Source organism: Mesocricetus auratus, unplaced genomic scaffold, assembly GCF_017639785.1.
Source record: "Mesocricetus auratus isolate SY011 unplaced genomic scaffold, BCM_Maur_2.0 Super-Scaffold_100022, whole genome shotgun sequence".
NCBI classification, from domain to species: Eukaryota; Metazoa; Chordata; class Mammalia; order Rodentia; family Cricetidae; genus Mesocricetus; species Mesocricetus auratus.
In genome coordinates, this window is record NW_024429203.1 from 18,029,192 (window position 1) to 18,173,370 (window position 144,179).

The following is a 144,179-nucleotide window of genomic DNA, read 5'->3' on the forward strand; positions in this document are numbered from 1 at the left end:
CTTCATGATAAAGGTCTTGGAGAGATCTGGGATAAAAGGAACATGCCTAAACTTAATAGAGGCTATATACAGTAAACCAACAGCCACCATCAAACTAAATGGATAGAAACTCAACACAATTCCTCTAAAATCAGGAACAAGACAAGGCTGTCCACTCTCTCCATACCTTTTCAATATTGTTCTTGAAGTTCTAGCCCGAGCTATATGACAACAAAAGGAGATCAAGGGGATACAGATTGGAAAGGAAGAGGTCAAACTTTAACTAGTTGAAGATGATATAATAGTTTACATAAATGACTCAAAGAACTCTACCACGGAATTCTAACAGCTGATTAACACCTTCAGCAAAGTGGCAGGCTACAAGATCAACTCAAGAAAACCAGTAGCCCTACTATATACTGATGATAAAATCGCTGAGAAAGAATCCAGAGAAACATCACCCTTTACAATTGCCACAAACAACATAAAGTACCTTGGGGGTAACGCTAACTAAACAAGTGAAAAACCTGTATCACAAGAACTTTGAGTATTTAAAGAAAGAAATTAAAGAAGCCCTCAGAAAATGGAAAGATCTTCCATGCTCTTGGATAGAATCAATGTAGTAAAAATGGCAATCCTGCCAAAAGCAATCTATAGATTCAATGCAATCCCCATACCACCACAATTCTTCATAGACCTTGAAAGAACAATAATGAATTTTGTATGGGAAAACAAAAGACCCAGGATAGGCAAAACAACCTTACTCAACAAAGCAACGTCTGGAGGCATCCCCATCCCTGACCTCAAGCTCTATTATAGAACTGAAGTACTGAAAACAGTTTGGTATTGGCAAAAAAATAGACAGGTAGACCAGTGGAATAAAATTGAAAACCCTGATATTAACCCACACATGTATGAACAGATGATCTTTGACAAAGATGCTAAAAATGGAGTTTTGCTGGTGTGGAGTCTATAGAATCTGGCGGTGCCATATTTGTTTTTCGGTTGCTGTTCTGTTATTGTCTCTTTCTCATCTCTTCTTCTAGTGGGTGCAGAAAGTGCCCCTTACTGTTCTGGTGTTTAAGGCACCAGATTTCCCTTTCTTTGGGTGCAAGAAAGTCCAATACTCTGGTTGTTCTTCTATTCCTCGTCCTAGTTCTTGTCCCTTTGTTGGAGAAGAAGCCCAGGAATCTTGGTTGCATAGTCTCCTGTCTGTTCCCCTGGTCCCTAGTCCTGCTGGACCCGCTGGTCCCCTGGTCTTGTTGGTGGAAGAGAAGACCTTGGCTCCAGCCGGAATGGAATGCTCTGTGGCAGTCCCCAGGCAATCCCCAGGCACTGGCTAGAATAGTGATATTAGAAAAAGTCATTCGTGACTAATAAAATGGAATATAAATATTTGGTGTCCATCTATCTCAGAAAACATTCTAGCAAGAGGTCATAGAAAAGAGTTTCATATTTCTCCCAGCAGGCAGTGTGGGTACTGAGGTCCCAGTGAAGGCAGATGACACTAAGAGCTATTAAAAGTTCAGATGGGCTGATAATTTCCCAGGACAAGTTCAAGCTTTCAAAGAGCAAAAGCAGGAGTTTGTATGCATGTATTTTGTTCTGTAGAGTGGATACCTTTTGAGCTTTCTCCATGTGAGAATTAAATGAACTAACACCTGAGAGGTACTCTGCTTGTGCCTCATACAAAGTAAAGCTTGAGGATACATTAGCTATGTTTATATTTTTTGCCTATAATCTATAGGAACCTATAATCTACCTGATAGTTTCGTGTTCTTTTCAGGATGTAACTTTTTTGCCCAGTATTCAGTAGTTTTTATTGGATCACTTTTGATGAAGACAGTGATTTCTGTGTATACATATTTCATATATCATTAACCTATTATTTTGGATATAACATTAGCTCAGGGTAGCCTGCCTAATGACTGTAAAAGCATAACTGTTATAAGTGATAAAATGTATTCCTCCTCTTGGAGGAACACAATACATGCAAGCAGGTGAATCCTTCTTTGCAAGGAACTTAATGGGATTTTATATTATTGATTCATGTTGGGAAAGCCTAGTTCTTGCTCTTCAATGGGTTTTCTTTAAATGGAAAGTATGAGAGTGATTTGTTAGGTTGTTTATTTTCCTGTTGTTTTTGAAGGAAACTGGTTGTGCTGATAGAATGTACTTTTTCATTAAAACCTTATATAGTTAACTTTTATTTAAAGCACCTACTGTTAAAGCTACAGTCCTTTGTTATATATCTTCAAATTCTTTCTTATAAACTACAGTCCTTTGTTATATATCTTCAAATTCTTTCTTATAAAGTTAATCTTCATAAATTTATTTTGTTCATAACTGTTTTCAATTATTTACTACTACAACTTGTTTTTTGTTTAACAGTAATTCATGCTTGGGTGTTTTGAATTAAACAATTACTTGGATAAAACAATATCAATTACTTTTATATTAAAATGTGGTCTCATTTCCTGCCCTATCCTTTTCCTTTTTCCTTCACAATTGTTCATGATTTTATGAATGGCACTCATTTGTCAGAAAACAATTCACCAGTTGTATTCTTTCCTCACATATATAGTGATATAAATAGATGTTAGAGTGAAAATATAACTTATGAGTATGAAACTCAGAAAGGTAAGCAACAAAAATGACATAACTCTACATGAAGCAGAAATATGAGTACAGAATTGTAGGGAACTGAGGAATCAAATAGCACTATAAAGAATGTTTCACAGTTAAACATAAAAATGTCTGCTCATCTATACCAGTTTATAATTATCACTCTAGTTTGAGAAAGAATAAATGCCTTCTGGTTAGGACTAGATAGAATCTGTCCTTTGCTTACATATACACTAATATAGCTCTATATTTCAAATTTGAGAGTTATGCATTGTTTATTGCAATCAGTTAACTTATACAACTCACATTGTTTATTGCAATCAGTTAACTTGTACAACTCAGAAAAATATGTTTCAAATAATTAGTCAATTAATTAAGATGGTTATATACAAACATTGAGACAATCAAAGCATGTTGATGAATTATTTATTCTCAACTTAATATGAGTTTGGCTTGTCTAAGCAGACTAGAGTTCACATATACAAATATAATCAATGACACAGAGGGCTTTGAAGAATTTTAGAGTGGTTATATAGATTTATATCTGTGAATGAACTCTGGTTATACCAGAGTGTAGCAGTTACCAAGGGTATGAAATTGAGAATCCAGTTCTACCTTTCATATATTTCTGTCAAATAATAATGCTAAGAATATATCACATATAGTATTACTAATTATTGCTTGAAGAATATTTCCTCACCAAAATTACATAAATTATAATTTATTGCTAAGGAAAACTGTTCTTTGTTAAGAAGAAACTTATGTTTTCTAGTAACCTTTTTAGGGCAACTTTGACATCTTTATTTCTCAGGCTGTATATCATGGGATTCAACATAGGCACAACAATGGAATAAAACACAGATGACAGTTTTCCTTGGCCTGGGGAGCTGACTGATGATGGCTGAAGATACATGACTGCTAATGACACAAAGAAGATGGCAACAGCCAAGATATGGGAGCTGCAAGTGCTAAAGGCTTTGGATCTGCCCCCAGTAGATTGAATGTGGAGGATGCTGACAATGATGAAAATGTAAGAACTAAGGATGATCATAACTGGTACAATAATGTTAAATGCACTGAAGCACAGTGCTAGTACTTCATTGATAAAAGTACTTGAACAAGAGAGTTCCAGTAATGGAAAAAGATCACAGAAGTAATGGTTTATTACATAAGCTTTACAGAAAATCACTCTTAGAAGGAAGACAGTGTGAGCTGTGGCACTTAGCAAACCCATACCATATACCCCAGCTACCATCCACAAACAGACTTGAAAGGACATGGTTACATTATAAAGCAAAGGGTTAGAGATAGCCACATAGCGGTCATATGCCATTGCAGCCAACATGTGACACTCTGCAACAGCAAAAGCACAGAAGAAGTAGAACTGAGCAATGCATTCTGGATAGGGGATGACATTCTTCTGTGTTACAAAGTTCACCAGCATTTTGGGAGTAATGACAGTGGACTGACAACAGTCAACAAAGGACAGACTACTGAGTAAAAAATACATGGGAGTGTGCAACTGAGAACTAACCAGAATCAAGATGATCATGCCCAGGTTTCCCACAACCGTAACCAAATAGACTCCTAGAAAGATGAGGAATAGTGGCAACTGGAGCTCTGGGTTCTCGCTTAACCCAGCAAGAATGAACTCAGTCACTGTGGTTTGATTTGCTTCTTGCATTCTCTTCGGGAAACTCTAGGTAAGAAGAACATTTGATACATAATAAAAATTTCAGTATCCATTCTTCATTCACTCAATGATTCTTAAATCAGAATTCAAATGTTTTCAGCTGACTCCAATCATCAACCACCCTCTTTCCTATCCTAGCAGAGATTTTTGTAAGCCTGGAGCAAACAGACATACAGAGAAAACAATCATGCAGTTGTTTACATATTTGTGATTTTTGTCATAAGAATTATTTTACTAGTACCCATTTTCTACTATATAAAAAACATTCTGTCACCTTTAGTTGAGCGTTGCAAGAATTTTTCAAATATCATTCATAGCATCTCTATCTTTGTAGAAAATATTTTTTATATGTATTCCTTTTTCTCAATATATGTTTTTATTTAAATTAGAAACATGAATGTTCACATGTCAATCCCAGTTCCCTTTCCTACCCCTCCACCCTTGTCCCTCCACCAGCAACCCTCCAGCCCCCCACCCAATCTCCATATCATTACCCAGAGAGGGTGAGGCCCTCCTTGTGAGGGGATATCTAGAGTCTGACATTTTACCCAGGGCAGGACCTAGGCCCTTCCCCATGTGTCCAGGCTGAGAGAGCATTCCTATATTTTGTATGGACTCCCAAAGTTCATTCATATGCCATGGTAAACACTGATCTACTACCCAAGGCCTTAGATATTTCTGAGGCCTCCTCACTTAAACTACATTCATGGAGTCTGGACCAGTCCCCGTTGGCCTCTCACTCATCAGTCTGGGGTTCAAGAGCTCCCCGTTGTCTGGTCAGCTGTCTTTGTTGGTTTCACCAGCAGGGAACTGATCCCCTTGCTCATCACTCCTCCGTCTCTGTCACTGGGTTCCAAGAGTTCAGTTCAGTGTTTAGCTGTGAGTATCTGACTCTGTTTCTATCAGTCACTGGATGAAGGTTCTAGGATGGCATATAAGCTAGTCATCAACCTTGTCATCAAGGAGGAGCTATTAATGTAGTCTCTCCACCATTGCTTAGTTTGCCAGTTGGTGTTATCCTTGTAGATCTCCGGAGATCTCACTAATGTCAGCTATCTCCTGAAGCCTATAATGACTCCATCTATTATAGTATCTCACATCCTGCTCTCCTCTATTGTTACCTCTACTCAACCTTCCTGCTCCCCTATGCCTTCTTCTTCCCTTCTCTTACCCCCTCTTTTTTTCTGGTTCCCTCTACCCTCTCCTGATGTTCCCAATCTGCTCAGGATATCTTGGCTTGTTCCACTTCTCTGGGGTATCATGCATCTCTCTTGGGAACCTCCCTGTCTCCCAGACTCATTGGCAATGGGATTGTAGGCTGACACTCCTCTGATCCATATATGAGTGACTGTCTTTTTGTGACTGGGTTACCACACTCAGGATGGTTTCTTCTAGTGCCATCTATTTGCCTGAAAATTTCTTTTCTTTTCTTTTCTTTTTACATTCTTTTATGCTGTGGAATATTTGTTTAATGATACAAAGATGTGTTGCATTCTTTTTTTCCCTTTTTTATTTAAATTAGAAACAAGCTGCCTTTACATGTCAATCACAGTTCCCTCTCCCTCTGTTCCTCCTCTGGCTCTTATCCCATTCCCTTTCTGCTCCCCAGGGATGGTGAGGCCTTCCATGGGGGATCTTCAAAGTCTGTCATATCATTTGGAGCTGGGCCTCGACCCTCCCCCATGTGTCTAGGTTGAGAGAGTATCTCTCTATATGGAGTAGGCTCCCAAAGTCCATTCATGTACTAGGGATAGATACTGATCCACTCTCAGAGGCTCCATAGATTAACCAGACTTCCAAACTGACATCTTCATTCAGGGGGTCTGGAATAGTCCTATGCTGGTTTTCAAGCTATCAGTCTGGGGTCCTTGAGCAGCCCCTTGTTCAGGTCAATTGTTTCTGTGGGTCTCTCCAGCCTGATCTTGACCCCTTTGCTCATCAATCCTCCCTGTCTGCAACTGGATTCCAGTGTTCAACTCAGAGTTTAGCTGTGGGTGTTTGCTTTTGCTTCCATCAGCTACTGGATGAAGGCTCTAGGATGACATATAAGGTAGTCATCAATCTCATTATAGGAGAATGGCATTTGAGGTAGCCCCCTGACTATTGCTTAGATTATTAGTTGGGGCCAGCCTTATAAATCTCTGGATATTTCCCTAGTTTGTCTGCAAATTTCAAGATTCCATTGTTCTTTTCCACTGAATAGTACTGGATTGTGTAAATGTACCACATTTTCTCTATCCACTCTTCAGTTGTGGGTCATCTAGGTTGCTTCCATGATCTAGCTATTACATATAATGCTGCTATGAACATAGTGGAACAGATTCTAGAAAAATGTTTTACTGGACTGAGAGATGGCTCAGCCATTAAAGACTAGGCTCACAACAAAAATATAAGAAAATGTTTTACTGAGGTAAATTAAAAACACTATCCACAAGAGAATCCTAGCCATAATTACAGTTAATGGTGAAATAATTCAAGATTTCACAGTAAAATAATGAACAGGATAATTGTCTATCTCTTCATTTAATTCTAAATATTTAGCTAGGAAATCACACCCAAAAATAAACTTGAATGTAAGAAAATTACAAGTTTCACCCTCCTGCACCAAGACCTCAGTGGCTCCCTGAGACATAGACTGCAACTGCACAGAGATGACCAAGAGTTGAGTGACCAGATACCTAACTAGATAACCCAGGTTCTAGGACGTAGGTCCTAGGCAAAAGTCCAGACCCCTCTCTAACCTGCCTCAGCCACACTAGCAGGTCAGCAGGTAACCCTCTTGAAGGCTGCTCCAGCACCACCCCATTAGGCCCTATAAACTGTAACTCCCAATCTGCCTCCAAACCCACCCCTCCCGGGAGACCTCAGTGGGTCCCCAAAGCATAGACAATGACTGCAGTGAGAATACCAAGAGCAACTCCCTGACACACAGACAGAAATTGCAATGATCTTTATCAGAGATCCCTGACACAGACACCAACATCAAGGATGGGACCAAGAGACTGCAGCAATTGGAGGGAGAGATGGGTAGGCATCAATGCAAGAAGATATTCAACAACCTAAAAAGCAGTATGGCAACACCAGAATGTAGTGGTCCAACAAGAAAACCTGAGCATCCTAATCAAGAATAAGCAGAAGAAATCTACTTTAAATTTAATTTTATGAAAATGATAGAGATGCTTAAAGAGGATATAAAAATACTTTTAAAAATGGAGGAAAAGACAAACAAAAAATTTGAAGACATCAATAAATCTCTTAAAGAGAGCCAAAAAAAAGGACCAAGAAAAAACAAGTGAAGCAAACATTTCAAACAGTTCTAGACTTGAAAATTGATATAGGTAATCTATTGAGCCTTGGGCAGTAGATCAGTATTCATCCCGAGTATACACATGGACTTTGGGCTCCCATCCAACAATGTGAGATGAACTCTCACCCTGAACTCTTGGGGGGAGGGTCTAGGCCCTGCCCTGGATGAAATGACAGTCTATGGACACCCCCATGGAGGGCCTTACCCTCCCTGGGGAAATGAGAGGATAATGGGGGAGTTGGGGGGAGGGCATGGGAGGGAAAGGGAGAGGGACCTGGAACTGACTTGTGAACCAACCATGTTTCTAATCTAAATTTAAACTTAAAAATAAAAAAATTAATAATAAAAAAGAAAATTGAAATAGAGGCAATAAAGAAAACACAAGTGATGGAATTATGGAAGCAGGAAATCAGAGTAAATGAACAGGAACTGCAGATGTAAGCATAACCAACAGAATATAACAGATAGAAGAGAGACTCTTAGGAGGTAAAGATACAATAGAGGAAAAGGATTCATTGGTCAAAGAAAACATTAAAGCCTACAAATTCTTGACATAAAACACCTAAGAAATCTAAAACAACTTGAAATGATGGAACCTAAGAAGAAGGAGAAGTCCAGCTCAAAAGCACAGAATAACACCAGTAGCACAGACACTGAGATCAACAATTAAATGAGACCTCCCTAAACTGAGAAGATTCTGTAAGGCAAAAAACACAGTGAACAAGACAAAATAGCAGCTCACAGAATGGGAAAAGATCTTCACCAACCCCACATCAGACAGAGGGATATTCTCCAAAATATACAATGAACTCAAGAAGCTAGCCACCAAAACACCAAACAATCCAATTAAGAAGTGGGGTGCAGAACTAAATAGAGAACTCTCAATACAGGATCTAAAATGGCTGATAGACACTTAAGAAAGGGCTCAACATCCTTAGCCATCAGGGACATGTAAACAAAACATGTCTAAGATACCATCTTACTCCTGTAAGAATGACTAAAATCAAAAACACCAATGACAGTTTTTGCTGGAGAGGATGTGGAGAAAGAGGAACACTCCTCCATTGCCGGTGGGAGTGCAAACTTGTACAACCACTTTGCAAATCAGTACAGTGATTTCTCAGGAAAATGGGAATCAGTCTACCTCAAGATCCAGAAATTAATCTCTTTGGCATTTACCCAAAGAATGCACGTTCATACAACAAGGACGTATGTTCAGCTATGTTCATAGCAGCGTTGTTTGTAATAGCCAGAAACTGGAAGCAGCCTAGATGCCCCTCAACCAAAGAATGAATGGAGAAAATGTGGTACATTTACACAGTCGAGTATTACTCAGCAGAAAAAAAAACAACGAAATCTTGAAAATCTTGAAATTCTCAGGCAAATGGATGGAACTGGAAGAAAACATCTGAGTGAGGTAACCCAGTCATAGAAAGACAAGCATGGTATGTACTCACTCATATATGGATATTACACATAGAGCAAAGGATTACCAGCCTACAATCCACACCTCCAGAGAAGCTAGGAAACAAGGAGAATCCTGAGAGAGTGCATAGTCCCCTGAAGAAGGGGAGGAGTACAAGAATCCCTGAGCAAATTGGGATCACAGGGGTAGGCAGGAAAGGAAGAAGGTGGGAAGGGGAGAGAGGGAGAAGGTTAGTAGGAGAGGAGAACAGGAGAACTGAGACAGGATTAGAGGAGGGCAAAAAGAAGATACTTTGATAGAGGGAGCCAGAGTAGGTTTGGAGACATGTCTGGAACAGGGGAAATGTTAGGGAATTCACAGGATTGAACCCAACTAAGAATCCAGGCAGTTTTGCAGAGGCTGCCTTTGATGCTTTTCTCCTATAATGAGATTGATGACTACCTTGGTTGCCATTCCTAGAGCCTTCACCCAGTAGTTGATTCAAGCAGGAACAGGCACCCACAGCTAAATACTGAGTCATACTCCTGGAATCCACTTGTGGAAAGTTTGGAGGGATGGGCAAAGGAGCGAAGATGGTGCTGGAGAAACCCGCAGAAACAGTTGACCTGATCTTGTGAGAGCACGCAGACCCTAGTCGTAGAGCTGGGGACCAGCACTGAACCGAACCAAGCCCTCTGAATGTGAGTGCCAGGTAGGAGGCCAGGGCAGTCTATGGGACCTCTAACAGTGGAGCCAGTGTTTATCCCTAGAGCACAAATGACCTTTGGAGACCCATTCTCTATGGAGGGATAATATTGCAGCCAAGATATGCAAATGAGTGCCTGGGCCCTCCTCCAAATAATGTGAGAGACTTTGATGATCCCCAGTGGAGGGCCTAACTATTCCTGGGGATTTGTTTAGAAGTGGTTTGTGGGTTGCAGGTTTAGTGGGGAGCATGGGAGGATGGGAGGGCAAGGGAATGGGGGAATTGATATGTAAATAGTGCTTCCAAAATAAAAAAAATAAAGAGTTTAAAAAGTAAGTAGATTCAAAACCAATAAGATAAAATATGTACTAGCCAAAATTGGCTAAAAGCACTATTAAATGCAATTAACAGAATATCAAGGTAATGTTAGTAATTAAAATCACAGAGCAGTTGAAGAAATTTTGGGAAAATCATCAAGAAATCCAAATGTGATATCTTGCAGTTATTAGTTGGACCATTGTTTACTTTGATTCAGCAGATGTCGTTGTTCATAGTTCACAAAGGACAGCTGTTCCCCACTCTGGATCAATTCCAAATCATATGTAAAACTTCATACCTACAACAGGCTAATACTGTTAACTCATGTTCATTTGATGCAATTGCTTACATGGAAAACTTCTCATTTTCCTACTTATATTGACAGAAGATCTCATTTCTATTTTAATACTTATCTTAAATAGACCTCTACTATAAAAGCTGAGAACGCTATTTTGTGGCAGAATGTGTCTTCCAAAATGGGATAGCAGGAAACATGACACCAATACAGCATACTGAGTGAGCTGAACCATTATAGGGAGATAGGCCATGTGGCAAATTTATTAATGCTGCTCTGAGAGTAGGTTAGTGACCACAGGGATGTGATCCTAACATGGGGCTGACTTTGGTCATTTTTTATGTCTTTCATTTGAAATTCTTCGGTCCTGGAGGCTTTTACCTTACCACCATTCAGGAAAAGTGATTTTCCTTGATATGGGATTTGATATTGAACTGTACAGCCTTCAGAAACTTATGAAAAGATAGGTACAATTATGACCACTATACATTACCTTCTGGTGATATTGTTTTACCAAGATGAACAGACTAAGATGCACATCTTTCTAGATCTCTAAATCTGTCCATTGGCTGGTTTCATGTGTTTCTTGTGTTTTACAAAGCTGACCTAGGAAATACTGCTCTACATCACAGAAACCCCATTATATTTTTCTCAGTTGTTGTAGATCTAACCATGCTTGTAGGATTTGACCAATTTCATTGACTAATTTTCCCTGCAGCTCAGTTCCAGGAAGCATGCTTAATTCCATTGCCTTCTATTTAGTCCTGCTGTTATGTGTTTGCCTACCTTAATGCTTGGTGCAGAATTCCTCAGTATCTGCTTTGCATCAAATGCCTTCATCTCTGTTTTTCAGATGCATCTGAAATAATAATGTATTACAACAAAAGTCACATTAATATTTAACAGCAAAGAATTGTTTTTTTTTGTTACCACTGTATTGAGATGCAAACAACCACATATAATTAGCATTGTGATTTCATTGGTTTTGACTTTGTAAATGTCAGTATAATTGATATGTTTATCACCTCCCCCAAGTTTCCATGTAGCAATATGTGTCTTTGCTTCTCTGGATCCTTTATATTTGGGTAAGAATAATTCATGAAATATTTCTAATGTTTTGAATACACATTGCCACATTTTAAACGCTCAGAAGGAACAGTACAGAGAATATCTCTATGAGAATATTCAGATGAAAAACTGCTTCATCTGAAATACCTGATACTGTGATCTCAGGAAACATGTGTTTTGCCTATCTTTCCCTCACAAATTGTCACAATCTTTATTGCATTCTCAGAATCACGGAGTTTTACTGCTGCATATAATTCACATAGGCATTATGCATGCATTCTTTTATGACTAACTAATTTGTCATAGTAAAGTGCCCTCCGGGTTCATCAATATTTTATCAATTAGTTCCATTCTCCTTACAGGGAAAAGAAATACAGAGATCCAGAGCTATCTAATATACATCAATAATTTTTGTATCATTCAGCAGTTATTATTTACAAGAAAATATGAATGATACAACTAAAATACCAAGGTCTTTTTAGATCATTTGTTACACCATATGGTTACAAATAACAGCTGAAAAGAGACAACAACATTTAGTTATATGAATTTAAGCATTATCTAGTTTTAATGCATAAGTTCTTAATACATTACATTTTAGTTCTGCATAATCAGTTGTGTTTTGAAACAGCAGAAAACCAATAATTTGGATGATACCAAATAAGAAATTGCTATGGCATTTATTACAAATAAAAACGAGTACTTATATGCTGATAATGAATCAAGTATATATTTTCAGGATTTGTTTATAGACCAGTATTAAAACAAATTTAACATAGTGCTTCCCATCCCAGCGGGAGCAAAGCACCCCAGAACCCAGGTCTTCCTTCCACCAAGAAAATCAGGGGAACAGCAGGTCCAGAGGACCAGTGGAACCAGCAGGACCAGCAGGACCAGCTGGACCAGGTAAACCAGGCCCTGAATCCAGGCCTGTGCTCCAGTGCCTGGGAATTGCCTGGGGACTGCCACAGTGCTTCCCAAACCAGCAGGAGCCAGGCACCCCAGATTCCAGGTCTTCTCTTCACCAAGGTGACCAGGGGACAAGTAGGTCCAGGTAAACAAGGCCCCACATCCAGATATGCCTTCCAGTGTCTGGGGACTGCCTACTGACTGCCACACAGTTTCCCATCCCAGCAAGAGCCAAGCACCCCAGATCCCAGGTCTTCTCCTCCACCATCAGGACCAGGGGACCAGGTGGGAGACTACACACCCCAGATTCCTGAGCTTCTTCTCCACCCACAGGACCAGGACTAGAATCAGGAATAGAAGAGCTACCAGAGTATTGGACTTGCTTGCACACACTGAAAGGGATCTCTGGTCCCTTAAACACCAGACCAGTAAGGGGCTCTTTCTGCACCCACTAGAAGAAGAAATGGGAAAGAGACAATACAAAAACACACTCAGCAACAGAAAAACAAATATGACACTGCCAGATTATAGATACTCCAAACCAGCAAGACTCCAACATTCCATTGCAAATGAAAGAGAAGTGAACAACAAAATAAAAACAACTTCATGAAAATGATAGAGGCCCTAAATGGGGATATATGAAAATCCCTCAAAGAAATGCAAGAAAAAACAATCCAAAAAATGCAAGAAATGGAAGAAAAAGCAAACCAAAAAATGCAAGAAATGGAAGAAAAAACAAAAAAAAATTATGAAATGCAACAAATGGACAAAAAGACAAAGGAAAAATTGCAAGAAACAATTCAAACAGTGCAAGGGTTGAAAACTCAAATGGAGACAATTAAAAAACACAATCTGAAGGAAGGCTGGAAATAGAAAAGCTGGGCAAATGGTCAGGTACTACAGATACAAGCATAACCAACAGAATACAAGATATTGAAGAGAGAATATCAGGTGTTGAAGATACACTAGGAGAAATTGATTTAACAACCAAGGAAAATCTTAAGTCCAACAAATCCCTAACACAAAACATCCAGAAAATATGGGACACCATGAAAAGACCAAACCTAAGAATAATAGGTATAGAAGAAGGTGAAGAAAACCACCTCAAAGGGGCAGGAAACATATTCAACAAAATCATAGAAGAAAACTTTCCCAACCTAAAGAAAGACATGCCAATGAAGGTACAAGAAGTTTACAGAACACCAAATAGAGTGGACCACAAAAAAACTCGCCTTGCCACATAATAATCAAGACCCCAAATACACAGAATAAAGAAAGAATATTAAGAGCAGCTAAGGAAAATGGCCAAGTAACATATAAAGGCAAACCTATCATAATTACACCTGACTTCTTCATGGAAACTCTGAAAGCCAGAAGCTCCTGGATAGATATTCTACCAACACTAAGAGACCATGGATGCCAGCCCAGACTACTACACCTGGCAAAGTTCTCAATCACTATAGACGGAGAAAACAAGATAATCCATGACAAAACTAGATTCAACCAATACGTATCCACTAACCCAGCCCTACAGAGAGTTCTGGAACAAAAACTCCAATCCAAGGAAGTTAACTACAACCAGAAAAACACAGGCATTAAATAATCCCACTTTACCAACATCCAAAAGAAAAAAAGGGTGGAATTCCACACATAATTCCACCACCACCAACCATTCCAAATCAAAGAAGAATGAGCAATCAATGGTTATTGATATCCCTTAGTATTAATGATCTTAACTCACCCCTAAAAAGACACAGGCTAACAGAATGGATTCGAAGACAGAACCCATCCTTCTGCGGCATACAAGAAACACACCTCACACTAAAAGACAGACATTACCAGAGAGTTAAAGGTTGGGAAAAGATTTTCCAATCAAATGGACCCAAGAAACAAGCAGGGGTAGCAATCCTAATATCTAACAAATTAGACTTTAAAATAAAATCAATCAAAAGAGATGAAGGAGGTCATTACATACTCATCACAGGAGAATTCCACCAAGATGAAGTTTCAATTCTGAACATCTATGCCCCAAATACAAAGGCTTCCATGTCCATAAAAGAAACCTTACTAAAACTCAAATCACATATAAAGCCCCACACACTTATAGTGGGAGACTTCAACACCCTACTCTCACCACTAGACTGGAATACCAGACAGAAACTCAACAAAGAAGCAAAGGGTCTAATAGAGGTTATGACCCAATTTGCATTAACAGACATCTATAGAATATTCCACCCACATAAGAAAGAATATACCTTCTTCTCACCACTACATGGAACCTTCTCAAAAATCGGCCACATACTTCTTGGCAACATATCAAACCTCAGCAGCTGCAAAAAAATGGAATAAGTCCATGCATCTTATCAGACCACCATGTGTTAAAATTAGAATTCAACAACAACACAAATTGCAAAAACACTACAAACTCATGGAAATTGAATAATGCACAATTGCCCCACTCCTCGGTCAAAGAAGAAATAAAAAAATTAAAGACTTTCTAGAATTCAATGAGAATGAAGACACAACATACCCATACCTATGGGGCACTTTGAACGCAGTGCTACGAGGGAAGTTCATAGCACTACGTGCCTACATGAAGAAACTGGAGAATAGTTATACTAGAGAATTAACAGCACAGCTGAAAGCTCTAGAACATAAAGAAGCAAACTCCCCCAGGAGGAGTAGATGCTAGGAAATAATCAAATTGAGGGCTGAAATCCATAAAGTAGAAACTAGGAAAACAATACAAAGAATAAATGCAACAAAGAGTTGGTTCTTTGAGAAAATCAACATGATAGACAAAACTTTGTTCCAACTTACCAAACAGGACATGCAAATCAGAAATGAAAAGGGGGGACATAACAGACTCTGAGGAAATTCAGAGAATCATCATGTCATACTTTGAAAACCTATACTCCACAAAATTTGAAAATTTAAAGGAAATGGATGAATTCCTGGATAGCTATCACTTGCCAAAATTAAATCAAGACCCTCCCCTAGGTAATCTTTTGGGCCTTGGGTAGTAGATCAGTATTTATCCTGGGTATACAAATGGACTTTGGGTGCCCATCCAACAATGAGAGATGCATTATCACCCTAGACTCCTAAGGGAGGGTCTTGGCTCTGCCCTGGATGAAATGACATACTATGGACACCCCCATGGAGGGCCTCACCCTCCCTAGGGAAATGAGGGGATATTGGGTGGTTTTGTGGGAAGGCAGGGGAGGAGGGGAAGGAAAGGGAGAGGCACCTGGAATTGATATGTGAAGCAACCTTGTTTCTAATTTAAATTTAAATTAAAAAAATGGGCAATAAAATGAAACAAATTTAAAAGTCTTAAAGACACAGTTTACTGTGACCTTCAGAATGTTGAGATAAAGAATATAGATAATCTTCTCTTCATAATTCCACACTGTACCAGGGCAGAGGTAGACAAACAAGACACAGGAAAATAATAGGTTTTTACAAATGTCCTGAAGGACCACAGCCATGATATCAGTTATTATTCAGAGGATGGTATCAACAAAGTTATTTTAGATAATCTTAAGAAATAAAATATTATCTCTTTTTGGCCCAAGTATTATTACATAGCATTACTGTAACAGATAAGTCCTAATCTTCCTTTCAGCTTCCTTTAACTAATTCCCCCTTCTCCAGTTTAACATAAAATTTTGTTGTTGTTAAAGGTATGGTTTGTATTTCAGTCACTAATGTTTAACAAAATTTTTTATAAAAATCAAAGTCAATACAATGTAGCAACATTAGCCTTGCAAATAAGTACTATATTAAAATCCAATGTAAGATACTTTTATTGTCGGGCGTTGGTGGCACATGCCTTTAATCCCAGCAATTGGGAGGCAGAGATAGGCGGATCTCTGTGAGTTCAAGGCCAGCCTGGTCTACAGAGCGAGTTCCAGGACAGCCTCCAAAACAATTCAGAAAAAAAAAACAAAAAAGAGATATTTTTATTATTTAAAATAATTATTAAATTTAAATATGCTTGATTATGTTAATCCCTTCGCCAAAGGCCAGATTCTCACCTCTTCCCTACCCTCGCTATTATACCTTTTTTTCTCAATAATCAATAGTATTACAAACTTCCCAAAATAAAGAATTCAAAATAAAAATATGCTTTCCTCCACATAAAACCACCAAACACCAAGGTCTTTGGTCATTTATGCTTGTCCACTACCTCTGAACATGAGTCCTGCCTGACCTGGAATGTTTGATATATTCAAATTCACTTTATTAGAGAAAACTGATTTTCCCTCTCTCATTGGGAATAAGCGACAGTTCAGTTTTTAACATTTAAGGAAGTGATTTTTATTCAGTCATTAAATTTTTCAATATGACAAAATAAAATGTACTAAGATAAAAAGGTATAAAATCAAAGTTGAACAAGGCAAAAAAAAAATAGAAGAAAATGAGCCCAAGAGAAACAACAGACACCACTTGTTCACACATTTAGAAATTCAATAACAATATTAAATTGGAAGCCATTGTATATACACATAGAAACTGGTACATTAAATACTCATTTTTTATGCTTCATACATTTAAAGCCAACAGTTGCTGAACTGTATATTTATTATTATAAGCCATAAACAATATTTTCTTCCACATTAAATCACAGTTGTAGCAATTAACCCCATACCTTATATATATGAAATAAAAATTGTTCAACAAGCTAAGTTAACAAACAGCTTCAAAATGCCTATAAATAATCAAATTTCCTGAATTCTCAATAGAGGAGTCTAAAATGGCTGATAGACACTTAAGAAAGGGCTCCACATCTTTAGCCATGAGGAAAATGCAAATCAAAACAACAGTGAGATACCATCTCACTCCTGTCAGAATGACTAAAATCAAAAACATCAATGACAGTTTATGCTGGAGAGGATGTGGAGAAAGGGGAACAATCCTCCACTTGGGAATGCCAACTTTTACAGCCACTTTGGAATACAGTATGAAGATTCCTCAGGAAAATGGGAATCAGTCTACCACAAGACTCATCAATTCCGCTCTTAGGCATATACCAGAAAGATGCACAGTCATACAAAAAGAACATCTATTCAACTACATTCATAGCAGCATTATTTGTAATAGCCAGAACCTAGAAGCAACCTAGATGCCCCTCAACTGAAGAATGGATAGAGAAAATCTGGTTCATTTACACAATGGATTACTACTCAGCAGAAACAAACAAAACAAAACAAAAAAAAAATGGAATCTTGAAATTGGCAGGCGAATGGATGTAACTGGAAGAATCCATCCTGAATGAGCTAGTCCCGTCACAAAAAGACAAACATGGTATGTACTTACTCATATATGGATTCTAGACCTATGGCAAAGGATTACCAGGCCACAATTCATATCGCCAGAGAAGTTAGGAAATAAGGAGGACCTTAAGAGAGACATACATGGTACTCTGGAAAAGGGGAAAGGGCCAAGGCCTTCTAAGGTAATTGGGATCATGGGAGAGGGAAGAGGGAGCTAGGAGGAAGAGAAAGGGAGAAGAGGAGGGGAAAGGAGGACATGAGGGAGCAGTAAGATTGAGTCTGGGGAGGGAGAATAGAGGAAAAGAAGACAAGAGATGCCATAATAGAGGGGACCATTATAGGTTTAATGAGAAATCCGGCACTAGGGAAATTTCCAGAGATCTACAAGGATAACACCAACTAACAATCTAAGCAATATTGGAGAGGCTAACATAAATACCCTTCCCCAATAATGAGATTGATGATTACCTTATATGCCATCCTGGAGCCTTCATCCACTAGCTAATAGAAACAGAAGCAGTCACCCACAGCTAAACACTGAACTGAACTTTGAAATCCAGTCTCAGAGAGGGAGGAGTGATTAGCAAAGGGATCAAGACCAGACTGGTGAAACCTACAGAAACAACTGACATGAACAAAGAGAAGCTAATGGACCCCAGACCATAGCTGGGAAACCAGCTGACCCAGACCCCATGAATGTGGGTGTCAGTGAGGAGGCCTCAGCAATCTGTGGGGCCTCTTGGTAGTGGATCAGTATTTATCCCTAGCAAAAGAATGGACTTTGGAAGTCTATTCCACATAGAGGGACACTCTCCCAGCCTAGACACACAGAGGAGGGCCTAGGCACTCCCCAAATGATATGCCAGATTTTTAAGATACCCCATGGAAGGACTCACCCTCTGTGCTAAGCAAAAAGGTGATGGGATGGGGGTTAGTGGGGAGCAGGTGAGGAGGTGAGGGAGAGGGAACTGGGATTGACATGTAAAACAAACTTGTTTCTAATTTAAATAAAAATAGTGTATGTAGAAGTGCTTACTGTAATTTAATATTGTAGGAAATAGGATACTTATGGAACCTGGAGAAATCAAAGAATCTGAATACTAACTTTTTTCAGGTGACATCACAACAAGAGAATGGGCAAAATCTCATAAGACTATATCCATATCAAAAGAAATACAGGAAATATTTTTTCTGTTGCTGTGAAGAAACCTCATGGAAAAGTCAAATTATAGAAGGGAGAATTTACTAGGGGCTTGAATAGAATTCCAGAGGCTTAGTTCATGTTCGGCATGGTGGAGAACTAGGTTGCAGGCATGCATGCATGTTGGTGGGGCAATAGCTGAGAGCTACATCCTGATCCAAAGACAGGAAGTAAAGAGAGTGAATCTAGAACTGTCAGGGCCTTTTGAAACCTCAATGTACAATCCTAGTGACACAGGTACTCCAACAAGGTCACACCTCTTCCTAAAATCATGAATCCTAATCTTTCCTGGATTGTTTCCCAACCCAGATCCAAATATTCAAATATATGAGTCTATTGTGGCCATTGTCATTTAGTTCATGATAGCTATCCAATTCCAACTGGTTAGTCCTAAACTCATATACATATGAGCAACACTGAATGGACTCATAGTATTCTTTGTGTATATGCATACATATTTACATATATATTATATAAGTACAAGATCTATATCATATGTGTGTATATATGTAATGGTAATTAAGGAAAGAGTAATTTGAAAGATGTTGGGAGGGGGTGTTTGGAATAATATGAATACAGTGTTTTCATATATGAAGTTCCCAAAACAATTGCATACTGAAACAAACATTAATAAAATTATATTGTCAATAACATTTTCAAAAAGTAAGTGAGGCTCTTGGAAAGAAAATGGCTTTTGAGAGATAAAATTCAAACATATCTTATAACAAGAGAACATAGAACAGAATAGGGGAGTCTAAGTTATTTAGGAGCTAAGGACTTGTTTCTGGACATACCTCTCCTCCTTCTCAGACAGCTCAATATTGGGTGCTTTTCTTATCCTTCACATTAGAGCATGTGAAGGGCAGAGTATGCAGAATTATCTAATGAGCCACTATTCCTTAAAGATGAATTTCAAATTCACTTGTTCTATTAAGGTCTGTCTTTATAAACATTTTATATGCACATATAGATAACAAGAGTTGGAGTTATCTCCCTCTAGAATCTCATCCCTCAAGTTTCATCTCTGGGGAAATCAACAACCAGAATTATTATCTGTACCCTGGTGGTTTTATGTTGGTAATGTAGTTCAATGGCAGGATTCCTAGTTCTTTATAAAGTTTGGACAATAAAAGTATGCAAAAAACCCCTAAAATATTTCTGAAAATTTAAAGATACACACTGAAGGGATTTTCTAAAAATATTTTCCTCCAAAGGAAAATAAATTAAAGAACAGGGTTAGCAATTAAAACAATTTTTACTATGTAACTCTAATTGACATCTGCCAAATGTGCTAAGATAGTACGAGGGTGTTTCAAAATCAGTTTCCTTGGAAAAAATTACCCCAAAATGGAATTAAAACAGTTTTCACCCAACCCAAGTTACAATAATTTAAAGAGTTTAAACAATGCTCAAGAATTGGCAAATAAGACTAGTAAAAACAAACCAAGAGGAGAGCTGGAGACCAGGGTGCCAACTAATACAGAGTTCACAATTAGCTACTAAGTCTTACTGAAGAAACTGATTGCATCTCAAGAGGAACAAGATATGTTTTCACACATCACTTCCTGTTTTGAAGAGCAACAATACAAATTTAATTGGTAAAGAAGAGCAAAAGAATTTCAGTAAATGCTCTGCTTCACAAAAAAAAAGAGTGTAGACTTTCCAGGAAATAAAGAGAAGAAAAAGAGGGAAACAAAGAATGTCAATCATATTATATTACTAACAAATATGAACACTGCATTCAGAAATGTTTATTCTTATCATTGCCCTTCAAAATATTCTATTGTTTAATTTTTTATTATTTTTACATTTCAGCTCCAGTTCCCTCTCCCTCCCCTAGTCCCACGTCCCCACATCCCCCATTCCACCCCCATCTACTCCTCATAGTTCTCACTTGGAGCATCTGCAAAACCCTGTGACAAATGACATTAGCCCACAGAATCCTGCAGAAGACTGAGGTAAGGGGTTGTAGAAGCCAAAGCAGTCAAGGATATTGCTCATAGTGCCTCACAGAGACTGAACCAATAACCAGGGAACCTACATGGGTCTAACCTATGCCCACTCCTAACACTGGGCACAGAAACTGGTTTTGACTCTGCCAGTTTTTGCACACGTACGTGCACATGTGTGTGTGTGTGTTTTGCTTTCCATTATATTTCTCTTATTATTAATTTTTTACTTTAAATTAGAAACAAGCCTGCTTCACATGTCAATCCCTGCTCCCTCTCCTCATCCCCCGCCCCCCACTCCTCCCCACTCCACACTCAAAGGCACTCGCATGGGGGATCTTCAAAGTCTGTCATATCTTCCCCGGCAGGGCCTAAGCCCTCCCCCATGTGTTCAGGCTGAGAGAGTATCCCTCTATGAGGAATGAGCTCCCAAAGTCCATTCTTATGCCAGGGATAAATACTGATCTACCATCTGACGCCCCATACATTGCCAAAGCTAAACACCGTATGGACGCCAATGAATATTAGGATAAACTAAAAATGCAAAACATGTCATACTTAAGCATACTTGTTTCAAATTACTTACTTTGCCAAACATAGTTTAGTGGTGCTATAAATTTTATAGTGTAGGAGAGAAAGTCTAATCTTACTGAAATGAATTGCTTAAACTACAGTCAGCATAGTAGGAATCTCAGAGAAAGAGGGTTTTTTGGAGTCTACCACTATGAAACTTTCCTTTTTGTGTTAAACTTGAGCTGGACATCAGCTATTTCTCATGGTGAGGTGTACTACGTGTAGCCATGGAGCATGCCTTCAAAGTTACTACAACTTCAACCATAGAAACGAAAAAAAAAAAAAACAAACCAGGGAAATGTAATAAAAGACCAAGAAACTCTTTAAAATTTAACTGGGTATATAGAATCTGTGTTTTAAAAATATTTCTTCTTTTCTTAGGTGAAAGATTTGATGCAATCCATATGAAAACATTAAGGCATAAATCCTTACTAGGTCAGGGAAGTCCACCCATCCTTGGATGTGTGCAAAAGCAAATTGACATCTGAGACATCATTTGTAAATAAGCAGTGTTTAGACTCTGATAACATCCAAATAAGATATGCAATGAACATTCCAGTTCAAAAGTGGCAATCAGAACATTAGGAAAGATATAACATGTGCTGAGGTGCTGAGTTTTGTCCTTTGTTTTCCTATGGTTACCATCAGGAACAACCGTCTTCTACACACCCCATTATGCTTTAGTGATAATGCCATTAAAGTTTAAAGCTCTGTTATACATGGATGCGTGGCCTCTGTGTGGTGAAGTCAATGATAGATGACCCCTTTAAAGAGGGACATTGATAGATTATGAATCATCCATAATATACATTTTCTTAAGTAATATGGTGATTTCTTGGGACTTTAATATATACTAATGGAAACAAAAGGAATGAAAGCTTGATTTGATGTATGGTATTTAAGTTATTTATCTATATAAACATTAATTGAAATAAAAAACTGGAAACTTATTCCTGTTCATAAAATGTGCTCAGTTAGGAATGCAGGCAGACTATTCAAATTTGTCCACTCAGTTTTCTGATAAATGTTTACATATTTTGAAATCACCTTTAAAAGGAAGGCATCATGAAAAACCCTCAAATTCATTATAAATGACTGAGTTTTCCACTTAATACTAGAAAATTAACTTCAAGGGGTCACATCTTTCTACTGTGAGCCACAGCAGAATGGAGGCTATGGACTAATCCCTGACTTTTCATGGTAGTTTATCTAAACTCACGACTTAAATCACACTTTGGGATCAACACACCCACCCATTTCTTTTCAAAAGTCACAGCAACAAAGTTTACTTGCCACTTGTCAAATCTAATGTGGATGTCACATGTAGTCAACATCCTGAAGCCATCTGTGCTGAGAGACCAGATCCTTTGCCTCAGTCTCGGAGCTATTTGTGAAGTTGATCTAATGATAGTCTAACATCCCCAAGAGCTTCTTCAACTCTAGAGTTAGCAAAGGTCTCACATTTTAGTCACCTGAGCATGGCTTCATGCTATACTCTGAAGTTGTACCCCAGACTTACATTTGCCTGCTAAATAGCATGACAGCACACTCTCTAAGGATTTCAGCTCTCAGGGGCAAACCTCGAAAGGGAAACAAATAGATTTTCCCTGATGGCTAATCTTTTTCTGTCAAAAAAAATTACACAGTTTTCTTAAAGATTGGTATATAGAGACCACCTGTATTGAACCCAATACTTTGACAAAGGATATATGGGTAGGAGTTGAGATTTCCTATATATTACTAGATAGTGTGGTTGCCTCCAGCCCACATTCTGATGAGCTGTTCTTGGACAGTCAGAAATCATTTGGACTCTTACATATTACTGTGTTGAAAGGCTAGAGAATTTAGAGTAATAAATCAATTTCCTTTTCACAAAATGTTTGCTTTGATATCACAACCAAATTTATAATTTGTATATTTGAGGAGTCCTGCCTTAGCTACCCAAGTAGGTGGGATTATAGGCATGCATCAATGTACCCTAAAGAATTATGTATGTGTGTATATGTATATGTGGAATGAAGGTGCATGTGCATATGTATTCATAAGTGTGTGTAGGTCAAAGGACAAACTATGATGTTGTTTCTTAGGCTGCCTACTTTTTTTTTTTTTGGTTTTTACGAGACAGGATTTCTCTGTATTGTTTTGGAGGCTGTCAGTCCAGCCCGGCCTCGAACTCACAGAGATCTGCCTGCCTCTGCCTCCCGAGTGCTGGGATTAAAGGCGTGTGCCATCACCGCCAGGCGGCTGTCTACTTTTTTGATGCAAATTCTATCACTAGCTTGGTTTCAGAAGAGTAGGATAGTATGATTGTAAAACAGATCTATCAGTCCATCTGTATCTACCTCCTAGTGCTGTGCTTATAACTGCCAGGACCATTCTTACTTTTCAAAATATATTTCTGAGATCCAACTGAGGTCCTAGTGCTTATAAATCAAGCAGTCTAGCAAATGAATTATTTTTTCTCCAGCCCTATTTTTAAGTTACTTATTTGTAGTTCTGATTTTATGACCAGGGGATTATGCAATTTTGTGTATAACTTCTTGTTGATCTAAATATCATTTCTTTTTTGTTTATTGGTTTGTTTAGGCACTGACTCCAGTACATTCTTAGACATAGGATTCTTCAACATAATCATCACAAGGGTCTTGTGGTCTTCCTGTTTCATGCTCTGCACATATATTTCACTATTATTCCTCTTCTGGTGAATTCCAGGATTCCTTATTTTGATAATAAATTTTAATTTAAATTAAAAACAATATTATTTCACATACCAATCCCAGTTCCCTCTCCCTCCTGTCTTCCCATGTCCCCTACCAATCCTCCATCCCACACCTTTCCACTCCCCAGGGAAGGTAAGGCCTTCCATGGGAATCACCAAAGACAGACACATCATTTGATCAGGCCCAAGCTCTTACCTATGTATCTAGGCCGAGAGAATATCCCTCCATAGGGAATGGGCTCCCAAAGTCCATTCAGGGATAAATACTAGTTCCACGGCCCGAGGCTCCATAGACTGTCCAGCATTCCTTTTGTCAGCGACTTTATCAGTAAGATGAAAATCAAGCACTACTCTTCTTACTTTGTCTTATAGTAAAAGTCAGCGTGTTAACCATCTTCACATTATTAAATGGCATGTACTTCATTCTTTTCTATTTCTTTTTCTTTTCATTTTTTGTTTGTTTGTTTTTGCTTTTGTAAAAAAGGCCTCCAACTAAGAATCTAAGCAATAGTGGAGAGTTTACTTTAAATGCTCTTCCCCTATAATGAGATTGATGACTACCTTATGTGCCATCCTAGAGCATTCATCCAGTAGCTGATGGAAGCAGAAGCTGAGCACTGAGCTGAGCATCTGGAATCCAGTTGCAGAGAGGGAGGAGTTATGAGCAAAGGGGTCAAGACCTTGCTGTGGAAACCCACAGAAACAGCTGGCCTGAACAAGTGGGAACTCATGGATCCAAGACTGACAGCTGGAAATCCAGCATAGGACTGATCCAGACCCCTTGAGTGTGGGTGTCAGTTAGGAGGCCTGGAAAATCTATGAGGGCTCTACTAGTAGAACCAGTATTTATCCCTAGTGTATGAATGAACTTTGGAAGCCCATTCCACATAGACAGATAATCTCTCAGCCTGGACACATGGGGCAGGGGAAATCCTAGGCCATGGCCCAAATGATGTGCTAGACTTTGATGATCCCCCATGGAAAGCTTCACCCTCCCTGGGGAGCAGAAGAGGCATAGGCTGGGGAGTTGTTAGGTGGCATGGGAGGAAGAGGGAACTGTGATTCATATTTAAAATAAGATTATTTCTAATTTAAATAAAAATAAATATCATTTCTTAAGGGACAAAAGAACAAAGAAACGAACAGATTTTGTTTAAGCCATCATAGTTAGCCTCAGCTGTCTACTTGACAAAATACCTAGAGTCACCAGGAAAGAAGAAATATCAAAAGATCTGATTGATTTATTACCATGTGTATGAGACTTTTTCTTAACATCTAATTGGATAAAACCAAGGCAAACACTTTCATAGTAAAGTTTGGCATTTTTCTTTTAAATAATACAAGCACTTAATTGAGCAAAGGAGAATGAAAGCATCCATCAGTTAGAGGTCTCCTTGGCTATACCACTGTTTTCAATCACAATTGATATTAATTTTTGAATGGTACTTATCATTAATCAGTAAATAATTTTCCAACCCATCTTTTCCCATGTCAATAAATGATACAAATATATGCTACAGTTAGAAAATATAAGTTAGGAGTCTCAACCTCAGGAACATAAGCAAGAAAAACTTCATAACTCTACATGAATAACAAAGGTGAATATAGAGTTGTAGGTGTTGGGAGGTTTGTGGCCTAGTTTTGAATCAGTATATGAGTGTTTGTTCAAAGGGTTTCCACCAGGCAAAGCCCACTGGAGATAGTCTTATTTCGCAAGGGCCAGTGAGCTTCAAGACAATGCAGAATGTTGTTGAAACCATGAGGGAGGCCTTCATGCTCTCTTCTCTCTCATAATATCGATGATACTCTTGGCAGTTTTTAGTGTAAGTTTGTCAGTCATGCATAGATGTGATAATTCCTGGAAACCCTATCTTTTCTCAAATATTTTCTCCTAAAATATCTTTGGGAATGGATGATTGCTAAGAAATACCAACTGTCACTCCAGATCCTTGGAACAGTTCTGATTCAGTGCTGACAGGATCAGAGGCAATAAAAGTTAATGGGCATGTGCAGTATTGCAAGATAACTGTATGCAAGCAGCTTATGGCATATCACCCCTATTCCTGTATATATTGCTTGTTAAGTTTTGATTGATACTGTTGTTGAAAATGTGTGCCAAAGTTTATCACCTTTTAGGTATTAAAGAAAAGATATACCTAGCTTAATATTTGGCTTAGCTAGCAAAATGATAAGTACTGTTTTGGGTTTAAAAGGTGTTTGATGTAAAAGATGAATAAAGACATATTTGACATATTTGCTTTTGCTGAAGGTTAAAATTGGAGGATAGACAAACATGTTTGCTAGTATGGAAAAACACCCTTGTTTTTAAGGCATAAAGACAGCTCAAGCTATTCCCGATGGCCTCTGCTAAGAAACTCATCTGGTTGTCAGACACAATTTCATTTCTTTGCACTGATGTCCCTTCCCCATCTCAGGACCTGCCTGCACTGGGACAGAGGCATGTAGGGAAATGAGGAATCAAACGACAGTGTAAAGAATGTTGCACAAATAACCATATAAAACTTTATCACTATCCTCCCTGGGGAGTAGATGGAGGGTGGGATGGTTGGTCAAGGGGGGACATGGGAAAATGGGAGGGAGAGGAAACTGGGATTGATATGTAAAATAGGATTACTTCTAAATTAAATGAAAATGTATTAAAATGCATAGTCATCTGTTCCTGTTAATCATAGCCACTGTAGTTTAAGATAGTATAAACACCTTTTGGGAAGGCCTACAATGGAACCTGTCCATTGCTTACATACACACTAATACAGTTTTATGTACTTTTCAAGTCTCAGAATTGGACATGTTTCTTTCAATTATTTAGTTTATGCAACTCAGAAAATTTTTTTAAATCATTTGGCAATTAATCAAGATAGCAAAAACTGTAAGACAAACAAAGGATATGGAATAAATTCATTTATTCCCAACTTAATGTAAGTAAGGCTTGCTTAAACTGAGCTGGATTCATATATGTAAATATAAACAACCACATAAAGACCTTTGAAAAAAATTTTAGCAGGTGTTGCAAATGCTTTCTGGGAAGCAGCTCTGGTTAGGACAGAGAGTAGCTCTTCTCCATGGGTATGAGGGTGAGAATCCACTTCTACCTTGGCTACAATTCTTCAAAATAAACATGTAGTAGCAATAATCTCACATCTACTGTTATTAAGTGCTGCTTGCAGAATGTGCTTTTCCAAATTCCAAACATTACATTCTATTGCTAAAGGAAATCATTCTTTGTTAAGAGGAAACATCTTTTTTAGTAACCTTTTAAAGGAAACTTTGACATCTTTATTTCTCAGGCTGTAGATCATGGGATTCAACATAGGAACAACAATGGTATAAAACACAGATGACAATTTCCCTTGGCCTAGGGAACTGACTGATGATGGCTTAAGGTACATGAAAGCTGTAGAACCAAAGAAAACAGCAACAGCCAAGATGTGGGAGCTGCAGGTGCTGAAAGCCTTGGATCTGCCCCCAGCAGATTGAATGTGGAGGATGCTGACAATGATGAAGATATAAGAGCTAAGGATGGTCACAGCTGGTACAATAATGTTAAATGCACTGAAGGACAGAGCTAGTACTTCATTGATAAAAGTACTAGAGCAAGAGAGCTCCAGTAATGGAAAAAGATCACAGAAGTAATGGTTTATTATATTACCTTTACAGAAAATCACTCTTAGAAGGAAGACAGTGTGAGCTGTGGCACTTAGCAAACCCATACCATATACCCCAGCTACCATCCACAAACAGACTTGAAAGGACATGGTTACATTATAAAGCAAAGGGTTAGAGATAGCCACATGCCGGTCATATGCCATTACAGCCAACATGTGACACTCTGCAACAGCAAAAGCACAGAAGAAGTAGAACTGAGCGATGCATTCTGGGTATTGGATGACATTCTTCTGTGTCACAAAGTTCACCAGCATTTTGGGAGTAATGACAGTGGACTGACAACAGTCAATAAGGGACAGACTGCTGAGTAAATAATACATGGGAGTGTGCAGCTGAGAACTAACCAGAATCAAGATGATCATGCCCAGGTTTCCCACAACTGTAACCAGATAGACTCCTAGAAAGATGAGGAATAGTGGCAACTGGAGCTCTGGGTTCTCGCTTAACCCAGAAAGGATGAATTCACCCACAGTAATATTATTTACTTCTTCCATTCTTTTTAGAAATTCTATGTGAGAAAGAATTTTATATAAAAGAAAAATTTGAGTATCCATTCTCATCACTCAATGAATTTGGAAACAGAATTCATATATTTTTATGAATCTCAAATCCTCTGCCATCTTGTTTTTAATCTAAGAAATCAGAGATTTTGCAAACCTATAGAAAGGAGACATAGAAAGAAATAATCATATAGATATTTACACACTTCTGAGTTTTGTCAATAGAGCTACTTTTTGGTACTTCTTTTGTATCACATGCAAACCATTCTAGCACATTTAATTAAGAATTTCAAGAATTTCTCATGACCTATTTGTGTCATATATGTTTTGATAGAAATGTTTTATTCATGGTAATATGAACATACTATTCACAATAGACCCATAGAAATAAATCAATGCGTTTTAAATTTTTTGATGTAATTAAAAAAATTTTAAACTGTCTTTTCTCATTTTTCATACCAATGTCAGTTCCTACTCCCTCCCCCTCCTGTTCTTCACAACTTCCCCCTACGCCAATCCATCCACTCCACAGAGAGGGTAATGCTTCCCATGAGGAGTCAATGAAGCCTGGCATATCTCTTTGAGATATACAGATAATGATAGAAAATGGAAATTTTTCTACTAAAAATATAAACAATGGAATTATCTACCATTTCTACACTTGAGATACTTAACTAGGGAAAACAGACCAAAATGGACTAAAAAGCCAGTATAAGTCAAGAAGATAAAACATTTATTAATACGTACATATAATAGAACATATAGAACATCCAGAGTTAGGTAAAAAGAGCTATTAAATGTCAGGGTAATGTTAGAAAACAGAAATCACAGGATATTGTAAGAAACTCACCAACAAACTCAGGTGAATTATCTTATAACTCTGTTTGGCCCTTGTTTTTCTTAGACCTAGCAGTTGTGATTGCTTACCACCCATAAAGGACAGCTGTAACAATTTTTACCAAATCTAAATCATGAGGAATAACTCCATAATAACAGGGTGATATTGTTAACTTGTGTTTGTTTGAAGCAATTGCTTATATGGTAAGTTTCTTATTTTTCTTACTACTTTTATTGAAAGGAGATCTTGTTTCTATTTTAGTGCTTCTCTCTACTATAGTAGACCTCTACTATAAATATTGAGAAGCATATAATGTGACAGAGTGTGTCTTCCAAATGGGGAGTGCTGGAAACTTAACACCTGATACTGTCTTCTGGAGAAGACAAACCATTATAGCAAGAATAGGATATATGGCAAACTTACTAATGCTGTCATGAGAACTAGTTAGTTACCTATCGTGGGCCTGCCTTTGGTCCTTTCTTTATAACATTTGCTTGAACTCCTTTGGTCCTTCAGACTTTACTGTATCACCACCCTACAAAAGAATCTTTCCTTGATATGGACTTTTGGTTTCCAACTTCTCAACCTTTAGAAACTTATGACAAGATAAATACAGTTCTGGTCACTATACATTATCTTTATGTGGTATTCTGTTACACTAAAAATAACACACCAAGATACATGACGTTTTATATCTTTGAGCTTATTCATTGACTTGTTTTACTATCTTCCTTGTCCTTTGCAAAGATGCTCCAGAAAATAGTAGTCTCCATCATAATAGCCCCCATCATCTGTTTATAAATTATGGTAGATCTAAACATGCTTGTGGACTTCTACCAGTTTCATTTATCTAAATTTCCCTGCATTGTAGTTCTAGAAAGCATGCTTAATTTGATTACCTTATTAACAGCTCTGCTTGTATCACATTAATGTTTGTATACCTTTGTCCTTGTTGCAGAATTTCTCCAAGCTTGCTTTGTTTCAGTTGTCTTAAGCTCCCATTATCATATTCATCTTATGAATAGATCACAGGCAAAATAACAAAAATGTTTAATGACGAAGAATTGTTTCATTACCAGTAAACTGAGATGCAAAGAACCACCTATATAATATTTGTGATTTCATTGGTTTATACTTTGTAAATTTTCTTCTTAATTCTAAATTGAAACAGCATTATATCAATAAATTGGATGATAGAAAATAAGTTGCTGTAGAATTTATTAGAAATTTTAATGAGTACTTATATGCTAATAATAATTTGATTACATTGTTAGGATATTAATGTGAACCAACATTAAAGCAAATTTAAAAGTATTAAGTATATACCTGTGGTCATCAGTATAGAGAGATAGAGAATAAAGATGATCTGCTATTCAGGATTCTACCCAATAGAAGGGCATAAGTAGCATACAAGACACAGGATTAAATTTGGTATTAAGAAGCATCTTGGAGGTCCACAGCAAAAATTATGACAGTTCTTACTCAAGGGATGGTATTGACAAATGCATTTTAGAAAATAAAATTTTCTGTCTTTATGGACCAGTATCATGTGACATGACATTACAGACAAGTACATCGAGTGTCCCCACAGTTACATGTTGCAATCTTCCTTTAAGCCTTACTCTGAAAACCTTATCTTATTAAACATAATGGTGCTGGTGCTAAGGGTAAGATTTGTGTTTTATTCAATAATTTTAACAAAACTTTTTATAAAAAATGAAAATCATTACTGTAAATCAACATTAGCCTTGCAAATGTGCATGTTAAACCCAAATGAAGAATTTTTATATTTTTAAACAAATTTTAATTTGAATATATTTGATCATATTCATCCCCTCACCCAAGTCCTTCCAGATCTCTCCCACTCCCTACCCAACTTTAAGTTCTTTCTCAATAAAACAACAACCTTTCCCAAACCAATCTTTCCCAAACCAAGAAAAGTGAAGTGAAACCATGTACTTCCAAATAAAATCACCAAACTGCAACTAAACAAAAGCTTACACACATACACATATATGAAATAAATAAACCAGCAAGCAAATAAATAAATAAATAAACCTCTGCAGTCCACTATATATTGGCCAACTACTCCTGAACATGAAGCCTGTCATGGAGTAATTGATATAAGCAGTGTCACTCTACCAAGAGAAAACTACATTCTGATCTAGAGAGAGTGAGGCTAGATCTATAATGGGCTTTTGAAACCTCAATGTCCTTCCCCAGTGACATAGGTCCACAAACAGTGCCACACCTCTAACAAAAATGTCACAACTCCTAATCTTTTCTAAATAGTTTACCAACCTGAATCCAAATATTTAAATAATGAGCTTATGAGGTTCATTCTTACTCAAATTATGACATCTATACAGTCCCACCTGGTGAGTCCTAAAATCTTAGACATCTGAGCAGCATTCAATGTGGACTTCTCATGTTTTCTGGTTTACATTTATACATATGTTTATATATAAATATATAATAAATGTGTATATGTATGTAACAATAATTTATGAAGAATTCAATAATTTAAGAGTAGTTGGAGGAGAAGAGGAGAAGTTGTGAAGGAGACAGGAAATGTTTGAAATGATGTGAAAATACAGAGCTTTATGTATGAAATTCCCCAAACAATTTTAAATTGTAACAAATATTAAAACAGTATTATCAATCCCATCCCAAAAAGGAAGTAAGCATCTTGGAATGAAACTGGATCTTGACAGGTCAAAATCACCCATGTCTATTAACAATAGAATATAGAAAAATTGTAGAATCTAAGATCTTTCAAGTTAAAGACTTAGATCTGGGCATAGCTCTTCTTCTTCCCAGATAGCAATAGGCTGGGTGCTTTTCTTATCCTTTAAACTAGAAGGAAAAATAGCATTTTTAATCCTGTGAAGAACAGATTACACAGAATTACCTGTTGAGCCAATGTTTCTAAAAGCAGGATCACAAAATTGCTTGTTGTACAAGGGTTGGTTGCTATAAACATTTTTTATGCAGGCATAGACAACAAGAGATTAGTTACCTCCCTCTAGAGTCTTATCCCTCAAGTTTCATCCCTGGGGAAATCAACAACCAGAATTAATATATATTCCCCAGTGGTTTTCACTTGTGTAATGTAGTCCAGTGATAGGATTCCTAGTTCCTTTTAAAGATTTAATAAAAGTATCTAAGAAGCACTAAAATATTCCTGAAACTTTTAAGATATACAATAAAGGGCTTTGAAAAATGGTTTCCTCAAAAGAAAAAAAGAAAATAAAAACCAGGAAAAGGAACTAAAAGAATTTGAACTTTGTAACTCATTGACATGTACCAAATGGTCTTAGATAGGAAGAGGGAGTTGAAAAAACCTTTTACTTGGAAAATCTATGCAAAATTTTAATGAAATCAGCTTTGTGTCCACTCAACTTATAATCATTTATATATTTTAAATGATATACAAGAAGTGTCAAAGAAGACTAATAATGAAAATCTAGGAGGAGACATGGGGCCTCTGGTGCCAGTTAAGACAGATGCCATCAAGACCTACTTGGTCTTTGCAAAAAAAAACCAAACAAACTGATAACATCCCAAGAGGAGAAATAGGAGTTCATTCCTTAGTGTTTTCATGTACAATAATAAGAATTTAATTGTAAAAGACGAATAAAATGTATTTTGTATGCTCTCTGCTAGATAAAAAATTAAAACATAAAAATATCCACAAGGAAATAATTTCCATTGAAGATAACAAGTAGAACAATTGTCTCTCTCATTACTTTAGTGTATTTGCTCTGGAACTTTCAATTGGGCAATCAGAAACCTCAACATCTATCAAAAATAAACAGTGCTTTCAGACCTATTTACTCTTTTCCTTGCCCTTCAAAATATTCTTAATTTCTTGTGGGTAGGTACTATCTTATAGCTTATTCTCTGTTACCTACTTTCTTAGAAAGAATAGGGTATAAATTTGTGAATTCTAAATTATTGTTTCAGTCAATATAGACTAACACTGTGAGATTTGTTTGTTAGTCCAATTAATAAAGAAGGTCAACTACATAAAATATTGATACAGCCGGGCGCAGGTGGCATATGCCTTTAATCCCAGTACTCGGGAGACAGAGGCAGGCTGATCGCTGTGAGTTCAAGGCCAGCCTGGTCTACACAGGGAGTTCCAGGACAGCCTCCAAAACAATACAGAGAAACCATGTCTCGAAAAACCAAAAAAATATTAAGACAACTAAATCAAAGTGCATAAATACATTTAATCATCTGTTAACATGAATGAGCAATGTCCAAAAAGAGCCAGGAAAATAACATAAATAACACCGCCATGAACAGAAACAGGAGTTCTATGGTCCCCTTCTTTTTAAAGATATTTTGCAAGAAGAGACCCACAGCTAAGCACTGAGCCAAACTACCAGAATCCATTTGTAGAGAGGGAGGAGTGATGAATAAAGGGATCAATACCAGACTGGAGAAACCCATAGAAACAGCTGTCCTGAACAAGGTGGAGCTCATAGACCCTAGACAGACAGCTGGGAAACCAGCATAAGACTGAAACAGTCTCCCTGAACGTGGGTGTCAGTGAGGAGTCCTGGGTCGTCTATAGGGCCTCTGGTAGTGGAACAGTATTTCTCCTAAGTGTACAAATGGACTTTCGGAGCCCATTCCACATAGAGGGATAGTCTCTCTGCCTAGACACAGGAGGGATGGCCTAGCCCCTGCTCCAAATGATGTGACAGACTTTGATGATCCCCCATGAAAGTCCTCACCCTTCCAGGGGAGCAGAAGAGGGATAGCATGGGGTTCTGGTAGGGGGCATGGGACAATGAGAGGGAGAGGGAACTGGGATTGATATGTAAAATAAGAATACTTCTAACTTAAATAAAAAAAGACAAATGAAAACAAAAAGGTATTTTGCAATCCTGGAAATATTAGTAGTGGAAAGAAATATCACATAGTAATTTACACATTTTTACCTATGCTTTAAGATTCTTGTCCTGTCCCTCACAACTTGTGATTTAGTGTTCCAAAAACATCTTGTGTTTTGTTCATAATTTTCTCTCCTTTGATACAAAAAATGATTTTTGTGATAAAATACAAACAGTATCCACAAGGAAAGAATTTCCACTTAAGAAAATGAACAGTACAATTTTCAGTGTCATCACTTTAGTTCAGTTATCCTAGATTTTTAGGTATACATTCAGTGTACTCTCTGTTATATTTTTAAAAAAGTAAAATATGAACATACCCATGAGGAAAGAATTTCCACTGAAAATAACAAATAGAATAATCAGAATAGAGAAGTCAAAAAACTAAATGAAATTTAGGTGCATAAATATAATAAATATAACAGTCTACAGAAAGCACAAAATATGCTAAAGTATCTACTAGAAATAACAATACGGGCTGGAGATCAAAAGATCTCGATTGAATTATCACCAACTTTACACACACTATGAAAACTTTCCTTTTTCTTGGGTCTGCGGTGTAACAGAACCAGGCATGACATCTATACTTGTATCATTTGTTTTATTTAAGGTTGCTTTGCTATGTGGGATTGTACTTCCCTTTGAATTTTATGATTGTTTTATGTTTCTGTAACAAATGTCATGGGGATTGGTACCACATTAAATCTGTAAATAACTTTTGGTAGGATGCTCAGCCACATAATTAACTTTAGCCATTCATGACCATGGAGGGTCTTCCAACATGTAATGACGTCTTTGATTTATTTCCTCATAGATTTAAATAGTTCACTATAGATAACTTTCACTTTCCGTGGTGGGGGTTGCTGCTTGATTTCTTTCTTTTCTTTTTTCTTTCTGTTTTTTTTTTATTTTGAGCTTATGGTGAATGGGATTCTTTCCATAATTTCTTCTTCAGTGTGCTTGTTATTTGTATATCAAAGTGTCCTACATTGTGTTATTTAGTTTTGTATCCTGAAACTTTAGTTACATTGTTCATCAATTCTAGGGATTTTCTGATGGAGTCTTTAGGATATTTTATGTATAATATGATACAATCTTAAAACAAAATTAATTTTATTTCTTTCTTAATTACTCCAGCTAAGATCTGAAGGAATACATTGAAAATACTGGAGACAATAGATTGCCTTGTATTCTAAATTTTTTCTATTTTCGGTTATTTTAAAAGTATATTTTAAAGAATTTCATACTAGAGTACTCTATTAACATCATTTCTTACATTCCCTCTCCACACACTAACTCCTCCTATAAAACACACTTCCTCTATAAGGCATCGAATATGCACACACATATGCATATATTACATACATATGTATGTATGTACTATTTATATATGCATGAATGCATGTAGGCATGTGTGTATGTTTATACATATACATAGAACATATTTGATGTTGGGAAAATGTAGTGTCCTATTTATATGTGCTTACAGTAGACTGCTTTTTGTGGGTAAACTATCAGGTAAATAATCCCTGAAGAAAAATTATTCTTTATGACTCAGTAGTCAACTAGTCACTAATTATCTGTAACATTTCATCTAGGCATGAGGCCTTGAGATATTTCCCTCATGCTTGTTGGCATATAAAATAGTGTTGTCATTTGCAATTCTTGTTTAGGCCACATACTGCTGAGATTTCAAAGGTGCATCTTAAATGTCACGTGTAAACACATTACTTTACAGACAACATCCTGGAATGCTGGCTTTTGCATTCTTTCTTTTCCCGCCTTCCTCAATAGTCTTTGAGGAATATATAATATACATGAAACAGCAATCATCGAAAAATGTCATGAATTTTAAGGAGAATGGGTAGGAGTGTGTGGGAGGATTGTGATAGAGAAAAGGAGAGGGAAAATGTTGTAATAAAATTGAAATCTCAAAAATAATTTAGAAAAAGAGAAGGTATGACATTATGGGAAATTAATGAAGGTAATGATTCAAAGAATTTTTTTAAAATATTAGTATGACCTGATATCAAAACAGATTTAAACTGTTAAGCACACAATTTTCTATTGGTCATTAGCATAGACAGATAAATATAAATTGGCTGCCTTTTGAAATGCTGGGAAAACATAACAACATGGACATATATACGTGTGTGTGTGTGTGTGTGTGTGTGTGTTTAGGAAATTTATTGTAGAACACAACACATTGATTCTGGTACATAAATCTGCATGTGGAGCAATCAATGAAGTCTACTTAGGAAATTATAAAGGAAGAACACATACATATATGCAGGTAAGTACAATTAATGAAAAGATGAAAAAGAGCAAGGCGAGATATACGGAGGCTTTGGAGGGAGAAAAGTAAAGAAGTGTAGTAAGCACGTTATAATCTGTAAAAAACCAACTATTTTCTTTTAAATTAAAAGCAAATCTTTTCTTTGCTGCAAATATGTATAACAGACATTGAAAGGAAATTACATTAAATAGAACCAAAACATAATTTAGCATCTCCTTTTAAACTTTATCACTGTATCCTGTTTCAGCATCCATTGGAAATGATTGTTTTATCAACACTTAGCTCTATCATACATTTATTTTTTAGTATAAATTATGTAGCACTTTTTCTTACACTAAATTTTATACACAAAATTACATAATACCTTTAATATGTGAATAAAATACTCAACAAGCTAAATGATCAGCTTCAAAATGACTGCAAATTGTCAAATCTTGACTGAAAATGAGTAAACATGGAGGCATTTTTCTTGATAGTCTACTGAGGTAGAGAGTGGAATGCATGGAGAAGCTGTGATCATACATGCATATACAACCTAGAAAGAAAGTAACTGTAGACAGATTCACACATCTCTGTTGAATGCGATATAGAAAAAGCAGGGTAGTATGAGATTTTAAAAGATAAGAATTTCTATCTAAACATAACCCTTATTCTGAGTGTTTAGTATTTATCATTCCTTTACTCTGTATTTTAAAAACAAAAACAAAAAGGCATTGTGAAAGATGTCAGGGGCAAAAGAGATATAGCAGGGTGAGACTGTTTCAGAAAATCCTGCAGTCAATCTTGACACAATTTTTAATACCCTCTTTACTTGGCCCGGCCTTGTAGACCTGACACAAGGACTACAGCTGTTACTGCTGTTATTGTTTTGAAAAGATGCCATAAATTATGTTTGAAAAAGCCATAAGAATTAATTTGTTTACCTAAACTCACTCTCTCTCTCTCTCTCTCTCTCTCTCTCTCTCCTCCCTCCCCCTCTCTCTCTGTCTTCCTCTCTCTCTCTTTTTTCTCTCTCTCACTCACTCAAACACACACACACAAAGCTCTCAAAATATTATATGTTATTGCTATTGCCTTTCATTTCTTCCCAAATGGAAGGTGAGTCTCTCTTTTTGAAGGCAACACAGGATTCTGACACAGGATTTGAATGAATGCAACTGGACTGAACCTTGAAGTCTAATAGCTGAAGATTAACTTTGATAGTATTGAAACATGCTATCCAAGTTTCCAAGGGAGCAAAACAACTAATAATTCTATGCAGTTATGACACCCATGGAACACACTAATAGACAGCAATGCAAGCCATCCCTAAAGGTACAATAGTAGTTTACAGCATGACAGTAAACAATTCCTTTTGCATTGTTATTTAAGACTGCTCAATAGGAGGAAATTCATGCCTGGTTCTATAAACATGGGAAATTATGAGTTACTGATGAGGCCATGGAACCTAGAGGAGAATATAAGAGTGTGACTTTTACAAACCAGTATAATCTCTAACTGAATATTAGTAGTGATCATATCATCACCCACAGATATGTGTAACTTTAGACAGCATAAAAGAAACATTACATACATCCATGGCTGTCAAAATAGAGGGAACAACTGAAGATGGGGTGAACAGCCACAAGCAATCCATCTATGGTACTATGCCTCCCCTTTGGGAAAAGGGAACATTTTGGAAGAATAGATAAGAATATTCTAAGAGCCAGAGAACAATGAAGTCTTTGAGGGTATTTTGTCTTCTATGTAGGACTAACAAGAGCCTAAAATGATACCTGTTGACATATCAATGTGGAAGGGGGAAATTACAGGGATAACACTCCTAAATGAAGAGGTATAGTCAATTACTTTTTTCTGGGAACATAATCAGTCTTCCTATGCATGAGCTTTCCAATATATAATCCTCATACATAAATACATAAGATATTCATTATTTCATATATATATTATAGAGATGGGGTAATGATGGAATTACAGAACTTACACATAAAATTCTCAAAAAAGGATTAAAAGTAAAAGTATCACTTTTGATGAAACTTATTACTTTTAAAGTAATTTTTATCAAATATGATAAAAATATAACACAATGAGTTTTCTTTTATAGATATATGTGTCCATTATAACTACTATCAGCATAAATTGTTGACTCTATGAAACAGATTATATGAGTATAGAAAATTGAATTTGAAATTATAACTGTTAAAATTACCAAACTGTCCTAGAAAATCTTATAACATTGATAGGCAGATTAAAATAGGGTCAACTCAAATTCTGTGATTGTGGGTCACTGCTCTAATACATAATCCTTATGTTACGTCTGCTTACATGAATTTTTTTCTTATTTTCTTCAAGGCCACAGTGACATCCTTATTTCGCAGACAATAGATCAAGGGGTTCAGCATGGGTACAACAATGGTATAAAACACAGAGGATATTTTTCCTTGGTCCATGGAGTTGACTGATGATGGTTGCAGATACATGAACGCTAAAGATCCAAAGAAAACAACAACAGCCAAGATATGAGAACTGCACGTACCGAAGGCTTTGGACCTGCCCTCTGTGGAGTTAATGAGGAGGATGCTAGCGATAATAAAGATGTAGGAAGTAATAATGGTAAGGAGTGGGACACAGATGTTTAAGGTACCAAAAAATAGAATTAACAATTCATTTGCATAGGTATTAGAGTATGCAAGCTTCAAGAGGGGAAGAAGATCACAGAAATAGTGGTTGATCACATCTAATTTGCAGAACTGAATCCTCATCATGAAACCTGTATGAACTGATGCACAGAACACAGCAAAAATGAACACTCCTAAAATCAGTGAACTGTAAATCTGATAGGTCATGGTTACACTGTAAAGCAGGGGGTTACAGATGGCAACATAGCGGTCATATGCCATTACAGCTAATGTGTAACACTCTGCAATGCCAAAACTGATGAAGAAATAGAGCTGAGTCATGCATGCAGGATAGGAGATGAGATTGGTCTCTGTCAATAAGCTCACCAGCATTTTAGGAATGACAACTGTGGACTGACAGAAGTCAATGAAGGACAGACTGCTGAGGAAATAATACATGGGGTTGTGCAGGTGGGAACTTAGCACAATTAATGTGATCATGCCCAGATTGCCTGCTACAGTGACCACATAGATTCCTATGAAGAGGAGGAAAAGGGGCATTTGGAGTTCTGGCTTCTCTGAGAGCCCAGCCAAGAAGAACTCAGTCACTGTGCAGTGGTTTCTTGCTGTCATGTTCTTCATCCAGATCCTGAAGCAATGAAAGAATTGTAAGATTGTCAGAGTGACATTCTCCTTATAAGAGTGTCATAAAGCACTTTTACTGTGTTGTCTGGTAAATATGTATTTCCTTTTATATCCACTCTAAATATATGGTAGAATGGGGTGATTCTCCCTAATCATCCCTAATCCCTTTTCTATAACATGCTCAGGATGTTGCGATTTGTGAAGTGCACACTTGCTTCTTGGGCTATATGTAGCATTAACCAAATGACAAGGTGAAATTATTTGCCTATTTCCCCAGTAATACAATTCTGCCACATTGCAGGCTTTTAAAAGTACTTCTAGGAATAAGTGAATAATTATATGAGTGATGGTGATATTTAGCTAATTCTGTCTGGCATAAGACAATGATTGCCCCTGATCTTAATCCTAAATGACATGTGTGAATATGTGAGGCAAATAAGCTCACCTTATATCTGCTATAATTCTCAATATCAACTATTATTTGCCATTTAAAAACAGCACTAACAGCATGTAACCAACATTCTACAGTTACTGTTTAGAAGGTAAAATCTATTCCTCACTGGCAGCAATACCTTTGAGTCTGGTCTGCATCTCTTGTCAGTGTCTTCCAGAACTCACTTAGTTTATACCTCTGAAGATTCAATTTCCTATCCACAACTGATGGGAGACACTGTACTCAGTTTAACATCTTCAAGTACTGTGTGTCAGCAAAACAACATTCTCTAAGGACTCTCACTGTTCTAGAAATATGCTCATGAGAAAATAAGCAATTATCAGTACTAATTCCCCATCTTCCTAGTTATTCTTCAAATGGATACCTGTTATTTCTAAACTTGTGCATCATAATAAAGATTTTGAGTGTGTGGATCACCAAAGAGCTCTGTTAAAATGCTCACTTTGATCCAGTAGATGTGGATGGGTGCAAGATTTTACATATTTTTTTAGGATCCTCTAGCTAACCTAACAACCAGAGCTCACACTGGGATAACCAGGGTTTGGAAGAACAATATCTTTCTGGATTAGTTTTATCTTATTGATTATAAGTTTAATGATGTTAAATAATAAATCTATTCAGTGCTTGGCAGATTATGTGAATATTACTAACAGTTTCTCCAAGGATAAAAATTTTCTTCTTTTGCTCCTAATCTAAAGAATCCCAGAACAATAGAATGGTCTCAGTGAAGGCAATGGGGGTGGGCAACACTGGGGCTATACAAACAGATGAGATATTTTCTGACTAAATGGTAACCAGAGCATTTCAAATGTTTGAACTATTAAGATGGTTTATAAGACTACCTAAGTGTGTTCTATGCTAGCAAGCTTATTTTGTTTTATGTAATTTGTCCTTTATTGTCTCTTCTATAAGCAGTAAATATATCAACTACTCAGATTAATGGAGATCATATAAAATATAGTTAAAACATGATGCCATTCATTAGTACATAACAGGTTTATATTCTAAATTCAAAATATCTTTGGTGATAATTTGCATATAAAAGATTTATAGGGTACAGATATACAATGCCGTACCATTCAGCGAAATGTACTAATGTACATATTTAGTGACAATAGTAACTTATGTGAGATATGGAAAATTTTGTCAATTTCAGAAAGAATTCTCAAAATATTATATAAATAATAGTTCATAGAATTGAAAGTTAGCAAGTAACAGTTTATTGCATGTATAGTAGCCATCATCAAGTGTTGTGCATTTCCCACATCTAAGAAGTTTTAGACTCTTGTTTTACATTTACTTTTTATTTCTTTTTATTGGTATCCAATTTATATATGTGTGTGTGTGTGTGTGTGTGTGTGCATGTGTGAGTGTTATTTGAGTTTAGTGTGTTATTTCCATCCATGCACAACATATTGATTGACATTAGAATTCTGTTAAGTTCAGACCCACAGAGACCATGAATAATTAGGAATTTGCTGAGACAATAAGTTCCAACTATATGCTGTGCTAAATTTGACACATGGCATATTTTTTTATCACTTGGGACAATATCTAGAGCTGTGGCTACTTTGCTTATCTCTCTGCCCTTCACCTTAGGACCAGGACAAACCTCAACGTGGAGGATCAGAATGCCTGTGACCCTCCATGCGCTGCCTTGCAGCCCGACCTCCTTAGCCTCTGGCCCCAGGTCACCCCAGGGATACCTCAATTTTCACTGCTCAGCCAGGTCTCTGCCAGGGACTATGTCCCTGGATGGTGGGACAGGCTGAGAAGCGCACCAGAGCCATGACCTGAAACCCTGAGGACCACTGTTAGGGCCTCTGGGCGACTGGCAAGTGTTCCATGGAACTCAAAGTATGGGTGGATGGGGTTCAGAAGATTGTTTCTGTGGTCACCTAAGTCAACTAGCCAGGAGGTTGTAATAGACTTTGCCCAAGCTATTGGTCAAACTGGAAGGTACACCCTTATAGAAAATGGAGAGATAGTGAAAGGCACTTGGCTCCACATGAAAACCCCATCGTATCCTTAAACAAGTGGGGGGAAGTATGCTAGCAATGTACACCTCCCATTTCATCAGACTGGCCATCACTCAGCGAGCGACCCAACTCAGACAGTGTGGCCCAGATTCCTGAAATAACTTTGTACCAACAGAGCCTGTCCACCTTAGCCAAACTGCGGCCTCAGGTAGACAAGTCAATCAAAAGGAGAGAACCTAAAAGAAAATGCCTGAACTTCACAGGAAGTGCCAAGGTGCTGATGGACATTTCTGGAAAAGGTAAAGAGAGTTCAGGCAGTAGGTGCTGAGTAACTGCAGAACCACATCACAGATGCTGAGGAGGCTGATCGGGCTCCAGACGGATCAGCTACAGGCCATCGAGCAGCAGCTGGAGTCCAATGACATAAAAATACGATTCTGGGAGCAAAAGTACAATTCTAGTCCAAAAGAGGAAACTGTCCACCTAGAGCAGAAGATCAAAAGGAATGACTGTGGAGATCGAGGAGGAGGAATTTGGGGAAATGCACCACACATCGAAGAAGAAAATGAAAAGCAGCTGCAGGACCAGCTTGAGGAGATATGGCACAAAGTCACGGACGGTAACAGCACTATGGAAAGTGGTCTTGAAGCAGAAAAAACCATATCGGGAAGTTTAAGAGGCACAAGTCAACTAGGAAGAGGTGAAAGGAAAGGTGGAAAAGTTCAAGGGGCTAATGAACCTCCAAGGGCAGCAGAGTCTGAGAAGTAGCATGGACTCTGGGGCGGGATACCAATCAGTTATAGGACAAGGAATGAACCTGAGCAGTTGACCAAAGAGCTTTGGCAAGCCAATCTCCAAGAGTTAATCCAGTAGACAAGGACAAAGGTCACCCTGCTGCCAAGTGAGCCCACTGAAATAGTGACATCCCAGGCAGACATGGAGATAAGACGTCATTCCATTCTGGGTTCCTGAAGCAATCTGGTTATTCATGAAGGCACCCAACATCTCTGGATTTATTAATGAAGGCACCTATGTATAGCATTGTCCTCACAGGAATGTTCCAACCAAGGTGCTAAGGAGAGTAAAATCCTCCAGTCTGTGTCGACTGAAGAAAAGGTCTGTTCCCAAGCCACTGGATCCTCTCCCAATCACAAACCACTTGGAGCCCTGTGCACTAATGCTGAACACGGATTCTATTCACAACTCACAGTTTTGACCCTTTGTTCAGAGCTGAAATGAAAAGATTTCGTTTTTATTTGTAACATTATGACAGAACTAGAAAGGCATTAATCTATGTTTATACATGAATAAACCCTGAATTAAGAGTAAAGTTATGCACTCTTTAATTTATTCTATGCAACTGATTGATGCATGTTTAGTATTTTATTAATACTTACTCTGTGACTTAATTCTGACTATGCATATTGGCAGACTCCCTACAAGCTTTGCTCATGAACAGTCACACAGCCTCATAGGGTGCCTCACCAGCAAGACTGATTCCAACAGAGTCCATCCTGAATCCTATCCTTACCCTTGCCTATGTGAGACAATTCAAATTTCTTTCTGTTCTGAAAGTTAATAATTTCTATATAGCATTTCCAAACATAAATTACTATATGCCATCACAGAAATATCTTTGATGGGATAAATGGTTCATGTAAAATGTTTGTGATCATAGACTCTCAGTGATGCAACTGATTGTTGTGCATAGGTTTCCTGATACACACTGAGGTCTTCCTGACATGCCACCACCTCCCATGGATCCTTGTGGTGACATATATGAGATGGAGAGATCCCCAAATAATGGGTTGCTGTACTTTGGAAATCACGGGATACAGTTTAGCACAAACCACTTCCTCTGTGTAGTTCATGACATGCACAACAGGGGTAGGAGGTGCTTGCTACGATTTAAAACATGGAGTGTATTCTCTAGTCATGGTATTAAAAGTAGACAACATTGCAGTTGGATTTTTTTAACCAAGGAAATAAAGTTAAATTCATATTATGACTTTATTTTTAAGTTTGACTTTATAGGGTATGTCTCCATTTATATTTATATGATTTTGTCTATTAAGTCAAAAAAGAATCAATACGTTTCTCATGAACTCTGAAATAGCTACATTCATAAGTAATATTTAGATATGCTGTCAAATGCCTTACAGCAATTTACCTTCTATCTGATACATTTGGCACAATGTAACTGAGACTTTAACCTAAAACTTAAAGTAGATTTTAATTCTAATGAGAATAATTCTCTGTGTTACTTATATGCAATAATATAAAAGTTGACTAATATAGCAATGTCATGATAACAGTAAAGACAACTCTGAATATTTGAACACATCCAACTTACTTTAGGTTTAATGAATGTTTACCAGAGCTGAGAATGCTGGGGTATTTAGGTTTCCAATGAGAAGATTAAAGAATGGCTGTGAAGTAACAGATGTTTCTCGAGAACTGAAAGCCATGAATGTTACCTCTTCTCCACACAAATAATAGCAGACCTCAACTGAAACACTATCTTTGGAAGGTAGGACTTACCAGCTTACCAAGTAGATCTTGCCATTACTGCTTTGCAGATGATTCAAGAAGGGACCACAGCCTGTACACACTTGCTCCAGATTTGTTACAATTGTTTCAAATATACAAATATACATACATATATATACATATTTAAAAATAATAATTCAAAGTCAAAGTAATTTGTAGGTTTTGGTGACAGTAGTGAATCCATGTACCCAGAATATGCCCTACTCTCAGACTCTCCTATATGGAGTCATTGTGTTGTTCAGCTAAATTAAACCTTGATTAGAAGAGACAGATTGTGTAGCTCCAACATTCAAGTTATAGGAATTCTAGAAAAAAGAAAAACAAAAGAATGAAACAGAGGAGACTCCTAAGGAAATAATTGAAGAAAACTTTGCTGAGTCTGACTAGAGTCTTGAGATTGTCAGTGTTCATTAAAACCCTAATGCAGTAGGAGAACACAGACTCACACCTAGATACATCTTGGTTAAATTTTCCAGTTCTGGTGACAAACAGAAATTCCTGAAAGTGTCCAGAGACAAAAAAAGAAATAACCTACAGAGGGTCAGAAACAGACTGACAACTGACTTGTCATCTGACACTGTAAATGCAAGTCAGTGGTTGAGGGTCATAAAAATTCTGCAAGAAGAAGTCTTTCAAGGATGAAACAAGAATCATTTATCTTGCCAAACTGGAATTTGATTTTGAGAAGAAAACCAAGCTTATTTTTGATATATACTTTTTGAAAGTACTTATGAAAAATATACTTTAGCAATCTGGAGTGCTTTCTGCCCACCAAAGTACATTTAAAAAACAACTTAAATTCAACTATCACTTCTCTGTCCAGAAGGGTGGACAGCTGACTTTTTTTTCAGAGAAGAGGGAAGCAATGTCACTATCTGAATGTTTATAGAGCTAAACAGCATATGTACCTTTTTAATAGCTATCTGTCCTGATAAGAAGGCCTCTTGTAGGAGTAACCACACAGAGGGAAAAGTAATAGAAGCTGCAGTGTGATGAGAGATGACAAGATAAGTTAGAACAGAATATCTGCACAGACTGATTGAATCAACACATTTTATTACTATATCATTTACCATTATGTAAACTTTTATATTGAAAGTTGAAGTTTGACAAAAAAGTACTGAATTAAATTAAGCTTAAAAATAGATGTAGCTCAGGGTAGGGTCCAGGCACTCCCCTAAGAGTCCAGGCTGAGAGCGCATCCCTCTTTGTGCTATGGGCACACGATGACTGTTTGTATTCCAGGGATAGACACTGATCCACTGCTAAGGGTCCCATAGGTTTCCCAGGCCTTTTCACTGACACTCACATTTGGGGGGGGGTCAATATCAGTCCCATGCTGGCCTCTCCGCTGTCGGTCTGGGGTCCAAGAGCTCTCCCCTGTTCAGATCAGCTGTCTCTGCTGGTTTTGCCTACCCTGAGTGAAATGACAGACTCTAGATATCCCCTATGTGGAAGGAACTGGCAATAGGGTGGGAGTCTGGGGGGCATGGTGAGTGCGGGAGGAAGGGAGGGAGAGGGAACTGGGATTGACATGTAAAACAAGCTATTTAAAATTAAAATAAAAAATTAAAAAAAGAGTGAACACATATTTTATACTAAGGTAATTTCTGGAATTTTCTTGCATGGTCCACTTCAGGAGACAGAAGGAAAAAAAAATAGATGTAGCTCCTTGAAATGATAGCGAACTATTGATGAATATAGACAGTATGAAAGTCGGAAGCTTCCCTTAAATATTTCATAAGAGGAATAAGAAAATTATTAAGGATGAAAAAATTTTGAGTATTGTTCTAGGAACTCAACAAATAAGTCACAAATATAGAAAGTTCTGCAAGGATGTCTTAGTCTTAAGTTTGGCTAAAACATGGAAGTATATACTAAATAATCAGTGGATAAGCCATGAGGATACTGGATCAGACACAAGCACAGCACACTGAAGTGTCTGTAACATAGAATTAAAAATGGCAATCAGGTATCTAAAATGACATACTAAAGGAAGGCAAATAATATCCATTAAAGAATAGGCCAGAAAGTGGATTTCCCAGGGTATCCGCAAAACTAGAAATCACAAGCATCATAGTTCTAAGTTTCATGCTCTTTTGCATAAGAGAGAATTGGCGAAGGTTTAGAAACATGTCCTGTATATTGATGAATAAGAAAAAAAATTAACTCATCTTTACAGTCAGAGAGAAACAAAGTTGATTGGGGTTGACATTATATGGTAAATAGGTTGATGTCAACCTCAGCATTTCTTTTACTTTTGTCTCTATGATGTATAAGCGAAAATTTTATATAGAAAATAGTAATGAATGATTATAGAAATGAAATATAGCAAACTGTCTGAATACATGTATTGTGCAATAATCCTTTTTACACAGTAAAGTTTTGTTACTATAATTTAATAAAACCCTGAATGGTCAATAGCCAGGCAAAAAATGTAGGCAGGGCAATCAAACTGAGGATTCTGGGAGGAGAAAGGCAGAGTCAGAAGTCCCAGCCAGACACAGAGGAAGCAGAAGATGAGCACTCATACTGAGAAAAAGTACTTACAAAGGCAAAGCATAGATAAGAAATTAGGGTCAATGTAACTAAGAGTTAAATAGAAACAAGCCTGAGTTATTGACCAATCATTCGTAAGTAATATTAAGTCTCCATGGTGGTTACTTGGGAAGTGGCTGCTGGGAGAGGAAAACCCTGCTTACATACATGATGAAAATACAGAGAAATGGATTAAAATGAATAATAACAATTACATCATATATCAGTTGATGAGTTTATTCTAATTAATAAATCTTGTACTTGAATTATTTTCTTTCTAGTATTTTCTTCAGGGAAATTCTGACATCTTTATTTATCAGGCTGTAGATCTAGGATTCAGCATGGGGACAACAGTAGTATAAAACACACAGAACACTTTCCCTTGACCAGTTGAACTCACAGATAATGGCTGTAAGTACAGGAATACAGGAGAACCAAAGAAGATAGCATCAGTAGAGATGTGGGAACTCCATGTACTGAAGGCTTTGAATCGGTATTCTGTGGAATGAATGATGGAGGTGGGAAGTAATAATGGTGAGAATTAGGACAAAGATGTTCAATGCACCAAAAAATAAAATCAACAATCCATTGATATAGATATTAGAGCATACAAGCTTCAGGAGGGGAAGAAGATCACAGAAATAGTGGTTGATCACATCTAAGTTACAGAACAGAACTCTGATCATGAAGCCTGTGTGAGTCGATGCACAAACCACACCAATAACATACACACTTGAAATCAGGGAACTGTCAAACTAAAAGGACATCCGTGTGTTGTAAAAAAAAAGAAGTTACAGATGGCAACATAGTAGTCATAAGCCATTGCAGCCAACAAAACAAATAGAAAGAAATAGAGCTGAGTCATGCAGCCAGTGTAAGTGGGGAAGTTCTTTACTAAAGTTCACAGTTTGGGAGGCAATGATTGTGGCATGGGAAAAGTCAATGAAGAAAAGAATGCTGAGGAAATTGTGTGCAGGTGTAAACTTAGCCCGATCAGTGTGATCATCCAAATTTCCCACTACAGTGACCACACTGATTCTTAGGCAGAAGACAGAGGGGCTGTTAGAGTTCTGACTTCTTTGAGAGTCAAGTAAGCATGACCACAGCCACTGTGCAATGGTTTCCTGCTGCCACATCTTCCGCCCAAATTCTTAAGAAAACAAAAATATTTGTCTGTTCCAGTGACTGTTGCTTCAAATTTACAAATTTCTGCATAGACATAACTTTTAGCTACGTATAATTTAAATCTCTTTTTAATAATTAAACCTACATAAACATATGAAGCCAAACTTTATTTATTTAATACTTAATTAACATTACCTTTTAATTCAAAATGCATGGTATTAAATACTGGCCCTGAGCATTTGAGCATTTCAGTGGCTTCACAGTATTGTCTTTACTTGAAGCTTACATCTCCTCTCTGAAGTCTACATCTCATAATACCCTAAAGTGTTATTGAATATGCAAAGGGTGAAGAATAATCAATAGTCCCACCCAGCTACAGACACATGATCCACAACAATTGCAAGTATGGCAAGATGTCCTCAAGAGTGCAATAGTGAAACTGGTTTCATGATGGTAACCAACAGCTATCTAATTAGACGTAAGAACTGCTCAGTATTGACCTGGTAGTATAAACTTGACCCATTACTCATGTCTGACTTAGCAATAGACCCTAGAGGATAACCTGCTACTGCCACTTTCTTAAATCAGTACAATTTCTGAATGCATTTGAAATACCTATCCATGCAACTGCAGACATGGTTCAAACTCTCTTTACACATCAAAGGAGCTTCATTTTTAGCAGATGGAGGCCATTACAGGAAGTCACAATTGTTCAAAATGCAGACTGCAAGTTATTCATCCCCAGTTGATGAATCTGTAACATGATATATACCTGTGAGACTCAGGGAACATAACAATATGAAAGAGTGTAAGAATGGAGATCGAGAAGTTTGCTGTGATATAGTGTCTTGTTAAATACACAAAATCTCAAATTTTGTTTGCCTAACATGATGAGTTCAATGACAACACCAATTGACACGCCAAACAGGTGGTGAAAATATCGTAAAGCTTTTACCCCTGATAAAGAGTTTCAAATAATTAATGACTGGTAAGAGACGGAGAAACAGTCTTGTGAGGCATTGAACCTTCTGAAAGGTAATCCAAACCCTAGTGTTCAGACCTATATGCATATAAGCAACACTAAATGGTCTCAGTGGGATATGTATGGATATACGCATGTATACAAGTATGTGTATGCTTATATATGTGTATTCTATGTATGAAGTATGTGCATATGTGTTTGTGTATGAGAAAGAGAGAGAGATAAGTTTGAGAGAGAAAGATGGGGACAGGGGAGGTTGGAATAGAAATTACATAAATACACTGTTCATGCAAAAAATTTTGTTAAAAAGCTTTTCATTAAAAGAAGTATGTTGGGCTTTGAAAATCTGAACATTTAGAGTCAATGCCAGTGAGTAAAAGTGACTAACAATCTGAAAGCAAACCTTCCCTAAGAACAATGGCTTACTTGGCTTACTCCCAGGAGTGAGCAGAACTCTTCTTTCCAGACATTTAATTTTCATTTATACATGAGAAAACATACATTTTCATAAAATTATCAGAGATTTTAATTAAACTTGCTGTGTTTCATTTTCACACACATGAAAATATGCAGTAGTTATGTTCACCCTCTGTCCTTATCAACTACCTCCTGTCATCTATACAATTCATTTTCTCACCTTCTTGGATTTTTGTTTTGTTTTGTGTATCATCTACCAAGTTTAAGTAAAGCATCTGTATGGCCATGGCTCTGAAGTGCCCAATGAAGTATTGAGAGCTCACCAATGAGTACAAAACTTAAGACCATCTCAGCTCCTGTCTCAGACATTTTTGGTATCCATGAGCTCAGCACTAAGGGATAGAGCTTCATTACCAGCTCTGCTGCACAGAGCTGATTGTTGTCTGAGCCAGTATCGTGTAAGCCCAATGCAGGCAACCAAAGTTCCAGAATGCAATAGTAGTGTCAAATCCTAGACATGATATTTGGTATTTAATATTATTAGATTAAATAACATTTCTTCCTGCCTGAACACTAGGTACATGATAAATATTAAATCTTAAAAAATTTTTAAAACAAAAAATTTATGAGAAAAATATGTTAAGTATAATATAAAATATAAAATAAGCTTTATATTTTATTATTTGAAACAATATTTTATTATATTTATTAATCTTCATAGAATGCTTTTAGAACTAGGAAAGTTATCTTTGCATGTAAAGCAAAATTTGGTCCTCAATAATCATGAAAACAAGCTAAAAATATTGCAGCATCTGTCTGTTACATTTTCTCCAAGATATTTCAAATATTGTATTTGAACAATGCAAGCTATTATTTTTAAGTGACAGAATCTAGTCAATGTCATTCTTCTGTTGTCTACTAAGTATTTTGAAGGTTTAAAATTCACTTACAGTCATCATGCAAAAATTTGTCAATTCATTGTAACTGACTGAAGCTTCAGGAACTGGGAAGGTGGCTGGCTAAGTCTGCAAACATTAAAGAAAATGTTGTGAATAACTGAATATCTGAATATAATGAGGACTATTTTCCTAACTGCTCACAATGCTTTCTCTAAGCTTTCATAACAGTTTGGAATGAACACTCACCCATCTTTCTGCAAGTCTTAGCCCCATATTTTACTTACAACTTACAAAACCACAAATGATGACATTGGAAATAATACTCAACAACCTACAAAATTCTGTGATAAAGGCCAAAACACAATTGTTTACCTACCACTTTTATCTCCCAAATTTATGTATTTTTTCTCTTTTTTAAATTTAAAGTATTTTTTATTTATTTTTTAATTTTAATGTATTTCACTATGATGGGGTAAGTCATTCTGTGTATATATTTGTCTGATTGGTCGATAAGTAATGCACTGTTGGCCAATAGGGAAGCAAAATAGGTGGGACTAGGAGTTGAAGAGGATTCTGGGAAATGTAGTCAAGGGTGGAGGATTGCCATGTGATCCTGGGAAGATAGCACACATGAGGTTGCGGCCTTGGTAAGATAAGATGTTATAAAAATATATAATAGGAATTATGGGTTAATAATTAACTCAGAACTAGCCATTAAGAAATCATATTTAAATTGCCAACAGCTTCATAATTAATATAATGTGTCATGTGTTACTTGGGGGCTGAGACAGCAGTGGGACCCAGGCAGCTGGCCGGAAGAATACATGTTACATCACTAAAATACAATTGTATCACATTTCCCCTTCTATTTAATTCCAGTCCATTCCAACTCTTCCATGACATTATTTCCATGCCCCCTGCCACAATCTCAAATTAAGGAAATCAAAAGATGAGGTGGAGGTGGGATCCAAATAGGGAGAAGGGAGGGAGGTAAGAACAGAAGAAGGAGGGGGGGAGGGGCAAACAACAATAAAGCTGTATGATAATGCCTCACAGAGCCATTTTTTAATATTTACCTGAAATTACACACAATATGAACTAGTGTATGTAAATTTATGAATGTACACACATTTTATGGCAATTATACCATGTGGGCTGGTACTGTTCTCCACAAGAACCATAAAGTAAAAAATTCCAGTGAACCACCCATGAGACACCTCTTTCAAATGTTGGGTCAGACTATCACAATGCAGACTATTGCTGTTGTCCCTGGTTGTCCCGCGCTACCGTCTCGCCAGCAAGAACGACGCAGAACACTCGGATCCTTCTGCAGTAAAGCTTTAATGCATCTTGAGAGATAGATGATCAGCTTCTTAGAGGGAGACCCCAAGCTAAGAAACCCAGCCCCTTATATAAGCCTAGGAGCTCCGAGTGAGACGTGTAGAGCCGGGATTGGTGGTTTGCACATCACCCCAGATGACGCCACGGGAGAGGCACAGCTTAAACGGTTAACTCCAACTGACAGCAGATGTCAGCGCCATCTTCTAACGGTTAACTCCAACTGACAGCAGATGTCAGCGCCATCTTCTAACGGTTAACTCCAACTGACAGCAGATGTCAGCGCCATCTTCTAACGGCAATAGCGATAGCGAGGGCGGCTCCTCACATCTCCCCCTATTCATTTATTTTTGAAGCAATAGGACACCCACAACTTTGGAGTGGAGATAGAGGTCAAATCCCCATGTGCAAATTCGGAACATGTACAAAGCTCCTCTCCAGGGTCTTATCCCCAGAGGGAGCCCTGACCAGTCCCGATGTCGTTTTTCTGGGGGAAGGAGATCATGACATAGAACCTTCATGCAAGATGACTTATCTCCCAGGAGAAAGTCGTTATACCGCAGACCTCTCCTGTGCAGTGCTTAGCCTTGCAACTCCTTGGGCTGCTGAAGCCTACCCACTCTATCCCGTGCAATGAGACTAGCCTCGTGGGGTGCAAGAGCTGGGAGGCCAGCGACCTATTGCTTTAACATGGTTAACCAAATGTCAGGGGAGGCTCCGTGTTCTAAGGCAGCAAGTGCTTGTGCCACCACCACTTTGTCTCTTTTGTTTGGGCTCTGAGCTTACACACCATCCAAAGCATCAACACTATTCCACAGCAGAGAACTAGGCTAAATGATCCTACCCCCACCCATTCCTTAAAATAAGAAAATGCAGATGAAATCCAGGAGGAGAGGCCTTCCATCAGAGAAAGATCCAGATGCGTCGAATTCACTTGCAGGATCGCCATTCTCAACTCACGGAGTGTCTGCTCAAACTCAAAAGTCCAATTCTGTAATAAATGTTGAGACAGAGCTTGTGACAGGTTAGCTGCTCTTGTAAAATTCTCATATTGTACTGAAGTGACACAAAGGCCAGGCAACTTTTGTTCACATCCCAATTGGGCCATCTGCCACAATATATCCAATTGTTCCTGAACCAAATTAATCTGTTGGTTTACCAACATCAGGCCTCCTTGTATCTGAGAATTGGCAGTGGCCTGTTTATCTAGGACCATGGTCACAGTGGCCTATAGTTCATTAATGGTTTGAGTTGTCTGCACAGTGGCAGAAAGTGCAAGGGCCGAGGCGGTAACCGAAGCAGTAACCGCGGCGGTGGCTATCAGGCCCACAATAATAGCAGAGATCCCAAAAATCTCGCTTTTCCCTAAACAAACTCAAATTACTTGGCGTCTCAACAGGAACTGGAACAAATCGAGGCATGCGCATTACCAAAGCAAAAGGGTGCTTAATAGCATCCCAGCATAATGCATAAAAACAATTCTAAGCAGAGCAATTTATTTCTTTCTGATTCTTACCTAAGGTATCATTACTCACAACCCAAATAAAGGGCAGCTGAATAATTAGTTCTCTTAAAAGGGGTATACTTAACATTGGAGGAGGACCAATCAGATGATCCATAGCTCTGTCCCTCACTCAGACTGTTGCCTAATGCCCCTTTCCAATCAAAAGTAATCTGTCCCTTCTCACTATCATAGGAGAAAGATCAGTACAGCTTCCATTAATTCAAAAGGATTAGCATTAGATCTTTCTGGATCCATATGAATAAAATTGTCCTTTAATGAAGAAATCACAGTAAAGCACAAGCTTCCTACTAATGACAAGGTTCTCTCATCCTGAAAACTCTGTATCTGAGGATCTAAAGGCAAAAAGGCAAGCCCCAACTCTCTATTAGTTGTGAAAAATCTAGGGAACTCCTGGGCATTATGCATCACTGGCATCGGTAGGGGGAAGGTAGACATGATGGCCCACCGTAACTCTCCCATCATACTAGGAACCATCATCCCGAGTAGGAGAGTCTTCATCACCCACTTGGCCTCCATCCTTCTTATTCTGGAGTTGTGAAGGAGCTCTTCGAGTGAGTCTTTCAGGGATCCACAGGGGGTTTTCTTCCTCCTGTGGAAAAACACACACAGCTCCCCTGGATCTTATAAGAATAGGATCCGGGCCTTTCCAGAGATCAGTCAAGACATCTTTCCATTTTACCATTTCTTTTGGCCTATCAGGCTCTAAACTGTGGCGATCGGCCGCAGTGTGGCCTTGGGCATCAGAGTTCAAGAAATTAAGGGTAAAAAGTGCCATGGACACAGCAACTCTTGGTACCGAGGGTAGAACATCCTCAATACTCCCCTTTTGTTTAATCAGATATGATTTGAGTGTACGATGGGCACGTTCCACAATGCCCTGTCCTTGAGGGTTATAAGGTAGGCCAGTTAGATGGGTAACATCCATTTGCCGACAAAACTGTCGGAATTTTTGAGAGGTATATGCTGGTCCATTGTCTGTTTTTAAAATTCTGGGTTTTCCCCAAGCACTCCAGGCCTCAAGGCAATGTTGAATCACATATGAGGCCTTTTCCCCTGTTAGGGGCGTGGCGAACATTACGCCAGAACAGGTGTCAACAGAAACATGAACATATTGAAGCCTTCCAAAAGAGGGAATATGAGTAACATCCATCTGCCACATCTGCAATGGTCTAATGCCACGTGGGTTTATTCCCATGTGGGGAGTAGGTAAGAATTCGCAGCAATTCTGGCATTGAGTAACAATTTCCCTAGCCTCTTTCCTGGATAGAGCAAAACGACGGCGCAAGGTCTCAGCCGTCACATGAAAGCGCTGATGGAATTCTTTTGCTGCTTGTGCATGGGTAGACAAGGCAGCGGCCACCAGCTTTGTAGCCTTGTCCGCTAAGTCATTCCCTAAGGACATGGGACCTGGGAGTCCAGAATGTGCTCGGACATGGGTAATGAAAACAGGAAATCTCCTATTTAACAAGGCAGCTTGTATCTTTTGAAAGATGTTAGCAACTCTGCTGGAGGATCTTATTATTCCAGCTATCTCAAGGAGATTAACTGCATTAACCACATAAGAGGAATCTGATACAATATTGAGGGGTCCTGGAAAAGCCTCAAGAACCTCCAGTACTATCAGACATTCTACAACTTGAGGTGAAGTTTCATTATATTGTTTAGATATAACCCTATCCTTGACCACATAAGCTCCCATACCAGTTTTTGATCCATCAGTGTACACCACAGTCCCATCTGGGAGTGGGTCTTTAGCTGTCACTTGTGGAAACACTATAGCCTGGTTTAGGGCAAACTGTAAAATTGGATGCTTTGGAAAATGATTATCAATTTGTCCTGAAAAGGAAGTAACTAAAACTGCCCAATCACTAGATGTGGCTGCCAAGGTCTGAACTTGTGCAGCAGTATAAGGCACAATCAAGGAATCAGGATCCCTGCCAAAATGTGTAACAGCTGCTTTTATTCCGCGAAGCGCGAGCTGTGCAACAGCATCAGGGTACCAGTCAATAATCTTAGCAGGGGAAGCATTTGGATGAATCCAAAGTAATGGTCCATGTTGCCACAGGACTGCAGTTGGCAATTGAGCTGTCTTAAAAACACACAGATTAAAAGGTAGTGACTCCTCAATACGTTGTAATTGTGCTTCCTGTAAGGCCTCTTCCACCATCTGTAAGGCTCGGTGGGCGGCAGGGGTAAATTTTCTGGGTGAGGAGATATGAGGCTCACCCTCCAGGAGATCGAAGAGGGGTTTTAGATCAGCAGATGGAATTTTTAAAAAGGGCCTCAACCAATTTATATCTCCCAGAAGTTTCTGAAAATCATTTAATGTTTGTAAGTGGTCTTTGCGAATTTCTATTTTCTGAGGAACTATATTTTTGGGAGTAATCATTGAGCCCAAAAAGAGGCCTGTATCTGCAATTTGAACCTTTTCTGAGGCAATCTCTAATCCCCACTGTTTTAATTCAGCCACCAGCATGGGGAAAGCCTTTTGTAAAACATCTAACTCTTTGTGACAAATAAGAATATCTTCCATATAATGGATAACGATTAAAGATGTAAATTGCTTCCTAATTGGCTCCAAAGCCTCCTGCACATACAGCTGACATATTGTTGGGCTATTGGCCATGCCTTGCGGCAGTACCTTCCACTGAAATCTCTTGTCTGGTTCCATATGATTAAGAGAAGGGATAGTGAAGGCAAACCTTGGTCTATCCCGTGGGTAAAGTGGAATAGAGAAGAAACAATCCTTAATATCTATAATAATAAGCTTCCAATCTTGAGGAAGTGCAGAAAGCAAAGGAAGGCCTCTTTGAACAGGGCCAAAAAGATGCATCTGATTGTTAATGGCCCGCAGGTCGTGGAGTAATCTCCACTTCCCAGATTTCTTCTTAATAACAAAAATTGGTGTATTCCATGGGGAGGTAGAAGGCTCTAGATGCCCCAGCCGTTCCTGTTCTTGCACTAATCTTGTGACAGCCTCTAATTTTTCAGAGGATAGAGGCCATTGAGAGACCCATAACGGCTCCTCTGTTTTCCACGGTATGGGTCGTGAAGCCTCAACGGCCCCTAAATAAAACCCAGTCCTTTTCTACCCCGATTTCCGTGTTGCGTAATGGGTTTTATTCTGCCTTGTTCTTGCCTACCCAAGCCTCTACTGTTTGTATACCCCATCTTTGCCATAATGGCTGATGCCTGGGGGAGTATTCATTAGTTAGGGTCATGCCCATGGCTTGTAACACATCCCGTCCCCATAAATTTACAGGGAGTGGCAACACATAGGGGGTAAAACATCCCTGTTTTCCCTCAGCATTCCGCCAGGTTAAGGCTGAGGCACTGATGGCAGGAGAGGACTGGTATCCAAGACCTTGTAGAGAATGAGATGAAACAACAGTGGGCCAAGACTTCGGCCACCAATGGAGTGAAATAATGCTTTTGTCTGCTCCCGTATCCATTATCCCTTCAAATTCTTTTCCATTAATTAACAATTTTATTGTAGGTCTCTCATTTAGGGGTATAGCCAGATAGGCTGAATCACTTCCAGAAGATCCCATAGCCCTTTTTTGTAAAGTGTAGGTTTCTCCATCCCCGAGGGAGGGCAGCAACACCAGTTGTGCAATTCTATCTCCCTGCTTTATAGAAAATACACCCCGAGGGCTAGAACAGAGAACTTGAATCTCCTCTTTATGATACGGGTCAACAATTCCAGGATATATAATGAGTCCCTGTAAAGTTAAGGAGCCACGGCCCAGAATAAGCCCAATGGTGGCAGGGGGCAAAGGTCCAGGGGAATGGACTGGGACCGGTTGAACATTCATTTGGGGCATGAGTAAGAAGTCGGAGGCGGCACGCAAGTCCATTCCGGGGGTTCCTCGGAAACCTCTACTTCCTCTTGATTGCTTTTCTGAAATTGGTTCCCATATTTCTGAGGGCCCTGGGACCATGGGCCCCGTGACCCGTTTTTTGATTGGGGTACCTTGGGTTCTTCAATAGGGGGCAGAAGCCTCCCTTTTACATCCCGGACTGACCTGCATTCGCTAGCCCTATGATAACCTTTACCACAACGATGGCAAAGCTCCAGTTCTCTTGTTCTTTCAGGGGCTTGACAATCTTTCTTAAGGTGCCCCATTCTCCCACAATTAAAACAAGCTTTTCGATTAGATAAATCTCTATACCTGTGCGTTTGTAAAATGGCGGCAGCTAGTCCTGCATTGGTTAGGGGTCCCCCCCAGCTCCCTGCACACTCTGAGCCAATCTTGTAAACCTTTGCTTTTGCGAGGGGCGATAGCCGCTCGACATTCCTGGGTTGCTTGTTCATAGACAAGTTGCTCAATTAGGGGCATAGCTTGTTCTGAATCACCAAAGATGCGACTGGCGGCCTCTGTCATTCTGGCCACAAAGTCTGAAAATGGCTCTTGGGGTCCTTGGACAATCTTTGTAAGGTGTCCACTGGACTCTCCCCTTTTTTGTGAGGGCCTTCCATGCTTTAATAGCAGCGGCCGACACCTGACCATAGATACCCCAGATGTAGTTGGTTTGATTAAGGGCATGTTGACCCTGACCTGTCAGCATTTCAAATGTCCACTGACTCTGATTCTCATCTTCAGCCATGGCATTAACTCTAGCTTGTGCCTGGGCTGCATCATACCAGAGAGCCTTCCATTCCATGTATTGTCCCATGTTGGGAAGCACTGCTTTCACTGTCGTCTGCCAGTCAGTGGGAGTCATGGCAAAATTAGCAAGCCTTTCCACCTGTAATGTGGTAAAGTTAGCATTGACCCCATAATTACGAACGGATTCGGCCAATTCTTTGATTTGATTGTAATCTATGGGGGTATGTACTCTTCCGCCTTCCGCATTCTCGAATACTGGAAAAGCCATTTGTATTTTTCTCCGTTCCTCTAAAGGTAAAAAGGAGTCAGTACCAGTATTCAGCCGAAGCTCATACTGCGGAGGCGCTGAGGGGCGTGAGCCCGCCGGATTTATAGGCGGTGGCCTCACATTCATTTTTGTTTTCAGTGGCCGGTGTCTATCAGGGTGATATCTTTCTTCCTCATACCGTGCCACCTCCTCCTCTAGACCACCTTCTTCGCTAGAATACAGAGTGTCAGAATCGGAATTATCTAGCTCCAAGGCTTCTAGCTCTACTGTAGGGTATAGACTAGATTCTGGCTTTTTCTTTTTCTTAGATTTGATAGGGGGTGAATGATCACTCCCTTCTCTCTCTCCCCCTTTCTTAACTTCTTGGGGAGGGCCTTTTTTCTTAGACATGTCTTTCCTTTTGCGAGCTCCCATTCTCTCACTCCGTTCAGTTTCTGACATGCTATCCTGAACTTCCTCTAAGGTTCCCTGACTTTCTATTATAGCAGGGTGACAGGCCTCATCCTCCAAGCAGTTTTTAACTAGCTTCCAAATGGCTTTGGTACCTAAGCTGAGATCTCCTTCTGCATGCTTCCTGTCTAATTCTTTACCTAGCTTGTTCCATGAGGCCACAGTGAGGGACCCGGAACAAGCATACCATGGTGCCACTCTATCTACCTCCTTCACAAAATTTTGAAGTGTTCGTGGTGCAATTTTAAGATCTCTTTGTTTTAGCACAGTCTGTAGGGCAGTAACCACTGACTGTGACAACCCCATCGCGCTAGCGGCTTATCTAAAAAACGGCGCTCAACTCCATTACCAGACTGACAGCACCAGACTGACAGCACCAGACTGACAGCACCAGACTGACAGCACCAGACTGACAGCACCAGACTGACAGCACCGTTCTGTCAGCACCAGCCACGATGAAGGAGAAGGACAAACAGGACTAGCACCAAAGCCTCCACTGACCCATCCCACGGTGATGACAAACTAAGGCCAAAGTCGAGAAAGGGGGTATTCAGGATAAAGCATACCTCTCTGAACTTACGTCCCTGCAGTTCTGAATCCGCCCCGTCTTCCGAGGGGTCTCCCGCGGCGCCGGCGATGTTGAAGAGTTCCCGGGTTTCGGCACCAGATGTCCCGCGCTACCGTCTCGCCAGCAAGAACGACGCAGAACACTCGGATCCTTCTGCAGTAAAGCTTTAATGCATCTTGAGAGATAGATGATCAGCTTCTTAGAGGGAGACCCCAAGCTAAGAAACCCAGCCCCTTATATAAGCCTAGGAGCTCCGATTGAGACGTGTAGAGCCGGGATTGGTGGTTTGCACATCACCCCAGATGACGCCACGGGAGAGGCACAGCTTAAACGGTTAACTCCAACTGACAGCAGATGTCAGTGCCATCTTCTAACGGTTAACTCCAACTGACAGCAGATGTCAGCGCCATCTTCTAACGGCAATAGCGATAGCGAGGGCGGCTCCTCACACCTGGTTGCCTCTCAGAGGTTGAATGTAGACCCTATTGCTGGAGCCCTTCTACCTAAGACACAGAACTCAGGTATTTCTAGCTGAATCTAGTCTGAAAGCCTATTTTTTTACAGCTTCCATGACAGTACAAATAAAAGTATAAGCTTCCAAAAGAGGAAAAAATATTAGTAATCCTGCCCAGCTGTGGCATCTATGAACCACAAGAATGACCAACATGCAAGGTATTCCTAAATGCACAATAGTAGAACTCATATGATGATGGTAACCAAGAGATTTCTGATTGGTCTTAAGGACTTCTCATCAGAATCCTAGCTGACTTTCTGGGGCTATTGAGGTCTTGGAAAAGAATCTGCTGATGCCACTAAGCTAGAGCAGTGTTATTCCTAATACATTCTAAATTTTATCCTCATACCGACAGGTTGCTATCACCTCTGATCCAAAAGGTTCTCCTTACAGAAAATAGAGACAATACAAATATACACAGATCCTGGGACCCCTATCCCAATATATACATCTACATCATAGCTTCTACGTACATGACTCACAGAACATAACAGGAGAGGAGCCAGAATAAATGTAAGAACCAAAGGTCCAGGAAGTCTAGTATGAAACAGTATTTCATAGAAATAGTGACATTAACAAAGTTAGAACAATGGCATTATCAACAGAAAAGTTGATTCATGAGAGAAATCTCACTAGACAAATAACTATAGATGACTAATAACTGCTGGGAAGGGAGAACTAGTATCTCCTAGATGTGATCCTCCTCACTGATTATCCAACACAATGTCCAGACCTTAAACCACATTCAAACAATCAAACAAACAAAAGTTGATTCAGAACATTGTATTTATATATTGTGTATGTGTGTGTGTGCAAAATAAATAAATAAAAACTGGTGAAATATTACAGGCAAATGTTTGAATACAATCACCATCTATAAGCCAAACTGTGATCAATCAGATTCATACATTTTAAGAATCTGCATTTCTTACACCCATCTAGCCATTTTTAATTCTTGAAATCTTTATCATGATGAACAGGTTTAAACAAGTCAAACACACCCTGACCAGTTATATTTAATTAATATTCAGAAGACAGAACTTAAAATGATAAACCCAGGTTTTCTATTGAACAAAATGTTTGATTTTTTTCACCATGTATAAATCTTTATAACTCATTCAAAATGCTTACTGTTTTATCTTTAGATAACTTTTAGTTATGTTGACAAGTCTGTATACTAAATCACTATTTTCCTGCCTTGACCACTAAAGAGTGTTTGTTTCTAAACATACATCTATTTATCTGTCAATCTTATCTAAATTTTGATCTATCTTATTACTCATGAAGTTATGATTGGAGAATGATATATTACTTAACTTTGGGGGCAGCATTTTAATCCAAAAAATTTCCCCAGAGATAAAAGAATAAATGGCTCTGCTGGTATATAAAGATACAAAATATTCACATATTTGTCTCTCTGATTTGACTGCCTAAGTGAGACAGAGAGAAAAAATAATAAGATGAACAAAAACAGGGCATGGAGTGTACTGAGTCTGGTTTACTTCACTTAATATTCATTCCAGATTCATTCATTTTCATAGAAATCTCATTATTTTGTCTGTTTCTACAGTGGAATAAAATACCTTTGCTTCTGGATATATGCTCAGGAATAGTACTGTTGCATCTTTTTTTTTATTTTTATTTTTATTTTATTTTATTTTATTTTCCAGTTTAAATTTAGATAAGAAACGAGGTTGCTTCACAAGTCAGTTCCAGGTCCCTCTCCCATTCCCTCCCGTCCTCCCGTGCCCTCCCCCCAACCCCCCCCCGTTATCCCTTCATTTCCCCAGGGAGATTGAGGCCCTCCATGGGGGTGCGCATAGTCTGTCATTTCATATAGGGCAGGGCCTAGACCCTTCCCCAAGAGTTCAGGGTGAGAGTGCACCTCACATTGTTCTATGGGAGTCCAAAGTCCGTGTGTATACTTGGGATGGGTACTGATCTGCTGCCCAAGGCTCAATAGATTACCTAGGCCAACTCACTGACACCCAGATTCGGGTGTCTTGATCAGTCCCATGCTGGATTCCCAGGCTGATGCCTGGGATTCAAGAGTTAACCTTTGTCTGGTCAGCTGTTTCTGGGGGTTAAACCAGCCCAGTCTTAATCCCTTTGATCATCAGTCCTCCCTCTCTGTTACTGGCTTTCTTGAGTTCAGCTCAGTACTTAACCAAGGGAGTCTGCCTCTTCTTTGATCAGCCACTAAATGAAGTTTCTGTTTCCCAGACTCTCTGGCCATAGGATTGTAGGCTGGCACTCCCCAGATCTATGTCTAAAATCCATATATGAGAGAGTACATACCATGTTTCTCTTTTTGTGACTGGGTTACCTCACTCAGGATGGTTTCATCTAGTGTCATCCATTTGCCTGCGAATCTCATGATTCCATTATTTTTTTCTGCTGAATAGTACTCCATTGTGTAGATGTACCACATTTTCTCTATCCACTCTTCGGGTGAGGGACATCTAGGTTGCTTCCAAGTTCTGGCTATTAAAAATAAAGCTGCTATGAACATAGTGGAACAGACATCTTTGTTGTATGAATGGGCATCTTTTGGATATATGCCTAAGAGTGGAGTTGCTGGGTCTTGTGATAGGTTTATTCCCATTTTTCTGAGGAATCTCCATACTGATTTCCAAAGTGGCTGAACCAGTTGGCACTCCCACCAGCAATGGAGGAGTGTCCCCCTTTCACCACATCCTCTCCAGCATAAATTGTCATTGGTGTTTTTGATTTTAGCCATTCTGACAGGAGTGAGATGGTATCTCAGAGTTGTTTTGATTTGCATTTCCCGCATGGCTAAGGATGTTGAGCACTTTCTCAAGTGCCTCTCAGCCATTTTAGACTCCTCTATTGAAAATTCTCTATTTAGTTCTGCAGCCCACTTTTTAATAGGGTCCTTTGGTGTTTTGGAGGCTTGCTTCTTGAGTTCTTTGTAAATTTTGGAGATCAACCCTCTGTCAGATGTGGGATTAGTGAATATTTTTTTCCCATTCTGTGGGCTGCCTTTTTTGTCTTGCTGACTGTGTCCTTCGCCTTACAGAAGCTTCTCAGTTTCAGTAGGTCCCATTTATTAATTGTTGATCTCACTGTCTGTGCTACTGGTGTTATGTTCAGGAAGCTGTCTCCTGTACCAATTCGTTCAAGGGTACCACCGACTCTCTCTTCTAAGAGGTTCAGTGTGGCTGGATTTATGTTGAGGTCTTTGATCCATTTGGACTTAAGTTTTGTGCATGGCGATAAACATGGATCGATCTGCATTCTTCTACATGCCAGTCTCCAATTATGCCAGCACCATTTGTTGAAGATGCTTTCTTTATTCCATTGTATATTTTTAGCTTCTTTGTCAAAGATCAGATGTTCGTACATGTGTGGGTTAATACCCGGGTTTTCAATTCGATTCCATTGGTCTACCTGTCTATTTTTGTGCCAATACCAAGCTGTTTTCAGGACTATTGCTCTATAATAGAGCTTGAGGTCAGGGATGGTGATGCCTCCGGACATTGCCTTGTTGAACAGGGTTGTTTTGGCTATCCTGGGTCTTTTGTTTTTCCATACAAAATTGATTATTGTTCTTTCAGGGTCTGTGAAGAATTGTGCTGGTATTTTAATGGGGATTGCATTGAATCTGTAGATTGCTTTTGGCAGGATTGCCATTTTTACTACATTGATCCTACCTATCCAAGAGCATGGGAGATCTTTCCATTTCTGAGGGCTTCTTTAATTTCTTTCTTTAGAGATTCAAAGTTCTTACGATACAGGTCTTTCACTTGTTTGGTTAGCGTTACCCCAAGGTATTTTATGTTGGTTGTGGCAATTGTAAAGGGTGATGTTTCTCTGATTTCTCTTTCAGCCCTTTTATCATCTGTATATAGTAGGGCTACTGAATTTCTTGAGTTGATCTTGTAGCCTGTCACTTTGCTGAAGGTGTTAATCAGCTGTAAGAGTTCCCTGGTAGAGTTTTTTGGGTCATTGATATAAACTATCATATCGTCTGCAAACAGTGAAAGTTTGACCTCTTCCTTCCCAATTTGTATCCCCTTGATCCCCCTTTGTTGTCGTATGGCAATAGCTAGAACTTCAAGTACCATGTTGAAAAGGTATGGAGAGAGTGGACAGCCTTGTTTTGTTCCTGATTTTAGAGGAATTGCGTTGAGTTTCTGTCCATTTAGTTTGATGTTGGCTGTTGGGTTACTGTATATAGCTTTTATTATGTTTAAGTATGCCCCTGTTATCCCAGATCTCTCCAAGACCTTTATCATGAAGGGGTGTTGGATTTTGTCAAAGGCTTTTTCAGCATCTAGTGAGATGATCATGTGATTTTTGTTTTTCAGCTTGTTCATATGTTGGATTACGTTGATGGATTTTCGTATGTTGAACCATCCCTGCATCCCTGGGATGAAACCTACTTGATCGTGGTGAATGATTGTTTTGATGTGTTCTTGGATCCGATTTGCCAGTATTTTATTGTGTATTTTTGCATCAATGTTCATGAGGGTTATTGGTCTGAAGTTCTCTTTCTTAGTTGTATCTTTGTGTGGCTTGGGGATCAAGGTTATTGAAGCCTCATAGAAAGAGTTTGGCAAAGACCCTTCTGCTTCTATTGTGTGGAACACTTTGAGAAGAATTGGTATAAGCTGTTCTTTGAATTTCTGGTAGAATTCTGCACTGAGGCCATATGGACCTGGGCTTTTTTTGGTTGGGAGACTTTTGATGACAGCTTCTATTTCCATAGGGGTTATAGGTCTATTTAAATTGCTTATCTGTTCTTGATTTAGTTTTGGCAAATGATAGCTGTCCAGGAAGTCATCCATTTCCCTTAAATTTTCGAATTTTGTGGAGTACAGGTTTTCAAAGTATGACCTAATGTTTCTCTGGATTTCCTCAGAGTCTGTTGTTATGTCCCCCTTTTCATTTCTGATTTTGTTAATTTGCGTGTTCACTCTCTGCCTCTCTGCTGTTTGGTAAGTTTGGACAAAGGTTTGTCTATCTTGTTGATTTTCTCAAAGAACCAACTCTTCGTTGCTTTGATTCTTTGTATTGTTTTCCTGATTTCTACTTTATTGATTTGATTATTTCCTGGCGTCTACTCCTACTGGGGGAGTTTGCTTCTTTGTGTTCTAGAGCTTTCAGCTGTGATGTTAATTCTCTGGTGTAACTGTTCTCCTGTTTCTTCATGTGAGCACTTAGTGCTATGAACTTCCACCGTAGCACTGCTTTCAAAGTGTCCCATAGGTTTGGGTATGTTTTGTCTTCATTCTCATTGAATTCGAGGAAGTCTTTAATTTCTTTTTTTATTTCCTCTTTGACCCAGGGATGGTGCAGTTGAGCATTATTCAATTTCCATGAGTTTGTAGGTTTTCTGCAATTTGTGTTGTTGTTGAATTCTAATTTTAAAGCATGGTGGTCTGATAAGATGCGTGGAGTTATTCCAATTTTTTTGTAGCTGCTGAGGTTTGATATGTTGCCAAGTATGTGGTTGATTTTTGAGAAGGTTCCATGTGGTGGTGAGAAGAAGGTATATTCTTTTTTATGTGGATGAAATGTTCTATAGATATCTGTTAATCCCAGTTGGGTCATTACTTCTATTAGCCCTTTTGCTTCTTTGCTGAGTTTCTGTTTGGTATTCCTGTCTAGTGGTGAGAGTGGTGTGTTGAAATCTCCCACTATAGCTGTGTGGGGCTTTAGATGAGATTTAAGTTCTAATAATGTTTCTTTAACGAATGTGGATACCTTTGTATTTAGGGCATAGATGTTCAGGATAGACACTTCATCTTGGTGGGTTTCACCTGTGATGAGTATGTAATGACCTCCTTCATCTCTTTTGATTGATTTTATTTTAAAGTCTAGTTTGTTAGATATAAGGATTGCTACCCCTTATTGTTTCTTGGGTCCATTTGATTGAAAAATTTTTCCAAACCTTTAACTCTCAGGTAATGTCTGTCTTTGAGGGTGAGGTGTGTTTCTTGTATGCAGCAGAAGGAAGGGTTCTGTCTTCGAATCCATTCTGCTAGTCTGTGTCTTTTTATGTGTGAGTTAAGGCCATTAATATTGAGGGATATTAATGACCATTGATTGCTCATCCTTTTTCGATTTGCGATGGTCGTTGTTGGTGGAATTATGTGTGGAATTTCAGCCCTTTGGTCTTTTGGCTGTTGGTAGAGAGGGATTCTCTAATGCTTATGTTTTTCTGGTTGTAGTTAGCTTCCTTGGGTTGGAGTTTTCCTTCCAAAATTTTCTGTAGGGCTGGGTTAGTGGACACATATTGCTTGAATCTAGTTTTGTCATGGAATATCTTGTTTTCTCCGTCTATAGTGATTGAGAGCTTTGCCGGGTATAGTAGTCTGGGCTGGCTTCCATGGTCTCTTAGTGTAGGTAGAATATCTATCCAGGACCTTCTGGCTTTCAGCGTTTCCATGGAGAAATCAGGTGTAATTCTGATAGGTCTGCCTTTATATGTTACTTGACCTTTTTCCTTAGCTGCTCTTAATATTCTTTCTTTATTTTGTATGTTTGGGGTCTTGATTATTATGTGGTGAGGGGATTTTTTTGTGGTCCACTCTATTTGGTGTTCTGTAGGCTTCTTGTACCTTCATTGGCATGTCTTTCTTAAGTTGGGAAAGTTTTCTTCTATGATTTTGTTGAATATGCTTTCTGCCCCTTTGATGTGGATTTCTTCTCCTTCTTCTATACCTATTATTCTTAGGTTTGGTCTTTTCATGGTGTCCCATATTTCCTGGATGTTTTGTGTTAAGGATTTGTTGGATTTAAGGTTTTCTTTGGTTGATAAATCCATTTCTCCTAGTGTATCTTCAACACTTGAGATTCTCTCTTCCATCTCTTCTATTCTGTTGGTAATGCTTGTATTCGTAGTGCCTGACTGTTTGTCCAGCTTTTCTATTTTCTGCCTGTCTTCAGATTGTGTTTTTTTAATGTCTCTATTTCAGTTTTCAACCCTTGCAGTGTTTGCATTGCTTCTTGCAATTTTGTGTTTATCTGTTAGTCCGTTTGTTGTCTTTTATGAATTTTTTGGTTTGTTCTTTCTTCCATTTCTTGCCTTTTTTGGTTTGCTTTTTGTTCCAATTCTCGCATTTTGTGCTTTGTTTCTTCTTCCATTTCCTGCCTTTTTTGGTTTGTTTCTTCTTCCATATCCTGCCTTTTTTTGGTATGTTTCTTCTTCCATTTCTTGCATTTTTTGCTTCATTTCTTCTTCCATTTCCTGCCTTTTTTGTTTTGTTTTTTCTTCCAATTCTTGCATTTTTTGTTTTGTTTTTTCTTCCATTTCTTGCATTTTTTGGTTTGTTTTTCTTCCATTTCTTTGAGGGATTTTCCAATATCCTCTTTTAGGGCCTCTATCATTTTCATGAAAGTGCTTTTAAGGTCGTTCTCTTCTGCTTCGTTCGCATTGGAATGTTTGGGTCTTGCTGGCGTGGAGTCTCTAGAATCTGGCGGTGTCATATTTGCTTTTCTGTTGCTGACTGTGTTTTTGTATTGTCTCTTTCCCATCTCTTCTTCTAGTGGGTGCAGAAAGAGCCCCTTACTGGTCTGGGGACCAGAGTTCCCTTTTGGTGGGTGCTAGCTAGTCCAATAATCTGGTGGTTCTTCTATTCCTTGTCCGAATGCTGGTCCCATGGGTGGAGAAGAAGAACAGGAATCTGGGGCGCTTATCCTCTTACCTGGTCCCCTGGACCCTATGTTGGGTCCTGTTGTACTTGATCCAGAACAGGTACTCCCCTGGTCTCCCTGGGTCCTCTGGTTTCCTGGTCTCGTTGGTGGGAGAGAAGACCTGGGGTCTGGGTGCTTGGCTCCTGCCGGGATTGGGAGCTCTGTGCAGTTCCCAGGCGATCTGCAGGCACTGGAACACAGGCCGGGAAGCCGGCCTGTTTACCTGATCGTACTGTTGCATCTTAACAAAGCTTATTTTTAAATGTTTGAGAAACCCCCAAATAAGTTTCCATAATGCCCGAAATAGCTTACATTCCCACAAATGGTGAATAATTGTTCATGTTTGCCATACCTTTGCAAGGATTTTTTGACTCTCTTTTATTAATATTTATTAATTCATTTTTATGCATGTGATTTTCTTGTAATCTGTGTGTATATAACCTACATTTAATCTTGGTGCGCAGAGGGACCTGAAAGGGATTCTTAATCCTTTGGAACTAGAGTTACAGACATTTGGTGGAGCCATAGGAATCACAACTGGTGATGCATAAAATGCCAGATGTATAACAAAGACAAAACATATCTTTGGTCAGTTAAACCAAATGTAACTGTAAGACTATCCAAGCTGTGAAAGTTGTGCCTGTAAGTCTCTGGATCTTCCCATAGTCAACTGAATGACGAGGAAGCCTACAATGAAGAATATATGCAAACTAGATGTGGTCTATTTCGTGACAAATACATTAATTGTAGCAAACTAGATATGTATCATGAAAAATAAAAGATCCACAGACTGATATTGGGGTTTAAGATTTAAGCTGAAAATCAAAGCAAAGCAGTCAACCCCTAGATCTTACCTCTATCTTAGGCTGAATGGGCTGTACTGTCTCCATGAACACTCAGAGTCAATGTTTTCTTCAGGAATCCTCAGAGGCTGAAGTTCTCAGTTCCTCTTTCCTTCGTTTCTCTGCCCAGCCATATCACACCTGTCTCCATATCCATTGTGCTGGGATCAAAGGTGTGAGCTCTGTTACTCTTCTCTCTTGTGTAGGCCAGAATGGGCTTGAACTCAGAGAGATCTCTCTGCCTGTCTCCTGAGTTCTGGGATTAAGAATGTGTGCCACCACTGCCTGATTGCTGTAGTGTTTGACTGGGTTTTCTTTGTGAATCCTCAGGCTACTTTTGATAAATCATAAATAGTATATAACCACATAGATACTGAGTAATTCATCAAAAAGCTGCCCAAGGGTTAAACAGCTTCAGAAAAAGAATGCAGTCTCTGAAATAGTGGTTGACCACAGCAAATTTTCAGAAAAAAGTTCTAATTATGTACACCTCATGTTCTAATCTATAATCATATACATGAACTCCTAAAATCAAGTAAATCAGATGGGACATAAAAATGTCAGAAAGCAAGGGACCACACATGTGAACATAGTAGATATCATTTTTGTCTGTTGCATTTTGATAATGAAGATTAGAAATATTTTTCTTATTGGTTGTATCAAATTAAATAGAAAAGTTACATGGAAATAAAATGCTATAGAATTCTTTTATTAATGTATTATTATGAGAATTGTATTACTATAAGAATTTTCCTTAAGACTTAAAATTCTTTTGACTTAATTATTAATATTTCTTCAGGTATAGTTATTTGTAACATAAACTCATAAAAGGTTGCCACAAGGAGAATTCTGGACCTCTATAATGTAGATATTCCTAACTTTAAAAATAAATGTAAACAATCACATATCTAAGGTAATCAAAACCTACTTCAATTTACAAAAATATGTAATTATTTCAAGAATGTGCTCTTCTGTATAGAATTTTTTTCATAGCTGATTTGACATCTTTATTCCTCAGGCTGTAGATCAATGGGTTCAGCATGGGAACAACAGTAGTATAAAACACAGATGACACTTTCCCTTGTTCCATTGAGCTGACTGACGATGGCTGTAAGTACATGAATGCAGCAGAACCAAAGAAGATAGCAACAGCAGACATGTGGGAGCTGCAGGTGCTGAAGGCTTTGGACCTGCCTTCTGTGGAGCGAATGTGGAGGATGCTGGCAATGATAAAGATATATGAAGTAAAGATGGTCAAGGTAGGAATGAAGATGTTCAGTGCACTTAGGAAGAGAACAAATAATTCATTGATGTTTGTGCTGGAACAAGACAGTTCCAAGAGTGGAAAGAGATCACAAAAGTAGTGGTTAATCACATTGCTCTTGCACAAAATGAGCCTCAACATGAGACCTGTGTGAACTGAAGACCCAATAAAACCCAAAGTATAAACTCCAATAGTGAGCCAGAAGCAGCGATGACGAGACATGACAACATTGTAAAGTAAAGGGCTACAGATAGCAGCATAGCGGTCATATGCCATTGCAGCCAACATGTGACATTCTGCAATAGCAAAAAGAGAGAAAAAGTAGAGCTGAACCATGCATTCTGGGTAGGAGATGATGTTCTTCTCTGTCACAAAGTTCACCAGCATTTTGGGCGTAATGACAGTAGAATGACAGAGGTCAATGAAGGACAGACTGCTGAGAAAATAGTACATAGGAGTGTGCAGGTGAGAACTAAGCCAAATCAGTGTGATCATGCCCACATTTCCCATCACAGTGATGATGTAGATTTGTAGGAAGAGGAGGAAGAGAGGCAGCTGGAGTGCTGGCTGCTTAGAAAGCCCAGCCAATATGAAGAAAGTTACTGTGGAATGATTTCCAGGCTCCATTTTCCTGTCAGGATTTTAAAGAGAGAAAATTAGTAGAGTCACTACCTGTCTATGCATGCATATATGTACACATGTTTAAATAAATCATGAAGAGGTCATTACCTCCTTAGGTAAGATAAAATACTGTATGATCTTCTGTACTTCTTATGTAGGACATCCAATGACTCCATGGTCAAATGCCTTATACATACAACAAGGTTTTGGAAGCGATAGAGACCAGAGACATCTTAAAAAGCACTGAATTAAATATTTTTCTATATGAGAAGGAAGATTTTCTTGAGGACTCTCTGTTACTTCTAATATTAAAAATATTAGCATGCATAGTGACTAAATTTTCTTTTGACCTAGAGTAGAGAATATTTGCAAATATTTTCTATGATTTATTAACAAAGAACTACACATATAAAGTAATGACATTTGTTTTGATACATATCACCATTAAATTTCCAACTCAAAATATACCAATTTCTCTCACACAGTCCCACTGACTCTTGAAGAAATGCACATTATTGTTTTTCAGAGACTATACTTTTATTCTTTGTAGTTCTACAATGAATGATAGACTTATTTCTCAGATTTGAACAATCTCTGGGAAATGCACATGATGGCATACTTTTGCCTTGGTTTCCACCAGATAAACTGGAGAGTTCAGCTGTTCTACATAAACTGGACTTCATGGTTCAGTGATCTATCCTGAGAAATTGTTTACATTTATAAATTACAAGGAGGATTTTAACAGAAAATATATGTTATGTTCTACTTTGTTCACCTTTGATAATTATATAATTTGTAGAATTTGAATGCAGTATCTATGTGAATTAGGAAAATGCAATATAAATTTAACCTAAATTCAATAATGCTAATAAGATGTGTGATTCTTTTAAAGACTGCCATGGCTTTCATTGACACTTGCAAGTAAATCAAGTTGGTACTAGAAAACAAAAACACATAGTTATAGCATTTAAGAAACAGTTGTCCTCAAAAAGAGTATCAATAATACCCTATCCTTTTAAGAAAGGTCTTAATAATGGGATAATTAACTGTCATAGAAAAATACATGTAGCACATAACATTTTTGTACAAGTATTTGACTCATTGTTTTGTTCAAAAAGTGTTGTTCAACTTGTCACACTTCCAAAAAGCAGAAACAATCTACCTGTACTGTTCTGTGTGAATGATACTAAGCATCTACATAGGGTGGAACTCCTTAAATGCTAGTGAGAGATCCCAACTCAACTTGCCCTTCTGCCCTCTCCTGAGAAACCAGAGACCTCAAGATAAACTTAAAAGATAACACTCCCTGAACCAGGAACTAGCTCACCACATTCTTGCTCAATGTTTAACTGTACAATGCCCAAAGAATGCTTGCTTGAGATAACCTTCCTGTTAAGACATAAGCTATCATTTAACTTCCTCATCCTTTAGGTTTATGATGTTTGTCTAACTCCCATTCGATTTTTTCCTTTTAAAAACCCCGACCGCAGCTATGAGGGGTTGAACTCCTCTGCCCCTGCGAGGGTCATGAGCTCGGCCCCAGTGCACTGGTTCCGCAAGTAAACCTCATGTGCTTGCCAGCAAGAATGGTCTCTCTTGAATTATTGGGGCGTCGGCTTATCCCGAGACTTGAGTGAGGGTCTCCCCACTCTGGGGGTCTTTCACTAGTATTGCTTCACATTGTCCTCTGTGGGATTTTCCCCAGAAATATCTTTCAGTAACTACAAATTCATTCCCATAGTGTCTTTTGGAGGTTGTTACTTGTTAATGTTTTTGGTTTTTGATTTTTTCCATTAAGCACAGTTATTTATCCCTCATCTATAATACTTATCATGGTGCAATATTTATTACATTAATTTCTTATGCTGTCAATACTTTCCAGTATCTCAAATAAAGCTCAATCTGTTAGAAAATGCCTGATATTGCCAACTAACAATTTTATTGTCTTTTATTCTCTGGCATGTATTTTCTACAATGATTAAACATGAAGAAATATAGATATTCCTCCATTTTAGCACTAACATTTACTGTAGAAACTCTTTCTAAAATCTTTATTCAATGAATCCCATTTGATACTTGCAGTACTGAAGATGTGTGATATTGAAGGGTAGTGTTAATAAGACAATAATCTGTGTGTCCAGAAATATACTTATTTTGCTTACATGTACACATACATACCACTTTTATAATTGTTATACAGTATTCCAGAATCCCTTCCACACTAAATTGTAATTTGAGTATAGTGCTGTATATCATGTCTTGCATATGGCATTTCTGAAAAGGAATATATTTTATTAATAATGGCTTATTGATGAGTACAGTACAGTAAATAGACTTTCAAAAGAATTGCTACTAAATTGCTACAAGCCACAAGATTACACAGCAATTATACAGTCATCATTTCATGAGAAATACAGAAAAATTAAGAATTCTTCTGGGGCATTAAACCAATACAAAAGTTGTATTTTCCATTAAAGTCTTATGAGTAAAAATGCCTGTTTCTTGATGTTGATTCTTCCTGTAGTTTATTTCTTTCTGCAACAAACTTGGGATTTACTTCCTACAGTTCAACACTATTTGATCATTTACTGGGAACAATTTCTCCATTGTATTTGGAGTTTATTGATCACATTCTTCAGCTATGTGTGAGACCTGTTTCCCCACTATCAGGTCCTTATTCCCATCTCCTATGCAATTGCAGATATCTGCTTTACTGCAATTATCCTTATTGACAGGCATTCAGTGTTTAGGGCTCAGTTAAAAGCATTCCATGTATGACATTCCCAGCTATCCAAGGATATAGAATTACTACACACCCAAAGATGTTGATTCATAGCTGCCCAGATGGATTTAAAAATAAGAAGGCCCTGTTTTTACATCACTGGCACATACAGAAGCAATAACCTAAACTAACTCTGCAACAAAAGATTTTCAAACTTCTCATTCCTGTTTACTGCCCAAAATTCTAGCTCAGAAATTTACTGTTTGTGTTTTCCCTGAGAAGAAAGCAGCAAAAGTAATCAGCTTACTTGCTCATCCTCAGGAAAAAATAAACTTTTTTGCAGGCCTGTCCTGCTACTCAGGACAGAGCACTGGAAGGTGCCAGGTTCTGTTTCTTGTGTAAATTAACTTAGACACTCTCCTTGACCTACAGACCTAAGCAATTGGTGCTAAAAGTTTCTCCCACCAGTTTTAGTTTATTGTTCAGTGTATAAATCTTATCTGCTTTGCTGTCTCTGAGAAACTCAAGCTCTGCATTGTATTGCAAAAAGAATTGCCATTGCAAATGTATGCATACCATACCCCCAAGAACTGGGGAGAGTAAAAGAAGCAAAGAAGAAAAAGAGACAAAATAATAAAGAACCATGGGTAGAAAGATCACCTTGTAAATAGATTCTCTTTTCCCCCAGATTTTAGTACCTTTGCTTATTTGTTGCTCCCTTTTTTGAGCCCTGAGTGAAGATTTTAGAAGCTAAAGTTTTCAATACTAGATCTCATACCGCTACAACTGAAAAGGTACACAATGATTTTCCCAAGCAGGATACGGGAGACCAAGGAAGCCTGTTCATCAAGGAGCACTGCTCCTATAATGCCTATTTGTAATACACATATATGCTCATGTGCATCTTTATACAGATTAGGAAAAAAAGGAACACAGGAGACAATGAAATTGTAAACATAAAGACTGAATTTCAGACATACCCTCTTTCCCCAAAAGTTCAGAGCTTCGCAACGAAACTGCCTTTGAGGGTGTTAGGAAGGATTATTTACAAAATGTTCTCTAAGTGATCAATCTTGCTCTCTGATAAGGATGACACCCAAAGTCACTAGTTCCTTTACAAATCTTGATATATGTGGTGACTCTATATGCTAGTAGAGATACTAATAGCTATCAAGAGAAAATAATGATTAATAAGCTCCCCATTGAACCTGATCCTACTCTCCAACTCTTGGGAAATTCAGCAATTAGGAATCCATATTCCCTTGCTGCTACCCACACAACCTTGTAAAGTAGTTGTCCTTCCTTCTCATTAGATAGAGGGTTTAAACAGGAATAAGAGATGTAGCATTAGAGCTTCAGATACTTTAATAATATTGTATTTAAAACACTAGATTTCAAAATTATTAGACTTGCAGTACAGAAAATGATGAATGTAATAATCACCAAGAGAAAGAAGTAAAGTAGTTCTCAGTTCAACTGACTGGCATATAAACTATGAAAGCTGTACACCAAGCTTGGTTTAAGGTGTCTTGGTCTAGGGAGTCCAGGAAGAGAGCTGAAGACTCAGTCTGATAATAATAAATTTAGGAACAGTAAAAATATATGTGATATAAAATATTTTATGATAAACCATTTGATGAAAAATTACATTTACAGATACAAAAATTTTAAAAATAGTTTCACTGAAATTGCATTATAATTACCTTTCCCATTCCCTTTGTTTCCTACAGCCTTCCCAAGTGTCATCCTTGCCATTTGTACAAATATATGCAAAAATATAAAAATACGTTGCCTACTTTATCATGGTAGATGATTTTTCTAAGCCCACTAAGATTTGCCTACCTCTGCCTCCCAAGTGCTGGAATTAAAGATAGGCACCACCACTGCCAGGTTCTTTTAATGGTTTTATAAAACTTTAATTAAACTTTTCATATAATTCCTCGTTCTCAATATTCATCAGGAGTTGTATTGCATAAACAAATGACTGATCTTATTTTTGATAATTCAGAATTAACTTTGCTATTCAAGTAGCTGCAACAAGAAATCTGGGACAGAAATTATGTACTATATGTCACTCATATTTGCTCTCATACTGGATTTCAGGGGCCATTAAGCAAAAGGAAATAATAAAATTGATCAGATAGGAAATGTGTTGGAAGCTTCAGAATTTCACACAAAAAACATCAATGAAACATTATTGAAAGATCTAATTATACTCTAAAAAGATGTCTTTAAAACAGAAGGGGGATATGAAGACTCCCTCAGGGGTAGATTGCATAATGCTTTACTAACAATTTTTAAGCACTATGAAGCAGGGCAATAACAGCTGACATACATTAGTTGTGCAAAAAATCAAACAAACAAAACAAAACAAAAAACCCTGCTGAATACAGTCAACCTGTGTATTACAAGAATGTTTTACCACCAGAATGCAGAAAGGAAACCAGGGAAAGTGTTGTGTTGGGGCCAAGGGTATGCTTGTGGTTCTGCAGGAGACAAATGTTTGTGGATACCATCAAAGTTGATACAAATCCAATGTGAGGAAGAGGAGTCTCTTGAATACCTTGAATGTTGGTGTGGGTGATTTGACTCTGAAAGCAGAGATGAAAAAGTCTTTGAAGCAAATGGCTGATCTTCCCATCTGTGGAAAGCTTAAGAATTTGTGTGACAAAGGGGAGATGATAGTTTTGCACTGGTTGGGAAACCTTTGAATGCTACAACTCTGTTCCTTGCTAAGATACCTGTGGTAAATACATAGGTGCCTATTGTGACTATGTCCCTAATCATACAATTAACATAGGAATAAATTGGGGAGATATGGAAATCCCCGTGGTAGTTAATGAATCTACTTGGCTACCTGGTCCTTATGACTACCTAGGATCAGCTATGCTTATGGAGGAGGGTAAGGAAATAATAAATTATACTTTTGGGACACAAGGGATTCCTATTTGTAATTGAAGTGGAATTCAAAGTCTAAATATGTCCTTTCAAGTACGGTTAACTGTAGTTAATTCTACCCAGAATTTTTACAATAATTTTTATATACTATATGCATCTGGCTTTACAGGACAGGAAATAAATGCTACTAGTTGCATAAGTCTACCAATTTGGGAATCTGACTGGGTAAATTGGCAACAATGTAAGAGTGAGGATCTTCAAGAGGTTGTCAACATTTCCAATGGAGATGTCATAGGTTGGAGACTATCACTCAGAAGTAACATGGCACCAATAACGTGAAAATAGAGCTGTAAAAATTAGTTTTACTGTTAATGAACCCATTCAATGTAATGTAGTTGGAATGCCAGGTTGTCTCCTAAAGTCTAACAGTTCATTTCACAATTGTGTAAATTAGCAAGTGTCTTCTGCATTCTTAAAGCACGAGAAGGAGTTACCATAAGGATGATATGTATATTTTGTGTTTGAGATTAAATCTAAGTCACCTCTTTGTAGCATGTATACTTTATTTGTTACTGAAAGGACCTGTACCTTACTAACGCTGTACTCTTAATACCTGTTTTAATTCTAGTATGTCTTTGCTAATTCTTTGTTAATTCTTATATGCAATGTCTGAAAGTGTATACATTATTAGAGCACGGAAAACAGTCTGAATGCCAGTAAAGCTGTTCATGCCATGACAGGACTTAACCGTGATGATTCAAGTGCAGAAACTCACTGAAAGAGTATTAAGAAAACTCTTGGAATGATTGGACTTGTTATCAATATAGTTACGGGAATTGTAGCAATTAGTGCTTCTGCTATAATGACTGGACCGGTGCTTCATTAAAAAAAATCAAACTGCTGATTTTGTTAGAGACTGGCATAAGCATTCTATAGAACTTTGAACTCAACAAAATAAAATGGATTGTGAGATAGTTAATAAGATAGCTAATTTGAGACAAGCTGTTATACTATTAGTAGATTAGTTATTAAGGAAAAATAAAGAAAATAAAGTTAAAAAGGAATTGGAATATTCATTCCTCTTATATAACACCTTTAAGGTTCAATAATAGCAAATATGACTTTGAAAAGACTAAGATATATTTGATAGGACACTCTAATTCTTCTTAAATGATTTATGATTTACAGAAAGAAATTAAGGAAACTTTCAAAACGGGTTGGCTGTTATAGAAAGCCTTACAGACATTATAGCCTTATTTAATCATATATCATTTTATTAAATTTCTTGTTCTAGTCATTTTACCCTTGTTATACCATATTAACTTTATTGATTTTAAATTGTGTTTTGGCTTACTTGAGTAAGATTGTAAAAAATGATAGAGAAAACATGGTGTTTACTGTAAGACTTCATTTTCTGTATGTGTGTGTGTGTGTGTGTGCAAATTAAATTATTTGAGCTGACAATGTTCTCCACAGGAACTAGAGACTAGCAAACTCCCCAGTCCTTGGCACAAGAATCTTTTGAATGGTGTGTTTAGGATAGTCCTTAATGCAGACTATCAATGTGACAATGTAGCTCTTGATACACCCAATCACTGAGTTTGAGGAAGAGACCCTATTGCTAAAGTCACACTTAGGACACAAGAATCAGATGATCTGAGCTGCAGCAAACCTCAAAGCCTCCTTCCTGTAGTTGAACTTCCATAGTGTCAGAAAATATTCTGCAATCTGCCAAGGGAGGTAAGAGATTAAACAGTCCTAGCCAGCTGCAATGACCATGAAATACAGTGGCCAGCCATAAAGGTCCAATAAGTACAGTTTGTATGGTAGTGGTCACCCACACCTGTCTATTTGAACTATGTCCCACTTATTTGGATGAAAAGCAAGCATGGTATTTGAAGCCTAGCCAAATTCTTGGGACTAATGGTATCATGGAATTTAGAATAGAATTAATATATATACTTAAATATTATGCTATTTATTAAGAGATAATTTATTTTAGAAATGTATCTTTATTTTTTTGTTATTCAGTAGTAGTTTTCCATTGTAGTGAGTCAGAAACACATAAATGCAGGCAAGAAAAACACCATAAATCTACATGTAGATGTAATATTAATATAGAAGTACTTGGAATTAAGTAGGAGTCAAATAGCAGTGTAAAGAATGTTTCAGAGGTAACAATACATGTGCATAGTGTCTCTGTTCCTTTTTAACCAATTTAACTTTTTAACTAATTTAAGATGGTATAACCAACTTGTGGGTAGGAATATGACAGAATCTGTCCCTACTTCCATATACACTAATATAGTTCAATATACTTTTCAAATCTCAGAGCTTTAAAATTGTTATTCCAATTACTTAATAATACAAATGAGAAAACTACATTTCAAATCATTTGCCAATTAATCAAGAAGGCCATCTGCAAAACATTGAAACAACCAAACAATACTAATTAAATTTAACTCCATAGTAATATAAGTGAGGCTTGTATAAATAGACCTGGGACAATTAAGTCAATACAAGCCACCATACAAAAGGCTTTGAAGAATTTTCAGGAGGTTATATAGGTTGTTATCTGTGAATGAACTGATTATACCAGAAGTAGCAATTCTCCATGGGTAAAAAAGTGAGATCCACTTCTACTTTCTTTCATATAATCAAGTACTAATAATAAAATCTCATCTAGTGACATTAATTGCTGATTATAGACTATTTCCTCATGCAAATTACAGAAGGAATGTGTGATTGTTAAGAAAAGCTATTTTTTGTTAAGTAGAAACTTATGTTTTCAAGTAAAATTTTTAGGGCGACTTTGACATCTTTATTTCTCAGGCTGTAGATCATAGGATTCAACATAGGCACAACAATGGTATAAAACACAGATGACAGTTTCCCTTGGCCTGGGGAGTTAAATGTTGATGGCTGAAGGTACATGAAAGCTAATGACCCATAAAAGACAACAACAGCGAAGATGTGGGAACTGCAGGTGCTGAAGGCCTTGGATCTGCCCCCAGTGGATTGAATGTGGAAGATGCTGACAATGATGAAGATGTAGGAGCTAAGGATGGTCATAACTGGTAAAATAATGTTAAATGCACTGAAGGACAGTGCTAGTACTTCATTGATAAAAGTACTAGAGCAAGAGAGCTCCAGTAATGGGGAAAGATCACAGAAGTAATGCTTTATTATATTAGCTTTACAGAAAAACACTTTTAGCAAGAAGACAGTGTGAACTGTGGCACTTAGTAAGCCCATACCATATACCCCAGCTATCATCCAAAAACAGACCTGATAGGACATGGTTACTTTGTAAAGCAAAGGGTTAGAGATAGCCACATAGCGGTCATATGCCATTGCAGCCAACATGTGACACTCTGCAACAGTAAAAACACAGAAGAAGTAGAACTGAGCAATGCATTCTGGGTAGGGGATGACATTCTTCTGTGTCACAAAGTTCACCAGCATTTTGGGAGTAATGACAGTGGACTGACAACAGTCAATAAGGGACAGACTGCTGAGTAAATAATACATGGGAGTGTGCAGCTGAGAACTAACCAGAATCAAGATGATCATGCCCAGGTTTCCCACAACTGTAACTAAATAGACTCCTAAAAAGATAAGGAGTAGGGGTAATTGGAGTTCTGGATTCTCTGCTAACCCAGCGAGGACGAACTCAGTCACTGTAGTTTGATTTACTTCTTCCATGTTCTTCTGGAAACTCCATTTAGAAGAAAAATTTTTAAAGAAGAAAAAATTGAGCATTGATTCTCCTATTTCTCAATGAATTTAGAAACAGATTTCAAGTATTTTCATATATCTCCATTCCTCTGTCATCCTCTTATATATATAAGCAGTCAGAGAATTTGAAGTCCTAGAAAAAGGAAATTTGCAAAGTAATAGTCATACAGATGATTATATACTTGTTATGTCATAAGAATTATGTCTACTGGTACCCATTTCCTACCACATGCAAACTATTCTAGCACCCTCTGTTGACTGTTTCATGTTGTTCTCATGACTTACTGATAACATCTCTCTTTGGTAAATAAAGTTTATATGTGGTAAAGCAAATACATTATGCACAGGTGATACAAAATTACAATTCATGGTGAAGAAATTGAAGAATTTACAATAAAAGAATGAACATGAGAATTGTCTGCCTCTTCATCTAATTCTAGATAAATAGGTAAGGAAATTGGATGCAGCAAAATGATTTTAAAGGAGGATTAGAGCCAGGCGTTGGTGGCACATGCCTTTAATCCCAGCACTCAGGAGGCAGAGGTAGGTGGTTCTCTGTGAGTTTAGGGCCAGCCTTGTCTACAGAGCGAGTACCAGGACAACTCCCAAAGCAATACAGAGAAACCCTGTCTCAAGAAAACAAAACAAAACAAAAAGGAGGATTAGACATCAACAAGATAAAACAACTACTAGTAAATACATTTAATTGGGCATCCAGAAAATCCATACTTTGTTAAAGATAACTGTTATATGTAATTGCCAGTATATCCAGGTAATGTTTGAAAACAGAAATCACAGTATAGCTGAAGAAATTTTAAGAAAATCACCAACAAATCCAGGTGAGATCTTGGGGTTCTTTTTTTCGCCCTCCCTTTTTTCCTTGACTCAACAGTTGTGGTTGTACACATTCTGGGAAGAATAGCTTCATAATGATTATAGGTTGATAGTGTTAACTTGTGTTCATTTGAATCAGTTGCTTATATGATAAAACCAGACTTCTAGATTTCCTAACTTCTTACTTTGACACAGGATCTCAATTTGTTAATGCTTTTCTTAAGTAAACTCTACTATAAAAGCTGGGAACGATATACTTTGAAAGAATGTGTCTTCCAAATAGGGAATGTTGGAGACTTATCCCCTAATACAACATACTGAAAAAGTTGAACCATTATAGGGAACATAGGTATTGTGGCAAATTTATGAATGTTGTTATTTGAGCAGGTTAGTTACCAGTAACATGGGGGCTGATATTGTTTACATGTTTCTTTAAATCTTTCATTTGAACTCCTTTTCCATTTCATGATGTACCAAGAGGGTCTTCCCTTGATATGTACTTTGTGTTTTGAACTTCTCAACCTTCAAAAACTTATACCAAGATAAATACAATTCTGACTGCTATATATGGCCTTCCTGTGGCATTCATTTTCACCAAAAACTCTCTTTTTCACACACACACCCACACACACCAAGACACACGTCCTTTTATAACTCTGAGTCTATTCATTGGCTTGTTTTACTGTATTTCACATGTTTTGCAATCTTTCCCAGTAAATATTGGTCTCTGTCACAGAATCCCCATTTTCTATGTAGGGTAGATCTAACCATGCTGTGGGCTTTGACAAATTTCGTTGACTAACTTTTTCTGCAGCCCAGTTTTCACAAGCTCTCTTAATTCCATAGCCTTCTGTTCAACTCTGTTGTGCCACCTAAGTGTGTGTATGCCTTTGTCCTTGGTCAAGTATTCTTCAAACATGCTTTGCATCAGATATCATGGGCCCCCTTTGTCAGATGCATATTAAGTATAAATCATAAGAAAAAAATACAAAATTGATTTTGACAAAGAATTTTTAAATCATTAAATTGAGATGAAAAGAACCATATATATTGATTTCATTATTTTATTTTTGTAAATGTTAATCTTAACAGTATTACTAACAATATAACTGATGTATTTATCACATCCCCAAGTTTCTTTGAAGCAGTTTGTGTCTCTTTCTTGCCTGTCTTTGTATTTTGATAAGAATATTTGATATAATGTTTACCACCAAATATTTTGAATTATAAAATACCAATATTGTAAACTTTCAACACAATACCACCTTGAATATATTTATGAAGACATTCAGAACAACTGCTTCCTGTGAAATAGTGGAGATGATGAACTCATTGATTATGTGTAGTATGCATGTTCTCCATCCAACTTCTCACAACCATTATTATATAATCCAACTCACTGAGTTTTATTTTTACAGATAATTAATATTAGTGGATCCATGCAGTCTTCTTCCTTTTATGGCTGGCTTATTTTTCATATTGAATATCCTCAGGATTCATTAATAGTTTTTCAATCAGTGCAATTTGCCTTATAATGAATAGTAACAGTGAAGATTCAGGGCTATCAAGTTTACATCCATAATTTTAGTATCATTCACTATTCACTATTTTCAAATAGAAAATATGAATGAGGTAGCTAAAGTAACTGGTTTTAATACAGCATTCGTTATGTGAGATAATTATAAATTATAAGTGAAATAACATCTCATGGTAATAGGAGTCCAAGAAATATCTAATTTAATGTGTAAGTGCTTAACATATTATATTGTAGTTCTGCATATTTATTTCTGTCTTAAAACAAGATTATATCAATAATTTGGATGATATAAAAGTTGCTACGACATTTATTATAAATGGTTATGAGCACTTATGTGCTGATAATGATTTAAGCAGATATTGTTATGATATTATTATGGACCAATAATAAAACTAATTAAAAGTGTTAAGCATACAGTTTCCTGTGGCCTTCAAGATAGAGAGATAAAGAATACAAATGATCTGCTCTTCAGAATTCTACAGTCTGTAAGTACATGGGTAGGCAAACAGACGCAGGAGTAAACAAGGTCCTGAAGGAAATACTGAAGGACCACAGCCACCAGGATGCTAGTCCTGACTCAGTGATGATATCAATGAATATATTGTAGAAAATCATGAAAACTAAAACATTTTTTCTTTTTGGCCCATATTAAATTACATTTGTAATAATTAACATCATGCCATGTATATATGAATTAAAAGCTATTTGACAAGCTAAGTTAATAAACAGCTTCAAAACAACTGTAAAACAATCACACTGCCTGAGTTAAAATTAGTGTAGACAGAAGTGCCTGTTGTGATTCATGTTATAGGAATGGGAGAATGTTTATGGAAGCTAGAGAAATGAAAAGTTCTGAATCCTACCTGGTTTCAGTGTACATGACAATAACGGACTTGGAAAAATCTCAGATGACCACACCTATAGATAAAGAGTTACAGTCAGTTTCCTGTTCTATTGTTGTGAAGAAAATTAATGGCCAAACAAATTATAGGAGCAAGAATTTATCTAGGGGCTTGATTAGAGTTCTAGAAGTTTAGTCTATCCTCATCATGGTCAGTAACATGGCATCAGCAGGCAGAAACACCACTTGGGCAGTAATAGAGAGCTACATCTTAATACAAAGACAGGGGCAGAGAGAATGAGATTAGGCCTCATATTGGCCTTTGAAATCTAAAAGCCCATCCCCAGTGACACATCTCCTCTAACTGGGCCATATGCCTTTCAAAAAGATAATGACTCTAATCCTTCCTAAACAGTCCACCCAATGAGAATCCAAATATTCAAATATATAAGCCTATCTTTGTCATTCTCATTCAGTTAATGACAGCTATCTAATCCAAACTGGTTAGTCCTAAACACATACACATATGAGATACACTATCATACATGTATGTATAAATGTAGCAGTAATTAAAGAAGAAGTCAATAATTTGAGAAATGTTAGGAGAGAGAACAGGAGAAGTAGTAGGAGACAAGGAATGTTTGGAATAGTAAAATACAAAGTATTCATCTATGAAATTCCTGAAACAATTTTAAATTAAAACAAGCGTTAATAAAATTGTATTAATCAAATTTTTAAAAAAGAATGTGAGGTTCTAGGAAGGAAAATGGGTCATGAGAGACAAAATGTCAAACATGTCTAATGACAAGAGAATATAGAATAGAGTAGAGTAGTGTAAGATATTTAGAAGGTAAGGACTTGTGTCTGGACATACCTCCCTTTGTTCCCAGACAGTAAATGTTGGGTGCTATTCTTCTTCACTCTAGAAGGAAAAGTGGCCTTGAGCATGTGAGGGGCAGAGTATGGGTAATTATCTGTTGAGCCACTATTCCTTAAAGCTGAATTTCAAAGTCACTTTTTTTTACTAAGTTTGATCTGGATAAATATTTTATATACAGACATAGATAATAAGATATTGGTTAGAAAAAGAATAGTGGGAATTATTCCTCTAGAGTCTCATCCCTCAAGCTTCATCTCCAGGGAAATCAAGAACCAGAATTATTATCTATTCCCTGGTGGTTCTCACTTGTGTAATGTAATCCAGTCATAGGGTGTCTAGTTCTTTTTAAAGTATAGACTTAATAAAAGTATCTAAGAAGCAGGAAAATATTCCTGAAAATTTAAAGATATACACTGAAGAGATTTTTTCTAATAATATTTTCTTCCAAAGAAAGATACTTTGTAGCAAGGGAAACAACTGGAAGCGTTTGTACTTTGTAACTCTACTTGACAAATGTGCTTAGATAGTGTAAGGGAGCTAAAAAACCAGTTCTCTTGGAATGTTTTAACCAAGAACTGAATAAAATCAGTTTTCTTCCCATCTAACTTATAAAATTTTAGATATTTAAACAAAACACACAAAGTGGCAATAAGGGAAACTTGGGATCTATGGTGATAGTTAAGGCAGATGCCATCAAGAGCTACTGAGCCTTACTAAAGAAACTGATTATATTCCAAAAAGAGGAGAATGTGTTCACTCTTTCCTGTGATCAAGAACAACATTAAGAAGTTCTGAGGGCATGAGGAATAGAAGCATGAGAGATCAGTTGGGGTGGGGCAGAAGGAGATACTACCAAAAGAGATGACTTTGAAGCTTGAGGTAGGGTGGGTGGGGGGATGGATTTTTAGGGTAATGTTAAAACCTGATGCAAGGGAATCTACAAGGATGATTGCAGGAAGCCTCCTAACAATAGTAGTTCTGTAGCATGAACTTACCATCTCCAAGGACCAGAATGATGTCTAACCCAATTGTTAGAGAGGCTTCACCTGGTACCTGATGGAAAAGTGCTGACCCACAATCAAACATTAGGTCAAGTTTAGGGAATCACACAGGAGATGAAGAGAAAGGATTATTAGAGCCAGAGGAGTCAAAGATACTACCAGAATACTCATAAAATCTAGCCTGGGCTCATACAGGCTCACAGAGACTAGAAGTGCAATCAGGGAGACTGATGTAAGCATATAAGCTACAATTATGTAGCTTGATCCTCTTGTGGGACTCCTAATAGTGGAAACAGTGACTGTCTCTTTTACTGGCTTTTGTTACCCTACCCATCATACTGGGTCTCCTTGCCTATCCTTATTACTGCAACTTGATATGTCATATTTAGTGGCTACTCATGTGAGACCTGAACTTTCCTAAACATAAATGCATGAGTGGACTAGAATTGGAGTGGGAACAGTGAGGAATATGGGAGAAGAGGAGGAAGGGGAAACTGCAGCAGGAATGTCAACTAAATAAGTAAACTTATATTTCAAAAAAAGTTTCTAGGGAAAGGACAATAATAAAAAATATTTGGTATGCTCTGTGCTTCACTACAAAATGCTTAGGCTTGCCAGGAAATAAATCAAAATGCCATATCCATGAAGAAAACATGCACTTCCACAGATAGAGAGTCTGGGAAACAGGAAAGAACCTAAAAGATATGCATATATGCATAGTACCCAAGAGAAGAGGATGGAGACAAGATCCTCTGAATGGATGGGGAACAGGGCGAGGGGGGGGGTAGTGGGACCTGGGAAGAGTAGAGGGGGTAAAGAGGAAGGGAGTGGGTCATGGGGGAACAGGACGTTGAGGGGGTGGGGGTAAAATAGGGGGAAGAGGGAATCATAGGATCGAAGACAGATCAGGCACCAGAGTGACCTCGAGTGATCTAAAGGTATAACATCAATTGGCAAGCTAAGCAATAGTGGAAGGACCACCTCGAATGCCCATTCCTGATAATGAACTTGATGTCTATAACTATCCGGGAGCCTTCATCCTGGGACTGATGGAAGCAGAGGCAAACACACAACTAAGCACTGAACTGAACCCAAGGAACCCAGTGACAGAGAGAGAGGAGTGATGAGCAAATTGGCAAGGAATGGGCTGGCAAAACCAGCAGAGACGGCTGATCTGAACAGGGGAGTGCTCTTGGACCCCAGACCGACAGTGGAGAGGCCAGAATGGGACTGATCTGGTCCCCCCAAATGTGAGTGTCAGTGAGAAGGCCTGGGCAACCTATGGGGCTCTGAGCTGTGGATCAGTGTCTATCCCTGGTATACAATCTGTCTTCATGTGCCTATGGCACAAAGAGAGATGCTCTCTCAGCCTGGACTCTTAGGGGAGTGCCTTGACCCTACCAAGAGTGAAATGATAGACTCTAGACATCCCCTATGTGGAGGGATTTGGCAATAGGGTGGGAGGGAGGGTGGAAGGGGAGTGCGGGAGGAGGGGAGGGAGAGGGAACTGGGATTGACATGCGAAACAAGCTATTTAAAATTAAAATAAAAAATGATTAAAATAAAAAAAAAAAAGAAAACATGAACATTAAATTGTATTCAGACCTGTTTATTTTTTAGTGCCATTCAAAATATTCTTAAATATCAGTGGTTAAAGATGATTTTAAAGCTCATTCTGTGTTTCCATATTATCTAACACATCTGCACATACTTAGGAATGATATGGTATAATTTTTTTGTTCTAAGTGCTTAGTTTAGCCACTTCAGACTAATATAAAGAGGTTGTGGTTGTTAATAAAGATCAGCTGAAAAATATTTAAAAATTGTATCAAAGTACATAAATGTATTCAATCATTAGTCAACATAATTGACCAAAGTAAAAAATAAAAGCCAGATAAATAGCATAAATATGACAACTATAAAGAGCATGCTGAAGAATTTTTTTAAGAGGTGATATGGACTCTGGGGTATCCAAGATAGGAGTGATTTTAAGGCATGAATCTAAAGATGCTAGTCTTCCTGCCTTCACCTCTTATCCTTCAAGTGGTTGTAAACTGGCAATAATTTCTTGACTGGTAACACTGCTGCTTATACTCCTAGGACTCAGCATGGACACAAAGATGCTGTAAAACACATATGACATTTTCCCTTGGTCTATGGAGACAAGTGGAGGAGACTGCAGAGGCAAGAATGCTAACAACACAATAAAGACAGCAATAGCTAAAATTCTGGAGCTGCAGTTGCTGAAGTCTTCGGATCTGTCCTAAGTAGAAGTCCTGTGAAGGATGATGACAATGAGGAAGATATGAGTAGTGATTAGATATGGTACAATGATATTAAATGCATTGGACAGTGCTAATAAATCATTGATAAATGTATTAGAGCAAGAGAATTCCAGTAATGGGAAAAGACCACAGAAGAAATTGTTTATTATATCAGACTTATAGAAAAGTATTCTTAGCAGGAACACAGTGTGAGCTGTGGCACTTAGTAAGCCCATACCCCACATCCCAGCTACCTTACAGGAACAGGAGAACAGAAGAAATAGAATTGAGGTAAGCATTCTAGGTAGGGGACGACATTCTCCTCTGTCACAAAGTTCACTAGCATTTTAGGAGTAATGACAGTGGACTGACAGCAGCTAATAAAGGACAGACTGCTGAGTAAGTAACACATGAGTGTGTTCAACTGAGAACTAAACAGATTCAAGATGATCAAGGTTTCCCATCATTCTAATCATGCAGCCTGCTAGGAAGATAAGGGTCAGGGACAATTGGAGTGCTGAGCACCCTTTTTTCTCAAATAATTTGCTCCTAAAAGGAGACTTGAAGAAAGAAGCCATTCATAATGGCTAATATACTTTTTATCTCTGATTCAAGAATGGTTATTGATTCTACCCAGTACTTCATAAATTCAGACTTTTCTTATATGTGTGCTTTTATATTCTAAGAACATATTGTTCCTTGATTGTAATACTTTTTCCATTGAAGCAAAAATGTTTTTTGCAGTACAATTTAAGCAGTAATCCCCAGGAAAGACTTTCCACTTAAGATAATGATCAGGACAATTGTCTATCTCATCAATTTAATTTTGTACTTCTAGCATTTTAGGTTGGACAATCAGAAGCTAAACAAAATTTAAAGCAAAGAGGGAAACCATCCTTATGTATGAATAAATATAATAAATATGATGGAGTCTACAAAATCCAGAATCTCATAATAATACCCATTAGAAGAAAATAACAATAAAAACAACTTCAAGCATGCAAGATTATCACAAAAGTTTGACTGAATTTACAAACTTTGTATAAACAATGAAAAAGCTTCCATTTTCTGTGTGTCTGTGGTGAAACTGAAAACCAGTCATATTATTGTGTCAATATTATTTGTTTAATCCAGAAATTCTTTGACTATCCTGGATCCTTTGCTCTTCCCTATGAATTTTAAGATTGTTCTTGTATTTCTGTGAAAATGTCATGGGGATTGAATCTGTTTTTTGGTAGGATGTTCAGTCACAAAGTGAACTTCAGCTGGTCATGACAAAGGAGTATCTTCCAACTTGTAATGCCTTCTCTTATTTACTCACTCATAGAAATAACATTTCACCATTGACATACATTAGGAATGGTTGTGTGATGATACATTATGTATGATTTATTAAAGTTTGCCTGAGGGTACAGAATGTGAAGCTAGCCACAAGCAATAGAGGTGAGGCAGTCGTAATACATACCTTTAATCTGACGACTCAAGAGACAAAGAGATAGATCTGTTGGTTCAAGGCCACACTAAGCTACATGAAATTGATCCAGTCTAAAAGAGAAACAGCTCACACAAAGGTGAGCTCAATACGTTGGATCACACAACATTAATCCCAGTACTTGCAGTACAGAAGATAGGAACAGATAGTCAATTGAGGGCATTTTGGTCTTCAACCACATTGAGGGCATGATTGTGTCAGTCTGAGTAGAGGTAAAACTACTGGTTTGACTTCTTTGATTATCTGACCATTAGCTTGATCCACAATATCTATCTCTTCTTTTTTATTTTTGTGTTGTGGAGTTGATTGATTTCTTTTTGTTTGTTTGTTTGGTTTTTGTTTCCTGAAGTTGTAGTGAGTGAGTTTCCTTACATAATTCAATGTGATATATACCGATATACAGAAAGGGTTTGAAATTTTGTTAGCTCTTTTTGTATCTTCCCACTTTTGTAAGATTGTTCATCAATTCTAGGATATTTCTGGTGGAGTCATTTAGATGTGGTATGTATAATATTATAGTCTCCTCGAACAAATAATTTTTGGCTATTTTTATCTCTTTTTCTTTCTTTCTTTTCTTTAATTGCTCTAGTTAGGACTTGATGGAGACTTTTGGATTATTTCCTAGAAGAGTACTCTATTTGCATCTACATTCCCCAATTTCCTCTCAAATAAATGTCCATTTTAAAAATTATTTACACACACATACATACACATATATACATACATACATGCTGGACTTAGGGTCAATTTAGTGGTGTGTATGTGTGCGTATGTGTGTGTGTGTGTGTGTGTGTGTGTGTGTGTGTGTGTGTTTACAGCAGACTGCTTTAGGTGGATAAACTATAAGGTGACTCATCCCTCGAGAAGGCAGATTCTCCATGTCTTAGCAATCAATTGGTAATTACTTGCCCATAACTTTTCATCTTGTGTGTGGCTTTATGAAATTTCTCTTATCGTGTTGGAATGTAAGCCAGAGTTGTCACTGTGTGATTACTGTTTATGCCACATACTGTCAACATTTCAGAAGTGTGTAGCTTCTCTGTCAAATATAGAAGACCATCTTGCAGCTGTCCATGCAGTGATAAACACAAAGGTCTACTTCATCTACCCTTGACATGGAGTGTTATGCTACAATGGGAAATAGAGCACAGACATGGGACTGGCTGAAAGAACACTGCATGCCAAGGAAAATATATTCCAAAGAAGAAGAAGCACGTTATAAACTCCAGTGATAAGCAAATCCATAGGAACGGAGAACAACAAGGACATGCTGCTAAGGAAAATACGTCCCTGTGTATCACTGGTAATGGGTCCAGGAATTTTTTTGAAGTGGTGATGAAAATATTCTACAATTAGAATGTGGAGATGACTCATGAGCATTGCAAGCACACTAAAATTTGATGATTTGTAATTTGACAAAAATGAATGCTAGTATATCAGTTTCATTTGTATAAATGTGTATTATACAATCAAAATTCCAACAAATAATACTGATGCTATTCATACCACACAAAAGTTTACAACAAAAGTTTTGAAATTCTCAAAGGAGCCTTTCCCATGAAGTTTTTGCCTGTGTGGACATCTACCACATGCACTTGGACAGTATTAAAGAACCCCAAAGTTATTTTACTTCAAAATCTTACCTGAGAGTTAAATAAAAGCAGTTTTCATCTAACTTCCAAGTTAGTAAAAAGTGATTAATTATGTCAGCCTTTCATATTCACTTCCACTGATGAAATTTTAGACATTTCAATAAGTATTTGAGGATTTTGTAGTGTGTTTTGATAATAGACACATATTCCATCCACTCCTATCTGATACCTCCTATCCCTTATCTTTCCCTATCCACACAAATTTATGTCTTTTTTTTCCTCCTATCAAGCCCAATTTTCCTGCCTCACACATTCTTGCATGTGTGGAATTTCACTAGAGCATGGTTGATTTATCTTTTTACAATTTTTAAAGCATAATAAATTATATTAAATTATATTACCACTAAATAATGCACTCTCTATTTTTGAGCATTTTATGTATGTATTTCAGGTGCTTCCTTGTGTATATTCCATATACACATGATTTTTGGTAGTCTTCTAATAATTATTAAAAAAAGAATACTAGTTACTGCACTGAAAGTTAAATTCTGATTATCTTTTTCTTACTTTAATTTTTTGAACTTGATTAATACCATTTTACACTAAGCTATGATGCATTTTCTGCTTGCTGCTACCTTGTTTGAAGCCTGCTATGTCTTATATTAGTGCATCAGTAGAAGCTTTATATATGCTAGTTTTCCTGTGTCAAACAATTATATGTCTTTATATTAAAACGTATGTTAGTTGAATTTCTAAAATTAAAACAATGAAATGCAAATGACATAAAATATGAGCAAGTAGCACCAAATATCAAGAAGTTAATCTACTAAAATACAAGAGAAAAAATCCTTATATACTGGAATTTTTAAATAGTTCTGACATAATTTGAAATAAATATTTTAAAGTAACATGTGCTCTTTTAATAAAAAGATTTATTTATTTATTATATATACAGTGTTCTGCCTACACGTATGCCTGCAATCCTGAAGAGGGCACCAGATCTTATTACAGATTTTTGTGAGCCACCCTGTGATTTCTGGGAACTGAACGCAGTACCTCTGGAAGAACAGCCAGTGCTCTTAACCACTGAGCCATCTTTGAAGCCCTGAAGAAAATTTTATTAATTAAAGAAATCACTATAGTAATTTTTAAATATTTAATAAGGTAAATATAACAAGCATAACAGTCTTATGAATAGATTTGTTACATCCAATTAGTTCATTTCACGTATAAAATAAAATCTTATAAGACCCAAAGAAGTACTGAAAGCAACCTTTGCCTATTTTCAGTTATTAAAGAATTTAAAGGAAAATCATTACGGCATGATGTTAAAAATATGTATCTTAATAGGTTATAGTCAATGGGATCTGAAAACTCTGAATGTAATTAATGCTCAGCACAAAAATTTCTTCTTGAATATCTTTATATTTATCATACACATATACTATTGGCAAGTCCTTTAACTTCTTTTAAAAATACTTTATTAATTGCTATTATTATTGTGCTTGTTTACATGATATTTATTCACACAGGTCTATGCCATGGCTCACTTTTGGATGCCAGAGAATAACATTTCAGAGCCTGTTCTCTCCTTCCACCATGTAGATTCTGAGGATGGAAAATCATCAGTGTCTGTACCCTCTAAGTCAACTTGTCTGCCCATAAGTGCCTTCATTTCCAAGAGAGTAGTGTGCATTGCTTTTCAATCAGATATCAAACACATGGGAGTATGATATATGAATTAATTATTTTCCAATACTATTACTCATCCAAGATATCAAATATGATTACAACAGTAATAAAAATTTACCAATGCAAAGATTTCAATATGTTTATGACAAAAAGCAAACCTTATTGATAATCTTAATATTATCCCCAAGTAAAACATGAATCTCCTCAGAATAGTTTCAATTTTCCAATTTAATTTCTAGCTCTTCTAAAAGTCACTTCCACATATGTATATAATTTGTTCCTATTCTACATCTAGACTTACTGACTTTTAAAATTATATCAACTTTAAATATTCTATACTCAGTTACATTAATTAATCCAGTGTCATTACATTCTCTTTCATTATAATATTTAGAAATCATGTTATATTGCAGATACACTGTAGCTTAAAACCATTAATATATTCTGAAAATTATTTTTCCATCTCTTAAAATTTATTTACTATACAACTCTTACTTCTATGAAAAACTTGATGCATATAGATCTCTTCAGGTAGCAGGCAGAGAATGGAAGTGCTTTATAAAAGATTAAACTGTAAAACTATAAAGATTCAAAATAGTTGTGCATTTGAGAGCCATTAGATTAAGTAAAGCAGTGTAATGCCACACTATATTCTATTGCTAACGGAACCTCTTCTTTTTTGAGTAGAAATTTATCTTTTGCATTAACATTTTTATAACAACATTGACATCTTTATTTCTCAGGCTGTAGATCATGGGATTCAACATAGGAACTACAGTGATATAAAACACAGATATCAATTTACTTTGGCCCAGAGAGCTGGCTGATGATGGATGGAGGTACATGAAACCTGTAGAACCAAAGAAAACAGCAACAGCCAAGATTGTGGGAGCTGCAGGTGCTGAAGGCCTTGGATCTGCCTTCAGTGGATTGAATGTGGAGGATGCTGACAATGATGAAGACATAAGAACTAAGGATGGTCACAGCTGGTAGAAGAATGTTAAATGAACCAAAGGACCGTGCTAGTACTTCATTGATAGAAGTATTAGAGCAAGAGAGCTCTAGTAATGGAAAAAGATCACAGAAGAAATGGTTTATTTTATTAGCCTTACAAAAATGCAATCTTAGCATAAAGACAGTGTGAATTGTGGCACTTATTAAGCCCATGCCATATACCCCAGCTATCATCCAAAAACAGACCTGATAGGACATGGTTACTTTGTAAAGCAAAGGGTTAGAGATAGCCACATAGTGGTCCTATGCCATTGCAGCCAACATGCTACATTCAGCAACAGCAAAAACACAGAAGAAGTAGAACTGAGCATTGCATTCTGGGTAGGGGATGACATTTTTCTGTGTCACAAAGTTCACCAGCATTTTGGGAGTAATGACAATGGACTGACAACAGTCAATAAAGGACAGACTACTGAGTAAATAAGGCATGGGTGTGTGCAGCTGAGAACTAAATAGAATCAAGATGATCATGCCCAGGTTTCCCACAACTGTAACCAAATAGATTCCTAGGAAGACTAGGAATAGGGGCAACTGGACCTGTGAATTCTCTGTTAACCCAGCAAGGAAGAACTCAAAAATTCTTTTTTGATTTACTTCTTCCATGTTCTTCTGGAAATTCTATGTAAGAAGAATTTTTAAAGTAGAAGAAAAATTTTGGTATCCATTCTCCTGTCACTCAATGATTTTTAAAACAGAATTCAAATAGTTAGGTATCTCCAATTCTCTGTCATCCTATTTTCTATGTATCTGTCAGAGATTTTGTAGTCCTGGACAAAAGGAGATAGTAAGATCATACTTCTACAGATGTTTACATACCTGTGACTTTGTCATAAGAATTATGCTTACTGGTACCCATTTCCTACCACATGCAAAACATTCCACCACTCTATTGAGTGTTTCAAGTGTTTCTCATGAGAAAGGAAAATTATTATAAAACGAGATCAATAACAAAACTCCAGTTAATGGTGAACAAATCATGTATTTACATTAAAATAATAGAATTAGCCACCTCTCCACTTTATTCTAGATTCAACAAAAAAGGAACTTAATGGCTAGTATGTTGGAAATTAGAAAGATAAAATATCTACTAATATTTGTTTAGCTGTGGGTGTCTGCCTCTGCTTCCATCAGTCATTGAATGAAGGATCTTTTACCCAGACTCTCTGGCAGTGGGATTGAACTCCTGGACTCTAGTGACAGAAAGAGAGGACTGATGAGCAAAGGGGTCAAGACTTGGCTGGTTTAACCCACAGAAATAGCTGACCTGAACAAGAGGGAGCCCTTGGAACCCAGACCGATGGCTGGGAGGACAGCATGGCATGATCCAGATTCCCTGAATGTGGATGTCAGTGAGGAGGTCTAGGCAATCTATGGAGCCTTGGGTATTTATCCCTAGCAAACAAAAGGACGTTGGGTGCCCATAAACCCACAAGAGAGCCTGGACTCTTGGGGGATGGCCTAGGACCTGCCTTGGATGAAATGACAGTCTCTAGAGATTGCCCCATGGAGGGCCTCGCCCTCCCTGGGGATAGGAGTTGGGATTGGGAGGGGGACTGGGGGGCCTGTGAGGGGGAGCGGGGAGGAGGGGAGGGAGAGGGAGCTGGAATTGACATGTGAAGCAAGCTTGTTTCTAATTTAAATTTTAAAAAAATGAAAAAGAAATTGGAAAAATATCTCCTAATATGTGAATATAGTTATGTATGTCAAAAATTCAGAATCTGTTGAAGAGAACTGTTAAATGAAAATTAGCAGTATGTCATGATAATAGTAGTAAACAAAAATCACAGCATAGATTATAAAATTTTAAGAAAATTACCAATAAACCTTAATGAGAGAGTTTGTAGTTATTTGTTTGACCCTTCATTTTCTTTGACTCAGCAGATACCATTGTCCATCTTTCACAGATGACAGCTATCCCCTTTCTGGGTCAACTACAAACTAGAAGGAAAAGCTTCATATTAACTATAGTTTGATACTCCTAACTCATACCTATTTGAAGCACTTGATTATATGGCAACACCAGACTATTAGTTTCTGAACAACTTTTGTTTTAAGAAGATACCTCTTCTATTTTAATACTTGTACATACATCTCTACTATAAAAGCTGAGAATAATAATCTGTGACAAAACATGCCTTCAAAATTGGAATGCTAGAAACTTAGCATGATTTAGTGTACTGAAGAAGCTGACAGCACAGGTCATATGGAAAACTGATTAATACTCTTATGACAGCTGATTAGTGACCATAGGTGTGGGATCCTAAAATTGGACTAATCTGGGTCTTCTATATCTGCTTCTTTCTTTGGAACTCTTGGTCCTTTTGTCTTCTGCCACATCACTATTATAGGGGTTTTTGTTATTTCTTGACCTTCTCTGTCTTCAGAAACTTATGAAAAGATAAATACAGCTCTGATCACTATAATTATCTTCCTGCGGTATTCTGTTACAACAACAAGGACAGATCAAGACAGGCAACCTTCTATGTCTATATCTCTGAGTTTTTTAATTGGCCTATTTTGCTGTTTTTTCTCTCTTGAAAAACTGTCCCAGGAAATAATAAGTTCTGTCATAGGAGCCACATCGTCTCTTTCTCAATTATGGTAGATATCACAATATTTGTGGACTTGGATCCATTTTATTTGACTCACTTTCCCTGCAGCCCAGTTCTAGCAAGCATGCTTAATTCCATTGCCTTCTGTTCAGCTATCCTTGTCTAACATTAATGATCGTGCGCATATGTCCTTGGTGGAGAATCCTCAATACCATCTTTCCATCAGTTATCTTAGGCTGCTATTGCCACAGACATCTTAAATATGAATAAATCATAAGAAAATGTTATTGAGGAGTAAAAAAGCAAGTATATTTAGCATATATAATTTCATTGGTTTAGACTTTTTAAATATTCATCTCACCAGCAACATTAACAATAAAACTAATGTATTTATCACCTCCCCAAGTTTGTGTTTGTGTTTATCTGTATTTTTGTAAGAATATCTGATATTATATTTACTGTCAAATAGCCTCCATTATGCAATATCATGTTTTAAACATTCAGCATGATACTAAACAGAATATTCTTTTGAGTATGTCAAAATAAATAACTGTTTCACCTGACATACTTGAGACTATGAACTCATTGAATTTGTGTAACATGTATCTTCTCTCCCCAGGTTCTGAAAACCATTATTGTAGTTTCTGGCTCAGTGAGTTTTCCTTCTATAGAAAATTCATGTGAGTGGATCTCTGTCATCTTTTCCCTTTTAAAACTGACTTATTTATCATAGTAAAATGTCCTTGAGGTTTAACAATATTTTTTGAATCAGTGAAATTTCTATTATAGGAAAAGAAACCCAAAGATTCATAGCTATTTAATATACATATATAATTTTAATTCATTCACTATTACTACCTACAAAAAATAAATGAAGAAACTAAAGAAGCAAGGTTTTTTTTTAAATTTTATTTTCCAGTTTAAATTTAGATAAGAAACAAGGTTGCTTCACAAGTCAGTTCCAGGTCCCTCTCCCATTCCCTCCCTTCCTCCCGTGCCCCCCCTCCGTTATCCCCTCATTTCTCCAGGGAGGGTGAGGCCCTCCATGGGGGTGTGCATAGTGTGTCATTTCATATAGGGCAGGGCCTAGACCCTTCCCCAAGAGTTCAGGGTGAGAGTGCACCTCACATTGTTCTATGGGAGTCCAAAGTCCGTGTGTATACTTGGGATGGGTACTGATCTGCTGCCCAATGCTCAATAGATTCCCTAGGCCTCTTCACTGACACCCAGATTCAGGGGGTCTTGATCAGTCCCATGCTGGCTTCCCAGGCTAATGCTTGGGATTCAAGAGTTAACCTTTGTCTGGTCAGCTGTTTCTGGGGGTTAAACCAGCCCAGTCTTAATCCCTTTGATCATCAGTCCTCCCTCTCTGTTACTGGCTTTCTTGAGTTCAGCTCATTACTTAACCAAGGGAGTCTGCCTCTTCTTCGATTAGCCACTAAATGAGGTTTCTGTTTCCCAGACTCTCTGGCCATAGGATTGTAGGCTGGCACTCCCCAGATCTATGTCTAAAATCCATATATGAGAGAGTACATGCCATGTTTCTCTTTTTGTGACTGGGTTACCTCACTCAGGATGGTTTCTTCTAGTGTCATCCATTTGCCTGCGAATCTCATGATTCCATTATTTGTTTCTGCTGAATAGTACTCCATTGTGTAGATGTACCACATTTTCTCTATCCACTCTTCTGTTGAGGGACATACATCTAGGTTGCTTCCAAGTTCTGGCTATTACAAATAAAGCTGCTATGAACATAGTGGAACAAACATCTTTGTTGTATGAATGGGCATCTTTTGGTTATATGCCTAAGAGTGGAGTTGCTGGGTCTTGTGGTAGGTTTATTCCCATTTTTCTGAGGAATCTCCATACTGATTTCCAAAGTGGCTGAACCAGTTGGCACTCCCACCAGCAATGGAGGAGTGTCCCCCTTTCACCACATCCTCTCCAGCATAAATTGTCATTGGTGTTTTTGATTTTAGCCATTCTGACAGGAGTGAGATGGTATCTCAGAGTTGTTTTGATTTGCATTTCCCGCATGGCTAAGGATGTTGAGCACTTTCTCAAGTGCCTCTCAGCCATTTTAGAGTCCTCTATTGAAAACTCTCTATTAAGTTCTGCAGCCCACTTTTTAATTGGGTCCTTTGAAGTTTTGGAGACTTGCTTCTTGAGTTCTTTGTAAATTTTGGAGATCAACCCTCTGTCAGATGTGGGATTAGTGAATATTTTTTCCCATTCTGTGGGCTGCCTTTTTGTCTTGCTGACTGTGTCCTTTGCCTTACAGAAGCTTCTCAGTTTCAGGAGGTCCCATTTATTAATTGTTGATCTCACTGTCTGTGCTACTGGTGTTATGTTCAGGAAGCTGTCTCCTGTACCAATTCGTTCAAGGGTACCACCGACTCTCTCTTCTAAGAGGTTCAGTGTGGCTGGATTTATGTTGAGGTCTTTGATCCATTTGGACTTAAGTTTTGTGCATAGCGATAAACATGGATCGATCCGCATTCTTCTACATGCCAGTCTCCAATTATGCCAGCACCATTTGTTGAAGATGCTTTCTTTATTCCATTGTATATTTTTAGCTTCTTTGTCAAAGATCAGATGTTCGTACATGTGTGGGTTAATACCTGGGTTTTCAATTCGATTCCATTGGTCTACCTGTCTATTTTTGTGCCAATACCAAGCTGTTTTCAGGACTATAGCTCTATAATAGAGCTTGAGGTCAGGGATGGTGATGCCTCCGGACGTTGCCTTGTTGAACAGGGTTGTTTTGGCTATCCTGGGTCTTTTGTTTTTCCATACAAAATTGATTATTGTTCTTTCAGGGTCTGTGAAGAATTGTGCTGGTTTTTAATGGGGATTGCATTGAATCTGTAGATTGCTTTTGGCAGTATTGCCATTTTTACTACATTGATCCTACCTATCCAAGAGCATGGGAGATCTTTCCATTTTCTGAGGGCTTCTTTAATTTCTTTCTTTAAAGATTCAAAGTTCTTACGATACAGGTCTTTCACTTGTTTGGTTAGCGTTACCCCAAGGTATTTTTATGTTGTTTGTGGCAATTGTAAAGGGTGATGTTTCTCTGATTTCTTTTTCAGCCCTTTTATCATCTGTATATATTATAGTAGGGCTACTGATTTACTTGAGTTGATCTTGTAGCCTGCCACTTTGCTGAAGGTGTTAATCAGCTGTAAGAGTTCCCTGGTAGAGTTCTTTGGGTCATTGATGTAAACTATCATATCGTCTGCAAACAGTGAAAGTTTGACCTCTTCCTTCCCAATTTGTATCCCCTTGATCCCCCTTTGTTTTCATATGGCAATAGCTAGAACTTCAAGTACCATGTTGAAAAGGTATGGAGAGAGTGGACAGCCTTGTTTTGTTCCTGATTTTAGAGGAATTGCGTTGAGTTTCTGTCCATTTAGTTTGATGTTGGCTGTTGGTTTACTGTATATAGCTTTTATTATGTTTAAGTATGTCCCTGTTATCCCAGATCTCTCCAAGACCTTTATCATGAAGGGGTGTTGGATTTTGTCAAAGGCTTTTTCAGCATCTAGTGAGATGATCATGTGATTTTTGTTTTTCAGCTTGTTTATATGGTGGATTACGTTGATGGATTTTCGTATGTTGAACCATCCTTGCATCCCTGGGATGAAACCTACTTGATCGTGGTGAATGATTGTTTTGATGTGTTCTTGGATCCGATTTGCCAGTATTTTATTGTGTATTTTTGCATCAATGTTCATGAGGGATATTGGTCTGAAGTTCTCTTTCTTAGTTGTATCTTTGTGTGGCTTGGGGATCAAGGTTATTGAAGCCTCATAGAAAGAGTTTGGCAAAGACCCTTCTGCTTTTATTGTGTGGAACACTTTGAGAAGAATTGGTATAAGCTGTTCTTTGAATTTCTGGTAGAATTCTGCACTGAGGCCATCTGGACCTGGACTTTTTTTGGTTGGGAGACTTTTGATGACTGAAGAAGCAAGGTTTTAATAGACAATTTGTTATATAAGATAGTTACAAAATACAGGTGAAACTAGAGACCAGGATCTCAAAGTTATATGAATTCAAATAGATTCTAATTTAAATATGTAAGTTGCTAACTTTAATTCTGTTTGTTTAACACTCTCTTTAAACAGCAAAAGATAGCAAAATTGCTATGACATTTATTATAAATGGTAATGAATATTTATTTGCTGATAATGATTCAAGTAGATATTGTCAGGATGTTTTATAGACCAGTATTAAAACCAATTTGAAAGTGTTAAGCATACAGTTTCCTGTGGCCTTCAGAATAGAGAGACAAAGAAACAAATGATCTGCTCTTCAGAAGTCTACAGTCTATAAGGGCATAGGAGGGCAAACAAGACACAGGAGTAAATAATATATGGATTACCACAGCCACTCTGATACACTCCTTACTCAGGGGATGATATCAACAAAGGTAATTTAGATTAAGATAAAAAGTAAAACATTCTTCTGTTTTGGCCCAAGTATCATATGACATGACTGATAATGAAAAAACATTGAGTGTGCTCACAGGTAAAATTTACAATCTTCATTTATGTTTTACTCCTTACTTTAACACAATTTTGTTGTTGTTGTTGTAATAAACATTTTTTTCATAAGCAATAAAAGTGTATACAATGAAAACACTAACAAAAGTATTTTCATTATTTAAAACATCTTTAAAGTTTAAATATATTTGATCATATTCTTCCTCTCTCCTTAGTTATTCCATATTTCTCCCCTCTTTTCCCAACCAAATTTTAGTTCTTTTTCAATAAACAAACAAAAATCAACATAACAACATCCTCCCAAAGCTAAGAAAAAATAATAAACCAATGTCCCTCTTCCCATAAAACCATCAGAATGTATCCACAAAAATAAGTCACTCACACACACAAAACAAAATTGTGGTGCCCATTACATGTTGATCAACTACTCCTCAACATGAGGCCTGTTCTGGAGTGGGTGATATTCCAGTGCAACTCTATTGGAGAAAACTTACTTTTCCCATCCAAGCAGGAATAATAAGTGACAGTACAATTGTTGAAACTTTTAACTTATTCTCTAAGTTTCATTAATTCACTTATTATGAGACAGAAAAACTGTTTCACTGAATTTCGACATGATAAACAGAAGGAAAAGAACCCAAAAATGGAACAGGAATCAGAGATCCACACACTCGCTCACTTGGGCATCCCATAGAAACACTAAACTGGAAGTCATAATGTATAATAACAGGATCTGGTACATTTAATGCTCACTTTTATGCTTCATATGTTCTGAGATATCATTTACTTAAATATATTTTATTATTGTATTTATTATTTTAATTATTATAAATCACATTTTCTTCCTCATTAAGGTATGTTTATAGTAATTAATATCATGTCTTGAATTAAAAATTATTCAACCAGCTATGTTAACAATCTGCTTCAAAATTACTGTAAACAATCACATTAAGCTTAAATGAGTGTACACAAAAGAGTTTGTTGTTATTCTACATTATAAAGTATTGGAGAATGCTAAGGGAAACTGTGGAAATCAAGAGGTCTGGATATTAACTGGTTTCTGTACATGACAACAGGGAATGAGAGAAACCTCAAAAGACCACACCCACATATAAAGAGTTACAGGCAGTTTGTGGTGAAGAAACATCATGACCAAAAAACTTAAAGAAACAATAATTTACTTGTGATCTTTATTAGAGTTCCACATTTTTAGTTCATGCTCAAATGGTCCATAATATAGCATCTAGCAGGCAGGCAGGCAGGCAGGCAGGCATGTCACTGGGGCAGTTGCAAAGAGCTGCATTCTAATATACAGACAGGGATAGAGACAGAGAGACTAGTCTATTAACATGAGAACCTAGGACAGAATAAAAGAGTCTGAAGGTTTTTTTTTATCATTTTTTATTTTAATTTTAAATAGCTTGTTTTACATGTCAATCCCAGTTCCCTCTCCCTCCCATCCTCCCGCACTCCCCTTCCCCCCCTCCCTCCCACCCTATTGCCAAATCCTTCCACATAGGGGATATCTAGAGTCTGTCATTTTACTCTTGGTAGGGTCCAGGCACTCCCCTAAGAGTCCAGGCTGAGAGAGCATCTCTCTTTGTGCTATAGGCACATGAAGACAGTTTGTATACCAGGGATAGACACTGATCCACAGCTCAGGGCCCCATAGGTTGTCCAGGCCTTCTCACTGACACTCACATTTGGGGGTCCAGATCAGTCCCATGCTGGCCTCCCCACTGTCGGTCTGGGGTCCAAGAGCACTCCCCTGTTCAGATCAGCTGTCTCTGCTGGTTTTGCCAGCCCATCCTTTGCCAATTTGCTCATCACTCCTCTCTCTGTCACTGGGTTCCTTGGGTTCAGTTCAGCGCTTAATTGTGTGTTTGCCTCTGCTTCCATCAGTCACAGGATGAAGGCTCCTGGATGGTTATAGACATCAAGTTCATTATCAGGAATGGGCATTCGAGGTGGTCCCTCCACTATTGCTTAGCTGGCCAATTGGTGTTATACCTTTAGATCACTGGAGGTCACTCTGGTGCCTGATCTGTCTTCGATCCTATGATTCCCTCTTCCCCCTATTCTACCCCCACCCGAGTCTGAAGGTTTTTAACAGTTAAGGAAATGTCTTTAAACATACCTCTCCACCTTTCCAGACAGTCAATCTTGGGTGCTTTCTTTCTCTTTCACTCTATAAAGAAAAACGGCTTTGAATATGTGAGGGACGGAGTGTAAGAATTATCTGTTGAGCCACTATTCCTCAAAGCTGATTCTCAAGGTCATTTGTTGTTCCACTACAAATATCAGTTCTTGCGAACATTTTATATGTTAGGAACAGATAACAAGAGATTGGTCATGAAAAGAATAGTGGGAGTTATTACCTGGAGTCTCATCACATAAGATTCATCTCCAGGGAAATCAAGAGCCAGAATTAATATATATTCCCCAGTGTTTCTAAAGTGTGTAATATAGTCAGTGGTAGGATTCCTAGTACTGTTTAAAGTGCTGATTTTGTAAAAGTATCTAAGAAGCACTAAAATACTCCTGGAAATTAAAATATATGACACTAATGTTTCTAAAAATATTTTTCTCAAAAGGAAAGGAAAATTAAAGAGCAGATCAAGCAAAGAACTTGCACTCTGGTAGTCTCATTGACATCTACAATATGTACATAGATAGTTGTGAAACAATTTTACTTGCATAATTTTACCACGAATTTAATAAAAACAGCTGCCCCCAAGCCAAGTTACAACAATATGACTATCATAAACAATACCCAAGAAGTGTCAAATAAGACAAATAATGGAAAACTAGGAGGAGAGGTGTAGACTAGAGTACCAATTAAGACAGATGCCATCAGGAGCTATGGGGTCTTACTAAAGAAACTGATTATATCCCAAGAGGAGTAAGATGTTTAAAATCCTTGTTTTCAAGAACAACAAAAAGGAACTGAATGGGAAAAGAGAGTAAAAGACATTCAGTATGCTCTCTTCTTTATAAAAAGAAGGCTGACAGGCTAGCATGGGACTGACCCAGAGCTCCCTGAATGTGGCTGTCTGTGAGGAGGCCATGGTAATCTATGGGACCTTGGATAGTAAACCAGTATTTAGCCCTGGCATACAAATGGAATTTTGGAGCCCATTACAAATGGATGGATGTTGTCTCATAATGGACACAGGGGGAATAATATGACAGACTTTGACGTTTCCCCATGGAGGGCCTAACCCTCCCTGGAGAGTGGAAGGGGAATGGGATGGGTGGGGGTGGTTGGGGGAGGAAGGGGAGCAGGGGAGGGTTAGAAACCTGGGATTGAAGCTTGTTTCTAAATTAAATAAAATTTAAAAATGGAAAAAAAGAAAAAATACAGAAAAAACAAATAATAAGAGGAAAAAGAGGGTAGACTTCTCATGAAATAAAGAGAAGCAAAAGAGAGGAGCTAAATATTCATATACATATGCAGCCATGTTGAATCACAAGCAAATATGAACAGTGAATTCATGCCTGGTTATTCATTTTATTGCCCTTCACAAGATTCTTAACTCCTTGTGGATAATAGTGATCTTATAGCTCACCCTATATTTCCACATTACCTTATATAGTTCTACATACTTGGAATAATTGGGTGGAAATTCCTATTCTCTCATTGGTTAGTTTAGTTAATCCAGACACATAGTTAATATTTCTTTGTTAATACAAGTAATAAAAATTCCAGCTAAATAAAATGTTAAGACAACTAAATCAAAGTGCATACATGTATTGATTCACTGATTACCATAATTTCTAAAATTGAAAAACATCAAATTCTAAAATGATCCAGGAAAATAGTATAAATAGAACCACCCATAAAGAGCATGCTGAAGAATTTTTAGAGGTGATAAAATTTTCAATGGATTAATGGACTTTGGATCATCACAAACAGAAGGGATTTCCAGGTATGAATCTAGAGATAATCATATACCTGTATCTCATGACTTTCAAATGACTATATACAGGTAGTAATTCCATGACTAGTGACAGGTGTTGTTACTTATAGTCATTTCCCACAAAGTAGAACAAAAAGTACTGTTTGATCATAAGGTATTTCTTTTTTCCAGCAATTTCTTTGCGGCAACTTTCTCAGACTATCATTAGGTACAGTATGGGCATAAAGATGGTATAAAAGATAGAGGATACTTTTCTTTGTTTAGAGGAAACATTGTAGTTAGTTTGCGTCAGCAACATTGATAGCATATTTCCCATGCTGCAGATCAAGGGATTTAGCATAGGTAAATTAAGCATAAAGACAGATGACATTTTCCCTTCGTCTTTGGAGATGACTAGGGATGACTGCAGACACATGAATGCTAAGAACACAAAACAGAGCAACAGCTGAAATGTGGAGAATGTAGCTGCTGAAGCCAATGGGTCTGCCCTCAGTAGGACTATGGAGGATGCTGACAATGATGATGACATAAGAGCCAAGAATGATCACATATGGGACATTCAGTAGGCATGGCTAATAACTCTTGAAGAAAGTACTGGAGAAAGGAAGCTATAGTAACAGCAAAAGATCACAGAGTAATGGTTTACTATATAAGTCTTACAGAAAAGCAATATTACCAGGAAGACAGTATGAACTGTGGCACTTAGTGAGCTCATACCATACATTCAAGTTACCATTCAGGAACAGACCTGATAGGACGTGGTTACACTGTGAAACAGATGGTTACAGATATAGACACCGTGGTCACATGCCATTGCAGCCATCATGTAACATTCTGCAAAAGAAAAGCACAGAAGAAATAGAACTAAACAGTGCATCTAAATAGGGGATTACATTCTTCTCTGTTATAAAGTTCACCAGCATTTTGGGAGGAATGACAGTGGACTGACAGCAGTCAATAAAGGACATCCACATCCTGCTGAGTAAATAATACATGGGTGTGTGCATCTGAAAACTAAACAGAGTCAAGAGGATCATATTCAGGGTTACCAACATTGTTTTTGCATATAATGTTAGGAAGCCAAAGAACACGTGCAACTGTAGTTCTATGAATCCCTTCTTTTTCCAGATATTTTGAAATTCTAAAACAATGATCTGTAGAAAGAGACCATTTTGTAATAATTAAGATATGTTTTACCTCTGCTTTAAGAGTGGTTATTGAGTATACCCAGTCCCTCACAAATTCAGACTTCTCTGATACATGTGATCATGTTATTTTCTCCATTGAAGCAAAAATTGTTTTTATGTTAAAATATAAACAGTATCTACTAGAAAAGACTTTCTACTTAATATAATGAACAGATCATTTTTATGTCTCATCACTTTGGTTCTGTTATCCTGGAAGTTTAGGTTGTGTACCATATTAGAAAGAAAAATGTAGAGGTGATTGTCCAGATTCCCATCAGAACAGAATAGCCTCTAAGCCTTAGGTCCTGGAGCAAAACCCCAGGCACTTCTCCCACCCATTTCAGCCACACTAACTGGTCAGCAGGAAAGACTCTTGCAGGCAGGCTACTCCAAACATCCCCCCACTGGACCCTGAAACCTACAAGTCCCAACTGTTCCCAATTCCACCTATCCCATATGACTTCAGCAAATCCCTGAGACACAGACATTTACTGCACAAAGAAGACTGACATGAATGACCAACTTCCCATCTAGATCAAACAGCTTCTAGGCACTAGATCCCATGGCAAAACCCCAGGCCCCTTCCCCCACCCATCTCAGCCACAGTAGCCAGTCAAAAGGAAAGACTCCTGCAGACAGGCTACCCCAAACATCCCCCCAAGAGACCCTGCAACCTACAAGTCCCACTCTGCCCTCCCAAAGCCACCCATCCCTCACACTCTCAATCACTCCTTGAGACAAAGGCATCTACTGCACAGAAAGGACTGAGAGAGAGGATGAGGAGATAAGATCAAGAGGAAAAGACACTGCCTTTACCAACTGGAGGGAGAGATGGGAAGATACCAATGCAAGAATACACTCAACAACCTAGACAGCAATATGGCGACACCAGGACCTAGAGGAACTACAACAGGAAGATCTGGACATCCCAATGCAGAAGAAACAGAAGAAAACAACCTTAAAAATAAGTTTATGAAGGAGAAAGACAGCCCTTAAGGAAGAAATTAAGAATTCCCTTAAAGAAATAGAGGAAAAGACTAACAAAAATTCAAAGAAATCAATAAATCCGTTAAAGAAAGCCAAGAAAACCAAGAAAGTAAAAAACATCAAAGAAGTCCAAGACTTGAAAATTGAAATAGAGGCAATAAAGAAAACACAAACTGATGGAATTCTGGAAATGGAAAATATGGGTAAACAAACAGGAACTACAGATGCAAGCATAACCAATAGAATTCGAAAGATGACAGAGAGAATTCAGGTCCTGAATAAGATAGAGGAAACAAAGTCATCAGCCAAAGAAAATCTTAAATCCAACAAATCCTTAACACAAAATATTCAGGAAATACAGGTCATCATGAAAAGTCCAAACCTAAGAATAGTAGGTATAGAAGAAGGCAAAGAGTCCCCTCTGCCCTCTGCCTTCTGCTCCCTTCTGCCCTCTGCCATCTGCTCCCTTCTGTTCTCTGCACTCTGCTTGGTGTGTGGACGCTGCTCAGGTCACAACTCCCTATATCCCCCTGCTTTGATCTTACTGGGCCTGCTCCATGCACCTAGAGTGAACCCACCCTGCCAGAAAGGACTTCCCTGAGTCTGGCCACAACTCAGTCTTGGCCCCCTTCTGCTCTCCATCCTTCACCCTATGATTGAGGTGATTGTGGGCTCTGCTCAAGGCCCCAACTCTCTACTTCCCACTCCTTGGATATTGCTGGGCCTGCCCCTTGCCTAGACTGTCTCAGAAACTCCTGCCTCCATCATGAGACCCATCAGAGTATTGAACCTGCTTGAACCCACCAGAAAAGAACTTTAGACCTGTATGTGCCAGAAGAGCAAGAGAACCTAAGTGCTCCTAATGGAAGAAGAGATACAAAGATGACAATATAAAAACACATCCAACAACAGAAAAACCAATATGACTCCACCGGAGAGTAGGGACTCTACACCAGGAAGACATAAATATCCCAAAGCAGATGAAGCAGAAGAGAATAACCTTAAAAACAACCTCATGATAGTGAGGATATGGGAAAATTTCTTAAAGAGACAGAAGAAAAAAATTAAAAAATGCAAGAAATCAACAAATTTCTTCAAGAAAGCAAGGAAAGCCAAGAAAACAGCAATCAATGAAGGAAACAATTCAAACAGTGCAAGACCTGGAAACTGAAATAGAGAAAATAAAGAAAACACAAACTGAGGTAATGTTGGAAATAGAAAAGCATCAGGAACTACAGATGCAAACATAACCAACAGAAAACAAGAGATGGAAGACAGAATCTCAGAAACCGAAGATAATGTAGAAGAAATAGATTTATCTACCAAAGAATATTTTAAATCCAAAATAATCTTTACCACAAAATATCCAGCAAATATGGGATATCCTGAAAAGGCTAACACAAAGAATAATAGGTATAGAATGAGGCAAAAAAGCCCAGCTAAAAAGTACAGAAAACGTATTACACAAAATCATAGAAGAAAACTTTCCCCACCTGAAGAACATGCCTATGAAAGTACAAGAAGCTTATAGAACACAAAGCAGACTGAACAAAAAAAGTACCCTTGCCACATAATAATCAAAACACCAAACATACAGAATAAAGAAAGAATATTAAGAGCAGTGCAGAAAAAAAGGTCAAGTAACATATAAAAGCAAACCTATCAGAATGATACCTGATTTCTCCATGTAAACTATGAAAGCCAGAAGGTCCTGGATAGATGTGCTACAAACACTAAGAGACCACAGATCCCAGCCCAGACTACAATCAGCAAAACTCTTAATCACTATAGATGAAGAAAACAAGACATTCTGTGACAAAACCAGATTGACAAAATACATATCCATATATACAGCCTCACAGAAAATTCTGGAAAGAAAACTCCAACCCAAGGAAATTAGCTACACTCAAAAAGATGTAGGCAATATGTAATCTCACTTTGCCAAAAGCCAGAAATAGGGGAAAAATTCTCACACAAGGCCACCACAAAAAAGAATCCAAAACAAACAAGAATCATCAATCAATGGTCATTAACATCCCTCAGTGTCAATGGTCTTAACTCACCTATAAAAAGACACAGGCTAACAGAAAGGATACGAAGACAGAATCCATCCTTTGGGTGCATACAAGAAACACACCTCAGATTCAAAGACAGACATTTCCTCATAGTAAAGAGTTGGGATAAGATTTTATAATCAAATGGACCAAAAAAGCAAGGAGATGTATCTATCCCAATATCTAACAAGTTAGACTTCAAACTAAAATTAATCAAAAGAGATGAAGAAGGTCATTTCATATTCATAATGGAAAAAGTTCATCAGGATGAAGTCTCAATTCTGAACCTCTATGCCCAAAATCCAAAGGCACCACATTCATAAAAGAAACATTACTAAAACTCAAATAAAAGCCAGAAAAAACAAGGATATAAAACACAATGAATTTTGATAGTATGTGGGGGAAATGATAACTATCATTCACTGCTGATGGAATTGCAAACTTGTGAAGCCACTTTGGATGTCAAAGTCGTGAACTGTATATAATCAAGTAAGAAAAAAGTAAGTAAATAAATTGCCATTCGACTGTGCAATACCATCCTTTGCCCAATGGACTTGACACTACTGATTATTGTTCCATCCTGTTGTTTGCACATCTTTTCAAAGAACTAAGAAATGGAAATGACATACATGACCTTTGACTCATAAAATAATAATAAAAGCATGTACACATACACAGTAGAATTCTATTTATCTGTAAAGAAAATAAGATTTTGAAATGTGGATGTTAATACAAGGATTTAGAAAATATTGAGGGAGGTAACTCAGAGTGGGGATACATAGATTTGATACTTTGTGTGTAAATATATAATCTAGAGTTATTGCAGAAACCAGAAAAAAAGGAATGATAATGGTAGGCATCTTCTCTATAGAGGGGAATAGCAGATACAGGTAAAATGAATGCAGAAATGGAATAACTTGGGGGGCACTTTAACTAGGGAGTTACAAGGGACACTATTATAAAAGGAAAAGTAGGGAAAATGATAAATACCAATATGTCTTAAAAATGTCTAGGGAATTATATTATTTTACATTTACCTATAATTACACACACACACACAAACATGCTTTCCCGACACATTTTATGTTGTTGCTATTGTGTTTAGTTCCTTCCCATAAAATGAAGGGAATTCTCTATTGCTGAAGATATCACAGGATTCAGACACATAACTTGGATAAATCTGAATTGGACCTAGAAGTCTACTCCTGTAGGACTAGAACTAGATTTCATAGTATAGATTTCATAGTATGGGAAGATGCTATCCCAGTTGCAAAGGAAGTAAAACAATTAATAGTGCTACTCAACTGTGACACCTATTAACCACAATAATAACCAGCAAGGCAAGCTGTCCCTTAACGTAAAATAGTGGAAGTTACACCATAAAAGTAACCATTTTCTATAGAATTATACTTAAGGCCCATTTGATAGGAGGGAGTTTTTTAACATAATTTCTTATTGATTCTTCAGGAATGTTACATCATGCACCCTGACGCCACTCATTTCACAGTCCCTCCATATCTGCCTTTCACCCTTGCAGAGCTCATTCCAATAAAAAATGAAATAAAAATATTAATAAAAAATACTTTGCTCCTCAATCTTTCCCCCCTCTTCATCACCTCTTCATTTATCTTAGTGGCATTGGGAGCCGAGGTATATCACCAGTAGACCTTTTTGTTCAAACATCTTTAATTGCAATTGTTCTTTATAATGAGTTGTTAGGCGGCATTTGGTGCACCATCAATACTGAACCTTTACCAAAATTTCTCTCAGTATCCTGCTCCTGAAATGAGTCATGGGGCAGGACTGGTTCCACAGGACCAGTCCCTTCATGATTCCAGCAAGTAATAAATGGTGGGCCAACTCTAAGTAATGGATGTGGGCCTGGATGGTAGCTGGGACTGCCCCCCTACATTAAGAGGCAAAGGCAGTTTTCTTTCACCCAGGCCATCCAGATCAGCTTTCCCTTGCCTGTGGTAGTTGTGGGGCAATATCCCACAGATCCAGTGTCATCTAGTCCAGCTCTCCCATTTGGGAGGAACCAGCACTCCTGCTGCAACAGTCAGCTACTGGTAGGGCCTGATCTCCCAAAGACGGGTAAGGAAGGGACCAATTCAGCTAGGTACTCAGGTGTCAATATGCATGGTTCTCTTGGGCCAGGCTCGTAACATGGGATACAGACATCAAGACAGACCCCTGCTGATGATTGTGCACAGACCCAGTTATGGCCCTCTATAGCAGCTCAGACCTAGATGTCACCGTATCCCAGGGGACAGCACAGTTCACTCAGATAAACATGGCCCCAGGAGTAACATGGCCCTAGGACACCAACATAGCCTCAGATGGAAGCCCATTCCCCAGCCATGTGCACTGTCTTTGCTGGTAACAGGAGCCACTGAAATTAACACAGACCCTGGCTGTGTTAGGGCTTTGGACCCAGCCGTAGTCCTTGAAACATAGTTAAATGTGAGTGTCTGATGAGGCCATGAAGCCTAGACGAAAATCTAACAGTGACACTTTCCCCAACTATTAGACTCTGTAACTGCATACTTTGAACTGATCATGTCATACCCATAGATAATTGTAGCACTTTTTACAGCAGATGGAGTCCATTACAGACCTCCATACCTGGTATAAATAGAAAAACTGTTGATGGGACTAAGTACAAAAATTAATCCATCTGCAATTCAACCCCTCCAGGTAAGAATCAGGGAACATTTTAGAAGAGGAAGAAAGAATGTTCTAAGAGGCAGAGGAAAAGGAAGTCTGATATTGTATGTCTTATATGTATGACATGATAGTGTTACTATCAGATTTCAATAATATTGTTTCCTAAACAAGAGCCTAAAATGATACCAGTCCACATACCGATGTGGATAGAAGAAAACATGGGAAACCACTCTTAGATGAAAAGCTACAGGCAGTAAGTGATTGCTGAGAACAGGATCAGTCTTTAAATGGGAAAGCCCTCCCCTGCCTCCCCACCTATGTGTGTGAACATGCCTGTGAATTAAAGAAAAAAGGGGCCATTAATTTGAGAAAGAACAGAGGAAACATGGGAGTAGTTGGAGAGAGATGAAGGGAATAGTATATTACATCACTTATATATGAAATTCTCAAAAATTTATTAACATAATTAGAAAGAAAAGTGTCATGTTGTTGCAAATAAAAATGAAGTTTTATTTTTAAAGATTATGAAATACAAAAAAGTATACACACACACACACACACACATATATATATATATATATATATATATATATATATATATATATATATGATGACAGGTGACCCATTGTGGGCATGTACGTACATGATACCTTTACATTGCTTTATGTTTTTGATTTTCTGAAACATATGTGATAATGTGTGCATTTTGAACTTTACAATAGTGAACATTTTCAAGGTGCCCTACCAAATGAGTAATAAAATTGACAAGTAGATTGGAGTAAATATCAACTGATGATGTATTTGTGGATATCGTAGTTCTAATAAAAAATCCTCACATTACTTTTGACTACATAAATGTTTTTCTTTCAAGTATTTTCCTCAAGGCAACACTAACATCCTTATTTCTCAGGCTGTAGATAACAGGGTTTAGCATGGGTACAATGATAGTATAAAACACAGAGGACACTTTCCCTTGGTCCATTGAACTCACTGATGATGGTTGCAAGTACATGAATGCTAAAGATCCAAAGAAGACAGCAACAGCTAAGATGTGGGAACTGCAAGTACTGAAGGCTTTGGACCTGCCCTCGGTGGATTGAATGCGCAGGATGCTAGCAATAATGAAAATGTAAGAAGTAATAATGGTAAGGATTGGGACAAAGATGTTTAATGTACCAAAAAATAGAATCAACAATTCATTGATATATGTATTAGAGTGCGTAAGCTTCAAGAGGGGAAGAAGATCACAGAAATAGTGGTTGATCACATCTAGTTTGCAGAACTGAATCCTTATCATGAAACCTGTGTGAACTGATGCACAGAGCACACCAATAATGTACACACCTGAAATCAGAGAAATGTAAACCTGGGAGGACATGGTTACACTGTAAAGCAGGGGGTTACAGATGGCAACATAGCGGTCATATGCCATGGCAGCTAACATGTAACACTCTGCCACCGCAAAAATAAGGAAGAAATAGAGCTGCGTCATGCATCCAGCATAGGAGATGAGGTTCTTCTCTTTCACAAAGCTCACCAGCATTTTAGGGGTAACAACTGTGGACTGACAGAAGTCAATGAAGGACAGACTGCTGAGGAAATAGTACATGGGGTTGTGCAGGTGGGAACTGAGCCCAATAAGTGTGGTCATGCCCAGATTCCCTACCACAGTGACCACATAGATTCCAATGAAGAGAAGAAGCAGCGGCATCTGGAGTTCTGACTTCTCTGAGAGTCCAGCCAAGAAGAACTCAGTCACTGTACAGTGGTTTCCTGCTGCCATGTCCTCTATCCAGATCCTTAAGTGGTAAAAGGAGTGTAATTTTGTCAGAGTGATATTATTACTCTTTCCTACCTATTCAAAGTCTCCATACAAATTGTTTGTGCCTTAGAACATCTTTTCTCTATAAATAAGTACCCAAACTGGGTCACCCTAGATAAATAAAATGTATTTTTATTTTTAAACATTTCATTAAAAACATTTCGTAAAAATTATATCACTGAGTTCAATCTTGGAAATTTTTTTTGTGTTCAAAGCAATGTCCCTAAATTTGGAATAACAGTAGATATCATTGAGAAAAATTATCCAAAGGTATTGAGTAAGCAAGCTCTCCCTAAAAACAATTATATTACCCAAAATATAATTTCTCCAAGATATCTACAAGTTGTTATTTTCACACATTTCCATTTTTCATAACTCTTAAGATATACAAACTCTTAAGTTTCTAAATGTAAAAATGAAATAACCTCTGGAGTAGCCATTGCAGTGCTAGTAGGAAGAGGTTTATGGTTTGTGAACAAGTTTTTGAGAGGAATAGATTCAGTCAGTAGTGTTTAAATAGTGAGGCCATGAGGACAAATTCTTAAATTTCTAAATGTGACAATGAAATGACCTCTGGAGTAACCAGTGCATTGCTATAGGAAGAGGCTTCTGGTTTGTGAATACATTTTTGAGAGGAACAGATTCAGTCAGCAGTGTTTAAATAGTGAGGACATGAAGACAAAGTACCCATGTTAACTCAAAGGAATGTAACAATGACACCATTGGCTAATACAGTGTAAAGAAGTAATTATTTATGGCATCTCAGGAATCAGAATCTGCCATATAATTTCTGTGTTATTAGTTCATATTGACATTTTGCAAATGAAAAATTGACTATTTCTGAACATTAAAATCAGAGAAATTAATTTGGATGAATTTACCTTTTACCCATTTATAATTTGTGAAGAAGGACTATAATTCACAAACATGTAAATTGAAGGAAAATATTACCATCCTCTATCCTATTGAACTGTGAACAAATAATCACAAATTCCTAACACAATTAGGGTTTGCACATTAAATGATCAAAATATTTAAATGTTTTAGAATGTAAACTTTTTTGTGTTGTATAAGTAACATAAATCTAAGGAAAGCTTATATTAATCTATCAATCTACAGATGTAAGTAGATAGATATGATGGAAGGTCTTAAAGAATGTACTGAGAAAATTCTTGGAAGCCCTGGCAGATGTCAATTTCAAGATATCTTAGAACCACAAGAGTCAAAAAATATGGAGATCTGTGGAAATCTCTCCTGTTAGAATGTCCCAGCCAATGCAATTATGATTTCACAGCAGCAGTGTTTGCCTTAATGGCATGTATGATATTGAAATAGTTCACTGCAGAACTGACAGAGACAAGGGCCATCTCTCTGGTCCCCTCTCACTGACCTTCAGGCTACTCATAGATTCTGGAATGTGGCAGATACTGTCTAGAGTTGTATACTTACTAATAAGACCCCAAAACTCGAATGGGTCATGGTAAATTTATGGTCACACAGATGGCCTTGTTAATATAAATGGGTGAGAAAACAGGAAAAGTCATGGATATTGGAGAGAGACATGTAATGAGGAGAAATATAATATGAAAATACAGGACATAAGTTGGGTAAGGGTGATAGTAATCAGAATGCATACATATACATATATATATACATACATATGTACATATATATATATATTGTATGTGTTTCTGCATCAATGTGTCTGTGTATCTTCTGTGTGAGTACATAAATGAAGTTGTCAAAAGCTTTACATTAAAATTAATATGCACATCATTTAAATTTAAAATTACATTCCTCTACCAAAGGTTAGATATCACTGTTAACTGGGTAGAAACCATGTAAGGTCCAGAGGTGGTGGTTGACTACAAGAAAACAGTGCATTTAGACACGTTAGCGCAGTTGTACACACATCGTATTATGGGAATTATGATGGTGTAGACACAATCTGTTCAAGTCAAAGTCAGGAAAAAACAGCATGGAAATGGAGTTCAGCACAAAGTTCAGTCCAGCTGATGAGCTTTTTGCAATCTTTAGCTGCTGTGAGAGGATGTATCAGATTACTGGAAAAGTATAGCACCAGACAGGTAGACCATGCCACCAATGGAGACACATATCCAAGAATATTTGGATGGAACAAATTAGCCACTCTGGGAAGACAATAAAAACAGGAGGCAAAGCAGCATGGAAAGGAAAGGGAAAAGGCATGGACCTGGCAAGAGTAGGGAATGGAGAGTGAATATGATTAAAGCATGTTGCATAAAATTTCAAATAATTAATAAAAATAGTTTGAAGCTTAAAGGGATAAAAATAAGGTGACAAATCTATAGTGATTAAATACATCTGCTGAGGGACTTTATAAATAAACATGTAAAGTACTTGCATAGGTGATTGTAAAGACAAAAAATCTTCAAAATAAAATAAATACATTGACTGTAAAATGAACCTTATAAAATAAGATTCCTACAGAGCCAGTATATGGACATATGTTCATTAAGAATAAATATTAATGAAATTGAAATGAGACACCTTCATACAAATAAGAAACAACCCAAATCTTCAATTGCAGTTTTTGTATAAAAAGGAATTGTAATAAGCATTTACAAAAGAAAGAAAACTAATGTAGGCAATAGCAACTATTTCAAAAAAACGGTATCGTTAGACTGGGTGTAAAAACAGACCTTACAAACAGTATTAATATTCAAATATAAGCAAGGCAGTGGTATCACACACCTTTAGTCCCAGCACTCAGGAAACCAAGCCAACTGATCTCTATAATTTCAAGACCAGCCTTGTCTACAGACAAAGTTCCAGGACAGCCAAGGCTACAAAGAGAAACACTGTCTCAAAACAAAAAAGAGGAAAAGAGATATTAAAAAATATAGTAGTCCATTTTTTATTAATCTAAACATAGTTTTTTTCTGCATGAAATTTTAGCTGTCGCATAAATTTAAGTACAGGATATAATTGTTTACAGTATTTTTATTTTGCTAAATATGTGTGTAATAACAACCCATTTACAACTATACAAAAATGATGTTTTGAATTTTGTAATGATTTTGTAGGTATATTCATGTGACTGTGTGCAATATATTTTAAGTAGTGATTTTTCTTTTCATACCTTAAATTTGTAAAGTATGATTGTTTTTGTCTGGTTGTACATTCGAGGTCCCCCACCAAGGGCCTCACCCTCCTTGGAGAGTGGAGTGGGGATTGAGGAAGGGGTTGGAGGAGAGTTGAAGGGGGGATGGGAGACGAGGGGAGGGAGAGGGAGCAAGGATTGACATGTGAATCAAACTTGTTTCTAATTTAAATTAAATTAAAAACAGATTAATAAAAACAGTAACAGATAAAGGAATCTGGAAACTCTGGAGATAAAATGCTTAGAACAAAATTTCTTGAATCTCTCTTAACATTCACATACACTACTGTCGAAAACTTTGATTTCTTTTTTCTAAACACTACATTTATTTTTATTATTGTATTTATTTAAATCATATGTGTGTGTATAGGTGTCTATCATGGCATCCATGCGAAAGCCACAGAATAACTGTGGAGAGCCTGTTTTCTTCTTGAACCAAGTAAATTCTGAGGATTGAATACAGGTCATCAGGATTGTGTGACAAGTGCATTTACCCTCTGAATAATCTTTTCTGTCCAGTAAGTGCCTTAGTTTCTAAGAGACTAACATACATAATAGCTTTTCAATGATATGTAAAACACATATGAATATGGAATATTAATTAACTTAATTTCCAATGTTGTTATTCATCAGTTAACTAAAATAATTTCAATACTAATAAAATTTACTAATGTAAAAATTTAAACATGTACACGGAGAAAAATAAACCTTACTGCATTTTCTGTTTATAGTGTTAGACTTAATCCCAAGAGAAAAAAATCTCTGCAGAATTTTATTTTTAACTCTTCTCAAGTAACATCCACAGATGTAAATAATTTGTTTCTGTTCTATTTCAAGACTTATTGATTATTAATATTATATCAACTTTCCATATTCTGTACACAGCTACAAAATTAACGCATTACATTAATTATGCTAGTGCCAGGCATTGCCTCATCTCTCATCTTTGTATTTGGAATTTATGTTATATTGTCAATAGATTAGTAACCCATACAACCATTAAAATATCCTCAATTTTATCTTCGTCTCTTAAATTTATTTAATAGAGAGATTTTGACTCCACGACAAATTTATGAATATGAATCACTTCAGGTTGCCTGTAGAGGTCTGAATTGCCTAAAAATAAGAAGAAAACTGAAAAATAATCACTGAAAAATGAAAATAGTAGTACATTTGGGGCCACTAAATTAAGTGAAATCAGTCTAATGCAAACCTTCAAAGACAATTTCTGTCATCTTTCTCCCCAACCCATCATTTTGCTTTCCCCTAGCCCTTTCTTTCTCCTGTCTTTACTCTCCATCTTCGTCCAAATATTTCTGAAACACAGAGGAAATGACAATGGACATCAGATCACTGCAGGAGTAAAAGGCAAAGTGATACCCAAAGTACTTTTCAAAATTTACCACCTAAATCTGCCACATAGCATATATTCATTATAATTGGGCTCCAAATATGTAATAAAATTTGCAGATTAAATAAAGCTGTGAGGAAAAGGAAATAAAATTTCTAATGAATTGATTAATATTGCAGATGGATGGGCTTAACTAAGGACAGAATGGTAGAAATATAACATCATTCCCAGTTATGTTTCACAATTCATGAAAATTTGAGTTAACTCACAACCATAAAATTTTGAAAACCATCACCTTTATTAGTTAATAAATATTATGCAAATTATGTTTATATTTTTATCTTTCATAAAATGTTTTTACTATCTTATTATTCAAATGTATACAGATTCAAAGAGATTTTCCTACAATTTCTTTTGCATACAAAACACATTATGGTCTCCCACAATCATCAGGATGAGTTGAAAATGCAAAGCTCATTATATTTGAGCATAGTTGTTTCAAATTATCTACCTAACAAAAGTTAGTTTAGGAGAACTGTACATTCTGTAATGCAGGAGAGAAGGTCTAATTTTATCATTGAACTAAATTGCTAGAATTACAGTAAGCACAGTAGGAATCACAGATCAGGAGGGTTCAATGGAGTCTAACACCTTGAAACTTTTTCATTTTGAAGTTAAACATGACCTGGGCATCACCCATTTCCCAGGGTAAGGGGCAGTTCTTGTGGCCATCTTGCCTTCAAAGTTACTAGAATGACAAAAAGAATCAGGGAAATGTATCCACACACCAAGAAAATTCTTTAAAATTTTAAGATTTAACCAGGAATATATAAATAATGGGAGAAAAACATTTTTTCATGTTCAAGATAAATGATTTAATGGAATCCATATGAAAACATCAAGGCATAAATCCTTACCAGGTCATGGAATTCAACACATCCTTGGTGATGCATGAGGAAATAGACATCGGAGACATCATTTATAAAGAAGCAGTGGATAGACTGTGATAATATGCAAATAAGATATTCAATACACGTTCTAGTTCAAAAGCTGCTATCAGAACATCAGCAAAGTTTCAGCATGTATGAAGTGCTGAGTTCTGTCCTTTGTTCTCCTGTGGATAAGACTGTTGGTTGCCATCAGAAACATAGACCTCTTCTACTCACCCCATTATGCTGTACTGATAATGCCATTATAGTTGGAAGCTCGGTTATACATGGATGCATGGCCTCTGTGTGGTGAAGCCAATCGTAAATGCCCCTTTTAAAGAGGGACACTGACAGAACAAAATTCATTCAAAAATATGTTTTCTTAAGTAATGTGCTGATTTCTTGGGATTTATTTTAATATATGTTGAGAAAAGCAAAAGGTGATGTCTTATAATTTTAATGTATAGTAAGAGAAGCAAAAAGGGGAGAACTTAATTTAGGGTATGACATTTAAGTCATTTGTTACATTATTATTAATTGAAATAAAGAAATTGGATACTTATTCTTGGCATAAAATTTGATCTATCAGGAATGCAGACAGATCATTTAAAACTATCCTCGTAATTTTCTGTTAATGTTTTCCCTCATTTTACATCTCCTTTAAATTTGAAGACATCCTACATTATCTAATTCATCATAACTGATGTGACCTTCCTACTGGATATTACAAAACTAACTTCTAAGCAGCATTTTATTATGCCATGAGCCAAAATAGAATGCAGGTAGTGGACTAAATCTGTACTTTCAGAACCTGGAGGTATTTGGTGCATGCTATAATCTTTAAAAATTACTCTGTGAATAAGTCAATAAGTGAATGTAGAAAGTAATATATTTTCACAGTGGTACTTCTAGACTCATGACTCACCCTCCTTCTCTCCAATAGTCTCAGCAGCAATTTTTGCTTTCCACTCTCAAAATCATTAACACAGATGTGCCCAGCATTCTGCAGTCATCAGTGCTGAGAAACCAGAACCTCGTCCTCAGTTGGTCTAATGATAGGTTAATAACCACAAGAGCTTCTACAGCTCTTGAGTTACAAGGGTCTCACCTTTTACAGCCTCCTGAGCAGTTCTGCCTCTTATACTCTGAAGGTGTACCTTAGAAGTATATGTGCCAACTTTAAATAGCATGCTTGTTCAATCTCAAAGGATTTCCATCTCTCAGGGAGAAAACTCTTGAAAGAGAAGGAAGTGCCACAACCCAGCTGGTTAATCATTTTCTGACACAAAACAATTCTACATTGCTGGAAAACATTTATTTAATTCAGATGGTAATCTGAATTAAAACCAGTTTTTATCAAATGAAATATGAGTAGAATTTGAGATTCGACTTTTCTTAGAAGATACTAGATGTGTTGTTGGTTCCACACCACACTATATTGAGCCCACACTATAGTGGCCTTGTGGGAACTCATTTTAAAAGCCAGACAACATTCTGACACTTATACTTAATGAAAAAAACTGCTAGAAACATTAAAATAATAAATCGATGTCCTTTTGGTTATATCACATCCAAATCTGTACCTTCTATATTTGAGGACTCATGCCTCACCTACCCAAGTAGGTGGGATTATAGACATGCATTGGTATATGAAGTAGCCTTATTTGTCTTTGTGTATGTATGCATCTAAGGAAGTTGCTTGTTCATGTATATACATGATCATTTGAAAGGCAAAGGACAAACTCTGGTATTGTCCCTTAGGCTGTTCCTTTTTTTTAATCAAAGTTTCTCACTGGCCTGGAATTAGTCAAGTATGCTTGTCTAGGTGACTATATTGCCCTGGCAATTTGCCTGACTTTAGCTCCCAGTGCTGTGCTTTAAATTACCAGTCATTATCTCTATTTTAAAATATATTTATGAGATCCACCTAGGTCCTGATGCTTGTAAAGCAAGCACTTTAGCAAATTAATTAATTTTCTAGTCCTATTTATAAATTACTTTTAATATCTTGATTTTATGATTGATGGATTATGTAATTCAATTTGTGGCTTCTTGTTGATCTTAATATTTTTCTAAAAGCAATATAACAAAGCAATGCACTCACTTTGTAATACATCTGTAGGGTAGGCTTCAGCCAACAACATGACTCATACCTAGAATCACCTGCAAAGAGAGAAAACTAAGAGAGCAGACTTATCTCCAGCCATGTGTGTGAAGCTTTTCCTTAACATCTGATTGGATAAAACTATAGCAAGCATATTCATATTAAAACATATTATTTTTCTCTTAAAAATTTAAAATATTGAGGAAAAGAGAGCAAGAGCATTCCATAGTTGGTGGTCTCCTGGTCTGCACCCTATTTTTCATTACAAATTAGTCATAATTTTATGAATTGGACTGATAGTTATAAATATTTCCAATTTTATGTTATTGCCACGAGTATAATGATACAGGAGATGGTACAGTGAAAAAATATAACTTCGGAATTCAAAACTCAGAAAAGTTAAAAAAGTCATTAACTTTACATTGAAAAGAAATATGAACCATACCTTTTTTGGCAAGTAAAGATACATAGACAAAATGGATTACTGCATGATTCACTACACTATATCACACTACAACTTCCATTACAAGAATTTCACCTTTCCTCTTCCTTTCTTTTTTTAACATTCTCAAATTTGATATATATATATATATAATTTTAAATTTAAATTAGAAACAAGGTTGCTTACTGTGTCAATTCCAGCTCCCTCTCCATTTCCCTCCGCTCCTCCCGTGCCCTACCACCAACCCCCCCAATATCCCCTCATTTCCCCAAGGAGGGTGAGGCCCTCCATGGGGGTGTCCATAGTCTGTAATTTCATCCAGGGCAGGGCCTAGACCCTCCCCCAAGAGGTCAGGGTGAGAGTGCATCTCTCATTGTTGGACGGGAGTCCAAAGTCCATTTGTATACCCGGAATAAATACTGATCTACTACCCAAGGCTCAATAGATTACTTAGGCCTCCTCACTGACGCTCCCATTCGGGGGATCTTGACCAGTCCCATGCTGGATTCCCAGGCATCAGTCTGGGATTCAAGAGCTACCTTGTCAGGTCAGCTGTTTCTGGAGGTTAAACCAGCCCAGTCTTAATCCCTTTGGTCATCGGGCCTCCCTCTCTGTCACTGGGTTTCTTGAGTTCAGCTCAGTGCTAAGCTATGGGAGTCTGCCTCTGCTTCCATCAACCACTGAAAGAAGAGTCTGTTTCCCAGACTCTCTGACCATGGGATTGTAGGCTGGCACTTCCCAGATATAGGTCTAGAATCCATATATGAGAGAGTACATGCCATGTTTCTATTTTTATAAGTGGGTTACCTCGCTAAGGATGGTTTCTTCTGGTGCCATCCATTTGCCTGCAAATCTCAGGATTCCATTGCTTTTTCTGATGAATAGTACTCCATTGTGCAAAGTCTATATATAGCTTTTATTATGTTTAGGTATGTTCCTGTTATCCCAGATCTCTCCAAGACCTTTATCATGAAGGGGTGTTGGATTTTGTCAAAGGCTTACTCAGCATCTAGTGAGATGATCATGTGACTTTTGTTTTTCAGCTTGTTTATATGGTGGATTGCATTGATGGATTTTTGTATGTTGAACCATCTCTGCATCCCTGGGATGAAACTCACTTGATTGTGGTGAATGATTGTTTCGATGTGTTCTTGGATCCAATTTGCCAGTATTTTATTGAGTATTTTCGCATCAATGTTCATGAGGGATATTGTTTGAAGTTCTCTTTCTTAGTTGTGTCTTTGTGTGGCTTGGGGATCAAGGTTATTGAAGCCTCATAGAAAGAGTTTGGCAAGGAACCTTCTGCTTCTATTGTGTGGAATAATTTGAGAAGAATTGGTATAAGCTGTTCTTTGAGTTTCTGGTAGAATTCTGCACTGACAACATCTGGACCTGGGCTTTTTTTGGTTGGGAGACTTTTGATGACTGCTTCTATTTCCATAGGGGTTATAGATCTATTTAAATTGCTTATCTGTTCTTGATTTAATTTTGGCAAGTGATAGCTATCCAGGAAGTCATCCATTTCCTTTAAATTTTCGAATTTTATGGAGTACAGGTTTTCAAAGTATGACCTGATGATTCTCTGAATTTCCTCAGAGTTCATTATTATGTCCTCCTTTTCATTTCTGATTTTGTTAATTTGCATGTCCACACTCTGCTGTTTGGTAAGTTTGGTCAAGGTTTGTCTATCTTGTTGATTTTCTCAAGGAACCAACTCTTCGTTGCCTTGGTTCTTTGTATTGTTTTCCTAGTTTCTACTTTATTGATTTCAGCCCTCAATTTGATTATTTCCTGGTGTCTACTCCTCCCGTGGGAGTTTGCTTCTTTGTGTTCTAGAGCTTTAAGCTGTTCTGTTATTTCTCTAATATAACTATTCTCCAGTTTCTTCATGCGGGCACTTAGTGCTGTGAACTTCCCCTGTAGCACTGCTTTCAAAGTGTCCCATAGGTTTGGGTATGTTGTGTCTTCATTTTCTTTGAATTCTAGGAAGTCTTTGACCCAGGAATGGTGAAGTTGTGCATTATTCAATTTCCATGAGTTTGTATGGTTTCTACAATTTGTGTTGCTCTTGAATTCTAATTTTAAAGCATGGCGGTCTGATAAGATGCATGGAGTTACTCCATTTTTTTTTGCTACTGAGGTTTGATATGTTGCCAAGTATGTGGTTGATTTTTGAGAAGGTTCCATGTGGTGGTGAGAAGAAGGTATATTCTTTTTTAGGTGGATGAAATGTTCAATAGATGTCTGTTAATCCCGGTTGGGTCATTACTTCTATTAGACCCTTTGCTTCTTTGTTGAGTTTCTGTCTGGTATTCCTGTCTTGTGGTGAGAATGGGGTGTTGAAATCTCCCACTATAAGTGTGTGGGGCTTTATATGTGATTTAAGTTTTAGTAATGTTTCTTTTATGAACGTGGATTCCTTTGTACTTGGGGCATAGATGTTCAGGATAGACACTTCATCTTGGTGGGTTTCACCTGTGATGAGTATGTAATGACCTCCTTCATCTCTTTTGATTGATTTTATTTTAAATTCTAAATTGTTAGATATTAGGATTGATACCCCTGCTTCTTTTTTGGGTCCGTTTGATTGGAAAATCTTTTACCAACCTTTAACTTTCAGGTAATGTCTGTCTTAGAGGGTGAGGTGTGTTTCTTGTATGCAGCAGAAGGATGGTTTGTATCTTCGAATCCATTCTGTTAGCCTGTATCTTTTTTATGGGTGAGTTAAGGCCATTAATATTGATGGATATTAATGACCATTGATTGCTCATTCTTCTTTGATTTGCAATGGTTGGTGGTGGTGGAATTATGTGTGGAATTCCACCCCTTTGTTCTTTTGGCTGTTGGTAGAGAGGGATTCTCTAATGCCTATATTTTTCTGGTTGTAGTTAACTTCCTTGGTGGAGTTTTCCTTCTAGAACTTTCTGTAGGGATGGGTTAGTGGATACATATTGCTCGAATCTAGTTTTGTCATGGAATATCTTGTTTTCTCCATCTATAGTGATTGAGAGCTTTGCTGGGTATAGTAACCTGGGCTGGCATCCATCGTCTCTTAGTGTTGGCAGAATATCTATCCAGGACCTTCTGGCTTTCAGAGTTTCCATGGAGAAGTCAGGTGTAATTTTGATAGGTTTGCCTTTATATGTTACTTGGCCTTTTTCCTTAGCTGCTCTTAATATTATTTCTTTATTCTGTGTATTTGGGGTCTTGGTTATTATGTGGAGAGGGGCCTTTTTTGTGGTTCACTCTGTTTGGTGTTCTGTAAGCTTCTTGTATCTACATTGGCATGTCTTTCTTTAGGTTGGGAAAGTTTTCTTCTTTTCTTTTCTTGTTTTCTCTTAAATTTTATCTTGAAGTAGAGCTGCAAAGGCAAAGTGAAGACACAAAGGGAAAGGAAATGCCTGGGATTAAGATTCATGATATGAAGGACACAAAGAATAAATTAAAAGAAGAAATATGAATATAGAACTTCAACGAATTGTGGACTCATAAAGCAGTATAAAGAATAATATACAATTAACCATTAAAATGCATAATTCCACTCTTCCTATTTACTATTGCCAACCTAGTTAAGACAGTGTAAATACCTTGTGGATGGGAGTATGATAGAACCTGCCCTCTGTCTACATGTACACTAATATAGTGATGTAATCTTTTCAATAATCAGTATTAAACAGTGTTTCTGTTGCATAACTTATTTTATTCCAATTGTTTAACTTATAGAGTAACAAAGGTATTTTTTGAATCATTTGCCAATTGATCAGGAAGGTCATCTACAAAACATTGAGACAACAAGGCATATTGAGGAAACTTATGTATTCCCAAATTAATATAGGTAATGTGAGGCTTCCCTAAACAGGGTAGGGTTCATATTTGCGAGTATAACCAAGCACAAAAAGGGCTTTAGAATTTCCAGCAGGTAATATGTGTTGCTATCTGTGAACAAAAGAAAGTAGTACTTCTCTATGTTTATCAAGGTGAGAATCTACCTTTGGGACTTTTCTTCCAAATAATCATGTTTTAACATTACCTCATACCTAGTGACTTTAATTCCAATTTGTAGACTATATTTTCCCACAAATTCCAGAAGTTATGCTGTATTACTAATGAAAACTATTCTTTGTTTAGTTGAAACTTGTCTTTTGCATTAACTTTTTTAGGGCTATTTTGACATCTTTTTTCATAGACTGTAGGTCAAGGGATTAACACAGGAAAAACAAAAGTATAAAACACAGACAAAAATTTACTTTGGCCCAGAGAGCTGGCTGATGATGGTTGAAGGTACATGAAAGCTGTAGAACCATAGAAGACAGCAACAGTCAAGATGTGGGAGCTGTAGGTGCTGAAGGCCTTGGACCTTCCCCCAGTGGATTGAATGTGGAGGATGCTGACAATGATGAAGATGTAAGAATTAAGATTGGTCACATCTGGTAGAACAATGTTAAAGGATAGCCACTGCTGATAGAGCAATGTTAAATGTATAGAAGAACAGTATTTCATTGATAAAAGTGCTAGAGCAAGAGAACTCCAGTAATGGGAAAAGATCACAGAAGTAATGGTTTATTATATTAGCATTACAGAAAAGCAATCTTACCAGGAAGACAGTGTAAACTGTGGCACTTAGTAAGCTCAAACAATATATCCCTACTACAGTCCAAAAACATACTTGACAAGACATGGTTACATTGTAAAGCAAAGGGTTAGAAATAGGCACATCAAGGTCATATGCCATTGCAGCCAACATGTGACATTCGACAACAACAAAGGCACAGAAGAAGTAGAGCTGAGTCACATAATCTGGGTAGGGGATGACATTCTTCTGTGTCACAAAGTTCACCAGTATTTTTGGAGTAATGACAGTGGACTGACAACCGTCAATAAAGGACATACTGTTGAGTAGATAATATATGGATGTGTGCAGCTGAAAACTAACCAGAATCAAAATGATCATGTCCAGGTTTCCCACAACAGCAACCAAATAGACTCCTAGGAAGATGAGAAATAGGTACAGTTGGAGCTGTGGATTCTCTGTTAACCCAACAAAGATGAACCCAGTCACCATGGTTTGATTTACTCCTTCCATTCTCTTCTGGAAATCCTACATAAGAAGAAATTTATATATAGAAGAAATTTTTACTGTTATGTGGACAGTGGACTTTTTTTGTATGTATTCTTCTGTCACTTGATGAAATTTGAAGCATAGAAGCAAAATTTAGATAAGCCCTGGTTTCCCGTCATTCTAATCATGTAGACTGCTAGCAAGATAACGATCAGGGGCAAAAGATGTATGGGGCTCCTTCTTTGTTCAGAGAATAGACAGTCCTGGAGAAGATGACTCAACAAAAAAATCACACGGCAGTTTACATAATTTTCACCTATGCTTTAATAGTGATTATTCATTCTAAGCAGTTCTTTACAACCTATTATTCAGTATTCCAAGACATCTCATGTCTTGATCATCATACTGCCTACATTAAAGCAAAAATGTTCTTTTCTGTTAAAATCTGAATAGTATTAACAAAGAAAAATTTTCTGTTTATCAGCAGGACAATTTTCGTCTTATCACATTAGTTCTATTATCCTAGAATTTCAAGTTGGGCAAACAGAAAGCTAAATGAAATTTAAAGGATTAGAGTAAAAAAACAAAAAGTAAAACTAGCTTTACTCATGAATAAAAGTAATAAATACAATTGAGTCTATAGAAAATCTGTATTATCTGCCAATAATATCTTTTAGAAGTTAATAATAAAAAGGAAATAATAGAATACAAGGTTTTCACAATAGTTTGATAGAAATATCACACAGTATACATAAACAATGAAAGCTTTCATTTTCTGGGATCTGTGGTATAACTTAAAACCAGGCATGCTATTAACCCTAGTATTATTCTTTTTTTTTTATTCAGGATTGCATTGGCTAACTTGGATCCTTTATTCTTCCTGGTGAATTCTAAAACTGGTTTTCTATTTCTGTGACAAATGTCATGGGGATTGGTGCTGCTTTGAATCTGTGAAAGGTTTTCAGTAGGATATGCTTCCTCCAAATGAACTTTAGCAGTTCATGACTATGGAGTGTCTTGCAACTTGTAATGCCTTCTTTGATTTATGTAATCATAGATTGAAATATTTTACTGCAGAAATCTTTCACTTTCAGTAGTGGGGATTGTTGTTTGATTTCTTTCTTTTCTTCCTTTTTTGAGGTTGTGATGAGTGGATTTCTTTACATAATTTCTTTTTCAATGTGTTTATTAGTTGTGTTTAGAAAGAGTTTGAAATTTGGTTACTTAATTTTGTATCCTGACACTTTGGTTAGACAGTTCATCAACTGTAGAATCTTTCTGGTGAAATTATTATGATTGTTTTATGTATAATATCTTACTGTCTAGAAAGAAAAGTAAATTTTAATGCTTTTGTATCCATTTTCTTCCGTTGGTTCTATAATTGTGCCGGTGAGGACCTGACAGAATAAATTGGAAAGACTGGAGACAATAAGTTGCCCCTATTTTCCTATTTTTTCTGTTTTTCATTTTGTATCTATTTTTATTTTTTTATTAAATTTATTTATTGAGAATTTCATACAAGAGCAATCTATTTGCATCATTTGTAGTCTTCTCTCTCCAAACACTAATTCTTCCTGTAGTTTCCCACTTTCTCTAAAATTCATGCCTCTTTTAAAAATTATTGTGGACACAGACACATACAAATAGAAATGCATATGTGTGTGCATGTGTATATATGTAAAATGCGAGATTCTGGATCAATTTACTATTGTATGTATACATATTTACAGTAAACTCCTTTTCAGTGAATAAACTATGAAGTGGCTCACCCTTTGACAATCCTAATTTTCCATGTTTCAATGCATCATTAATTATCTGTAGCTTTTCATCTAGGCATGAGGCCACATGACATCTTCCCCATCCATGTCAGCTTGTCAACTGAAATTGTCTGTGCAATTCCCATTTAGGTCACATAATGTTGAGATTTCAAAGGTACAGCTTCCCTGTCAAATATAGAAGGGATTGATTTTCTTACACCCAACATCCTTGTCCCCTGGCTATTACAATGTTTCATTTCCTCCTTCCTCAATGATCTTTGGGCCGTAAATGTTGTAGATGTATCAGGTAGGACTAGGAACCTTGTAGTAAAGAATTTTTATCAAAATGGTTTGACAGTTCTTTAAAATAAAAAAATAGATTTACCATATACCCAAATACCTTTTATGCAAGGTTCATTTGCTCAAGAATGAAAGACACGTAAAGGCACAAACACACACACACACACACACACACACACACACACACACACACACTCACAAAAGAAAACCTTATAAAGAATGATCAGAGCATATGAAACATACCCACTTTCCATGCAGTGGAAAATACAAAGCTCTACTTTACATATTGCTGTAATGGCTTATTATACTACAATGACACAAAGACATTCTGCAGTCTGAAAAAGCATGATACATGTCAAGGAAAACAAATGCACAGAAAATGACACACGTTGCAGGATCCATGATATGAAGCATATCCAACAGGCAAATCCATAGAAACAGAGCAAATACTGCCTTCAAGATGCTAAGTAAAAGTAAGTCTTAGTGTATCACTGGTAATGATGCCAAAGCTTTACATGAATTGGTGATGAAAATAATCAAAAATTAGAATACAGAGGTGGTTAACAAACATTGTAGGCACACTAAATATCAATCTATTCTAATATGAGAAAGGATAATATTTAATATATCAGCTTCAATTGTATAAATTTTGTGTTATACAATTAAAACTCCAATCTAGTAATTATGATGACCATGGAATTTTCCATTATCATCCATTATTTTGACAACCTCTACAAAATCTTTTCCATAAAATATTATATTTTCCACAAAAGTTTATATTTATATTTGTATTTATATCAAATATTAATATTCACTTACATATGTCATTTCTGTCACTACAAAACCAAACATCTGGATTGTTAACAGGTTCTAGCTATCATGAATAAAACTGCTTTGAACACAAGTCTCCTTATGGTATTGAGCATCCTTTTTGGCATAGCTGGGTCTTGAGGTAGAACAATTCCTATTTTCTGAGAAAGCTCCATATTTATTTACAAAGTAGCTGTAGAAGTTTGTACTCCCACCAGCAATAGAGAAGTGTTCTGTTTACTAATTTTCCTCTCCAGCATGGGTTGTCACTAGCGTTATTGATCTTAGTCATTCTGTAAATGTAAAGTGGAGTCTTGAAGTCATTTTGATTTGCATTTCCCCAATGGCTAAGATTGTTGAGCATTTCCTTAAATGTCTCTCAGATATTTGAGATTCCTCAGTTGATAATGCTCTGCATATAACTGTACCCCATTTTAAATGGATTATTTGATTTCTTTTAGTATTTTTTTATTTATTTAAATTAGAAACAAGCTTGATTCACACATCAGTCCCAGCTCCCTCTCCCTCCCCACCTACCCTGCCCCCAAAAGCCCCCCAAGCCCCACACAGTTCCCATTCCACTCCCCAGGGAGGGTGAGACCCTCCATGGATGATCTCCAGAGTCTTTCATTTCATCCAGGGCAGGGCATAGGCCCTCCCCATATTTCCAGTCTGGGACAGCATCCCTCAATGTGGGATGGGCTCCCAAAGTCCATTGGGAGTCAGGGATAAGTACTGATATATTACCAAAGGCCCCATAGGTGACTGAGGCATCCTCACTGACACCCAAATTTAGGGGGTTTGTATCAATCCATGCTGGCCTCCCAGTCATCAGTCTGGGGTTAAAGAAATTCCTTGTTCAGGTCAGCTGTTTCTATGGGTTTCAACAGCCCTTTGCTCATCAATCTTCCCTCTCAGCAAATAGGTACTAGGAGTTCTGTTCAGTGTTTAGCTGTGGGTGTCTGTCTCTGCTTCCATCAGCTAATGTATGATGGCTCTAGGATGGCATATAAGGGATTCATCAAACACATTATCAGGGAAGGGTATTTAAGGTAGCCTCTCCACTATTGCTTAGTTTTCTAGTTGGTGTCATCGTTGTAGATCTCTGGAAATCTCACTAGTGTCAGCTCTCTCCTCAAACATATAATGACTCCATCTATTATAGTATCTCTCATCCTGCTCTCCTCTGTTTTTCCCCTGACTCAACCTTCCCCACGTCCTCCTCTCACCTCCTCTTCTCCCTGACTTCCTACCAGCTTCCTCTCCCCCACCCCATGACCCCAATCTTGTCAGGAAATCTTGCCTCATTTCCCTTCTCTGAGGTACCATGCATTTGTCTTTTAGGTCTCTTCCTGTTTCCCAGATTCTCTGGCAGTGGGACATCAGGCTGGCACTCCCCTGATCCATGTCTAAAATACATATATGAGTGAGTAAATGCTATGTTTGTCTTTTTGTGACTGGATTACCTCACTCAGAATGGTTTCTTCTAGTGCCATCCATTTGCCTGCAATATTTTTTCCACTGAGTAGTATTTCATTGTGTAAATGTAACACATTTTCTCTATTCACACTTCAGTTGAGGGGCATCTAGGTTGCTTCTAGGTTCTGGCTATTAAAAATAATGTGGCTATGGATGTAGTCGAACAGAAGTCCTTGTTGTATAAATGTGCATCTTTTGGGTATACGCATAAGAGTGGAATAGCTGGATCTTGAGGTAGACTGATTCCCATTTTCCTGAGGAATCTCCATATTGATTTCCAAAGTGGTTGCATGAGTTGGTATTCCCACCAGCAGTGAAAGAGTGTTCCCCTCTCTCCACATCCTTTCCAGGATAAACAGTCATTGATGTTTTTTATTTTAGCCATTCTGACAAATGTTAAGATAGTATCTCAGAGTGGTTTTGATTTGTATTTCCCTGATGGCTGAGAATGTTGAGCACATACTTAATAGTGCTTGATTACATCTAATTCGCAGAACCAAATACTTATCATGAAGTCTGAGTGAACTGATGCAATGAGCACAGTAAAAATATACACTACTGAAATCAGGGAGCTGTAAATCTGATGGGACATGGTGACACTGTAGAGGGGGTTACAGATGGCAACATGGTAGTCATATGACATTGAAGTTAATGTGTAATAATCTGCAATGCCAAAAATGAGGAAGAAATGGAACTGAGTCATGCAGGAAGTGTATGAGATGAGATTCTTCTGTCACTAAGCTCACCAACATTTTAGAGGTAACAACTGTGGACGGACAGAAGTCAATGAAGGACAGACTGCTGAGGAAATAGTACATGGGGTTGTGCAGGTGGGAACTTAGCACAATCAGTGTGACCATGCCCAGATTACCTGCTACAGTGATCACATAGATTCCTACAAAGAGAAGGAAGAGGGGCATCTGGAGTTCTGGCTTCTCTGAGAGCCCAACCAAAAAGAACTCAGTCATTGTACAGTGGTTTCCTTCTGCTAAGTTCTTCATTTACATTCACATTCTGAAAGAGTAAAAGAATTACTGGAGCCAGGTGGTGATAGCTCAAGTCTTTAATCTCATCATTAAGGAGGCATAAGCAGACAGATTTCTGTGAGTTCAAGGCCAGCCTGGTCAACAGAGCTAGATCTAGTAGCTCTATCTGTCCCCTAAATATACATACATATACATATACATTTACACATACTCATACACATATAGTGAGAGCATATGTTGTCAGTAATAATGATAACATCATTATTCTTTGCATTATGCTTTTCTACAAAGTCCACATGTAAATTATTTCTGCCTTAGAATACATTTGCTCTCTGAAATTACCTTAACTGAATCATTTAGATGAATATAAAATATATTTTATTATTATTTGCAAACTTATCCTTAAAATTGATAATGCCTTTCATATAAAATATTACTATTCTGTCCAAGCTTTGATATTTTTTGTGATTTAAAAATAATGTCTCTAAGTTGAGAAGAAGAGTGGTTATCAGCAAGGATGCCCCCCAATGTGACAGAAACACTTGAGAAAGGAAATTTCCCTAAAAATGGTGAATTATTTTCCAAAATCCAATTTCTTCAGTGGATTATAGCAGCTTTTTTGAGATTATTTCATTTTTTTAATCCTTAAGACAAATGACGTTTTTAAATCCTAAATGTGATAATTAAATGGCATGTTGAGCAATAATTGCATGAGATTCTGCATAAATGTTGTTTCTAGGATTACATAGCAGAAACATGGCACTCTTAGGAATTATAGATTCTTATTGGTGAACCATTTCTTGAGAGGAACAGAGTTAGTCAGCAGTGGGTAAACAGTGAGGCCATGAAGACAAAGTGTCCATGCTCACACCCACTCATTTACCAGTAACACCCTTGGCTAGTAAAATGCACTTTTTGCTACTCGCTATGTGAAGATGTATGTATTACAGGCATTTTATCACTCAAAAAGCCTGTAATATGATTTCATGCTGTTAGTTGATATTGATATTTTTGCAAACAAAAAACCTGAATTTCTACTTATTTAAATTAGAGAAAGAGTCTCAACTCAGTTCATATTTTTCTTTTTTTATTTCTTCTGAATCTAGGATTGTTCCAAGATTCTTCTTGCCAACCTGGTCCCAGATCTGCATCAACCCCAAATAACACACTAGACACTATATTAATTATAAAGGTGTTTGCTGTTTGCTATGGTATCTTAATGGCTAGCTCTGACTTAATTATTAACTCATAATTATTAATATATACATATATATTTATAAGGTCTTATCTTACTGAGGACACAACCTTATGCATCCTCTCTTCCCAAGGTCACATGGAGACTCTCTACTCTTGACTACATTTCCCAGAATCCTTCTTGACTCCTAGTCCCACCCATCTTGCTTCCCTATTGACCAACAGTGCTTTATTTATCAACCAATCAGACAAATATATACACAAAAGTATTTACCACATCATAGGAGTGTAACGCAAAATGAAATACATTGATAGACAAATATAATAATTATCCACTCTCCTATTGAATTATGAAAATATAAGTCACTGCGAACAAACAGTGAATCCCTAATTGAATTACTTAAAATCTTAAACACACAAAAAGAAAAAACAAAACACATAATAATACTAATCACAAAATGGGAGGAGCCAAAAATAATTAGAGCTGTAAAAAACTCTTTCTGCAATGATCCAGAAAAATTATGTTTTCACAGCAGCAGTAGCTGCCTTAATGGCCCACATAAGGCTGAGCCTGTAAATAGTTCATCAAAGAATTGGTAGGGGTGATGGGGTATCTGACACTTCCCCTTCCACCAGTCTTTGCATTACTCATAGGTTCTGGAATGGGGAAAATTTTGTCTTCAGATGTTTACTTACCAACAAGGTCCCCATACTCCAGCAGATAGCTCTGAACTTATGGTCACACAGATGAGATGGCTAAGATGAACAAGTCAGAAACACAGTAAAAATGTCATGACTATAAGAAACACACTTGTAATAAGGAGGGAGTATAATATGGGAATATGGGATGTATTTTGAGTGAGGTTGATAGTAATAAGTATATGTGTGTGCTTGTGTCTGTGTGCATGTGTGATTTATTTAACCAATGATTTGTCTTTTCATGTTATTTCAGTAAAGTATGAATTTTTACCTGATTTCACATTCTAGATGTAACCCAATATCATTAGACAATACATAAAGTTTACTTAGTTATGCTGGTATTCCAAGTTGCATTTTTATAGTTTATTTTTATGTCAAATTATTTTTTGCTTTCTATGTTTCTTTGATATGATTTTCTGCTCTTTATCTCTTATTGTTTCTTTGACATAAGAACTCACTCTGTAGCCCAGGCTGGCCTACAACTCACAATCCTCTTGCCTATTCACGCTGATTGCTAGGATACTGGACTGTGCCACAACTCCTGGAACTATTTAATTTTAAGTAAAACATTAGCCAGTGCTTCATAATTTATTCATTTTAGCATTTTAATTTCTATAAATGACCCACTAACTCCACTCAAATAAATATCACAATAATTCATATGGTTATTATCATAATATCCCACTGAAAATATTTCTCATGTTGTTCATCATTCAATAGAAGTGTTAACTGTGCTTCTCATGAGATTTTCTCATCTTGAAATGTGTCCTGGTTCTATCATATTTATTGAATGTACTCTAAAATTACAAAAGTTTGCATTGCAGAGATTCTCTTAGTAACTACCTTTGGCAAGGTTCTTTATATATTTTTTTAATTCATTCATTGAGAATTCCGTGCAATGTGTCTTAAGCAAAAATAGCCCCGCTCTGAAATCATCAAAGATCTAGGTTCCTTTTGTGTCCTTGTTTTCACCCATAATGCTCAGTTTGTGCTGTTCATGTATTTTAGAAGTGAGATATTTTCCAGTTATTTGCTAGACTCTTGTTTTTCTTAGACTGAGAAGATATCATTACCTACATTTCACTAAGGACAGGTGTCCCCAGTCTGGGTCAATTTAAAACCCAAGAAGGATGAGGCCCTCCATTGGTGATCTCCAAAATCTGTCATATCATTCAGGGCAGGGCCTAGGTCCTCTCCCATGTGTCCAGACTGATAGAGCATCCCTCCATGTGGAGTGGGCTCCATAGATTGCCTAGACCTCTTCACTGATCGACGTTCAGGGGGCCTGGATCAGTCCCATACTGGCCTCTCAGCCATCAGTCTGGAGTCCATGAGCTCCCCCTTGTTCAGGTCAGCTGTTTCTGTAGGTTGCACCAGCCTGGTCTTGACCCCTTTGCTCATCACTCCTCCCTCTCTGCAACTGGGTTCCTGAAATTCAGTTCAGTGTTTAGTTGTGGGACTACCTCATTCAGATGGTTTTCCCTAGTTCTATTAATTTGCCTGCAAATTTCAAGATGCCATTTTTTTAACTGCTGAGTAATACTGCATTGTGTAAATATACCACATTTTCCTTATTCATTCTTCTGTTAAGGGGCATCTAGGTTGTTTCCAGGTTCTGAATAATGTTGCTACAAACACAATAGAGCTAATGTCTTTGTGGTATGAGTGTACATCTTATGGGTGCATGCCCAAGAGTGGTATTGCTGGATCTTAAGGTATATTGAGTCCCAATTTACTGAGAAACCATCATACTGACTTCCAAAATGGCTGTACAAGTTTGCATTCCTATCAGCAATGGAGAAGTGTTCCATTTTCTCCACATCCTCTCCAGCATAAGCTATAATACTGTTTTTGATCTTAGACATTCTGACTTGCATAAGATGGTATCTCAGGGTCATCTTGATTTGCATTTCCCTAATGGCTAAAGAAGGTGAGAAATTCCTTCATTGTCATTTTAGATTCTTCTGCTGACAATTCTATGTTTAGATCTGTACCCTATTTGTTAATTGGATTATTTGTATTTTGATGTCTAGTTTCATGAATTTTTTATATGTTTTGGAAATCAGTGCTCTGTCAGATATGGGACTGGTAAGATCTTTTCCCATTCTGTAGTCTGCCGTTTTGCCTAATTGCTAGTGTTTTTTGCCATACAGAAACTTCTCAATTACAGGAGGTTCCATTTATTAACTGTTGCTCCCAGTGTCTGTGATACTGGTGTTATATTTAGGAAGTACTCTCCTGATCCAATTCATTTAAGATTATTTCCCACTTTCTCTTCTATGAGGTACACTGTGTTTGGATTTATGTTAAAGTTTTTGATATGTTTGGACATGTGTTTTATGCCTAGCGATAGATGTGGATCTATCTGGAATCTTCATCCAGTTATGCCATCATCATTTGTTGAAGATTCTTTCTTTTTTCCATTGCATAATTTTGGCTTCTTTTCTAAAAATCAGGTTTTCATAGATGTGTAGGTGAATATTAGGGTCTTTGATTCAATTACATTGGTTCAGCTGTTTGTTTTTATGCCAATACCAGGTTGTTTTCATTAATAGAGCTATATAGTAGAACTTGAAGTCAACGATGACATTGCCCCAGGAAGTTCCTTTCATGTACATCTCTTGGTTTCACTGATTATTTTCTGTGTTCTCTTTGTTACTATTTTACTGATTTCAACGCTGATTTTGATTAATTCCTGCCATCTACTCTTTAGGGCGAGTTTGTTTCTTTTTGTCCTAGAGCTTTCTGGTCTGCTGTTAAGTTTCTAGTATGAGATATCTAAGTTCTCTATGAAGGTACTTTCCTTATAGCACTACTTATATTGTGTCCCTTAAGTTTGGGTATGTTGTACATTCATTTTAGTTGAATTATAGGAAGTCTTTAATTTCTTTCTTTATTTCTTCCTTTACCGAATGATCAGTTAGTAGAGAGTTGTTTGGTTTCCATGAGTTTCTAGACTTTCTGTTGTTTCTGTTTTTGTTGAAATATAGCTTTGATCTTTAGTGGTTTGATAGGATACAGAGTGTTATTTCAATTTTATTTTGTCTGTTTTGACTTGCTCTGTGATGGAGCATGTGGTAAATTTTGGAGAAAGTTCTATGAGGTCATAAGAAGAAGGTATTCTGGTTAAAAGTTCTGTAGATATCTCTTAGGCCTGTTTGATTAGTGATATCTGTTAGCTCCATTATTTCTCTGTTTTTTTTTTCTAGATGGTCTGTCCATTGGTGAGAGGGGGTGTCAGTATTCTGTTTAGTGTGGGTCATTGAAAGAACTTAGACCACTGCACAATAAATTTTGACTTTACAATGTATCAGTAGAATCAGCTTTTTGTGAACTGACTACTGGTTATTTCACAAACATCTTTTCGTTGTATATTGTTATAAAATGTACACCTCTTAGCAAGTCAATTTACACGTACCAAAAACTTCATATCTAGAGTTGTTTGAAGGAAGCATCATCTACCCAAGCATTTCTCAGCAATGAGGCATCTTGGTTATCCAAGTTCTCCTATAACTAAGTTTTGCACAGGCTCTGAATCCTTCAGGAAGTACTCAGATAAGAATAAACACGTCAAACAAAGGGTAGCAATCGCAAAAGGCAATTGAAAGCCTAGGTGCAAATGATCTTTCATAGTGTCTGAGATCTCCTGTATAGTATTTGTTTGTGTGCATGTGTGTGTGTGTGTGTTTGTGTGTGTGTGTAATTTTTTAGATTAAACATTTTCTTTGATTCAGGAATCAGGTTATTATATTGTATCTTCTATGCCATATAATCTATCTTCTGTTCCTTGTATATTCTGTTGGTGATGCTTTAACCTGTAGTTCTTGTTTGCTTACCTAGATTTCCATCACCAGGATTCCCTGAGTGAATATCTTTGTTATTGTTTATATTTCCATTTTCAGGTCTTGAACAGTTTTATTCATTTCCTTCATCTGTTTGTTCTTTCTTGTGTGTTTTTTTTTTGGGGGGGGGCAGTTAGTTCATTTCCTTCCATTGTTTTGTTTGTGTTTTCCTGGATTTCCTTAAGTGATTTATTCATTTCCTCCAATTGCTTGTTTGTGTTTTCCTGGATTTCTTTAGGCAATCTTACCAGAAGCAAACTACAGATTCAATGCAGTCCCCATCAAAATCCCAGCCTCAGTCAGTGAAACCAATATTTATTCCTTGTTCATAAATGCATATTGGGAGCCCATTCCCAAGGGAGGGATAGCTTCTCAGCCTAGATACTTGGAGAAAGGGTCTAGGCCTGGCCCCAAATGATGTGAAAGAACTTGATGATCCTCCACGAAAGGCCTCACCCTCCCTGGGGAGTGGTTGGGTGGTGGGATTGGGGATTGTTGGGGCCATGGGAGGTTGGGAGGTAGAGGGAATTGGGATTTATATGTAAACTAAGATCATTTCTAATTTAAATAGAAATTTATTTAAAAAGAGTTTTATTCACTTCCTTTTTATGACAGAAATTTATTATCTTCATTAAGCTGGTATTAAGGTTGTGATTTTTGTGCTTCGGCTGTGTTGGAATATACAGGGCTTGCTGTACTATGATAACAGGACTCTGGAGATATGCTATATGCCTATATATTGTTGATTGTGTTTTTAGGGTGACCTCTACTCATCTGGATTTGTGGTAACTATAACTTCAGGTGCTGATTTCTGCATTTATTTTTGTTGGATGGGTGTTTTTTCCCCTTGCTTTCTGATTCCTCTCTTGTTCTCTTACCTGAGTAAACTGTGGTTCTGGTGACTGACAAGTACTCTGTCCCAGTAGGGGACCTCTTCTTTGGTTTTGTCTGTCTGCATGATCTCCAGGGTTTGGGGTACAAGGGTTGACTCAGGGTTTCTGTGATTCTGGTAGGACAGGGAGATTTTAAGGTTCTGGGTACCAGGTTATCTTCTTAGGTTCCAGGTAGCCACATGATCTCTACCAGAATTGTGGACTTAGCTATGGTGACAAGGAAAGGGAGGGATGTGAGGTTAAAGCTAGACAAGCTCTGAGAAGTGTTAGCTGTCTATGTACTGGTCTTATTCAAGGTGCCTGCTACTGGCATGGCCTCTGTTAGAGCAAGGTTACTTCTTCAGAGTTATGGGCTAGGATATAGAAATGCCACCATCTTTGTGATGAGTTATATTGACTGTCAACTATTAGATTCAGAATAACAGTGAAAACACTCCTTGAGCATTTTCTGTTCTTATGTTTATTGAAAAGTTTGACTGAGGAAGAACACCCTTAACCTGCTGAAAGTGAAAGCCAACATCCCATCTTGTCTAAGTCATCAGATTAGAAGGAAAAACAAACAATAGCACAACTGTGAGATTTCAACTTAACCCACTTACAATAAATTTAGGAATCCAAAAGACAACAAATCTGGAGAAGACGTAGGAAAAAATAAAACTCATTTACTGTTGATGGAATTGCAAACTGGTACAATCACAATGGAAGTAGGTGTGATGAGTTACAAATAAATAAGCAAATAAATAAATAAAATAATTTGCCACCTGACCCTGAAATACCACTCACTGAACAAACGACTTGACATTCTAAATGTTGGATTACTATTCAGTCATATTCATTGAAGCTCTATTTATAATAGCTAGGAAATGAAAATGACCCAGCAGAGAGAGCTGATCTGAACAAGGGGGAGCTCTTGAACCCCAGACCGACAGCTGGGAGGCCAGCATGGCACTTATCCAGTCCCCCTGATTGTGAGAGTCAGTGAGGAGTCCTGGGCAACCTATGGGGCCCTGGGCAGTAGGTCAGTGTTTATCCCTGGCATACAAATGGACTTCATGTGTCCATAACACAAAGAGGGATGCTCTCTGAATCTCAACTCTTAGGGGAGTGCTTGGACCTTGCCCTGAGCAAAATGACAGACTCTGGATATCCCCTATGTGGAAGGGAGTGGGGATAGGGTGGGAGGCAGAGGGGGATGGTGGGGGGTGCAGGGGGAGGGGATGGAGAGGGAACTGGGATTGACATGTGAAGCAAGATATTTAAAATCAAAGTAATAAAAAAGTTAAAAAAAGATGACTGGGTTAGCATGTATTCTAGAGAGGAGTGTAACAGTGTACAAATGCTATGAAGGGGTAAAAAAAACATATTGGGGTGTATTATTTGGGAGAGAGGGGATGTAAAGCAATATAGAAAGGGAAATAGTAAAGATTAATAAATACCAATGAGGATGTTTGAAAACTCCATGGAACATCACATTATTTTATGTTTACCTAAAAATATACACACATGCCCACATCCATACACACACACACACACACACACACACACACACACACACACACACACACACACAGAAAGAGAGAGAGAGAGAGAGAGAGAGAGAGAGAGAGAGAGAGAGAGAGAGAGAGAGAGCCCTTCCAAAACATTATTTGCTATTGCTCTGGCCATATAAATTTAAAATAGATCTCTATTGTGAAGACACTCAAGATTCTGACACCGGACTTTGACTTGGATGAACAGAACTGAATTACACCTACAACCATACTCCATGAGGACTATCTTTCATATTATGGAAAGGGCCTATAAAAGTCCAAAGTTGCCAAGAGAGTGAAACAGTTAATAGTTCTATCAAGCTGTGACACCTATGAACCAAAATAATAACCAGCAAAGCAAGCTACCCGTAAAAGTATAATAGTGGCAGTGGAAGCAGAACAGTTATCAATAGCTATGAAATTATACTTAAAGGCCACTTAATAGGAGGACCTTCATACCTTGTTCCCTAAAAACTGTCAATTCTGAGCTACTGATGGGGTCAAGGAAGGTAGAGGAGAATCTAATAGTGACATTCTTCTAAACTAGTATAATCTCTAACTGCACCATAGTACTGATCATCTCACCCACCACTTCTTCTTTAATTCTTCTTACAGCAGATGGAGACCATTACAGAAATCCATAGCCACTATGAATATGGGGGGGGACTGATACTGGGGTGAAGTGCTACAGATAATCCATTTACAAAATAATCACTCCACCTCAGAATAGAGAATATTTTGAAGAAAAAGAAATGTTCTAAGAGTCAGAGGATAAAGATGACTCTGGTGATATTGTATTTTCTATGTATAAGAGGAAAATGACATCATGATTCTCAAAAATATAGTTTACTAAAAAGGAGCCAAAATGGCTGGGTGATGAGGGCACAAACCTTTAATCCCAGCACTCAGGAGGCAGAGGCAGGCAGATTTCTGTGAGTTCGAGACCAGCCTGGTCTACAAGAGCTAGTTCCAGAATGCCTCTACAGCCACAGAAAAATCCTGTCTTGAAAAAAAAAAACAGCAAAAATGATACCAGTTGGTGCACCAGTGTAGAAGGAGAAAATATCAGTAGACTCTCCGTAGATGAAGAGTTATAGTTAGAGATGGCTGAGAACAGAATCAGTCCTCCTATGGGTAAACTTCCTAATATACATTTAAATTTATATATGTGTGGTTCATATATATATATATATATACATATGCATATACATGAAATAAAGAAAAGAGGTCATTAATTTGACAGAGAAAATCTGGGATACAGGATTGATTAGAGGAATATATGGAGAATGAGGCAATTATAGTACTTAGATATGAAATTCCCAAAATGAATAAAAAATAATTTTAAAAGTATCAGGTTCATTGGAATTAAGAATAAAGTTTCATATTTTAAAGTAATATTTGATGAACATGAAAGAGTTTATTTAACATGATTGACTATCCATTCTGGGCATATAAATTCATGTCATTCTTACTATGGTTTACACGGTTTATTCTGCAAAAGGAGAGATAATATATGCATAGAAAATTGTAATTGAAATTCTTACTTGTATAAATTATCAAAGTTTCCTAGCAAATGAGTAATAACTCTTAAAGGTAGAATAAAATTAATAACAAATTCAAACTTTGTGTTTATAGATAACTTTTCTCTGATAACTAAACCCCACATTACTTCTGACTACATGAATGTTTTTCTTTGAAGTATTTTCTTCAGGGCAGCACTGACATCCTTATTCCTCAGGCTGTAGATCAATGGGTTCAGCATGGGAACAACAGTAGTATAAAACACAGAGGACACTTTCCCTTGGTCCATTGAATTCACTGATGATGGCTGTAAGTACATGAAGGCAGCAGAACCAAAGAAGATAGCAACAGCAGAGATGTGGGAACTACATGTACTGAAGGTTTTGGTCCTGCCTTCTGTGGATTGAATGTGGAGTATGCTAGTAATGATGGAGGTGTAGGAAGTAATGATGGTAAGAATTGGGACACAGATGTTCAATGAACCAAAAATTAGAATCAATAATTCATTAATATAGGTATTAAAGTGTGCAAGTTTCAAGAGTGGAAGAAGGTCGCAGAAATAGTGGTTGATCACATCTAATTTGCAAAACCAAATCCTTATCATGAAGCCTGTGTGAACTGATGCACTGAGCACACTAAAAATATACACTCCTGCAATCAGCGAACTGTAAATCTGATAGGACATGGTGACACTGTAAAGCAAGGGGCTACAGATAGCTACATAGCGGTCATATGCCATGGCAGCTAATGTGTAACATTCTGCAACGCCAAAAATGATAAGGAAATAGAGTTGAGTCATGCATTCAGGGTAGGAGATGCGATTCTGCTCTGTCACAAAGCTAACCAGCATTTTAGGGATGACAACTGTGGACTGACATAAGTCAATGAAGGACAGACTGCTGAGGAAATAGTACATGGGGTTGTGCAATTGGGAACTGAGCACAATCAGTGTGATCATGCCCAGATTCCCCACCACAGTGACCACATAGATTCCGGTAAAGAGAAGGAAGAGGGGCATCTGGAGTTCTGGCTTCTCTGAAAGCCCAGCTAAGAAGAAATCAGTCACTGTACAATGGTTTCTTGCTTCCATGTTCTTCATTCAGATTCTGAAAGAGTAAAAAAAATTAGTGGAGCCAGGTGGTGGTAGCTTACCTATAATCTCATCATTAGGGAGGCAGAAGCAGACAGATTTCTGTGAGTTCAAGACTTGCCTGGTTAACAGAGCTAGATCTAGGAGAGGCAAGGCTATGCAAAGAAACACTGTCCCCAATATATACATATACAATATATACACATATATACACACATACACACACACACATAGAGAGAGCATGTGTTAGGTTGTCAATAATAATAATTTCATTATTCTTTTTTAATAAGCTTTTCTACAAAGTCCACATGTAAATTATTTCTGCCTTAGAATACATTTGCTCTCTATAAACTCATCTTAAATGGATCATTTAAATGAATAAAATTTATCATTTATTATTATTAAACTTATCCTTAGAAATTTGTTAATTCTTTGATAATTTTTGTGATTTAAAAATAATGTCTCTTAGTGAGGAGAGTATCATTGAGGATGGCCAGCTGTATGAAAGACATACTTGAGAAAGTAAATTTCCCTATAATTATGAATTATTTTCCAAAATCTAATTTCTCCAGAGGATTTGTGAAGTTTTAAAAATTATTTCATTTTTTTAATTCTTAAGATGCATGTAGTCTTTAAATTCCCAAATGTGAAAATTAAATGGCGTCTGGAGCAATCATGGCATGAGTTACTGCATAATGGTACTTCAAGGATTATGTAGTGGAAACGTGATGCTCTTAGAAATATGTTTCTGTTTGTGAGCCAGTTCTTAAGAGGAACAGAGTCAGTCAGCAGTGGTTAGTGTGTCCATGAAGGCAAAATTTCCATGCTCACTCCCACTCAGTTATCAGTAACACCCTTGGCTAGTAAAATATCTTTTCTGTTATTCACTATGTAAAAATATAAATACTACAGGGATCTTATTTATGTTAAAGTTATCCAGATATCCCATTGAAAATATTTCATATGTTGTTCATTACTCCATAGAAATGTAACTATACAAGTTTTATGATTCTCATGATGTTTTCTTATCTTGATATGTGTCCTGGTTCTATCATATTTATTGAATGTACTCCAAGATTATAAAGCTTTGCTTTGCAGAAATTGTCTTAGTAATTGCCTTTGGTAAGGTTCTTTAAATTTCCTTTTAATTTGTTTGTTGAGAATTTTCTACAATGTGTTTTGAGTATAGACAACCCCTCTCTGAAATCATTAAAGGTCTATCCCCTTTTGTGTCTTTGTTTTCACCCATAATGCCCAATTTGTGCTGCCCATGTATTATTAGATATGTGGCCTTCCACAGGATTATGGGTGACTTACTTGGGGCATTGTTCTTAAAGAAAATGAGTTTCCTTTTCTAGGCAGCCTTGAATAAACAGTTGTTGTTCAGCTACAGCATAAACTTCATATACAACCCCCCTCTCCATACAGAGATTTGGTTTTATTTGATCTTGCACAGGACTGACGTATGATATGGCAATCATTTTGAATTCATATGTTGTGTCTCGAGGACATTGTTCCCTTATATTCATCCCTCACCTTTGGTTAATGGGTTCCCTCTATTTGAGGTGTTGTTCAGTGAGGTGACATCAATCCCAGTCCCCCGCCCCAAAATCACAAACTCTTCTCAATGCTATTATTATACTCCCGATGTCAGTTGAAAGACATTGTTGCTGAAGACCCTGTACTTGGTCACAGAGCATGGAGATACCAAGATGGTACTGCCCTGGAAGTTTCATTGCTAAATGCTGTCTTTCAGAGTGCAGGAAGTAACTATGGGCACAACTGGGGAGATATGTACTCAACAGTCTTAACCAGCTGTGAAACTTATGAACTAAATAACATCTGGAAATGACAAGACATTCTCAATGGTCCAATGGTGACTTGAATGTCGTTGGAATATTGAATCATTTTCTGTTCCACAAGATGAAACCCACACTTCACACTCATGTCAGACAAAGGACCTGTTACTTTTTAATTTTTTAAAAATATTAGCAGAGAATGTCAAACAATATACTGCCCCCAAATAATGCACTATTGTTTTTGCAGAATTGCATGCATATTTTCATGACTTATTTTTTAATTTCTTAAAAAATATTACACACTTACAATGATTTTTGGATTTTGTTCTACTACATATTGAGCAAATAACAGTAGTCTCATCACTAAAAATTCTGATTATATTTTTTCTACTTTAATTTTTCAAACTTAAGTCACACTATTTCACACTAAGCTATGACGTATTTTCTATTTGTTGCTATAATCTCTGAAGTCGCTTGTCTGATATTTGTGCATTATCACAAGCTTTATATTTGCTAGTCTTTCTGTGTTAAACAATTGACTCTGTATTTATATTTGCAGATTATGTATTTTTATATTAGAATATATTTCAACTGAATTTTTAATTAAAAATGAAAAAGGAATGATATAAAATATGAATATGTTAGCACCAAATATTTAGATGTCAATCTAATAAAAACACATCAGCAATCAGTATAGACTACATGGTTTAAGTAGTCCTGAGAGAACCTGAAGAAAATTTTATTAGGAAAAGAACTCATCAAAAATGTTTTTTAATACTCAATATGGCAAAGCAATCAAGTCTCTGAGATATATAGAACAGATAATAATTCAATTAGTGGATTTGACATATGAAATAAGTGCGCTTAAGACACCAATAGAATATTTAAAGCAAAATGTATACTTTGGGCCATTTCAGAATTTATGGGAAATGTC

At 37.3% G+C, this 144,179-nt stretch overlaps 8 protein-coding genes and 5 pseudogenes across 8 annotated transcripts; 1 reads left to right on the top strand and 12 right to left on the bottom strand.

The window, feature by feature from the left end:
- Positions 1–3,331: 3,331 nt before the first annotated feature.
- Positions 3,332–4,288, bottom strand: LOC101842507 (olfactory receptor 150-like). Its single transcript, XM_005069251.1, has one exon. It carries the CDS (start codon positions 4,286–4,288, stop codon positions 3,332–3,334), a length of 957 nt encoding a protein of 318 aa, XP_005069308.1.
- Positions 4,289–27,262: 22,974 nt separating this feature from the next.
- On the bottom strand, positions 27,263–28,210 carry LOC101837413 (olfactory receptor 150-like). The gene has a single exon (XM_005069371.2). The coding sequence runs from the start codon at positions 28,205–28,207 to the stop codon at positions 27,263–27,265; it is 945 nt and encodes a 314-aa protein (XP_005069428.1). The 5' UTR covers positions 28,208–28,210.
- Positions 28,211–38,572: 10,362 nt separating this feature from the next.
- LOC101837677 (olfactory receptor 1537-like) lies at positions 38,573–39,511 on the bottom strand. Its single transcript, XM_013112871.2, has one exon. The coding sequence runs from the start codon at positions 39,509–39,511 to the stop codon at positions 38,573–38,575; it is 939 nt and encodes a 312-aa protein (XP_012968325.2).
- Positions 39,512–41,813: 2,302 nt separating this feature from the next.
- Positions 41,814–43,023, top strand: LOC101842779 (annotated as a pseudogene).
- A 4,243-nt stretch (positions 43,024–47,266) lies between these two features.
- LOC101843040 lies at positions 47,267–48,115 on the bottom strand (annotated as a pseudogene).
- A 21,075-nt stretch (positions 48,116–69,190) lies between these two features.
- Positions 69,191–70,126, bottom strand: LOC101843305. The gene has a single exon (XM_013112824.1). It carries the CDS (start codon positions 70,124–70,126, stop codon positions 69,191–69,193), a length of 936 nt encoding a protein of 311 aa, XP_012968278.1.
- An 8,362-nt stretch (positions 70,127–78,488) lies between these two features.
- On the bottom strand, positions 78,489–79,445 carry LOC101843579 (olfactory receptor 150-like). Its single transcript, XM_005069253.1, has one exon. The coding sequence runs from the start codon at positions 79,443–79,445 to the stop codon at positions 78,489–78,491; it is 957 nt and encodes a 318-aa protein (XP_005069310.1).
- Positions 79,446–86,603: 7,158 nt separating this feature from the next.
- Positions 86,604–87,413, bottom strand: LOC110340771 (annotated as a pseudogene).
- A 4,212-nt stretch (positions 87,414–91,625) lies between these two features.
- On the bottom strand, positions 91,626–93,228 carry LOC101843850 (annotated as a pseudogene).
- An 18,116-nt stretch (positions 93,229–111,344) lies between these two features.
- LOC101837943 (olfactory receptor 1537-like) lies at positions 111,345–112,283 on the bottom strand. The gene has a single exon (XM_005069372.3). It carries the CDS (start codon positions 112,278–112,280, stop codon positions 111,345–111,347), a length of 936 nt encoding a protein of 311 aa, XP_005069429.1. The 5' UTR covers positions 112,281–112,283.
- Positions 112,284–124,481: 12,198 nt separating this feature from the next.
- LOC101844373 (putative olfactory receptor 8G2) lies at positions 124,482–125,370 on the bottom strand. Its single transcript, XM_013112893.1, has 2 exons — positions 124,759–125,370; positions 124,482–124,727 (listed from the first exon to the last, which is right to left on the bottom strand). The coding sequence occupies exons 1-2, from the start codon at positions 125,368–125,370 to the stop codon at positions 124,482–124,484; spliced, it is 858 nt and encodes a 285-aa protein (XP_012968347.1).
- Positions 125,371–130,155: 4,785 nt separating this feature from the next.
- On the bottom strand, positions 130,156–130,693 carry LOC101838208 (annotated as a pseudogene).
- A 9,817-nt stretch (positions 130,694–140,510) lies between these two features.
- Positions 140,511–141,455, bottom strand: LOC101844642 (olfactory receptor 1537-like). Its single transcript, XM_013112870.1, has one exon. It carries the CDS (start codon positions 141,453–141,455, stop codon positions 140,511–140,513), a length of 945 nt encoding a protein of 314 aa, XP_012968324.1.
- Between the last annotated feature and the right edge of the window lie 2,724 nt (positions 141,456–144,179).

Bases quoted from the DNA above. Each gene is read 5' to 3' on its own strand.
- LOC101842507 (XM_005069251.1), bottom strand. From the start codon at position 4,288: ATGCAAGAAGCAAATCAAACCACAGTGACTGAGTTCATTCTTGCTGGG.
- LOC101837413 (XM_005069371.2), bottom strand. From the start codon at position 28,207: ATGGAAGAAGTAAATAATATTACTGTGGGTGAATTCATCCTTTCTGGG.
- LOC101837677 (XM_013112871.2), bottom strand. From the start codon at position 39,511: ATGAAGAACATGACAGCAAGAAACCACTGCACAGTGACTGAGTTCTTC.
- LOC101843305 (XM_013112824.1), bottom strand. From the start codon at position 70,126: ATGGAGCCTGGAAATCATTCCACAGTAACTTTCTTCATATTGGCTGGG.
- LOC101843579 (XM_005069253.1), bottom strand. From the start codon at position 79,445: ATGGAAGAAGTAAATCAAACTACAGTGACTGAGTTCGTCCTCGCTGGG.
- LOC101837943 (XM_005069372.3), bottom strand. From the start codon at position 112,280: ATGGCAGCAGGAAACCACTGTACAGTGACTGAGTTCTTCTTGGCTGGA.
- LOC101844373 (XM_013112893.1), bottom strand. From the start codon at position 125,370: ATGGAAGGAGTAAATCAAACCATGGTGACTGGGTTCATCTTTGTTGGG. The intron at 124,728-124,758 runs ATTGCTCTATCA...CTATCCTTTAAC, and splicing joins TGTTCTTCTATACATTTAAC to ATTGTTCTACCAGATGTGAC.
- LOC101844642 (XM_013112870.1), bottom strand. From the start codon at position 141,455: ATGAAGAACATGGAAGCAAGAAACCATTGTACAGTGACTGATTTCTTC.